This window comes from Tasmannia lanceolata, unplaced genomic scaffold (assembly GCF_043159265.1).
Source record: "Tasmannia lanceolata isolate RefF3 unplaced genomic scaffold, GAP_Taslan_0.1 ptg000007l, whole genome shotgun sequence".
NCBI lineage: Eukaryota > Viridiplantae > Streptophyta > Magnoliopsida > Canellales > Winteraceae > Tasmannia > Tasmannia lanceolata.
In genome coordinates, this window is record NW_027518684.1 from 19,508,966 (window position 1) to 19,631,827 (window position 122,862).

General features: G+C 39.8%; 7 protein-coding genes across 16 annotated transcripts; 5 read left to right on the forward strand and 2 right to left on the reverse strand.

Moving 5' to 3' along the window:
* Positions 1-6,303: 6,303 nt before the first annotated feature.
* LOC143882219 (uncharacterized) lies at positions 6,304-14,591 on the forward strand. Of its 10 annotated transcripts, none has more exons than XM_077385697.1 (8): positions 6,304-6,596; positions 6,729-6,920; positions 7,080-7,282; positions 10,134-10,723; positions 11,704-11,896; positions 12,053-12,117; positions 12,209-12,419; positions 14,120-14,591. In XM_077385697.1, coding segments are annotated over exons 2-8 (1,626 nt in total). In that variant the 5' UTR covers positions 6,304-6,596; positions 6,729-6,919; the 3' UTR covers positions 14,483-14,591. The 10 variants fall into 10 exon arrangements, with proteins under 10 accessions (XP_077241812.1, XP_077241815.1, XP_077241814.1 ...); XM_077385700.1 differs by having other exon boundaries at positions 6,306-6,596; positions 6,729-6,942; positions 7,017-7,282; XM_077385699.1 differs by having other exon boundaries at positions 6,306-6,596; positions 6,729-6,942.
* Positions 14,592-19,756: 5,165 nt separating this feature from the next.
* Positions 19,757-33,740, forward strand: LOC143880652 (uncharacterized). Its single transcript, XM_077383628.1, has 6 exons — positions 19,757-19,906; positions 25,135-25,661; positions 26,020-26,212; positions 29,028-29,092; positions 29,327-29,537; positions 33,280-33,740. Exons 1-6 carry the CDS (start codon positions 19,757-19,759, stop codon positions 33,619-33,621), a joined length of 1,488 nt encoding a protein of 495 aa, XP_077239743.1. The 3' UTR covers positions 33,622-33,740.
* A 4,606-nt stretch (positions 33,741-38,346) lies between these two features.
* Positions 38,347-39,687, forward strand: LOC143881120 (LOB domain-containing protein 24-like). The gene is made up of 2 exons (XM_077384119.1): positions 38,347-38,803; positions 39,021-39,687. Exons 1-2 carry the CDS (start codon positions 38,612-38,614, stop codon positions 39,342-39,344), a joined length of 516 nt encoding a protein of 171 aa, XP_077240234.1. The 5' UTR covers positions 38,347-38,611; the 3' UTR covers positions 39,345-39,687.
* A 3,458-nt stretch (positions 39,688-43,145) lies between these two features.
* Positions 43,146-62,159, reverse strand: LOC143882221 (RNA-binding NOB1-like protein). The gene is made up of 6 exons (XM_077385707.1): positions 61,836-62,159; positions 61,670-61,757; positions 51,068-52,076; positions 50,380-50,548; positions 43,616-43,735; positions 43,146-43,464 (listed from the first exon to the last, which is right to left on the reverse strand). Exons 1-6 carry the CDS (start codon positions 62,061-62,063, stop codon positions 43,318-43,320), a joined length of 1,761 nt encoding a protein of 586 aa, XP_077241822.1. The 5' UTR covers positions 62,064-62,159; the 3' UTR covers positions 43,146-43,317.
* Positions 62,160-71,324: 9,165 nt separating this feature from the next.
* LOC143882222 (tubulin beta-2 chain) lies at positions 71,325-74,896 on the forward strand. The gene is made up of 3 exons (XM_077385709.1): positions 71,325-71,955; positions 72,670-72,939; positions 74,000-74,896. Exons 1-3 carry the CDS (start codon positions 71,562-71,564, stop codon positions 74,674-74,676), a joined length of 1,341 nt encoding a protein of 446 aa, XP_077241824.1. The 5' UTR covers positions 71,325-71,561; the 3' UTR covers positions 74,677-74,896.
* A 723-nt stretch (positions 74,897-75,619) lies between these two features.
* Positions 75,620-94,460, reverse strand: SR (serine racemase). Its single transcript, XM_077385710.1, has 7 exons — positions 94,304-94,460; positions 85,604-85,782; positions 85,403-85,489; positions 85,015-85,245; positions 80,166-80,239; positions 79,876-80,062; positions 75,620-76,132 (listed from the first exon to the last, which is right to left on the reverse strand). Exons 2-7 carry the CDS (start codon positions 85,780-85,782, stop codon positions 75,883-75,885), a joined length of 1,008 nt encoding a protein of 335 aa, XP_077241825.1. The 5' UTR covers positions 94,304-94,460; the 3' UTR covers positions 75,620-75,882.
* A 23,993-nt stretch (positions 94,461-118,453) lies between these two features.
* LOC143880653 (uncharacterized) lies at positions 118,454-119,485 on the forward strand. The gene is made up of 2 exons (XM_077383630.1): positions 118,454-118,672; positions 118,766-119,485. Exons 1-2 carry the CDS (start codon positions 118,454-118,456, stop codon positions 119,483-119,485), a joined length of 939 nt encoding a protein of 312 aa, XP_077239745.1.
* The last annotated feature ends 3,377 nt before the right edge of the window (positions 119,486-122,862 follow it).

The window sequence follows — 122,862 nt, forward strand, 5'->3', positions numbered from 1 at the left end:
TCTCTTCATCTGTCAAGATGCTGTCTTCTCAGATCCTAATTCAGGTTTGATCATGATGCTGTCTAATCATTCCGCCTTATCGATCTGTCAAGATGCTGTTTTCTCAGATCCAAATTCAGGTTTGATCATGATGCTGTCTAATCATTCCGCTCTCTTCATCTGTCAAGATGCTGTCTTCTCAGATCCTAATTCAGGTTTGATCATGATGCTGTCTAATCATTCCGCCCGGTTGATCTGTCAAGATGCCGTCTTCCCAGATCCCAATCTTGGTGTGATCATGATGCTGTCTAATCATTCCGCCTTATCGATCTGTCAAGATGCTGTTTTCTCAGATCCAAATTCAGGTTTGATCATGATGCTGTCTAATCATTCCGCTATGTTGATCTGTCAAGATGCTGTCTTCCCAGATCCCAATTTAGGTTTGATCATGATGCTGTCTAATCATTCCGCCTTACAGCCTCCAAATCCCTGAGTGGCTTTATTAGATGCTGTCTAATCATTCCATTCTGCAATTTGTGAGAGTCTGTCTCACTCCCCCTGGAGAGTCCATCTCAGTTTCTTTTCGAGAATCTGTCTCGTCAATTCATCTTATCATTCCCTCTCGATGAGAATCTGTCTCGTCGATCCATCTTGTCCCTTCCGTTTGAAATCTTGGGCCAGTCAAAATGTGTTGTCTGTTCGGATTTAGCATTCGCGCGACAAGCGCCCTCTGCCAAAGAGGGGCATCTGTAGACACCCCATTTTGACAGGGCTCTAAAGCCGTGTATTCGAATGAAATCCCGTGGTCAGGTGGAAAATGAATGGAATTAATCTGAGCCTAATCCGATTGGCAGTTGAAAATATTAACCTAAATTTCATGAATCAACCCAGGTCGCATCCCAACCCGTGTCTCGAGCTCGAGCCGGGCGTAGCTTAAAGAAATATAAAAGGGAGTATGAATTAGCAGGGCACGGGTGTGCCAATACTGGCTTACCATAGGCAAATCAAAAAAAAAAGAAAAAAAAATGGTAAAGATTTTTATTCCGCCCCCTGTTTCTACCCGAGTCCCCCCCTGTAAAGATAGAGTAGCTGAAATACACTAGATGGGGCTGTCTAGAGCAAAAAGGGGGGGGGGCAAGCATGTCATTCTCCAAAATAGGGGTTTGGGCAAAAGGGAAATCAACCCATCTTTAAGGGTATTCTTGGGTGTGCTCATTGCTTCCCCTACAAGCAATGAGCAAGGACCCTAAGATCAAAAGATGGACAAGTGTAGGGCCATGATGGAAGGCATGTTTAGGGTTTCAAATTTTTGCCCCAAGAGAAGTGATCTAGGCCATCAAAGGAGATGGGTGGTGAGGATTAGAGCTAGGTCACTAACCTAGTTATAAAAAAAAGCAAAAAAAAAAGAGAGGGGAGGAGAAGCCTATTCTCGTTTGAAAATATACAGGGAAGGAAAAGAAAGACATCCAAAAAAACCACCATCAACCCCTCCATCTTCCTCCTCCTTTCTACCACCACCACCTCCCTCTTCCTCCGGCCGAAATCCGGCAAAACTCCTGCCCAAACCCACCACAGCCGCCACCTTCTTCTCCGGCGAGTTTGCCGGAATCCGGCAAGCCTACAACCTCCCATCTTCCTCCTCTTCCTAGCCTGGTACCACCACCACCCTCAACCTTCTCTGCCAACACCAGCAGCAACCCCTTTCACCTCCTCTCCCACCCTCTGCCAACCACCACGAGCCATCACCACTACCCTCTCAGCCAGCCAATACCCACCATCATTTTTTTTTTTAAAACCTGCAAACCCACATCCACCAAACCCACCTTCTCCGGCAAGCCTCCGGAGTCCGACCGAACCACCACATCAAACCCATTTTTCTGTCATCTCCGTCTCCAATCCACCCCTAACCACCTATCTCCACCTTCTCCGGTAAGCTTGCCGGAATCCGGCAAGCTCAACCCCACTCCTCCGGCCAAGCTCCTTCCACAGCCACCCATCCTTGGCCACTTCCCCTCAAAACCCATTTTTCATTTTCCGTCGAAACCACCGAGACCACCACCTTCTTCCACCTCCGGCCGAGCCTCCCCCACAACCACCACCTCCTCCACAGCCACCACCTTCCCACCGGAACCACCTCTGCAACATCACCACCACCACAAACCACCCCAAACCGCAAACCCATTCTCTGCAACAAACCGCCACCACCGAACCCCACCCACCACCACCTCTGCTGTTTTCTTCAAAACCCACCTCCACCATCCTCCACCTCCAGCTCCACCGCCATCCGACCCTTCGAAAATCCCTCCCGTCTCCACCCTCACCTCCCTCCAAACCCAAAACCCAAAACCCCTTCCTCTATACCCCAACAAAACCGAAACCCATTTCAAAAAGAAAAAAAAAACCCAAAATCCACCACCGTCCTCCACCTCTAGCTCCACCGCCACCCAACCCTTCGAAAACCCCCCCACCGTCCTCCACCTTCACCCTCCTCAAACCCGAAACCCGAAACCCATTTCCCCACCTCCGAAAATCAAAACCCACTTCGAGAACCCACCTTCAAACCCCTCCATTACCGCCATTCTCTCCCCCACCACCGTCGGCCACCACCCCCATTTTCTCCTCCATCTCCACCTTCTCCACCCTCCACCACCACAAGCCGCCTCCTCTGCAACTCCTCCACCCCCCCCAAAAACAAAAAAAAAAGGGGGAGGTCACGGCAGCAGAGAGAGAGAGAGAGAGAGAGAGAGAGAGAGAGAGAGAGGAAGGGAGTTCGAGCCCCACCGCGCCACCACCAACCGCCGTGCCACCTCCGGCCGGCCGATCCTCCCCTCCACCACCGCTACCTCCCATTTTCAAAAAAAAAAAAAAAGGAAAACAGAGAGAGAAAGAGAGAGAGAGAGAGGGAGAGGAGAGGCTTGTCGGTTTTCTTTTGTTTTTATATATATATAAATATATATATATATATATATTAATATAAAAAAAAAAAACATTCTTCGCTCAGGGGAGCTCGAGCCCCACTTTCCGGACACTCTCTGATCAACCCCGTCTCATCCACCAAGGCCCTATCTCCCCTTTTCGTTGTCCGCCATCTGCTCTTCGCTCAGGGGAGCTCGAGCCCCACTTTCCGGACACTCTCTGATCAACCCCGTCTCATCCACCGAGGCCCTATCTCCCCATTTCGTTGTCCGCCATCTGCTCTTCGCTCAGGGGAGCTCGAGCCCCACTTCCCGGACATTCTCCGATCAACCCCGTCTCATCCACCGAGGCCTTATCTCCCCATTTCGTTGTCCGCCATCTGCTCTTCGCTCAGGTATTTCAAATATCTCATCCATTTATTTATTTTTATGTTTATTTATTTATTTATTTTATTCTTTTTGTCTTTCTAATATTGCATTGCACCTGTGATGATTGGTTTGGCTTGCTTGCTTTGGTTTTGGTTCTAATAAATATGCCATGAGAGAGATTAGATAAGGATGAGTGAATATTCTTAGAAATGGATTTTGTGATAAGGCCAGCCTTTGAAAAAGGTTTTGTATGGAGTTATAATGCTAGTTTTCTTCGTTTAGATTTAACATTACTCCTGCAATTTCATCTATTTTATCACGTCCTTATTCCCTTATAGGTTAGCATTGGCTTATCTGTTGTACAAATTGCATATTCGTGTACCTGAAAGATTGTGTAGAATTACTAGGCTTTTGGGTAACTGTCTCCTGAGAAAGTGATTTCAAAGGGGCTGGTACCCTGATTAGGTCCATAGCGCAGCCTTATGGTCGCTTAATGATATGAATTCAAAGGTGCATGTGATAACTGTGGTATCAAAAATAGCAACTGCCATGATACTGAAATTTGCATGAACTGACTTGTTGCATTGGCACTTAATTGATCTTTTCCAATTATTTGGCAAATGCTCAGTGGAGTGATGGAAATGTTATAACTGATTAGAGCATCCCTCAGGTAACTAAACAGTCAGGATAGGTAAAATATTCTTCATTTCATCCTTGCATTGGCATCTCCTTGTCTTAGGATCTCTTTGACCTTCATCTATAACTCTGATTCCTATTGCCCTATGCCGAGGCATTAATCATTCTTTAAGATTTACCCGGCTTCTAGCATTATCCCCCAGAGTGTTCCGTTTCTTTCTTCGAGTCTTAGAATTTAGCTGATTCCAAGAAGTTTCCGTCGATTAGGCTATGACGGAACGTATCTTGAGCCAACCCCTTCCCTTCCTGCCTTAGAGTCTTCGCAGGTTAAGGGATTTCTTCCTCTTTAGAGTCAGTCCTAGAGAGTTTAGGAGTCGGTTTTACCATCCTAGGGTTTAGGTGTCTGTCCTACCCCTGTGGAGTTTAGGATTCTGTCATATCCCTTCATAAAATTTAGGATTCCGTCCTTCCATCTTTCAGAGTCAGTCTTCAGCATAGGAGTCAGTCCTTCAGTCTTTTAGGGGTCTGTCCTATCATCATAGGGGTTAGGATTCTGTCCATCCCCTCATCAAGTCATGTGATTTTCATCCGCTCCTGCAATGTATAGGATGCTGTCCAACCCTTGCAGAGTCGTGATTCTGTCCAATTCCCCCGCAAAGCATAGGATGCTGTCCAACCTTTGCGGGACATCAGGAGTCTATCCTACCCTTATGGTGATAGGATTTTGTCCTCTTGTGTCAAAAATTCAAAAAACACTTCAAAAGCAACTAAAAATCAAAAATCTCAAAAATCTCGAGTCATTAGGAGTAGTCAGGTCCGAACTACGGATGGCTTGATCCCTAGCTGAGGGGTACGTAGGCAGCTCAGGCGTGCTGCTGGCACCCTGAGTGCAGTCACCATTTTTGTAAATATTTCTCACAACTTTCACAATTTTCGCAACTTCAAAATGACCTCGCAAATCGATTTCAAAAGATCTTTCCATAGAGTGAGGAGTCTGTCCTGATTGTATTGCTTTGTGTGTCTGGTCGTGTGAGTGTCCCTAGAGTTAGGAGGCCTCGAGTCGTGGTCTGTTAGACACTTAGTCGATCCGATGGCTAGACTAGAATGCGCTTAGATAGCCCATGATTTTCCTTAGGACACGCAGCCTAGTCACACTTAGGGTGTAGGTCCACTTGCATTAGTTAGGGCATACAGGGAGTCCTAAAAATTACCATTCACTTAAACTTAAGTAATGTCGCAAGAAGCTTTAAAAACTAGTCGAGTCTAGTTGATCGAGTCTAGGATAGCGGTCCTAGAGGTTTAGGCATTGTAGTTTAGCATAGGTCGCCGAACTACGTTGACTCTGATTCTTCCCGAGGCCGGGATACGTAGTGCAGCTAGGATGGATGGCCATCCTGGTCCGAGTTAGTGTCGAGTCGCGTGTGGAGTCGTGTTGTGTTGTGTGTGTTGCTGTGTTTTCTTACTTTCATGTACAGATCCTATACCTTTAGCTGTAGCATGCATGTGTTTGCCCACCAGAACTTAGACACCAATTAGGCATGTCACACATAATCTAGCTATTCTTAGGCGACATATCTTTCATTTCTTTTTGTGTGTGCTTCTTATTCATCTCCGAGACATGCATGATTAGCTAGACGTTATCTCGGGGATATTTGTTCCCATTTCGCATGATTTTCTCCCAAAACTCTTCAAAATTAATAATAAATGGCATAAGAGACCAGGTGCTAGCACTTGGGCGAATTGGGGGCGCCTAATCCCTTCCCCATTCGTCATCAGGCACGAACCCTATTTTATATCTCTGGTTATCTGTTGCGACAGAGCACAGCATGGGATCCAGGGCCCACTTCCTTGGATGGCGACTCTTTCTTTGCTCAAGGTGCGTCTTGAATCCGGGCTAGTCCCCGAATCGAGAGGTATCTCACTTCACATCGCCGCTCATGCTGTGAGGGGCACTCTTTCGAGAGTTCCTTGGTGAGGCTCTCCTTTACGTGGATGATCCCGAGACTCGCGTGGGGGCACGTCCCCCCGCCCCTCTCGGATCGGGGTCCACAACTATGGGGGGTGGTCCAAATAACAAATGGGGTTCCAAAAATAAAGTGACATATTTTGCCTCCCCCTTTCACTCCCTGGATAACCCTTTTGGTGTATATATTAATATATAATATATATATTTAAATATATTAAATTCTTAACGAGCCGAGCCTGCCTAAATCGGGCTCGGCTCGTTTAAGGATTCGAGCCGAGCTCGAGCGAGCTTCCGAGCCGCCGAGCCAAAATTGACACCCTTGCCAAAATTGACACCCTTATCTACAAGTGGACACAACCACATCATTACCTCAAACAACCATTCACATTTGCCTTGGTCCAATCCATTTTCCATTATGTGTGTACACAGCAAATTAGGCGGCTAAGACAGTCCGATCCCCTACTATGTGACACGTGTACGATTGAGATGAAAAGCATGAGACACTCCCACAGGTTTCCACTTCATACCAACAAAAAAAAAAACAGAGATGGAAACATAGAGAGAGAGAGAGAGATGCAAAAAGATGTGAACAACCTACCCACTCTGTTCCTTGAATCTCCAATTCTCCATAAATAAATCTCTCTTTCTTCTCTACTTCACCCTATGTGAGAGACAGCAAAGGTCTCATCTACTTTCATATTTAACTTTCACCATCGTTGATTCCATTTCAGGTATCTTTCCCAAAGCTTCTCTATCACTTTTCCTTACTTTTTTTGTTTCATTTTTCCTCGTTTAATCAGATCTGTTTCTGCCATAAACTGAAATTATGAACTGAAATATATGTTGAATTATTGCAAATTCAGTTGGAAGTAGGCCTAGATCGGGTGGAAAAGTATCAGAAACTGCAAATTGTATGCTTGATTTAACGAAAGAATGCTTGTTTTTACCGGAATCAGGAAAGAGATGTTCCAAATGTAGCATAAAAGGGAATTTGAAGAGATCTAACTAAAAAGCACAGAAACACTGCCAAAGGAAAAAAAAATTCAGCTGAAAAAGTAAATCTCAATCTTCCTTCAGGTCAGTTCTGGCATTTCATAAGAAAAATAATTAGAAAGTTCTATTCGTTGTTTATTATTATCATTTCTCATCAGATCTCGAGTGAATTTTCTGCCGAAAAGTAGATATCCTTTTTGTTAATTTTCGAGTCCGATCAGTGGCAGAGGAATATTTAGCAGAAACAGAAGGAAAGATGAAGAGATTTCTGAGTTTTTTCTGGCACGGATCTGGAATTTATCGGCATATATCGGGTACGATTTGGAAGCCATTGAAGAAATATCCTAGTACTGCAAGGATGACTCTGCTCTTCTTCTTCGTACTTTTTATCGGCGCTTTTATTACTGCTCGCTGGATCGACGCCGTAAGTTTTTCCTTAAACCCTATCCCTAATTTCATTTCTCCTAAATCGCTATGCTTAATCCTACACAAATGAGATCTCGGTCTCTTTTCTCCTTCTCTTCTTTTTGTTTTTGTTTTTGTTTTTGTTTTTGTTTTTGTTTTTTGGATACTGATATTGGCACTGTCTTGTTTTAATAATTACACTAACTTAACTTGTCTTTTATAGTTTAACCGCTCTTAAAGCCTATTAAATAAGAAAAGACAAGGAATGTTAGTGCCAATATCAGTTGCATTTTTTTTGTCTAAATTTCCGGCTGGATAATTCGAGTGCTAAAGGGCATTCTCTAAAGTGCGCCGTAAGGAGCATTTGCCGTCCCTTGTCTTTGCATGGCTTCATCCGAACCGGTGGATGTTCTCTGATTAGTTAGTCTTTTACTGATTGCCACGTGGCAAATAATAGTCCGCTAAAGGCGGGCAGTTTTGTCGGTGCCACCCGTGAGCAATGTGGTAACTCATTTTAGATCGGACCCACTTCTATTCATCCGTGGTGGGTCCCCTTTTGATTGATCTGAACCGTTCAATATATTTGCCATTGCTTTGGATCTCCCAGCCTCAAGCACATCATCTAATCCTAATATACAAAATTTGTATTTTTTTTCTTTCAACGATCAAAAAGTGCATATATTCAACCGTAACAAAAGCAATAATATTGGATGACAGGATTTGACGAGGGGCATGAGTTTTTAGCACGAGAGATTCAAAAGAAACTTTATCAAATGAGCGGTTCAGATCAATCAAATGTGGGACCTACTGTGACGTAGACCTGGCAAATGGGTGGGCCGGGCCGGTTTCACCCAACCTGTAGGTGTCCCGGGTGGTACGGGCCGGGTCACAAATGACCTTGAATCTTACGGGTCACTATTTTGTGAACCCGGACCCTACCCTTATGGGCCGGGTGGACCCACGGGCCACTCAATTGTTTTTTTTTTGTTTTTTGCTGTTTTAATTCCCACGCTATAGGATGATCCAAACCGTCCATGTGATGGGCCATAACGTAAATATGATGTGCCCAAAAAATCATTTCCATAGGATGATCCTAGCCCTCTGATCTACGGAAGAATTGCATATTATTAATTATGGAAACCTCTATAGATCAGAGGGCGCGGATCATCCTATGGAAATGATTTTTGGGGCATAACCTATTTATGTTGTGTTCCATCACATAGATGGTTTAGATCATCTAATGATGTGGTCCGTACAGTAATTTTTGAAAAATAGTGGACTATAAGGACTTAAACCGTATAAAATCTTGATCATTTGGGTTTTTATGGGCACCCGTGGATAGACCTGGCAAAGAGTGACCTGGACCCGCGGGTGTCGTGTAAACTGAACAAAAGGTAAGTAGTGACTTGCAAGTTAATTCTATCCCTATGTGGCATTTTCCAGATGTGCTATAAGGTAATTTTCCCTTAAATGGCAAAACTACCCCTCACATGCATGTGTATGTGCTACCTCCAGATGTGCTACACAAGGGAAAATGCCAAAAGAAAAAAATCGCCCATTTTCCGTTCTAGCATTTTTTTTAAGATGGTTAAATTACTCGAAGATGGACGGTTCAGATCATTCAAATGTGGTGAAATCACTTTTTCATCTAGCTTTAGTAAAGTGGATGTCGTGATCATCATCACACTCCATGTGCTCCATGGATGAATGTGTCGTCTCTGTGGGTATCAAAACAGTTACTGATCTTTAAATGCCCTAACTTTATAACTTATTAAATTACAAATAATAAATGATATGTGCACTCTCTTCTTTCAATAATGCCAAAATGGAAGATATGATATTTCCACCCAATTCCATCATTGTAAACATAGTTTTAAATTTCTACACACAAAACAGTCGAAATGATTTTTTCTTCATCACCACCAAAATCTATATCAGAATAGAAACCAAAATTGTAAGTGTATTCATGGTATACTATGCCAGTATGTGTTATATAATTATATTTATAAAAATGTGCTATATAATTATATCTATAAAAAGGGAGATGATTTTTTTGCCCCCTTAGGATAATGCACCCCCTTTAAGGTGAATTGTGGGCAGTCTTCAACACTTTTTGACGTCAAATCACGTTAAAAGGGGGCGCATTATCCTATGGGAGCGAAAAAATAATCGCCCTATAAAAATTGTATATAAAATATGGTGCATCTATTATGTTTAAATTTTTATATAAATTACACATAAAATATGGTATATAATGAATTATGAATGGTTTTTTTTGCTTAAATGTCCATCATTAATAAGAAAAAGGGGAGTGATAAATCGACTCCCATGTGTCTTTCTCTCTCTCCTCTAGGAGTCGATTTATCTATTTGGGGAGTCGATTTATCACTGCCCTAAGAAAAATCATACAAACACGTAAAGGTGGCAGAAAGGACGTACCACCCTTGATCTTTGATCCAACAGCAGCTTCTCAAAACGTGAGCTGCTGTTGGATCAAATATCAAGAATGGGATGATGGGGTACGAGTTTGTACGCCCACTCATCATATAACTTCTTCTGTTTGTGTTATCCTAGGCACCTAGAGCATGCTCGTCTCTTTCTATGTGCCTTTTTCAAAGGGAGTCTAAATATCATCTCCCTCTATATAGTAATGGTGCCACCATTCAAACAAGAGTATTCTCTTTTACGGATATGATTTCTTCATTTTAATCTTGCAATTGGGGAAATGATATTTCCACTCCCTTTCCCAGCAAAAGGCAAAACAAAAGGAGGTGGAAAATGGTGGAATAGGGAAAACAACTGGTGCTTATAAGTTGTAATTAAGCTTTTAGAAAGAAGCGGTTTCTAATTTAATGAAATTTTCCTTGCAGTCTACTATTAACTCAAAATCCATCATCACTCCCACCAAAAAAGCAATCCACAGACATTCCCACAGAATCCCCAAACCCAAACACCCCAAAAAATCCCCAAACAAACTCGAAATTCCCCTCCGCTGTCCGGCCGGAAACCTAACCCTAACCTGCCCGACGGCCAAACTCCCACCTCTTTCCGAAACTGCCCCTGACCGTTCATCCCCCCTCTGCCCTGAGTACTTCCGATGGATCCACGAAGATCTACGGCCATGGAAAGCTACGGGAATCTCGAGGGAAATGGTGGAGAGGGCAAAAAAGACAGCGAATTTCAGGCTTGTTGTAATAAATGGGAGAGCCTACGTGGAGAAGTTTCGAAGGGCGTTTCAAACGAGAGACGTTTTTACGGTGTGGGGGATAGTACAGCTTCTCCGGCGGTATCCCGGCCGGTTACCGGACTTGGATCTGATGTTTGACTGCGTTGACTGGCCAGTTGTTAAGTCACGTGACTATAGAGGAAGAAATGCTACAAGCCCACCACCTTTGTTCCGTTATTGCGCTGATGATGAGAGCTTGGATATCGTTTTCCCGGACTGGTCCTTCTGGGGTTGGTAAAATGTTTTCTCCTTTTTACTACCTTTTTGCCGTTATGCTCTACTACTCGGATTGCAAGACAGGGAGATGATTTTTTCGCCCCCTCTTTAGGATAATACACTCCTTTTTTAACGTGAATTGTCGCAGACTTTAACGCTTTTTGACCTCGTATGACGTTAAGAGTGGGGTGTATTATCCTACAGGGGGAGCGAAAAAATCATCACCCTCGCAAGAACTTAAAAGATTAAAAACAGGGTTGCTAGCAAAACGGGAATCCCGTCTTTTGGAGAAAAGGACGGCCGCAAGGGGAAAAAAAAACAAAGGAGAGAGATTCCAAAAATACAAAAAAATCATGTGAAAATAACCATTCCTTTCTTTTCTGGAAAAGTTCGGAATAGAAAAACTTTTTCAGGATTTCTTGTTTTCCATATTTAGTTATTTTTGCAACAGAACTAATCAACTTCATTTTATTTACAATTTGCAACAGCACTTTTTCAGTGAATTTTGCAAGGACATGCCATCAATCTGTGACCAAAAATGGGCCCACCCCATCAAAACATGAAGTGTAAAATGATGGGCCCTACCCTATACATAACTCGGGTGGAGATCGTGGGACATACCCCATCAAAATGGTGGACCCCACCCAATGGATGGATTTGAGTTGAGTTGGTGGGACCCACACTATTAAAACATATTAGCGGTCATCACGGATGTCTCAGCGGCCTCTCCACTGTGGTGGGCCATGGTACAAAATCATGGAACATGAACGGTCAGATCTCATGAAATTTTCCATAATAGATGAGATCATTTCAAATTGGAGATTGCTCCCACCCTGGATTGGATTTGTTTTTGTACAAAGCTTGGTCCAAGCCCATGATTATAAAAGGGCTAGGCCAAAGTCCACTTTCTAACATTATGTCTTGGTTTGGGCCATGGCTTGAACTGTTAGTGTTTTGGCAGCCCAACTTTGAAATTATACGGCTGTATATGTTTTCAGGCCTGAGATCAACATCAAACCATGGGAGTCTCTGCTGAAGGATTTGAAAGAAGGCAACGGGAGAATCAAATGGATGGAAAGGGAACCCTATGCTTATTGGAAAGGGAACCCGGCCGTGGCTGCTACTAGAATGGACCTTCTCAAATGCAATGTGTCTGAGACACAAGATTGGAAAGCTCGCATCTATGCTCAGGTATTATGGTTTATCTCACTGCTATTGTTCTAATCAGTATTTGATTTTGTTCTTAGTGAGAAAGAAGCCATACAGTAAAATCCCAGTAGGCAATTACCTAAGGAAATGTTTGAAAATATAAATACTTGTGTACTTAATAGCAGAAAGTTTTTGTAGGATTGGTTAAGCGAAGGTCGACAAGGATTTAAACAGTCTGATTTGGCAAGTCAATGCAATTACAGGTAACTATGAATTTTGACCTGTTTCTTAGGTTCATTTCTTCAATGCTGTTTTCTTATCTAATACTCGAATTGTTGTGCGAATTTGGTGCAGATATAAGATCTACATTGAAGGGTCTGCCTGGTCTGTTAGCGAAAAATACATCCTGGCATGTGATTCTCTATCTTTAGTAGTGAAGCCTCGATACTATGACTTCTTCACAAGAAGCCTAATGCCTGTGCACCATTATTGGCCTGTAAGAGAAGATGACAAGTGCAGGTCAATCAAATTTGCTGTCGAATGGGGTAACAACCACAAACAGAAGGTAATTCTCTCTCGGATTCTTTTCAAGTTGTGCATTGGTGTTAACCAGAATGTTGGCCCCACTTTGATGGATCAATGATGCGTACTGTGATCGTAAGAGAAAAGGTAAGGGAGCTTGGGAGATACATGGCCAAAGGGCAAGTGTAGAGCTCCACCAAAAACCAAGTATAACACCAAAATATAAAGAACACACAAGAGATTTCTACACTTTTTCTCCCTTGAACCTTAACCCTTAAAGCTTCTCTCTAAGCCGTCCCTTGAAATTCTTAAGCATACAATCTCTACACAAAGACACCATACTTATAGACTCAAGAGACCTGAAAATAGCAAATACATTAAAACACTTGGTTGTAGTTCCCACAAGTCCACTAGGTATCCTAAGCAACAACATAGGAACTCACCATTTGACTCTTTGGTAATCTAGCTAGACTTCGAAAACTCTAGGAAACACAAAAGACTCTTTATATTTTCCACACATAATAACTACCTAGAAGACGAAAATGACTTTTCACAAACCCATGAACATATTAATTTTGATTTACAATTTCCGACACATAATTGATCACACCAATTAGTGATTCTAATGCAGAACATTCGTACATCGTGAGACTTTGATATTCATCGGTTGGGAACTTGGGCCCAATATGGTTGTGCCATAGTCCAAAATTCATACTACTGGATGATCCTAACTACTAGATCACAGGACTTTTGAGGACTGCATGTTGATTGTTGTTATTGACTAGCAGTGCACATTCAAGAACTAAAATTCCCTCAATCTAATGGTTGGTATTATCTGAGTGGTTTTTTTTTTTTCTACGGTCCATTCATAATGGGACTCAACAGATGAACAGTTTGGATCTTGCAAAAATGCTAATAAACCTAAGACCATTATTTGCTAGTCCTTGCTCCTATGATTTGGCTAGTAATTCATTAAACACTGGATCATAACCTATTCATAAACTAGAATGCTTAAGTTAAGACCAAACTTACTGGAAATTCCCAGTTGGATGGGAAAAATCACTTCCCCAAAAGCTCATTTCAGAAGTCAAGTTCTTTTCTGGGAAGCTTTTCCAAAAGTGGCTTCCTATTTAGGTGAATTTTTTTTCTTCTAAAAGATGGCTTTTCCTTTTGACAATACCGGATGAATGTATTAAAGAAAGAGTGTTTTTAAAACTTAAAACCTCATCTTTAGTCTCAAATGAAGCTTACGTGGATCTTTTACTGACAATTTAACATTAAATCTATATGAATAATGTATGTGAAAGTACTGTAAATCTTTAGAACCTGTAATTTTAATTAGCAGTGAAGTCTCATTTACTTTTAATCACTACCTACATTAGTAACCCTTCCTCCTTAACCTACTTTTTTTAAATAGTTCCTCCTTAACTTACTACAACCTTGCTCTTTCTAGTCATTCTTGTCTAGTTCCGATGAGGCTTATTAAATATTTTATATTGATTTTAAATGGCATACTTTCGTACTCATTTCGTCTTTAATTTCTTCAAAACTTGTCGCTTTTCTAAACCCCTTGTTTTTCTCGCATCACTTCACGCCCTCGATTCGCAACACCAATCAACAACTGTGAATGCTTTGGTTATTTACATTTTTAATGTAGCTCATAATTTTGTGACATATCAATGTCCATTGTCTGTTTTCCCATATTTTCAACTCTTTTAATATTAATCTTCATGATTCTACCAGGCACAGGCCATCGGAAAGACGGCGAGCAGCTTCATTCAAGAGGAGGTGAATATGGATAATGTGTATGACTACATGTTTAACCTATTAAATGAATATGCTAAGCTCTTGACCTACAAGCCTGTGAAATCTCGAAAATCCATTGAACTTTGTTTAGAATCCATGGTTTGCCCTGCAAAAGGAACAGAGAAGAAGTTCATGATGGAATCCATGGTGAAGACTTCTGCAGATTCAAGTCCATGCACCTTGCCTCCACCCTTTGATCCCCCAACTCTTCAAGCATTCCTTAGAAGGAAAGCAAATTCAATAAAGCAAGTTGAAATTTGGGAAGGAAAAGCTAGGGAGAACCAAAACAACAAGATGTAAATTTTCACTTTTGTATGTTTCCCTAGTCATAGCATAGAAAATATTGGCTTTATGATTCATGGTCCAATTGATACTTTTATATTAATAATGGAGAGAATATGAGTATGTAGATGCTTGTAAGTTTTGTGAATGCCCTTGGATGCCCTTCAATTCCTAATTTACTTCTTTTTTGAAGGATACATTTTATGGCAATAGTACCCTTATCTTTTGATAAAATGAGAAACATATCCTTCTTGTGGTATAGTTGCTTGGGATAAACTTGAGAGAAGCAGGAATGAAAGGCCCTAATGCTCTCTTCTAGAAATTGTTTGTGTTGTCTTATTTTAGCTGGTTCGAAATCACGGAACCCAGTTTTGGTGGAATGTGATTTAGAAATTGTTTGTGTTGTGCAAATCTCTTATATCCTGGCAGGAATGTCAATTCTAAACCATAAAGTGTAACAATAATTTTCTTCTCTATCCTGCAAACTCAATTGCCCGATAATCCTTTGAACACAGTTCCCTAATAGTTCGATCATAGCCTTGCACACAGCTGACTCTCCATGGGCTCGTCTAATAGCTATAGGAAGCAACTGTTGCATAAGTACATGACAATCATGACTCTTTACCTTATTTTTGGTATGTTCATTAGTGTTGCAAAAGAAAATTGGCAAAACAAGAATCTGAAATTAAAAAATCATAAATAAAAGCTTACCTCGTCCTCGTCCTCGTCTTCTTCTTCTTCTTCTTCTTCTTCTTCTTCTTCTTCTCAGAGAGGGCACTAGTAAGAGAGGGTGACGGGAGGACACGCCGGACAGGGTTTCGGAAGGGTGACAGAAAAAAGGGAAAAAAACTTGGCTACACAACTTTGCACAGGAGGTTCCTGCACAATGCATTAAAATACACTAAAAGCAGGGGGTGAGGCAATATCAATTCCATGGTCTGATATATTTCCACACCCTCTGTTTCCTTTTTATTTTAGGGCGTTGCGCAGGAGGTCCTCCTGTGCAACGTTGAGCAGCCAAGTTTTGCTCGAAAAAAGGGCTCTGTTTCGAAGTTTTTTTTTTTTGGTGACGGTTCATAATCGGCTCTAATTAAAATATTGGTGATGGTTTATACGACCGTCGCTACATATGTGATAATTGGCATACAATGTTTGGAGATCTTCTCCGAAATGTTTAAGAGCATGGTTATCCGGCATCGCTTAATAAATTTTCTACGGTGAGACATAGTTGTTGTCGCTACAAAGGAAAATATATGGTAGCAACTTATGGAGGGAGACGTTTGTCATCAATATGGGAAATTACGGGTGATGGTAATGTATGACCGTCGCGAATAAATTTATGAAATAAATATTAAATATATTTTGTGATTTTGTACAACGTCGGTTAAAAATTGACTGTGCCCATAACTTAACATATGGCGACAGATTAAAATCAGCCATCACCAGGTAGATACTATATGCGTCGGTAAAATATGCCGTCACAAATTATGATGTTTTAGCGATGTTTAAAGGGTGACGGTAAAAATGCCGTCGCTATAAGCACTTTTTCTTGTAGTTGTCCAAGGCCTTCATTTGTTGGTCCACAAATTAAATAGGTAGTACCCCACAAATTATCTCCATGAATGATCCTAACCCCCGGATTTATAGAAGTGTCGGGCCTTTGATCTATAGAAAGATATGCAATACATTTTCCCTTGTATGTGGACCATTGGTTATTTCTATTGTAGAAAACCAATCAGATGGCTAAGACAGTCCGATCACCCTCCTATGTGCCAAAAGTACGATGAAGATGACAAGCACGAAGGTTTTGATCAAGACATCCAATGATGCGGTGTGTTTAATTCTCCAACAAGTTTCCAACTAGTATGGAAAAAAGGAGATGGAAACAAAGAAAGTGAGAGAGATGTAAAAGGGGAAAAGGCGTGAGCAACCTACTCACATTGTTCAGGGAATCTCCATATATTAATCCCTCTTTCTTCTCCGCTTTTACCGAGAGAGAGAGAGAGAGAGAGAGAGAGAGAGAGAGAGAGAGAGAGAGAGAGGGGGGGAGGGGCAATGGTCTCTTTTACTTTCATAGTAAGTTCATGCTCTGTCAGGTTCATTTCCTAAAGCTTCTCTCCTCTCCTTACTTTTTTGGTTTCCTTTTGCCTTGTATAATCCGTTCTGTTTATGCGATAAACTAAAATTATGAACCGAAATGTTCAATTATTGCAAATTCAGTTGGAAGTGGGCCGGAATCGATATATCGCTGGAAAAAATATTAAAAACTAAAGGGTGGATGGTTGATTTTGTTAGACCATATGCCCTAAAAGCCAGTCATGGTGCAATTCATGAGAGAAAATTAACGAATTTCGTGACAAGTAAAGGGTACATTAAAGGAATGTGTTACGTTCTTTATTATATTGATGTTTGTCCTCAGGCAGCATTGTAGGATTAGTCATGCCCAAGGGTTTGCAGATCCTAAGGGATGGGGAGATATGACATTTTGGTTCTTTACAGACCTAAAAGGTTTTGGGTTGGGGTTGAGACTAGACATCTCATCCTACACACAACCAGCATCAGACCTTGCCTCCATACACAAATTCAGGTAGCCTATTTCGGGAACATGGAACCCTCAACCTCCTTAGGGAGGCAAGTCACTAACAGTTTCAGTCACAGCAGGGGTCTTATAAAATACCTGACCAGGTGATTTTGATAAAATGTTTATAAAAGAATGTTTTCAAAATAATTGGTTATTTTTCAAAGGATTTTGCAAATTCTTTTGCGGGCCCAAGCTTGTGCATTGGAAGGTATACCTTGGGTGTGCCCAGGGGATAGTAAATGTCCAACCCCCGTAGGACCCAATCCGGTAAGTGAGGATTGGAGGTAGGAGGTACACATAAAATGTGATTAGGGGTATTTGGATGATCTGAAGGTCATCTTCAAGGAATGCCCTAGTGAGGGTCACTTACCTAAATGCGACTCTAGTAGGACTACAGAACGAGGCCACGGTGTAGCTCTAAGAGTAATGCAAGATTGATCATCGGATCCCTGCAGCGATCCCATTCACTACTCATTTGACCCATGAGATTCTTGGAGAATCCGGGTCTCGCATATTATGGATTGCACGGACGGATGGGATACAGGGAGGAAATATACTATAACTATGGTGTATGCACTTGGGCACATATACCGTAGCAGGGGTGTTTGTGAATTAATTGGTTAATTGGATTAATTAATTAGATTAATTAATTCAAAAATGGGAACTTCGAGTTTCTAATTTTGGGTGGAAAAGAAACTTTCTAATTATAGAATTCTATATTTTGAAAGTTGGTTGATTAATTAATTCGATTGATTATTTTAAATGGTAACTTGGAGTTTCAATTTTGAGAAAAGAGAGAGATAATCCGAAAGGAAAGTATTCTGTTGTTTGAGTTATTTTTAAGAACAAATTCTAAAATGGAAAGTAGTTTCCTAATTTAAAAATTATTTCTTTTAGAAACAAAATTTGGAAAAGAATGAGTTTCTTTATTTGTGTTTTTGTTTTTAGAAACAAATTCATGGTGGAAAAAGAATTTACATATTTGCAAAACTCTAATTTAGAAATAGTTTCTAATTTTCCAAATGAGTTCTCATATTTAGATTGTTTGTTTTGGAAACAAATGTATGAAAAGAACAAGTTTCTAATTTTGAAATAGTAGAGAAGTTTCTAATTTTACAAAAAAGACATTTGTTTTAGAAACTGTTCTATGGAAAGGAGTTTCCAAGATTGCAAGGTTCCTAAATTGCTAAAATAGTTTTCATTAGAAGCGAATTCCATGGAAATAAGTTTCCTAACTTGATTATGAAAACAAACTTGAAAGAGAAAAAAAAGTTAAAGAGGGATACTTTATGAGACTGATTCTCCCTCGGCAAAACTGGGATAAAGTTGAGCCAAAAGATCCCGATTCAAGATAAAGTCATGAGGAAGTGGTATCTCTTTAGGATCCACTCCTTTATTTGATTCTATTTCTATATTCTTTCCCGATCCAAGGACTAAACAATGAAAAAATAAGGGCCCATTTCAAATGAAAGAAATAATCACCCCATGGTCAAATTCGAACCAATTGCATCTTCATTTGTTCCTTTCGATGAATGCAACCACTTGTTGCGCTCTTCGTCGCCCATGCCATAGCCGCAGGATCACATGTGTGGTCCAGATTTAAAAGCGGTAAAACCAAATGCTTTGGGTAACCGGTAACCCATTTCTATCTTTTCATATTCCTTAGGGCCACGATAATCACGAGAATAAAATCTCTTCTTCCCTAAAAAAATGGGTTGTAGTTTCCATTTCTGCTATCTTTTTTAGTTTTTTTAAGGCTGATCAAAACCAGAAAAGAACGCAAGGCCGATCAAAGGTTTAAGAATGCTCAATAAAACCATCAATATAGTGGTATTCTGATTCATTATTGAACAAAGTTCTATAAGAACACCTCTTAACTCGTGATTGATAGAACTAGAAATTTTAATATGCTAAAAAGCATGTTGTGAGTGGGGAAAAAATGCAAACTGACAATAACAACACTTGAAATGGAAATCCACATTGAGTATTCTTTGGCATTCTTGGAAATCCACATTGTGTTGTGATATGAAGGACAATTGATGAGGTGAAAGTATTGCAGGGATGCAGCTTTGACACCAAGTTGATATAGTTGGAAAAGGAAGTTGTAATTGTTGTGTGTGAATGATCTGTTTATGCAAAAACTAAATCCAGAGCACTAGACTGTTGTGACTTTGTTCACCTTTTAAATGTAGACTCATAGTGCTCTTAGACAAAGTTAGCCATTGCAATAACCTTGAGAAGACCAAGTCACTTCATGGAAGAATTGTGACAAAATGTTCATGCCCAAAAACTCCATTCAACAAAATTGAGAACCATTATAGAGGTAGGGGCTGCTTGTTATAACTCCTTAAAGAAGTCTCGGGTTGGTCCATGAAAGAACACAATTCTGCTATGCTAAGTTCGAGTGCAAGCTGATCCTAGAGTATGCAAATATGTTTCACGGAGTAAAAACCGAGAGCCTATCGTAGTATGCACACCAAATTAAGCACATTTATGGGTGGATCGGTCTATAATTGTTTGCATGACTTCCCTCAACATCTGAGCATGAATTTCTTAGAGAAAAGCACATGAAAAACCCTAGAATTTGTAATAGAACCATTGCAAACCTTGAATGCCTCCATTGATTTTCACCCTCTCTCGATTACTTCTCCACGCACACAAAATCAAAATCGACAAGCGAAAGAAATGAGAAAAAAAAATCTCTGTCAGAAATGAAAACCCTCCTTTTCACCGCGATTGGGATTTTGATCGGCATTAATATTCTCGCCCTAAAGATTAGGAAAAGTGGAGAGAAGATCTACCATATACCTTTTTTCAGATGGCTATGGCAGGCGACGAAGCGTCTTGCACAGCGTCGCAATGTAGGTGAACCGGTCTCATACTTTATTTGTATTTTTGTTTTTAGAAACAAATTCATGGTGGAAAAAGAATTTATATATTTGCAAAACTCTAATTTAGAAATAGTTTCTAATTTTCTAAATGAGTTTCTGTTAGGGGTAAAATCGGTATATCCGACACCGAACCTCAAACCCCTCTCCATTACTCAACTGGATCGACACAGTCCCCGCAGCAACACTCGGTAATGAACCTTGATTGGACCTCCTTGATACTTCTCCCTTGAACGGTACCAAGCTACCAAGGGAACCAAACACAATCGTGGAGATCTCGCCCCCAAATGGGAAATCCGGACGTCCAGTACGCGTAAGGCGCGGCTTTCGAATTCAAAACATCCCGCCTAAATCACCATCCCCGATCTTCGCCCATAATCATCGGAAATCGTATCTCCACGTGTTTATTCGCCAGCTATCAAGCTCCACGTGGATTGAATCTAACGTATGATTGATGTCTCCACGATCTTATTCTCCCGCCATCACACCCCACGTGGGTGAAACCAAAGGCACGATTGATATCTCCAAGATCATGGATCTCCACCCTTATAAAAATGGGACTACGCACTCAAGCAAAGGGATCCAACTCACCCTCTCTTCTTCTCTGGTCTGGTAACTTGACTTAGCTCTCTCTCATTCCCCGTCTATTGTCTATGATTGCCCGTCTCTGACTTGAGTGTCGAAGTGGCCGTCCGGAACCACAACTCCGGGCCCGCTGACGCTTTTTCTGTGAGCGCAGGATTATAGGTTCTGCGAAGTTAGTTCGTGGAGTAAGATTTTGGGCGTCATCAGTTTCCATATTTATATTGTTTGTTTTTTAAACAAAGGTACGTCCATGAAGAAATTGGTTCTCTAAAGAATCAATCATAGCTAACCTCCCTGGAAGCATCCATTCATGATAACAGCCTGCAACGCGAAGTTTGCCAAAACGCCATGGACCATTTCATCCACGGTCCGTTAAACTTGACTTCCCGCGATTCGATGAAACAGATCCATCTGGTTGGATTTTCAATGCAAAAAAATTCAGAGATTTTAACAACATTCTGGAAGATCAGATGATAGAATTGGCTACCATCTATCTTACTGGTGATGCCATCCCTTGGTATCAGTGGATGTGACAGACTTTTTGCGAGATGGCATGGCAGCAGTTCACTCGTGCTTTATGCACATGGTTCAGGCTTAGTGAACACAAGAAGATCCAAATGGGGCACTTGCGAAACTCAAGCAGACTTCGACGTTCCGAGCCTACCAATCATAGTTCGGGCGAATAGCAAATCGCACCTCTCGTTTACCAGAATCATTTTTGGTAGGGTTTTTTGTATCTGACCTTCGAGAGGATATCCGTGCGGGTGTAAGAATTTCACAGGCGACTACTCTAATGCAGGCTTTTCAACTAGCCACATTGCATGAAGAAGCCATTTCTGCACAACATCGCTTTAATCATCCGAATGTACCATAGTTTATTGGTAGCACATCTAATTCTACACCAAAAAGAGGAGATACCGCAAGCTAAGCGAATGACACTAGCCAAGATGGACAAGCGAAGACAACGGGCTTTTTCTATAATTGCGACGAACGCTACAAGCCGGGTCACCAATCTAAGCCACATCTTGCCATTATAGTCTGGCACAAATAAGAAGGCAATGAGAAGCCTCAAGATCAGAAGGATCATGAAGAGATTATCCAGGTTTTCCAAATTCAACCCTTGAGGACAATGTGTCTAAGGATGGGAAATGATACGACTCTACTCTTCCCATTCCATACAACTCTAACGTTTCATGCTCTAATTAGTTATTATTTGATTTCTTTTACCTTTATCCCTATCTCTTAGTTGTTACAATTAGTTCTTATCTTTTCCTATGACTCATGTAGTTATTATTTTATAAGAGACTTAACTGTAAAGAGAAAGGCAGTAAATGAAAACGATTTGAATTAAAACGGTCGTAGCTCCTCTACTTATTTTCTTTCTGTTCTTCAATTTTTATATTTTTAATACGATCTAGGACCGTATTAGATTGTGCTGGTTATGTTATTGATAGTCGCACCACCGGTTATCTTTCTTGGAGAGTTTCTAAAAAAGCAAGATACAGTCGCGCCATAATTGGGTTCTGTATCTTTCTTGGAGATTTTCTTATCTCCTGAAAAAGCAAGTAACAAACACTTGTTGCTCTCTAAAAAATTCAGCACATAGAATTTATATGATGGGTGGCCGTGAAAACACGTGAAGTCTAAAAAAGTAGGTACGGCTCCCTTTTTTGATGATCCAAACCGTTCATCTGTTCGGGCACAATGTAAATAGGTTGTGCCCCAAAAATCAGTTCCATAGGATGATCCTAACCCTCCGATCCCATACCTACATTTTTTTTAGACTTCACGTGTTTTCAAGGCCACCCATCGTATAAATTCTCGCCAGCACATATGCCTTTTATAGATTGTATCCTTTCTTTTATTTCCTTTCCTTGTTTGTATTCTCTATTCAAGGGATTGTAATCTTGCAACATCTATACATATATGTAGACAGTGTTGTATATAGGATGTATACATAGAGATTTCGTTCTTCTCACATTGCATTTCATAAGAAGTAATCGAAATCGAAAAATAGAATTAGAGATCGTTTGGAAGGAGAAGTAGAACGTTATATTATCAGGTCCTTTACTATCATTTCTCATGAAATTTCAGTGAATTTCCCATGTTAAAGTAGGTTACCTATTTGTTAATTTTCAGGAAGTTAGTAGTAACAGATGAGAGAGAGAGAGATGAAGAGATTTCTGAGTTTGTTCAATTCTCGGTTCTTTACTACCTGGTTGACGCTGCTCTTTTCGGCTTTTCTTCTCATAGGCACCTATATTACTGTAAGTTTGTCCTAAAACCCTAACCCTAATTTCATTTCTCAAAAACCCTGAGCTTTATTCTAGACAAATGAGATCTTGTTCTCTCTTTTGCCCTTCTCTTCTTTTTGTGAATGGGAAAGGGTTCTCATTGAGGTGGGACTCACTTCTATTCATCGGAGATGGGTCCCGCTTTTCATTGATCTGAACCGTTGGATTGATATGCCTGGCTTTTGATCTCTTATAGTTGTTGAAAAGTGAGCCGTTGTGGCTGGTCTCACATGCAACAGTGCTTCCGCAAAATGCCTTCTGCGATGGACGCTAGCTCCCATCGAAACACATACCAAAATTGAAATGCAGAGTGGAACCAAGATCGTAACTTTGTTAGTGGTATATTGTACCAATATGCGTTACATAATTTATTTGTATACTATACCAGTATGTTTTACCGCCTTGCTTAGTTTTACCGGTTCAAAAAAAATTATGTAAATGTAGTATATGTATTAAGTATAAATATTTAATGAATTACATGTTAAACGTGATATGTACTGAATTATTAGACATGTGATAGTGCATACCACTCGGTTTTTTATGTTAAATTGATGTAGGTAGTTTTTTCCTGATAATTTCTGAGTACGTAATTTTACTTATTTTGGCACTTTCTGAAATTTTATCTTATCATTTTCATATGTTTTCATACACTTTTTTTGATTTTACAAAATTTTTACTAAAATTTTCCATTGAAATCTAGAGTTTTTTATTTCTATGCTGATCAGACTGAAATTAAAATTTAAAACCTTGATTGCAATTCTCTTTTGTTTGTGTCACCCTAAAAATAAGAGCATTTATGGCCCTTTTTGTGCCTTTTGGAAAAGACAAACAAAAGGAAGTAGGAAAAGGAGATTCAAACATCATCTCCTTATATAGAAATTGTTCAATTAAGTGAGATTTTATATGGTGTGTGGCTGTAAAGTCCAATATGTTTTTAAATGTACTGTACGGCCCACTTCATAGGATCCAAAGGGATCATTTGTCTGGATACAACGTAAATAGGTCATGCCCCAAAAATCATTTCCATAGGATGATCATAACCAGCTGAGATTTTATGTAGTGTGCGGCCATAAAGTCCAGTATTTTTCAAAAAGTACTGTACATCCCACTACATAGGATGATCCAAGCTGTTCGATTGTTGCCACACAGCGTCAATTAGTTGTGCCCCGAAAAAAAATTCTATAGGAATCCTAACTCCCAATATAGAAATCCAACTTTTGGCCACAACCTATTTACGCTGTTGGCCAACAAATGAACGATTTGGATAATCCTATGAAAAGGGCCGTACAATACTTTTTAAAATACTGGACTTTATATTAACATACCATATAAAATCTCCAATTAAGTAATGGCGCCAACATGCAAACAAGAGTATTGTGGATATGATTTTTCATTTAATTTTGCAAATTGGAAATGATATTTCCACTCCATTTTTAGCATTTAAATTTTATGTCATTTTTAGGAAAAGAAAAACAAAATGTGGAAATGTTGTAATTTAGGGTTATTTCTTCGAAAATTGCGCTTTATTTCTGAATTATCTATGGATGGTGGTTGAAGTTTGGTTTTCAAACGTACGGCGTCATAGAGTCCAAAAGTTTTTTCTACCCTCAAGTGCATATAAAGCATAGAATTAGTGGTTGTATAGGAAAACTTGGGGCCACCTTGGACAACTTGGGGGCGTCTCAATTAAACTTTGGGTTCCCTAAACCTAAGGTCACTTCAGAAACTTGGGGTCGTCTCAGAAAACTTAAGCAAGACTACCTCAAGTGTTCCAAGGCGACCCAAAGTTTGAACATGGCAACCTCAAGTTCGACCCATCGAGATGACTTCAACTTTCCCTAGACTACCCCAACTTTCCATTCTTCGATCTTCTTCCTCTTTTTTTCTTTTTTCTTTTTTTCTCTATTTTTCCAATGTCTTATATTTTTTCTGGCATCTATTCTTCTTCTTCCTCCTCTTTTCTTCCTCTTCCTCTTCTTCTTCACGGGGCTGCAAACAAACTTAGCGCCAATGAAGGAGGAGGGGACGTTCTGAGAAAAAGGATAAATCCTATTTTTATGCTTTATTTGCACTCGAAGGTGACAGTGCTAACCACCATCCACCAATAATTTCAGAAATAAAGACAATTTTCAAACTCTAACTACCATCCACCGATAATTTCATAAATAAAGCACAATTTTCGAAGATATCTTCCTAATTTTTAGGAAAATGCAACGAAAGATAAAAAATGGTGGAATAAGGAAAACTGCTTATTATTACATTACTTGAGGGTGCACATTTTTTAAAGAAGCGCTTTCTAATCTAATGAAATTTTAATTGCAGTCAACCATAGTCAACGACCCCAGAAAAACCATCACACCCTCCCCAAAGAAATTTGAAATTCCCCTCATCTGCCCTGCCGGAAACCTGACGCCAACCTGCCCGCCGGCAAATCTCCTGCCAATTTCCCAAACTAACGCTGACCGTTCATCGCCCATCTGCCCAGAATACTTCCGTTGGATCCACGAAGATCTACGGTTGTGGAAAGCTACTGGAATCTCGAGGGAGATTGTGGAGAGTGCAAAAGAGAAGGCGAGTTTTCGGCTAGTAGTACTGAATGGGAGAGCCTACATGGAGAAATATCGGGATTCATTTCAAACGAGAGATGTTTTTACGTTATGGGGGATAGCACAGCTTCTCAGGCGGTATTCGAGCCGGTTGCCGGACTTGGATCTAATGTTTAACTGCGATGACACTCCAGTCGTCAAGTCACGTGACTACAATACCACAACCCCACCGCCGGTATTCCGTTACTGCGCCGATAACGAGAGCTTGGATATCGTTTTTCCGGATTGGTCCTTCTGGGGTTGGTAAAATCCTCTAACCCTTATTATTACCGAGATTTTATATAGTGGCTGACCGTGTAACAATAAGGGCGAGAAGCCCATCCTTGATATTTGATCCAACAACAAACCTCTTTTTTTAACTTTTTAGTGTTCTGCTATTGGATCAAATGTCGAGGGTGTGCTTCCCGCTCTTGTTGGTGCACGGTCGGCCACCATATAATTTCTCTATTGTCACCATCTATCTATCCATCTGAGTTTTTATATGATGAAAGGCCTTATAGTCCATTACTTTTCAAGACATACCGTACGGCCCACACTTCAAATTGGTGATTGCTCGTACTTGAATTGGCTTTGATTTGATTTCATAAGACTATGTTTTCAGGCCTGAGGTCAACATCAAACCATGGGAGTCTTTGTTGAAGGATTTGAAAGAAGGCAACAAGAGAATCAAATGGATGGAAAGGGAACCCTATGCTTATTGGAAAGGGAACCCATGGGTCTCTGGTCCCAGAATGGAACTTCTCAAATGCAATGTCTCTGACACACAAGACTGGAAAGTTCACATCTATGTCCAAGTAGGTATTATAGTTGATGTCACTGCTATTGTTCTAAGGGGTTTTTGCAAAAGAATTCATATACTTTGCTCTATTTGCAAAAACAATCTTCTAGTTTGACAATTTGCCAAAAAGAGTCATCTCGTTTGAATGGAATTTGTAAATCAGGTCATGCCATCAATTTGTGACCAAGATACTCATGGTAGATTTTTTTTACTCCGAAAAGACCAAAATGTAATTATATATGAAAAGATAAAAACTACCTTGTAAAAGACCAAAATACCCGTGATGCTCGTTGGTATATTCGGAAGGGTGGGTCCCACCAACGTAATTCAAACCCATGCATCTAGTGGGCCCACCATTTTATCTCCTATTTTGAGGGGCATGTCCCACAACCTCCACCCGAGCCCATGTGTATGGCGTTAAGATTTGTCATATCAGATCTATCTTGGGGTAGATTAGGAAACTTAAGTTAGATTGGGATCTTGGTCATAGATTAGGGAAATTAATTTAGATTAGGATGATCTTATGTTCTTATCTATATCCATTTCCTTGATTATCTGTAAGTGCTTATTTTAGCACCTGTTAGTGTAAATGAAAATCATCCAAGAGATTAGTAGAAATTCTGAATTTTATCATGGTATCAGAGCACCCGACTTGGGCATGAGCACAACCCTATCAATTCCGTTCTCCGGAGGATGGCCGATCTAGCCGTCCGCCGGGCCATCATCAAACCCCACTACCACTTTGCAAATCTAAATCCTTACTACCGAAACTCTATCTAAATCCTTACTACCAAAACTCTCTGGCACGAAGCCTTGGCAGCGAATCTTCTAATCGAAGCCTTTCTAAGAAAAACATTTTCTGTCTTCTTCCCAAACCTACGCCACTTTCTTCGAGGCATGTGCTCAGCATGGATCCCTGGGCAGCCTGAGCTCCAACGGCATCCTCAATGGTGAAGATCGAAGTCATCCTCGACGGCAACGAGCCAAGAACCCGAGAAAAACTGAATGAGAGTGTTTTTTGGTTTGGAATGGGTTGTTTGAAGATGTGCCGTGTGAAGGAGAAAATGGAGCCCAAGGGGATAAACCCTGACTATTTCTTAGTTGGCTGCTTATTTATTCGAGAAATTATATGGTAGCCGACCGTGTGGAAACAAGCGCAGAGAAACAGAGAAAACCTGCCATCCTTGATTTTTGATCCAACAAAAAGTCAAGGGAGGGGGGTTTTCTCTCTCCGACCTTTACATGTAAAGGTTGGCCACCATATAAAATCTCTATTCACGAGGAGATAAGAAGGGTAAAGGTTAAATTTGCCAACCCTCTTTTTTATTCAATACACCTCTTTCTCTATCTTTTAGTTAATTCCTAAGCTGCCTTTAAAATGGTAAGTGCATCCCTTCCTACTTTCCCAAACCTTCCAAATGTATCTAAGACTTTTCCTTGGTTTTGCCAATGCCCTCTCACCAAATCTTACAGAATATATACCATCTTTTATTCTATTTTCCCCACAATTTTTCCCAAATGCACATCTTTGTGTCTCAATAGTCCTCCAAAATTTGATGTTTGCACCCTTCTTTCTACACATAGTCCAATCTCTTTTTATGACCCTTGATGTTAGCCGTTAATTGTTGTCCCTTTTCCAGCCGCTAGATGTTGTTCTCCTATCTATTTTTTCTTATTTTCCGTTTCTTTCATTTGTATATTTCAGTTGAGGACCTCTGTCTGAGGTTTGTGCCTGAAATAACAACTCTACTCAGTGAGGTGCTTCGGTCCATTAGGATATAATCTTTGGTCCCTTGGAGTGCGTACCTGAAAGAATCGTACAAATTCCTTATGGATCGATACCTAAAGTCGACCCATGTGGCATTGGTCAATATTGAACCATTTCGCCCATCCAGGCCTTGTGTCTCTCTTCGCTACTCATCTTGCAATCGGCATTCCTTTCGGCAATTGGCATCAATGGACATTCGGCAAGAAGCATCGGTCAATATTAGTGGATGTTTATCATCATTCAGAAGATTCGAGAGATTGCTAAGTGTGTTGGGGGCATTTTATTGTAATTGTTATGGAAATTTTTATTGTAATCAATTTGGGAAATTTTATTGTAAGCAAACGTATATAGATTTTCAATCAATATACGTTTGAGGGGGCGTGTTAAGATTTGTCATATCAGATCTATCATGGGGGTAGATTAGGAAACTTAGTTTAGATTGGGATCTTGGTGATAGATTAGGGAAGTTAGTTTAGATTAGGACGATCTTATGGTCTTATCTATATCTATTTCCTTAATTGATTATCTGTAAGTGCTTATTTAAGCACCTGTTAGTGTTAATGAAAATCATCCAAGAGATTAGTAGAAATTCTGAATTTTATCATATGGTGGGGCCCACAATTTTACACGTCATGTGTTTGATGGGATGGGCCCAATTTTTTTACACCACACCCTTGGTTCAAAATTTATCATTGACTGTCATAGGTATTTTGGTCTTTTACATGATAATTTCTTGTCTTTTCACGTAAAAGGACATTTTAGTCTTTTTCAATGAGTAAAAAAAACTACCATGGGTATTTTGGTCACAAATTGTTGGCATGGCCCAAATTGCAAAATTCAAACAGATGTGGTGACTCTATTTGCAAATTTTCAAACTAGACTCTCTTTGCAAATAAAGCAAAGTAGGTAGAAGACTTCTTTTTCAAAAACTCCTTTTTCTAATCTGAATTTTATTTTGTTTTTATTGAGGGAAAAACCATAGATAAGAATCCAAGTGGGCAATTAGCTTAGGAAATGGTCGAAAATACAAATACTTGGGGACTTACTAGCAGAGTTTTTGTAGGATTGGAAACGCGAAGCTCGACAAGGATTTAAACATTCTGATTTGGCAAGTCAATGCAATTACAGGTAACTATGAATTTTGACCTGTTTCTTAGGTTCATTTCTTCTAGTAATGGCTCCTCTTTTGGGTTGGCCATTACATGTGGATTTTTAATATCAAGGAGTTTTGAACCCAGAGCAAAGAACCTTTGTTCTGATAGCATGTGAAACAACCAATTACACCAAAAGCTTAAGCTTTTAGAGATGGCATTATTTAATCTTTTATACTTTAACATGATTTGTTGGGCAAATTTGGTGCAGATATAAGATCTATGTTGAAGGGTATACCTGGTCTGTTAGCCAGAAATACATCATGGCGTGTGATTCTCTTAGTTTGTTAGTGAATTCTCGATACTATGACTTCTTCACAAGAAGCCTAATGCCTATGCACCATTATTGGCCAGTAAGAGAAGATGACAAGTGCAGATCAATCAAATTCGCTGTCGAATGGGGCAACAGCCACAAACAGAAGGTAATTCTCTCTCAGATTATTTTTCAAGTTGTTCATGGATGTTAAACAAAAGTGATCATATCAATTAGTGACTCTAATGCAGTACATTTGTATATCGCGAAACAGTACTATACATCTAGTGGGTCCAATATGGATGTGCCAATAGCCCAAAAATTCATGCTATTGGGCAATCCTAACTACTTGATCAGAGAACTTTTGGAGACTAAATAACAACTTGTAAAATGTCGGAATCTGTTAGGGGTAAAATCGGTAACTACCGTCGGCGATAGACACGTGTCCCCCTCTATATTTGGAAGCCGAATATATCCTCCAAGAATTAGAATCCCATGAGGATTCTCCGTATCTCCGGAATAGTAACATTGCCAAGATGGAAAGCGCCACCGAAGGAAAGTCCTTCTTAGGGACGGAAACTTGTTACTTATCTCCCAAGGAAATCGCCCAATAAGGAAAGACTCCTATTGAGGCAAGTTCCCTAACTAGTTGTGGATTTCTCCCTATATAAGGACCCACGCTCAAGGCATTTTCACTTTACACTTTGGGGTAAATAGTGCTCTCACTCAATCCTCTCCTTGCTTTGTTCTACTGTTGTGCTGATTTTTTACTTGAGCGTCGGAGTGGTCCCTCGGAACCAGAACTCCGGGGTCCCTAACGCTTTCTCTGTGAGTGCAGGATCATCACAAATTCCAGCCCTACCCATCTAGATCGTGACCGGATTTTGGCATCAGACTGGCGCCATCCGTGGGACCATGGCAACTTCGAAATCTAAAACTTAGAAGGGCACATAACAACCCCAACAAGGCGAGAGGATGGTAACGAGGAGCCACGTCAACCCTGCCACCACCTCGAACCCATTACCATCGTCGACAGAGGGAGATCAACCTCCGGCGGCCGATGAAGCTCCGGTGACCATGGGTCTGTTCAATCAACTCACCCGACAGTTTGGAGATGTCACCACTGTCCTCCAAGAACTGTTGAGATGATTGCCGCCGCAATCAAGGAGTCTGGCGGTAAACGTGACCCCCCAGATCACCGACGTTCATGATTCTCCCATCACTGAACAAGAGGACGAATCTCCCGAGGGATAGAATCCGGGGAGCCGAAGAAACCCCGTCCATCCCTCCGCCTCGGTGACAAGTAGGAGTGGCAACGGGGCGGGGTGGGGCCGGATGTTACATTCTCCATCCCCGCCCCCGTCCCGTGGGGAAAATCTAATCCCCATCCCCACCTCACGCCCTACGTGGAAATGCGTTTAATGGATTTTTTTTTTATTAGAAAATTCTACAAAAAAAAAAAAAATATTTGAGAATGATATTAGGTAAAATTTAGGAATACTAAATGGAATTTGTGCTATGATAAGTACGGCTACCCAAATTCAAATTTAATAACAAAAAAATCAATTTTGTGCGGGGATTATGGGGCAGGGCGGGGCCAAAGCAATCCCCATCCCCATCCCGTCCCCCACTTCGGGGAATTTTTCCATTCCCCATCCCCATCCCCGCTTAGACCGGGGAATACCCGCCCCCGTTCGGGGCAGGCCGGATCCCCTTTTTCACAGGTTTAATTGCCAGCCCTAGTGACAAGCTCGTTGCCGAACTCCAATGCAACGGTCGGCGATGGAAGGAGAAATAGAGGACCGGTGGAGTTAACGTTCGCCAACCTGGTGCTTCAAAATCAAAACGCTACCCCTCAGAATGTCGTAGATACAAACGCCGCCCCCCAAGTCCCCCGCGCAATCAAACCGAACGTGGTGGACTCGGCCATCGTCGCCGACCTCCAACGCCAGTTACGGGAGGTTCAACAACAAATAAAGGTACCATACGACTCCAAACTTTTCGCTGAATGGGAGGATGACTCGTTTTTGCCATTCACGGAGGAGATCACCAATGCCCAGATCATCCCGAACTTTCATATGCCTTGACCGTGCCAGTTGACGCTCTCCTAGCTCTCAAACAAGGTTTGGACAAAATCTTAAGAGCTTTCGTTGGTCGGTTCCGAGCAGAACTGTCTCAGATTAAGGAGCCCAATTATGAGATGGTACGAGCCACACTCATCGCTACTACCTGGGACAGAGATTTGAAGGTTTCACTTAATATTAATCTGCTAAGAGACCTTCAAGAACTCATGTCCAGGGCCGACAAATACGTGAACAATGAGGAATCCTTTGCCATGGAGAGGCAAGTTCCCTAACTAATATCCCCCTATATAAGGACCCCCACGCTAAAGGCATTCTCACTTTACACTTTGGGGTAAACATTGCTCTTACACAATCCTCTCCTTGTATTGTTTTCTATTATGGTGCCACCGATTTCTAACTTGAGCGTCCGAGTGGTCCCCAGGAACCACAGCTCCGAAGCCCCTAACGCTTTCTCTGTGAGTGCAGGATCATCACAGATTCCAACCCTACACATCTAGATCATGTAATCGGATTTCGGCATCATCAGAATCCAACAAGGGTATCGAGTGTCGGATTCATCAAACCTCAAAAAGAAAGATTTTTGGATTCGACGGAATATATTAATTAATTTTGAAATTTTAATTATAATAAACAATATATTAAATTTTTTAGTAAGTTGAGCAAATATAATGTTTTATTTTCATATAACTCAACTCAACTCAACAAAACCTTTGTCCCAAACTAATTGGGGTTGGCTAAATGAATCCTTTAGAAAGAAAAAAAACTTACAATTAGGATAGATAAAACTTAAAACATGCAATAATTGTAAAGTTGTGGTAGCAATATTCAAGGAAAAAAACAATTAAAAGAGACCTAGAAGTGTCTCTGTGAATCTTAAAGTATTGGAATTTGAGACGTGTCTGACACGAATTCTTAGCCCATTCAGAAGAATCCATGTAACATAAGATGTAAATGACTAGCAGTTTACATTGAAGAACTAAAATTCGCTCAGTCTAATGGTTAGGATTGTCTGATTGGTGTTGTTTTGTGCTGTGGCCCATTCATAATGGGGCCCAACAGATGAATAGTGATCTTGCAAACGTGCACCCCAACCTAAGACCATAATTTGCTAGTCCTTGCTCCTATGATTTGGCTAGAAATTCATGAAACACTTGATTTGTCTAGTAATTCATGAAACACTAGATTTAACCGATCCATGTACGAGAATGCTTATGTTAAGACTATAGTTTTAGGAAATTCCTAGTTGGATGGGAAGCTTGCTTCCAAGTTCCTTTTTGGGAAGCTCGCTTCTCTAAAATCATGCTTCCTATTTAGGTAATTATTTTTTCCTAAAAGACGGTGTTCCCTTTGATAATACCTAATGAATGTATTAAAAAAAGGATTGTTTTGATGACTTAAAAACTTATCTTGAATTTCAAATGAAACTTACATCGATCTTTTTCAAAATATGAATCTCCAAAACATGTAATTTTAATTAGCAGTGAAGTCTTATTTACCTGTAATTATTACCTACATTAACCCTTCCTCCTTAACCTAGCTTTTTTTTTAATGGTTCTTCTTTAACCTACTATAAACTTTCTCTTTCTATTCACTTCCAATGACGGTTATTAAATATTTTATATTGATTTTCAATGGCGTTTGATACATGTTTAGTGTCTACTTTCTTTAGAATTTTTCACCTCACATGTTCTCTCTTTTATAACATATGTGCATGCTAAGGTTCTTTAAATTTTTAATGTTGCTCATAATTTGGTGATAGTTCAATGTCCATTGCCTTTTTTCCCATATTTTTAACTCTTTTAATCTGAATCTCCATGAATCTTCTAGGCACAAGCCATTGGAAAGATGGGGAGCAACTTCATTCAGGAGGAGGTGAAGATGGATAATGTGTATGATTACATGTTTAACCTATTAAATGAATATGCTAAGCTCTTGACCTACAAGCCTGTGAAACCTCGAAAATCCATTGAACTTTGTTCAGAATCCATGGTTTGCCCTGCAAAAGGATTAGAGAAGAAGTTCATGATGGAATCAATGGTGAAGACTTCTGCAGATTCAAGTCCATGCACCTTGCCTCCACCCTTTGACCCCCCAACTCTTCAAACATTCCTTAAAAGGAAAGCAAATTCAATAAAGCAAGTTGAAATTTGGAAAGGAAAAGCTAGGTAGAACAAGAAGCTGTTGAGTTTCATTTTTGTATGGTTCACTAATCATATCATAGAAAATATTGGCTTACATGGTCCAATTGATAACTTTGTATGGATACTTTTATATCAATAATGGAGAGAATATCAGTATTTAGATGCTTGTTAGATTTGTGAATGCCCTGGAAAGCCCTTCCTATTTTACATCTTTTTTCAAGGATATATTTTTATGACAAAAGTACCCTTATATTTTGATAAAATGAGAAACATCTCCTTGTTATGGTACACTTGGCAATATTAGGAGATTTGTTTGGGACAACCTTGACACAAGCGTGTCTTTGTCTTGTTTCCCTTTTAAATTTTTTATTATTCTTATAAAAATTTGGGGGAGCAATTCGTGACTTCAATGGAAACACCATTATGACGTTCTCTGGACCGGCGGGTGTATGTGATGCGAACGAGGCGGAAGCTAGAGCATTATTATTCGGGCTTCGTTGGTTTAGGAATCATAATTTGGGGCCCTTAATCGTGGAAGGTGATTCAACCAACGTCATTGCATGGGGGAGGAATCAATGTCCTGGTCCTTGGTGGCTTGCAAAATCTGATTGATGAGATACGAGATCTCATGGGTATCATACGTCCGTTGATAACGCATCGAAGGGATATGGCTAACACTTTGGCCGATCGTTTAGCGAAGGAGGGAGTGGGATTATTGGTTCCGAATGTTGTATTTAATGCTCCGGGAGCGAATCTCTTACAATTCACTGTATTAGACATCTTGTCCCTTCTTTGTGTAATTTTCATCCGGAAATGAATAAACTGTTACCTTTATAAAAAAAATTATTCTTCTAAAAATTTTCACTGTGCTTCCAATCTCAATAAGTTTCCATAGAAAATTACTTGGCAAAAGGGAGTGAAAGACACTAATGATATCTTCTGTTGGAAATATAAGGTTAACCACTTATCCACTTGACCATTAGATTACCCATTGTCTTGGAACTTGTTACATGCATGGAGCCTTTCCATGCACTCATTGAATGTTTGGGAGCTTGCAACAAGGACTTGACCACATTGGAAATCTATTTTTTGGGAATTAATTTTCTGGCGACTTAGTTTCTTGTTTTGGAATTGTATAAGACATTTACTTTACATTTGTTATTGTGTTAATGGCTGCTTAGAGAATCTAATCATAGTTAAAATTTGTTAATCTCGGATTTGAAGTGTAGCCTAAATACTAGGCCTTTTATCTTCTTTTGTAAGCCATTTTAATGAAATTTGAAGTCTCCTGACTAGTGTAACAACTTGGGCGTCTTTCTGTGTATATGGCATCAAGAGAACAATTCTCATCTCCTCCCTCCGTCCTAGTTGGTTTAATTCCAACATCTTCTAGAACTCTTATTAACTTGAACTAGTAACATTAGGAATTCCTAACCATTCCATGACTTGTACCAGTCTTCTAGTGGAAATGTGATTTAGAAATTGTTTGTGTTGTCCTGATGTCTTATATTCTGGTAGTGATTTATCCCCTGTCCCGACTAGTAGGTGCGGGCAGATACTAAAAGTTGGTAACCTTATTCCTCAAGATATTGAAGTACTCTTATTTATGGACTTGGAACATTATTGAACCATGTAATTCTTTTATTTCATGTTGTGTCTTTTGTGTTACTTGCATCTCTTCCTATCGTTGGCTGCACATCGAGTTTGATCATATATTTGGAAAGATCCGAAATTTTTTCAATTTTCAACAGCTTGGAATACAAAGCATTCATCACCAAATGGGTAACACATTCTCACTGGTAGTGATTCCTAGTGAATCGCTTTGATGCACAAATCTCTGAGATTTGGTGAACCTTCCAAGCCAACCCATCCAAGCGGCGGTCAACATCATTCCGATCTTATTCTGATTCTCTCCTTAACGGAATGAGAAATAAATTAAAATGAAAATTTTAATTCAAAAAAACTTCTAATTAAAAAATCATTCTGACCGGGGTGGAATCAGAACACCACCTCTTGGGGCGGGAAACAGATTCCGGCATTTTGCCGCTCTAGTTCGGCCTCGATGTCTATTCCGCCCCCATGATTCCATTCCCTTTTTAACCAAATGCTCGAATCAGGCTGAATTGGAAATAGATCCCGATTCTGGAACCTGATTCCACCAATCCAAACACACCTTAAGTTCCATGCTGGAGAATGGAATTGACACATCTGCAGCTGCTAATTTGTGGGAGTCTCCCTTGGCATTTTCAGAATTAGTCTTACCATCCTAGATGTGCAGCCCACTGTAAATCCAAAAATATACATCTTGAATCATGTTTTACATTTCTTTTCTTTTTTCTTTTTTCCTTTTTTTTTACTGTTCATTTGATTCCAAGTAATTCTTGCAGGATGAAGTAAATGTTTCAAGTGTCATGTACAGCAAACCCAGCTCTGGAATCATGTTACATTTTCTTTTTTTATTTTTACTTTTTTTACTATTCATTTGATTCCTAGTAATGCTTGCAGGGTGAAGTAAATGTTTTAAAGGTCATGTATAGCAAACCCAGCTCTTTCTGTATACTTTTGGCTGACAGTAAAGCTTGAGCTCATTAAAGCAAAGAATGATTTGTGCGTCTTCTTCTTTCATCTTTACCTGTTTTGAGTTTTATACTCTTTGTTTTCATGCTGCAAAGAAGAGAAAAGAAAGAGGAAAAAAAAACAGAACCATTTCAGTTAATCTAGGTGTTTGTACTGTTTTTCATTGGAGTTTCAGCTAATGAGAAGCGAGTGCAGTGTGGGGTTGAAGAAGATGATGGAGAAGGTAGTGGTGCAACTTGGGTCGGGCCCAACCTGAACCCGCCTAGTTTAACTGGATTTCGACTAGGGTTGGGTTGGCATTGTTAAAGTATAAAAGATTAAATAAAGCCTTCTCCAACTGCTTAAGCTTTTGGAAAGTGCTTGCTTTCACATGGTATCAGAGCAAAGGTCCTGGTTTCAAAACTCCTTGATATGAGAAATCCACATCTAATGGCCAACCCAACATGTGCCACGTGTAAGCCAACTCTAAAAAGAGGGGCCACAAGTGAGGGGAAGTGTTGAAGTATAAAATATTAAATAATGCCATCTCCAACGGCTAAAGCTTTTGGAGTAAGTGGTTGTTTTCACATGCCTTCCCTTGGGTTGGATTGGGATAGGGTTGGGAAAAGCCAACCCGATTTAATTCCCGGTTGGGTTAAGGTTGAGGCCTTAACCAACCCGATCATATCCCTCGCCCCCCCCCCCCCCCCCCCCCCCCCCCCTTTTTTTTTGCCCTGGCCAACATGGCCCCATTTGAAAATTTGGGTTAGACGGGTTGGGTTAGGTTTAATGCTACCTTGGGTTGCTCCTGTACCCCTAGCTCTGAGACAGAGGATGTGGCTAGGGAGTAAGGATCCTTTATTCTCAGTTTTAGCAACATCTCAATTCACAACTAATGAACATGATGCTTTCCTTTCAAGTACACAATACTCCCATCTTTCTTCTACTTTCCATGAACGATCATATGAATGTTAATTGACATCTTGGGAGACATAAGATATCTATATTATCGAGAAATTATATGGTGTAAGCCGGGTTGGAGCCAAAAAGTGAGCTTCTGTTGGATCAAACATCAAGGGTGGTACTTACACCGTATACTTGTAAGGCCTTACACCATATAAAATCTCTATCTTATCTTGTCTTCTCTTCAAGTCACTTCACTCATAAAACGTCGATAAGTTTTACCAGCAACGGTTGCATTCATAATAATAATCATCAAAAGGCCATGGCGCAAACATCACTGATGATAATCAGAGTAGTTTGCCGTCTCGAATCTTGTCGGTGGTTGAATTATTACGCAGGCGTGGCGATCTCTCTATCAATGGTTCTCGGAGAGGACGTTAATGTAGATCACTGTTAGGTGGCAAATTACAATCCATAGAACTAACCAATTTATTCTATTTTCATCTTTAACACTACAACTCAAAGAGATGGGGAGCTGCGGGACAAAATTGAATGATTTTCATTACTCATGGGCTAAGCCACTAGTTGGGTAATTGAATGTAACACATTTTCATGAAAAAACAAAGCAGGGGAGCTTTAAAAGAGTGAAACATAGCTCATTGATAGAGGTCAACAATAGCAGGGAGGAGTAAATGAGAGTGAGTGTAAAATTTAGTAGATTGAGGACCTCTCCATAAATCCTCTCAACTAAATGGGTATCCATAAAAGATAATGGGGAAGTAATTCTGCATGAGGTTACTACTTTTGCTATTTCATGGTCCAACAAAGCTACTAATACCCTTTAACTCACCTCCTTTTAGTTGTTTTCTTTTAGTGCCACTGCATAATCCAACCTCCATAAATCCTCTCAACAACTAAAAGGGTATTCATAAAAGATAAAGGAGAGAAGTAATTCTGCATGAGGTCACTCCTTTCGCTAATTCATGGTCCAACCAAGCTCTCAATGCCTTTTAACTCACCTCTTTTAGTGCCACTGCATTTCCTTGAATGGTTCGTATCCAATACACGTACACCCTTGTAAATTCCCTCATTAAGTATTTATCAGTTGTATGGGTCTAAACAAAATTCAGACAAGGGTGCGCATGTACAGTATACAGATAGCTTCATCAACTGAAAACTTAAAGAGTTGTGGGGTCAAATAAGGCATTAAACTTTGTTACTAACTTCTGTTCCCCTTGATGGGTCATTATCTATTATGACAACTTTACCTCTTTCACTAAAAAAAATCGTTATATATTTGCAGGAATATTTGATGTTTTTGGTGTAATTTGGCAATCGATCGCCTCCCCTGATCTCACAGTTTCTATTCGGTGATCAAATAGCCTCTGTTTCTCACACTGTTTCTATTCGCTTCCAGAGGAATCCTTCCGACAGTGACCGACGAATATCTCAGCCAGTTGTGTCAGTTGGGTCTCTATAGCTAGGTAAAATCTCGCAATTTCTATAAGGAGGTTCTTGGTTTGGCAAGAATTTGTTCAAGTACAAAGGATTGCATACCCATGAGTATGAGGTCTCTCAGAGTGATGAGGTCTTACTCTAAGACAGACATCCCTTGTGCAGGGTGCAAGCTACTACGCAAGCGTTGCTCCAAGGACTGTATCTTTGTGCCATACTTCCCATCCACCGAGCCAGGGAAATTTGCTGGTGTGCACCGGATTTTCGGCGCCAGCAATCTCAGCAAAATCCTTCGCGTAATTCTAACTTTAACTTAAACTACTCAAATATATTATATTCTAAATAGTAGTCTTTCTCAGTGTGATGACAAGATAATCTCTTCATGCATAAGACTCAAATATTGAAAAACAGACAAATACTACTTTGTTTTGCTTTGGAACAATTGGAAAGACGTCCTCCATGAAATATAACGATGGGTTCTCTTTCTATTTCTCTATGCTTTTTGTTAAACAGGATATTCCAGTTATTCACAGAGGAGATGCTGTTGATAGTATGGTTTATGAAGCTGATGCTAGGCTCAAGGATCCAGTCTATGGGTGTGTTTCTTCTATTGCTTCTCTTCAAAACCAAGTTTCTCAATTGCAGTCTGAATTAGTGAAGGCCCTTGCAGAAACCATATCATTAAGAGCTCAATTAGCTGAAGTTTTATCTGCATTCCCTTGTGCGAACAATCAAACAATGGAAAGAATAGATGGCAATGAGTGTCTCAACTCTTCTGCACTTGGGCAGGCTTACTCTCAGGATCCCATGTTTGATTTTCCACACCTTCTAAAATGATCTAAGCTCTTCTTAGCAAGTGTATTTATTTGTTAAAAATGTTTGATGGTCTTGGTGTTGATATTAATGGCTTAACTCTAGAGATTCTATGGTTCTTTCTTCCTAGTGAGATTAGCTTCAATAGAACTACAGTCCCCTTTCTTTGCTTTTCTGGATATTAACTTAGTCACTCGTATTGGCAAAAGCAAAAAGAAGACTAACTAGACCAATAGAAGCCGTTGATCGCAGCTCTCCAATACATGTGGCACATTTGTTTGTAATTGGGACCATTGATCTGGAGGTCATCGTCGAAAAATTTGTAATTGGAAGGTCATTGTCTTGTCGGTGCAACTTTTGCCTGTTGAATGTGGATCAGTTTTCATTTTTATTTTTTTTTCATGAGGATTTCTAGCCTTCCATCAGTAGGTAATTGATTAAAGGATAGCCCAATCGCTGTGATCTATGGCAATGTTTGGCAGCCATGAGATCTTTTTTTCCATGGAATACTAGTTTATCCAGTGGTGGGAGAGGGGCAAGGAAGGAGAGGCTGAGAAGTGGCTGAAAAACAAGGAAAAGAAAAACTCAACCAAAAATAGAGTTTCTTTTTTCCCTATTTTTCATCCACTTGGAACCATCTCCTCACTCTACCCTATCAATTGTCTCCCTCTCACCCACCCTCGCTACTCCTTTCTCACCACTTTGTAAACTAATATTCCATGAAAAAAAAAAAACCATAGTTGCCAACATGGCCTACATGTAGAGAGAGAGTGAAGGGCAAACCATATGGCAAACCAGAAAAAGGGGGGTAAAGGCTTATGAAGAAAGGGTTTAAATTTTGATTTAGGTTGCTCTGAAAATGGAAGTGTTTCAGCTTCAGTTTGAAATTTCAATGAAAATCTTGAAAATTTATGGAAACATATAGAAACATACTCAAATGGAAGAATTTTAATATGAAATTTCAAATAAGCACAAATACACTATTAGCAACCATCACATACGCAAGACAAACATCTATAATATTTAATAACATTAACCACTTATTGACATGTATTGTCGTGCATGTCCAAAAAGTCATTAATAACACGCTTTATATATAATTCATATAAATATTTATACATAATTCATGCATCACATTTCACATGCAATTCATATAAATATAATTATGAAATATAGTATACCACTGTACTCTTACGAAATTGGTTTTGATGTGCATTTTGATTTCGGTATCGTTTCAGTGCATATGGAAACAGAAACATTTATGTTGCTTCATGTCGGTTTCGGTGGACATTTAAAGCCATGTCGTGCACAAGAAAATATCATGAGCATATTAGCACTGCAAAAAACCATTCTTTCATGAGGCAATAAGTACTATGTTGCCATGAGGTGTAGGGTTCAAGATACCATGTTAACTTACCAACTTCTTCAATAGCTTAAGCAGTTGGACGAAGGCGTTATTTATCTTTTATACTTTTAACACTCCCCAGCAAGTGTGGCCCACTTGGCAAACACGTGGCACATGTGGTCCCACTTTGGGCCGACCATCACATGTGGATTTTTGCTATCCGGGAGGTTTGAACTTGAGACCTTTGACTTTGATACCATGTTAACTTACCAACTTCTCTAAAGATAAAAGCCCTTAAAAAAATTAAAATATAATAGAGCATTAAAAATACAAGGAAACGATGCCTTAGAATCTAGGGCTTATATTTATAAGTTCACCGACCAAATGGTCACTATTAAGATACAAAGGAAAATGATATATTTGTCCTTTTTTTACTTGAGACAGCCCCCTGTAGTGTAAAAGAGTAAATACACTAGAGGGGACTGTCCCAAGTAAAGAAAGGGGGTGTATATATCACTTCCCACGATTTTTTTAATCAAGCTTGAGTCCCATAAAGTTAAGATCATTGATTTGGTCTTAATTAGTTTATGTGTTTAAGCCCCATCTTTAAGGTTAATGGTGACAAAATTCTCCCATTCCCCGTAACAATAAAAAAAAAAGGGAAATGATATCTGCACCAACGTGTTTCGATAAACAAGTGGAGCGAAACAAGCGCTCCACTTGTTTGTCGTGTTGTATTTAAAGGGATTTCAGAGGATATTACGGTTCTCAAAAAGCTCTTTAAACTCTTTAAAAACTACACGACAAACAAGTGGAGTGCATGTTTATCGAAACACTTGGCGCAGATATCATTTCCCTAAAAAAAATTGAGAAAAATGAAAATCCAAAAAATTCCTATTTCGTTGAAAAATCCTATTTACCAAACTTTTCTTATAGATAATACCAAAATGTGCTTCTCACATTGAAAATTACCAAAATATTCCTACCACATCCCTTTTTCAGTGGAAGTACGTAAGAGAACTCAAAGGAGGAGATTTTATCCTTGCGATATTATCCTACAGACCGTACAATCCTATTGCAATCTATGCTAAGTTCCCATATCGGCCGAGATTTGGATTTGAACAAATATCCCTTATTTCCAAATCCTACCTTGAGAGAGAGAGAGAGAGATTTGAAAATCTTTTAAGGCCGTTTGGATACCTCGGATTTTGTATTTGGATTTGGAATTGAGTTTTTAGTACAAAATGAATAGATCTGCCAGCTAATGTTGAGGGAGACGGAGAGGGGAAGGAGGTAATTCCTACTGCAGGGTTGATGAGCCAAGAGGGTGAAGGAAACTGCCAGATTGTGGATTTCCATTTTCTTATTTGCACATCTTATTTGGAAATCTGATTTTCAGTCGCTGAATTGGAAATTCAAGGATTTGATCGGGATCCAAATGTCAATGCAAAAAGGGCTGCAAATGTGAGAATTCCAAATCAAAATATTCTCGGCATCCAAACGGGCCTTTATTCTACTAGGAGGCGTGCACGAGCGCGAGAGAGAGATGAAAATCTTTTATTCTACTCGATAAGACTCGACGGCAAGGTTTAAAATTTCGGTTTCAGTACCGGTTTCGGACCCTGGAATTTCAAATTTTTGACCAAAATTTGCCGAAATTTCAAATTTTCGGTCGAAATCTGGTACAAAACCCTCAATATTTTATTCAATATTAAATTTCGGCCGAAATTACCAAAATTTAAAAAAACAGATTTTTGGGTGAAATTTCAGAAAAACCAAAATTTCGGCCGAAATAAATGACCGTTTCGGTTTTGGGTGATTTCGGTGTCGCTCTTCACCGAAATCCGAAATTTCGGATTTCGATCGAAATTTAAAACCATGCTAGAGGGTAGTAGAATATTGGGGGAGACAAGCATTGGATTTTCCTGGAATTACCTCGGAGAATAGTGGCAAGTAATATCTGTGCACGGCATAAACTCAAAGAGTAGAGGAAGGAGGAGGTATGATTAGACCCATTACCAATATAGAGAGAAGAGAGAAGTTAGAGAGACAGAATAGGCACCATTCCCAAGATTTTTCAAACAAAATTCCACCTTTTTTGTGGAATTTGATTTGAAAGTTACGTGGGGGCAAGAATGCCACCCCTCAGTAGACATAGAATAATTATCCAAGAGACATCTCAGGGAGTACCTGGGAAGCTCAATGCAATATTGACATCCAAACGAGGTTGAATCAGAACATGCAACCAAAACACTAGTAGATGTTGTGGCACCCCAAAACAAGGCAAAACACCAAACACTGCTTACAATTACCCTACGAGGAAACTACTTCACTGCCACAACACTCGTTGACTACTGCAGTTCTAATTCGTCATTACCCAACAAGGAAACTATGTGCAACCAAACTGACCCAAAAGGAGTTGCCATGGAAAGGCCGAGATCAGATCTGATGAAGCATATAAAGCTAGAACATCGAATATATGTTCGAAACTAATCCGAATATATTTATCTCATAAAGCTAGAACATCGGCAACTGCACACAACAATTTCAACTCACTAAGACACCAAACAGAGGTTTGAAAAACAAAAAGTCAAAATTTGGAACAAAATAATATCTCACCTACAAATTAACAAAAGCTGCTTACTAATAAGATTAATGCTTCCGACGAGAGAAATGATTATCATTAGGATTCCTCTTTCCGCTGAAAACTGCCAATGCTTGTCTTACAGGGGGCTTCAATGGAGCTTTCTTATCGGCCGTGTGAGAGAAGATATCATCTGAACTCAAAATGTCCATTCCCTGTAACAGTAAAGAAAACAATAAGCCCGCAATTATGCATTGAAAGAAAGAGAAACAGATAGAGTTTAAATCTGCGCCACTAATTGGAAAGCAGAGTCCACAAGTGTGAAGAAAATGTGTAATTGTTGTCAAAACTTAAAAGAAACACGACCTGTTTATTGGGTTTCTTCTTCAATTTAGGGTAGAGAAGTTTGTTGGGGAGTTGATCTTCGCGTAAAATGAGGTTTTTGGTGATGGCATCTCTTCCACCCTGAGGCAAAGGCAGTGAAAACTGCACACAGGAAATTCTCATTGTATACATCAGATAAATAATTCAAAGATGAAAACTGAGTGACTTATGAGACAAATTGTTATTTTTTCTTTCTTTGAGACAATAATAAAAGAAAAAAATTACAAAATGGGCAAAGACAAAGATGTAACCCAATTAGCATCTATCAAGACATAGAAAGAAATATCAGCCCATTTACAAATACCTAAAATCTTATTGTTGATGCGGGCTAATATCCAAGGGCCTAGGCACCAATGGATCACCCACGCTATCACATTAGATGAATCCCCCTTGACCCTAAGCCTAGGACTCAACTTGCTAACATGAAATAAACATTCATAAAAGAATTTAAACATCATGCATCTACATTAGACAGGAACCTAAAGTCGAAAAAGAATCAGAAAAACAAGTAAACATCCCCTCATCCATCTACTTTGTATAAGCACCTAAACTAAACATGAGAAAACCTTCTAAAAATGACACACATGGTTTGGCACATATGTGAAGGTGCATGAAAGTTTTGTTTTCAAATTATAACCTATAACATGAGTGGGTCCTCAATCAGAAGACTACAGAAAAACCCCAAGACAGATTCCATCTTTCCTCATTTTATGACAGCAAAAAAGGTTTGCGAAATTAAACTTCATTACAGAACTTTTCTTTTTGAAAGATACATGATAACTATTCATATGAGACCCTGGGTTTAGAAAAGAACAACCAATAATTCTCAAGAACTTGAAGGCGAATGTCTTAGCTTGGGCCTCTAATAAAGCAGTTTGATCATGGCATCAAGCGGGTATCATTGAAGAAATAAGAGATCTTGTCAAACGGGTTTTGCCTTCATTTCAGCATAGAAAGCGTTCAGCTAATGAAGAAGCAGACAAGCTGGCCCAAGACGCTGTGGACAGAGGGCGTTTTTTTTTTTTTTGAATGAAGAGAGGGCGTTGTTGTTTGGCTCAAAGCGGCAGAGGGGAGGAATTCACCCGTTAGAAGCTTACCCAAGTCGAGAGATGCATGAAGTAGGGAAGAGCTGTTTCAGGTTAGGTCTTTGGGGTTGCAGGAACCATCAAAGTCCCTGCTGTGCACTGTATTTGCAGGCTTCAGGTGGAACCCCGGGATACTGGATTGGCAATATGTCATTTTGGGCCGGGCTATGTTATTGTAATTGTTAAGGGTTCTGACGGCTTCACCGTGTAAACAACAGGGAACTGCTGTAGCAGGACTGATGGTGGGACAACTCATCCCCCATTGCTGTACTGGGTCTCACAGCTTTCATAAAATTATTGTTTTTTTTTTCTTTTTTTTTTTTAGAAAATTCATAAAATTATTTGTTACCTTTCAAAAAAAAAAATCCCTGAGAACTTTTTTGAAAATAAATGATTTTATTAGTCAAACTATAATCGGAATACAACCATGGGCACCAGGTATCCCCAAGTGTACCACAAATACAGTCCAAACAGCCCAAAGATTACACAGTGAACCCCTCAGGGCATCCCCATGACCCCGTCAGAAATTCTAAAACACCACCAAATCGTCCCACACAAGAGAAGATTTTTGAACAGCAGGGCCCCTTTCTTGTGTGGTGCCAGAACGGGCTTAATTTTTTCACATCCGAGCAGGTTGTATTTCTGCTGACACCTCCAACCTGGTGCCGTAATCCAACTGCACGATCTGAGTAGCATCCCTGTCTGCACCATCTTTGGCAAACTTGTCCGCATCTTTGTTGGCCGAACGTCACATAAAAGCTGAAACTTAAGCTGGATTTGCTTCACAATATCCCTTTTCTCATCAATGACATTCCCTATCTACAATGGAATGGTTGCTTTGTTGGTAGCTCAATCTATAACATTTGAAGAGTCCCCTTCAAAGATCTCCCGACCCATCTTCCACATACCATCTCAAGCCCCACAATAAAGCTGTTGCCTCCGCCTCATTGGCTTATTGAGAATGGGGGTTATTATCAAATTCAGTATCAAGATTTCCTTGGGCGCCATTATCAAATTGACCCGTGTGTTTTTTATACTTAAAATGCACATGGGCCACCTACTTATTTACCATAGAAAAATAGAAAATTTTTAAGTAGTCCTAGTTAAGTTCTAAAGTATCCTAGTTGTTTTAGTCATGTTATTTCAATCCTATTAGGAGTCTAGATTAGGCTAGGACTTAGTTCTTGTTACAATAGGAATTAGGGGTGGACATGGTTCGGTTCGGTTTTGGGGTATACCCAGAACCGAACCATATATAATCGGTTCCCTGAAATTGGAACCAGAACCGAACCATATATGTTTGGAACCGAACCGAACCAGAACCATATATAATCGGTTCGGTTCGGTTCTGGGTTTACCCAACCTTCACCAAATGTAGATATTTTGCCTAAACGTGTTTATAATCGGTTCGGTTTGGTTCGGTCCTGTTTATATATGAACTACAAACACTAACATGCAAAAATTTGGGATAATCAGGCACAAATTTGGGCAATGCAAAAATTATATATGAACTACAAACATGCACAAATTTGGGATAATCAGGCACAAATTTGGGGGATGAATTAAAATTTTAAAAGCATAGCAACACGTTAAAGAGGGGTGAATTAAAAGGGGGTGGGGTGATTTTATCCAATGAGGAGGCATTGGGTTTTAAGGTGAGGGTCGGTTCTCGGTTCCGGGATCCCAAACCCAGAACCGAACCGAATTTCCATCGGTTCCAGGATATCAGAACCGGAACCGAACCATATAGATATGGAACCGAACCGAACCGAACCATATGTGCCGGTTCGGTTCGGTTCTTTGGTTAGAACCGGAACCATGTCCACCCCTAATAGGAATAGTTCAAGTAGCTTTTAATTTCTCTATACAATGTAAGGCATATGGCCCTTTCATATATGATATGTTATTGAATGAACTGGTAAATCAGCTCTCAAGTTTTGGTGCGTCCAAGCCAAGGAGAAGAATCTAGGTAGTATGAATTCCCTCTACTTTTCTTCCTCCCCTCTTCTTCTTCTCAATCCCTCCAACAATTCCCCTTCATTATTTTTGTGTCCTTGGAGACTTGCTACCCAAGATCGCCACCAGAGCTCCCTACGAGCTACGCCTTCACCTACGGCTGTCATCCCCAAAACCCTTTTCCATCTTTCTCGCAAACCATTGACCACTTCACCCTACCATTCCCTTGCCCATAGGCCATAGCCATCTAAACCTTTAAATCATAGCACCCAATTACCTTCTCCTATAGTCGCCTATCAACTCTAAACCGATTCAAATCCTCGAATTGAACAAGCACACATTTTCCATCATCCAACAGTCCACTGATTCCCTCCATTACCTGAATCCTCTAATTGACAGTCAACCAATCTTTCACTTCACATTGTTGCCCCTCTAATATTCACTTCCCGTACCTTGTCACATCCCAAACCTATCCCTTTCACCTGTTAATCACCCTTTTAAGGACCAGATCTGACCTGCGATCATCATCAATCCAGGATCAAACCTCCCCTAACGCCTTTGAACAACATGTTACAGATCTAGACCTGCCAAGAATTCCTTTCATTCAGTATCTCTAGTAAATCCAACACCCTATTTCAAACCTGCAACCAAACTGTCAGTTTACAGTCCTCCATCTTGGACTACCCAGCCGCAACCTCCAACCAGTCCTAAATACTTCACCTGAATCCTTTCGATACCCATAGCTTAAGCCTAAACAGAACCTGTAGCCTTCTCTATCAACTGCTACATCACCAAACCCTTCCAGAACAGGGGTCCCCGCCAAACCCCAGCTTACACCCCCACGCCCCCAACCAACACCACCAAAAAAGAAACACAGACCTTCCAGAACCCTTCTACAGCTCCGACGAATTTATTACAGTCACAGCCTTAAGCCCCAACAGTCCACTGTTACCTTGTTACAGTCCACCGTAACCCGCAGCAGTCCTTAAATGAACATGTAAGCAGTCCCCTACTACTCACTGAAATTTACAGACCTTCCAGACCAAAAATAATTCAAATTTACCATCTTCAACAGATCAATCCAAACCTGTAAATCCCTTTTATACCCTAGTAAACAGTACAAGAACTCTGCACCTATAAACCCTATCCCTTCCTAAAACAGCATTCCGCATGCATGAACTGCACTACAAGTTCCTTGTAATGCCATTTGGACTCATTAATGCACCATTCACTTTTTAGAGCTTAATGAACCAGGTATTTAAGGCCTTTCTTCCCAAATTCATCCTCGTATTATCTGATGACATATTAGTCTATATAGCCCCACTTGGACGGACCATTTACATCACTTGAAAACTATCCTTGAAATGCTTCGGCAAAACAATCTCTAAGTTAAGCATCCCAAATACTCATTTGGGCGTACACAGTCAGATTATTTAGGACACATTATCTCAATGAATGGAGTCGTCACATATCCAACCAAAATTGACAGTGAGATTAATGGGCCAAAACCCACAAATTCTAAAACCTTTCCGGGGTTATTGGGCCACACTGGCTATTACTGTAGAATATTGAAAACTATGGAAAAAACAGTAAGCTCCTAGAGAGATGTTAAAAAAAAAGATTATTTTCACTGGAATGAGATCTGACTTGGAATTTGAGAGGTTAAAACACTCTATGAGCACTACACTGATCTTATAGCCCTACCGGATTTTCACAAGAACTTGTAATAGAATGTAATGCCTCAGGAGCCGGGTGGGTACAGTATTATTTCAGAAATGAAGACCTATAGCATATACTAGCAAGGCCTTGTCACAAAGGAACACGAGACTGTCAGTATATGAAAAGGAAATGGTTGCCATAGTACATGATGTTAGTAACTGGTGTCCTTATTAAAAAAACAAAAAGCGCCGCTGGTTACAGCACAACCCTCCGAAAACCCACCCCCTCCAGGAGCCCCCAAAACCACCTCCTATTCACTCACTTCCACCTTGGATGTGTCATTGGTTTAATGCTCTGTTTTCCCTTATGCTTCGTTTGGTTGCACAAAAGCTCAGCAGCTGTCGGAATTTGGTTTGGATTTGGCATGTCATTCCATGTTTGGTTGCCAAAATAGCATTGGACTCCCTTGGATTTCTCCCATATAATAATTACTTGTGTGATGATGTGGATTCCTTGTCCCCTCTAAAAGCAAATCCTTCCAAGACTAAAAAATTTTGGTTGAATTTTCTAGGGAATGATGCTCTCTCTTTCTCTCCCTTCCTTCTCTCTTTCCTCTATCTCTATATTGGTAATGACACCCCTACATATTCTTCTACTTTCCAAGGATATGCCGTGCAACCAAACACTGCTTTACTATTCTCCGAGGTAATTCTAGACAAATCAAAATGATTGTCTCCTCCCGTATGACTTCTTTTGAATTCATATTCCACTACTTTGCGAGCCACCCCGAGCAACCAAACGCAACTTCACCATGTTCTTCATCGTCTTATACAAAATTGGCGTTTGCACTAGATCTTTCAGAGTAGGTTTTTCCATCTTCTCTTTTTTAACTCTAAGTTTCAGCTGCAATTTTTTATGACGTTGGGATTTAATCGTATTTGGAGCTTAGAAGCACGAAATGGAGGCAGGGGCGGGAAGCGTGGGGGCCTAGAAGAGTCTAGATTTGGGAGCTTCATGGGAGCGTGTATGCAATATTTTCTTTATACATCTTTTAAAATTCAAGTACATCAAAAAATAGTAATTTCTAACCATTTTCATTTATATATCTTTCAAAATTTAAGTGAGTCAAAAAGCAATAATTTCTAATCATCTTCATTTTCGTGCCCTCGTTCCTCGTGCCATCTGAAGATGCCTTTGTGCTTGCTCCAATGAAATACTTTGAAGAGTTGGAGAACTTTGATGCAAGGAAGTTCGTGATGGTGGGACTGATGAAGTAATATGAACATGTTGGGAGCATCATGGGAGCGGTTCCCGTTTCTTTGGGGTCGCACTCCCTGGAAGCTCCTTCCTAAGGAGCGCCGAATCGAGTTTCCAGGGTGGGAGCGGCACCCTGAGGGAAGGTTCCTGCTTCTAAGATTTGGAGTACTTAGTAGCAGCTCCATGGGCAAAAGATGAAGAGGAGAATGAGGCTTCACCTCAGGAACCTGGGAGCAGGGGAAGTTCTGAAGACAGGCTCTGAAAAAGTCATCGTAGCTAAAGAAGGAAGCGGCAAATATATCCGCTTACGCCTTTTACAGGTGGTTCTCAAAGGCAAAAACAGAAGGTGCGAATAGAAATGAAAGGCCTACTCAGAAAATGTTTCAAGAGAATGCCTCTCAAAACAACCTCAGCAAAGAGTCACTTCTATTCTGCTTGCGACGATTGCCTCCAATTTGGACTCTAATAGACCATCAGATTGCAGGCGAGTTCCTGAATGACCTTAGCTAAAGTGCTTGAATGTCAACGTAGAGATTGACATTGAGAGAGAGAGAGAGTACATCTCCATTCCATCTCTTTGTCCATGTGCCTCTGCTCTAAACTTCTGCCATTAGAGAGAGTTTACAATTTGGGGCAATAGATACAACCCCCAATCGGTCCTAGACAAATAAAGGGAGTTGCAGTACTGAGCATACTGACAAGCTATGGAAATTAATGAGTCCGTGCATAAATTTGTAACCAATACTAATTGCTGCTACTTGGGGAAAAATTTTAAAAAAAGAGACTTACTTTTGTGCCTCTAAGTGTAACACGAGGCCGACGAGCTGCTAAAACAATTCCATTTTCACCCACTGTTGCAGATACCTTGCGGAGTGTGCCACCATTGCCGCATTTTGGGCAGAATATCCTCCCAATTTCTGCAGTTACATTATTGCAGGCATGACACCTCAGTATCCACCTGAAAAAAAAGAAGTTATTAAATACCCTGACCCTGTGAGTCTCATGGATTTGTGATGAACAATCTGACAAGGGATTTGCTAGGCAGTTCCACAGAAAGCCATTTTGCGGCTGACTTTTGCATGTCAGAACAGCACCTCAGATGAATTTAATGAATAAGACAAAATCTGCTGAAAAGTGAGCCTGTGTGGCTGATCACACGTGCAAAAGTCAGCTAGAAAATGGCTTTCTGTGAAATTGCCTACAAATCCTATCTAATAACCAACAGTATCATTACTATCTTCAGAAAGTAAATTCACTATCAAGAACATCAAAGTAGGAATGACTAATGTTACACATCTTTCAGAGGGCAAGAGTTTGAAAACATGCGGAATAAATCACCAAGAAATAAGCATAAAACAGAAGCAACTTAGCAAAGTAAGAAGAAAACCAAATAAAACATCGGCAACCAGCAGCTTAACTAAATGTGAAATATTTCCTCTTTTTTTCTTTGATAAATGAATGTGATATAGACATATACCTATGCAACTGACGTATCTGCATCCCACCAGGCGCGAGAAGCCGTAGACCGATCTGGAGAATAACATTTTGCATTGCAAAGTCACTTGTCACACAGGCTACACTCGAGTCCGATAAGGATCTAAGCATCCAGCTCTGCTCACTACTACCATCATCCAGTAGAGATGTTCCAATGCTTTCATCCGTTTGACTCGAGATCTCTAACTCATCCAATCCAGTGGATATTTCATCTACATCTCCTTCAGCAACAATACTTTCATAATTTAAGCTTTCGTCAACCTCCACAGGGTCATGAGATTCCGCCACTTCACAAGACACGCCTACTTTCCCTTCCTGCAGAAACTCAGAGTCCAATTCACCCGCAACATTATCAATAAGTTTGGCATCCGTGTTTGTGTCTTCATCAGAATGATCAAGATTTTTGGATGCCTCGGACAATTCACGCCTCGCTTTTCTTCTTAGAAATCTCCTATGAGTGCTTCGACTGACAGCTGGCAGCCAATCACTGGCATTATCATCGCCTTCTCCCTGTGAGGCATCAATTCCATCTGCTACCATCTTTTTCCCTTCAATGATAACCTCTTTCTTAGGAGGCATGAACTTTCTTATTTTACTCGACTTAGAACCGTGATCTCCATCCACTTGAGGCTCAGCGAGGGTATCATTGCTGCAATCCACTGAATTATTTTCAGCCCCAACATGATCATCCATAGGGATGAGATTCAAGTTCATGTCTTTTAGTGGGAGGATTCGAGAATCAAAATCCGAGCCCGCGTCAACTGTGTGTTCCAGAGCTTCCCATTCTGCCAAATTAGGCACATTGGTGCCCCACCCAGGCATTTCTTTCTCAGGTAATTTCTTCACATTGACCACATGAAGTGGAGGAGGGCTGTGCCTAAGATGATTAATTCCATGGATCTGGGCTTCCAATGTATAAGTTAGAGCAATAAGCTTAAGATCAACATCTGAAAGGGTTTGTAAGTCCCCAGTTGCCCTTGCAAAGTTGATAACTAGAAAATCAAAATAGTTACATAAGAATGTATTTATTCCACATTACTATTTATCAACAAACAAACGCTAACATAAATGTATTGTGCATCCATCTCAATAAGTGCAGTGCAATTTAATTATATTGAGAAACCCTTCATAAGCGGCCATCATTTCATTTATCAACAGATCACAAGGAATGATGAAGAACTATGCAGTTTGAAGTTGAAATTCCACTCAGGAATGAGGTTAAATAACATTTTTGAAGGGGTAAAACAAGCTAGGAACTTGAACAAATACCTGACATTATGAAATATCATTCCATGCCACTAGGCTGATATGGAAATGAGAAGACAAGACTTCGTAAAGACGCATTCTGATGATTTTAGCCTCTAAAATTATGAAATATAGCTTTGACAAGTGTGTTTGTATTGTTGAGTCTTTATTCAATTTATATTGTGTCTTCTCTATATAGGTTCTATTTCATTTTACTAACTTCTTGTGTCTCTGTGTGTGTGTGTGTGTGTGTGTGGTACTAACTTCTTGTGTTTCAAGTAAAAAAAAACTCTGCGTGTAGAAATGCCAAGTAATTCTGTGTAGAAAAGCTGATGAAATTGCTAAGGAGGGGGCGACTCGGAATGAAACTTTTATTGTTTTCAATGAAGATCTTGCATAAATCCTTCCATTGTATATCCACCGTCGATTAAGGGTGGCTTGGCTTTGTTTTGACTTCTCGGGGACATCTTGTCCCCTGTTTTTTGGTTGTACTTGAATTGGGTTGATTAATAACATTGTTAATTTTCAAAAAAAAAAAAAAAGCCAAGTAATTCATCCAATGTCATAGCATGGGCAACTGGTTACCGGAAACTTCCTAGTTGGGGATGAGAAGCTCGCTTCCCCGGAAACTCACTTCTGAAGCTGAGTTCTTCTTTCTTTTCTTTACTTTTTTTTCTTTTTTTATAATGATTTGAAAGCTAAGTTCTTCTCGCTTCTCAAATTTAAGGGAAGTGCACCTCCCAGTCGCTTAAGTGTTTCCTCTTAATTAAGACTTAAGAGTACGTTTCCTATTTAAGTGAATTTTTCTCTAGGATATTTTCTCCTTTCGATAATGTTGAAAGAGCATTTTTAACAAAAGAGTGCATTTAAAGCTTGAAAACTCGTCTTAAGTTTCAAATGAAAATTGTGTAGATTTTTGTTTTCCCAAAAACGTAAGATTAAATATACATGAACGAGACATGTGCAAGTGTAAATTCTTAAAACTTGTAATTCTAATTAGTCATGAAGTCTTATTTCTTACTTGTAATCTTTACCAATATTAAACCTTCATCCATGCTTTTAAATTTCGGTTTCGGCTAAAATTTCGGGGTTATCCGAAACAGGTATTGACGCACAAAATCCCAGATTTTAGGGACGAAATTCTGATCAAAATTAGTGAACGCAATAAAAATTATTATTTAAATAGAAATTTCGATGAAATTCCCGAAATTAACGAATTTCAGTTTCAGTACCTTTTCGTTTCGGTCCTCACCGAAATCCGAAATTTCGGTTCTCACCGAAATCCGAAATTTCAGATTTTGGTCAAAATTTAAAACCATGTCTTCATCACTAGCCTGCTAGAATCCTACTCTTTATTTTTATTTTTTTGAATGGCAAAGATTCATTGATTAAAGAGAAAGAATGTGCATCACCAACTGAGGAGGTCGGCAAAAGCAAAGAAAAGAAGAATAAGAAAAGGGAAAAATACACTCAAGCATCACGGAGGAAGAAAGTCAGAAATTTCTAACTCCCTTCTGGTGACTCCTTCCCTAGCCAATCTGTCTGCTTCTAAATCTGCCCTAGATTCCCCTACACGGTCCATAATCTCATCAAACCATCTCGCAAATCTCCAAGGGTGAGGGCAACTTCCTTGTAACCATCTTATCACATTAAGTGAGTCACCCTCCACTATCACCCTTGCCAAATCGGCCCTCTCTACCAACTTAATGCCATGGAAGACGGCCCTGACCTCTGCTTCATTTGAATCACCAATCCCAAGGGGGCCAGAGAAAGCCCAAATCATAACAATCCTACTCTTTATATGTACTTCTTGTTCGCTTCCTATGAGGCTTATTTCGACTTCATGTTGACTTTCAATGATTATTCCAAAATTTTCTATTTACTTTTTGCTTCCCGCATTTTCTCTCTTCTAAACCCCTCACTTTCCGCTTTCGCTTCCCATATCACTTCTCACAATCGCTTCCCGCTATGGCAATTATGAGCGATTCACAAAACAATTGGGCTGTGGAAGCTAGCAGGACTCATTGACAAAATCAGAGACCTTGTCGAGTGGGTAGCACCTAAATTTCAACATAGAAGGCACTCGGCCAATGAGGATGCAGATAATCTGGCCAAGGATGGAGAGTATAGTGGTATAGGGAGGATACGATAAACATAAAATGTGACAGCTAAATGTAGCAGAGAAAGGGACAGGATCGGCATGGAATTGCTATCCCATTATATTCGGTGGTATGAATGGCACAGTTGGTGTGAGCATTTGAGGCACAGGGTCAATCACGATAGGGGGATTAGCATATTTCAAGATCCTAAGACCATGGGAGGAACTGAGAATCATTAGGGAAATGATGCATGTAAAAGAGTAGTGCTACATGGTGACAAGTTTACAGGTTATGTATGTAACTGGCAAGGAGCAAGGTAAGCACTGGTGAAGTTGGATTGTATCTGGACTAAATGGAAGGCCTCGGCCTATTGGAGTGAATTATGAAACTACTTTAGCTGCAAGGAGGTATCTAGATGGGGTACATTAACGGGCCTAGAGGGCCTCTGGTCTATAGTTTTATTTCTTGATGGGACGCCTTGAATGATGGAATTCGAAACAGCTATCAATAAATTTATTTTTTTATTTTATTTTATTTTTTAATGACTCACTAAATTTGTTACCCTTCAGAAAAATAAACAAGTAATTCAAATGATCTGACATTGAGTCGGAAGAGTGCAAGAGAACACGAAAGATTGCACGTGAAGAGCACAGAGACCTCATTTTTATTTTGGTAGCAATGAAGGAATAAAGCTTATTTTGTTCTTGTCTAATAGTATATTTGCATTATAACTAGTTGCATTTGATAAGATTTTATTGTAGTTCTCTTTTATATTATTTTACATTTGAAGGAAGAAGCTTTTAGCATGGAAGAGATTCTTGAAAAGGTTGAGAATTGTTTGACAGCATATTGAGTGTTCATCATTTATGTGGATGGGGTTTTTCTAGGATCATTGTATTCAACTCTCAATCTACGTCCATGTCTAATATAGTTAAGAGTCTGAATCTGAGTCTGTTCATGCCTCACAAGTAAGCAATCTTAACAGATTGCATGGGTTCAATTATGCAGATTTATTGGAACTTCGGATGATACATTGTTATATACAGTATTTTTGTATTAGAATCACTCGAATGTAATGCATCAAGAGTTCATGTATCATCCATCATATGTTGCCTGCATTAAGAGAAAATCGTGTTTGGAATGAGCACAAGAGAAGAAGTTTATGACTTTCTATCGTCGAATTGATGGCCAGTGTTATATCCCACACATAAACCAGATAAAAATAGAGAAGCCTATGGTTCATGATGAATATCCAAGTCTCCTTTTCTCTTTCATCCTTGTCTTGCTAAGATATTTAGTTCAGAGGGTAAGTTGATCATCAACAGTTTCAAACACCATGGGATTTATATAGATGTATCTAATGTATTTTACCTTGCCCTTTTGGTTTGAAAGCTTGGATTCAGATTTTTTTCTCACTTGGTATTGATATCCATCTCCTAGAAATCAAATCAAAATCCAAACTGAAACGCAACCAAACAAAAGATTTGAAGATATTAGATTTGAAATTCAAATCCTCACGAAGCAATCCAAACATAATATTTACTAACTTATAGATTTGGAAATTCTGGATTTTAAATCCACGTCTTTCAAAATCTCAAATCCAAATCCAAATGTCAGGCCTATCCAAACAGATCCTAAGAATACGGTTTTGCCTCTCAGTCGCATCATTTTGCTCAGATGTACCTAGCATTGTTTATTGATAGACAATATAGTTCACTTGTAGATAAACTGCAAATGCATCAAGATTGTGGCCTGTCTCTGCATAACTACCATAGTACCCATCCCCTTTATCAAACTGCACAACTTCGATCTTTAAATCGAGTTGTAACTCAACTTGAACCTTATAAATCTTAAAGTATCTAGGGTTTCCAAATTTCCACTGATAAGATAAACGTAACCGCATCAGAAAAAGTTGTATGTAAAGGAAACGAAATATGTCTCGCCACTAAAAGTAGGACTCGAAAAAGGTCCACAGATGTCGGTATGAATGACCTCTAAGATCCAATCTATTGTACTCCTAGTAGCACCCCTCTTACTAGTTCTTTGTATGTTTTTCCTTAATCAACTCCTTACAAATGCCAAAATCAGAAAAGCCAGCTGATTGTAAAACACTATCCTTAACCAGTCTTTCCATCCGACTGATGGAAATGTGGCCCAAATGTTTATGCCACAAACTGAAGGAGTTTTCATTTACCTGATTTCGTTCATTACCAACATATTCGATTTCAACATTCACATGCAGGAAAAGCAAAGTTTGAGCAAAGGAGCTACCTAATGTCAACATATAGAGATTGGCCTCGAGGGTGCCAAACCCAACCATAAAGAACCATGGAATAGAGAAAATTAGAAAAATCATTATAGACAAACATAAATTTAAAGCCCAAGAAATCAAGTTTTGACACAGAAATAAGATTTCCTACTCATAGTAGGAACATAAAATACATAAAACGTATCTATTAAATCCAAAATAAAACCACTCTCTAAAACTAGACAGTCCCTATGGCCCTCACGTTCGCCTCGACTCCACTTTTTACTTTAATGGTCAGGTATCCTTTCTTGAGTCTTTGGCTTCGGAGAAAACCCTGTATAGAATTCGAGATGTAAATAATAAATTCAGTATCTATCTACCAAGTATTTCTAAGAATATCAACTAGAAAGGATTCATGACAGAAAGTAAAGGCTTACCTTTCCTTTCTAGCCACTCTTGGTACTTGGCACACTCCCTCCGTATGTGGCCTCGCTTGCGGCAAAAATGGCACTTCATCTCACCAAGCTGACCCAGCTGAACCATGCCATCTGTAGCCTTCTTTTTGCCTTTTCCAGAACATTTCTTACTTTTCTTCTTGGAGTACCCTTTAGATGGGCAGTGACGGATAAAATGGGAACTTTCAAGTCTCCTCAACCTCTCTTCCTCCTGGACGCACATGACTAGCAGCTCGCTCATGTGCCACGTCTCTTTCTGCATATTATAGTTTGCCTTGAATGGACCGAAATGCGCAGGTAGAGTAGTCATGATGAAATGAACGAGAAAACCTTCAGAGATCTCGACATCCATCTCGTTCAGTTGAGATGCCATATCGTTCATCTTTGTGATGTACTCCCCTACACCAGTCTGACCATCATATCTCATCGTGATCATCCTCATTATTAGGGTACCTGTAAGTGCCTTGGATAATCCTCTAAAATGCTCCTCCATCGCCTGCAGGAACTCTCTTGCAGTCAACTCCTTCCTCTTATCCAAATCGATGATGATCCCTCGCATGGAAGTGGAGATAGTGCTCTTCATTATCATAAGACTCATACGATTTGATCTTTCCCACTTCTTGTAAGTGGCTTTAACCACAGTTGTACTTTGAGTAGTAGGTTTCACTGGTTCATCATACCTCAGCTCATAGTCCAGATCCAAGCAACCCAGCACAATATTGATATGTTCCTTCCACTTGTTGAAATTTGTCTCACTCAAACTCTCTACCCCGGACAAGTATTCAAAGATAGAACTCGGGTTTAGTGCTGTAAACACAAACACGCAGTTACTATCATGCTCACTACTAAGGGCACATATTTGATCCACAATTGGAGTTTATTCGTGCACTTCACTTTTTATTGATTCTACTTCCAGGGAAAATCAGCTAGATTGTCCAGAGTCACTTGAGCATATAAATTTATATGACTCTGTAGACACCCCATTTTGACCGAACCCTTTTACGTTTTGTTTTAAATAATTACCCTAATAAACTAGTGTTCCGAGGTCCCAAATTGTGCCCTAGGTTAGCTTAGGGTCCCACCGAGGTCCCTGTAAAATTTCGTCAAGATCCGTGCGCGTTTGCCTAGCAAACAAGCTAAGACAGTGTCGTGGGGCAAGTTCAAAAGAGTGACGATTTAGCAAGAAAAGGGGTTGTGCTGGAATCTGAAAAACCAGCAAATTCGCCATTTTGGGCTGTCCAGGAGGATATGTGGGTGCACAGATTAGTGTACAACATAATTGAGGAGTGCATTATCCAGGAGCTTGGCAATTTTGTAAATAAGAAAGATTCTTTTCTTCCTTTTCAAGTAATGATTAGAACCTAATCTACCTTAAGGGAGGTTAAGGGCTAAGATTAGTTAGGAGGGCATCTTAGGAAGCTTCCTAGGTGGTTAGAAAGCCTTAAATCCCCACCATTGAACATAAAGGGGATTTGAAGGGTTGAGATCAAATTTCTAAGGAGATATTTTCCATAGTGTTTTCCCCCTTGCTATTGTCCAAGACCACCTTTGTCTTGGAAAATGGTAGTGACGAATACTCCATAAGGGGTTGTCCAAGGCAATGAAAGGGAGGCTGAATATATCATTTTCCTTTATACCCCTTTACCTACCTGAGGCACACCCTTGTGCAATAGGATGTATTTGAAATCATATAAAGGGGGTTGTCCTGGAAGAAATGGGGGGGGGGGGGTCGGATTTATCACTTCCCTTTCTTTACAAAAGCCCGTCGAGCTAGGGTTTTAGGAGAGGCTCATTTTTGCTAACAGAGAAAGAGAGAGAGGAGGAAAAACAACATCCCTAATATCCAAACCGCATCCCATCTCCTTCATCCACCTACCATTATCTCCACCACCATTAAGCCCGACCACCTCCTCCAGCCAACCACCTCCGATCTTCTTCCTCTTCGCCTCCACCACCACTACCAATCAACACCACCATCTTCTTCTTCTTCTTCCTCTTCATTTATTTTTTCCCTACAAACCCACAGGAATCCGACCAACCACCATTTTCTCCGGCCGGCAAGTTCATCTTCTCCTTCTTCTTCTTCTTCTTCTTCTCCTTCTTATTCTTTGTTCTTCTCTACCATCATCTTCAAAACCCCACCTCCCATCTTTACAGCCCCCTTCTCATTTCTTATAACCCCGTCCAATCCTTAGATTTTGCTTCTTTCCCTCTTCTTCTCCAGTAGGATTTTCGCCGGAATCCGGTCACAACCTCCATTAAATCCGGTCCTCCATCCTCTAACCACCCATCACCATCCCAATCACCAAACCCTCATCAAACCCACCTCCATTTTTTTCATTTCAATCTCCTCTACTACCACCCCATCCCCACCTTCTTCACCACACCTCCACCTTCGGACCACCACCATTTCTTCCAGGACAGTTTAAAGCATCACAAGTCGCCTCCTTACAGGCCGCAGGTGGCTGGCTGGAGGAGGTGGTCGGGCTTAATGGTGGTGGAGATAATGGTAGGTGGATGAAGGAGATGGGATGCGGTTTGGATATTAGGGATGTTGTTTTTCCTCCTCTCTCTCTCTCTTTCTCTGTTAGCAAAAATGAGCATCTCCTAAAACCCTAGCTCGACAGGCTTTTGTAAGGAAAGGGAAGTGATAAATCCGACCCCCCCCCCATTTCTTCCAGGACAGCCCCTTTATATGATTTCAAATACACCCTATTGCACAAGGGTGTGCCCCAGGTAGGTAAAGGGGTATAAAGGAAAATGATATATTCAGCCCCCCTTTCATTGCCTTGGACAACCCTTATAGAGTATTCGTCACTACCATTTTCCAAGACAAAGGTGGTATTGGGCAATAGCAAGGGGGAAAATATTATGAAAAATATCTCCTTAGAAATTTGATCTCAACCCTTCAAATCCCCTTTATGTTCAATGGTGGGGATTTAAGGCTTTCTAACCACCTAGGAAGCTTCCTAAGATGCCCTCCTAACTAATCCTAGCCCTTAACCTCCCTTAAGCTAGATTAGGTTCTAATCATTACTTGAAAAGGAAAAAAAGAATCTTTCTTATTTACAAAATTGCCAAGCTCCTGGATAATGCACCCCTCAATTATGCTGTACACTAATCTGTGCACCCACATATCCTCCTGGACAGCCCAAAATTGCGAATTTGAACTGGTTTTTCAGATTCCAACACAACCCCTTTTCTGGCTAAATCGCCACTCTTCTGAACTTGCCCCACCACTGTCTTAGCTTGTTTGCTAGGCAAACGCGCACGGATCTTGACGAAATTTTACATGGACCTCGGTGGGACCCTAAGCTAACCTAGGGCACAATTTGGGACCTCGGAACACTAGTTTATTAGGGTAATTATTTAAAACAAAACGTAAAAGGGTTCGGTCAAAATGGGGTGTCTACAGACTCCAGCAAGACACCTGGTGTATCATCATGACCTTTACATTGGGTCGAGTAGGGGTGGCCAACCAGTTCGGTTCTCGGTTCTCGGTTCCTTTTTTTTCGGTTCTCGGTTCCATGAACCGTAAGAACCGAACCGAACCGGACCGAACATAATCGGTTCGGTCCGGTCCGGTTCTTTGGTTCTAATGGCTAATTATTAATTATTAATTATAATTTTTAAAAACTTTTAATTAAAGTTATAATATAAGTTACTTTCTTATTATAAGAATAGTATTAACTATTACTTATTAATATTATAAGTAATTTATATTATTAAGTATATGTATAATAGAAATATAAAAAATATTATATATATATATATATATATATTCAAAGTTCGGTTCTTCGGTTTCGGAACCGAACCGAGAACATTAGACCCGGAACCGAACCGAATAAGTTCGGTTCTTCATCAGTGGAACCGAACCGGACCAAAAATATTTTTTTACAGTTCGGTTCCGGTTCATTTCTTCGGTTCCGGTTCGGTTCTTCGGTTCTGGCCACCCCTAGGATCGAGCCAAAACATATTAAATGTTCTCACCTATGAGATTAACCAGACCCAGATAACACAGTAGTACAGTATTCATCTCCAATGTGCATAAGAAATACCTCAAATCAAGCAATTCATGCAGAATCTTCCCATGCCATCCATTTATACAAGGACACCAATTCTCTGTCAGGCTAATTGATGCCCTAGACGACAGACGTAACCAAAATGTGGTTTCAACAGTGCAATAAGTAGCACTACATGTGACATGGCCATCAGTTCTGTTCTAAACCAATTAATGGCACTCCCATTAGGTCTCCTCTCCCTCTTGAACTCTCCTACTTTATAATGTTCTTCACATAGCTAGACATTGCCTTATATTGTTTATCGCTTACCTAACAATTTTAATGAAATACCCCCCCCCCCCCCCACTCTCTATTACACAGCCCACCTCACAGTTAGAATTAACCTAACATTGCAACGATATCGCACTACAGATACTTAGAATTATCTTCTCAACTACTAATAAACAACAAAAAATAACCTTAATTATACATCAATCAATGTAAAAACATATAATCAACAAAATTTCAAAATCTCACCTTTCTTCAACGCTTCTTGAGAAGGCTCCATGATCTCTACAGGAAACGGCATGACCGCGAGCCTGTGACGCGAAACGGGGTCTCGTACCTACTCAAGTATAAATGATTAAATAACACAACCTCTAAAAAGCTTAAGCTTTTAAAGTAATTAGTTGTTTCAAATTACCTCTTCGAGAACTTCGCTTACAGAGACAAACTTGTCTGCAGAATTCATCAGTTTCTCTCCTCCATGAATTATAGCATTTGCATCGACTATGGCAACTGAAACCCCTTTGCTTGATTTACAGCTCTCAAGGAAGGGATTTAGGGTTTCGGATTGTGGTTTTAGAGGGGGTTGCTTTTGGACTATGTCGCTCCAGCAAGGGGCGGATCGTTTCGGAGGATTGGAATCCATTGGGTTATGGAAGATTGAACACTGGAAAAATTAGGGTTTCTTAGTTTCTTCGTTCTCGCGAGTTAGGGTTTCTGACTGGAGATTTTAATATGGTGTGTAGTCGTAAATCATAATACAGTCCAGTACGAGCCACTTTTAGGATGATCCAAACCGTCCATTTGTTAGGCCCGTGAATAGTTTGTGTCAAAAAATCGTTTCCATCGGATGATCCTAGCCCTCCAAGTTTTACAAAGGACTATACATTACACAGAAACCTCAATAGATCGGACGGTTAGGATAATGGAAATTGTTTTTAGGACATGCCTATTCACGTTGTGGCCCATCAAATGGATGGTTTGGATCATCCTACAATGTGGCCTTATCGTCCAATATATTTCAAAAGGTACTTAATGGCCCACATTATAGGATGATCCAAGCCGTCCACTTGATGGGCCACAACTTGAACAGGTTGTGTCCTAAAAAATCATTTCCATAGAATGATTGTAACCCTCCGATCTAATATGGTTTCCATAATGTACAGTTCTACTGTAGATTTGAGGGTTAGGATCATCCTATGGAAATGATTTTTGGGGCACAAACTATTCACGATGCGTAACTATCAAATTAACGGTTTGGATCATCCTGCGCCGGTATATTTCACAAGGTATTGTACGGCCCATGTCATAGGATAATCTAAACCGTCCATGTGAAGGGCCACAACGTCAATAAGTTGTGTCCTAAAAATCATCTCCATAGGATGATTCTAACCCTCCGATCTATAGAGGCTTCCATAATGTATAGTCCTTCTATAGATTATGAAAACCTCTATAGATCGGAGAGTTAGGACATCCGATGGAAATGTTTTTGGGCACAAATTATTCACAATGTGGCCCAAACAAATGGACAATTTGGATCATCCATTAATCCTACAAAGTGGGTGGTCGTGGATTATACGGCTACACACCACATTAGAATCAGGGGCTCATTTATTACATTTTTTATGGGTTTGCATGCTAGGAATTTAATTTTGGGTTAGACTTAGCTCAGAATGTGGCACCGAGGCAGGCAACCAAAGCGGTAACACTATAACAGGGGGCACAAGAGTTATTTCGCACTTCTTCCACAAGCCATAATCCTAGAAGTCGTACCCTAAGGCAATCTTGTTGACGGCTAGGATAAATATGGAAATTGCCTTATTAGATAAGTCGGTCGAATACCACGACTCCACAAAAGACAAGTTTCCTAAACTGCTAAGGACTCCAAATCTATAAAAGGGGTTCAAACTCCAAGTTAGGCATCACAGGGCTACGCTCTCAATCTCTCCTTAAGTTATTCCTACGTTTAGTGCTCAGGTTCATATTGTTTGGATCATCCATTAATGCTGCAAAGTGGGTGGTCGTGGATTATACGGCTACACACCACATTAGAATCAGGGGCTCATTTATTACAGTTTTTATGGGTTTGCATGTTAGGAATTTAATTATGGGTTAGACTTAGCTCATAATGTGGCGCCGAGGTGCCCGGAGGCTCCAGGGAACCAAAGCGGTAACACTGTAACAGGGGCACAAGAGTTATTTCACACTTCTTCCACAAGCCATAATCCTAGAAGTCATACCCTAAGGCAATCTTGCTGACGACTAGGATAAATATGGAAATTGCCTTATTAGATAAGTCGGTCGAATACCAAGACTCCACAAAAGACAAGTTTCCTAAACTGCTAAGGACTCCAAATCTATAAAAGGGGTTCAAACTCCAAGCTAGGCATCACAGGGCCACGCTCTCAATCTCTCCTTAAGTTATTCCTACGTTTAGTGCTCAGGTTCGTATTGTTTGGATCATCCATTAATGCTGCAAAGTGGGTGGTCGTGGATTATACGGCTACACACCGCATTAGAATCAAGGGCTCATTTATTACATTTTTTATGGGTTTGCATGTTAGGAATTTAATTCTGGGTTAGACTTAGCTCAAAATGTGGCACCGAGGTGTCCGGAGGCTCCAGGCAACTAAAGCGGTAACACTGTAACAAGGGCACAAGAGTTATTTCGCACTTCTTCCACAAGCCATAATCCTAGAAGTCGTACCCTAAGGCAATCTTGCTGACGGCTAGGATAAATATGGAAATTGCCTTATTAGATAAGTCGGTCGAATACCAAGACTCCACAGAAGGCAAGTTTCCTAAACTGTTAAGGACTCCAAATCTATAAAAGGGGTTCAAACTCCAAGCTAGGCATCACAGGGCCACACTGTCAATCTCTCCTTAAGTTATTCCTACCTTTAGTGCTCAGGTTCGTATTGTTTGGTGCTTTGTTCCTACTTGAGCGTCGAAGGGTCCCCCGAAGTCCAAACTCTTGGCCATCTATGACTTCTTTGTGGATGTCCTAAAAGGCCGACCTCGTCGATAGCACTCCCCCAAGACTTAAGTATGGATTTTGGCATCACTAGGAAGTAATAAATTTATAAGATTTCTTCTACCTTAATACAATTGGCAACATTGCGGTGGTTGTTTGAATTATCCTAAATAATGATATCTTAGTATCGGCCATGGTCCGAGATCGCCCAGATATCGGCCTCTAAGAACCTTGGTTATGGAGACCACATTACAAGATAATAGTGAATGCCGGTTATCACAGAGTGAGCCCCGCATTGTTTGATTATGGTTGCGATTTGATATCCCGTATGGGATTTCTAATAGCCAAAAAATTACACTAGCTGCACAATTGTAATACTAATAAGGAAAATGCAAAAAACGAGGATCATCATTACTATAGACACCTCATTTTGCACTGACTGCAACATAAAACGGTCTAGCACTTCAATGATATGCTTACTTCTTGAATCGAAGAAATGACTTTGACTAGGGGTGTTCATTATTTGGTTATAACCGAACCGATTTGAATTGCTTCCGTCGGTTTGGTTTGGTTTTTTCTTTTTTGGTTTCGGGTTTTTTTTTTTTTTGAAAATTCGGTTATTCGGTTTCGGTTATCTCAACAAAAAAAATCGGTTAACCGAAATAACCAAAATTTTGATAAAAACCATTATTATTTTTAAAAAAGTGCTATATGAGCACTCCGTAGGATGATCAAAACCGTCCATTTGATTGATCACAACTTAATTAGGGTGTGCTCAAAAAATTATTTCGATTGGATGATCCTAGCCCTCGTTTTTTAAAAATTCGGTTCAGTTATAATCGAATAACCACCCCTAACTTTGACTACAAAAGAAGTTCCCATGCCACTCAAAATTAAAAGGGCAAAAGTCCCCCAGGATAGTTCGAATAGACAGGTACCCAGCCGGTCGTACTCCACCTTCATGGGAGATGGCGCCGTAAAAACCTACCACTACATGTGTGCTCAACCAATCGTGGCATGACTTGATCTCTTTGTTGGGACCCGAGTAGGACTCACCCTTAAAAGCTAGCCTTTAAGGGGAGGGTGATACTACTTGTTGGGACACGGGTAGAACTCACCCTTAAAAGCTAGCCTTTGAGGGTGAGTTCTACTCGGGTCCTAACAAGTGGTATTAGAGACAGGGCGTGGCGACCCCGATGTGCCTCCAAGGACGGAAAAGTCCCTCAGGGAAGATCTCAGTAACCCCGGTGGTGTCCGAGGATGGAAAAATCCATTGGAGAATATCTCGTAGTTCACACATTGATCCTGCATATAGGGCGAGATTGTCCACATTGCTTTCGCGAGGAGGGGGAGACTGTTGGGGTTCCACACAAAAGCCAAAATCCCACATCGGAAAAGTGGTTTGATGTGGACTGGCTTACAAGGGTTTGAGCGCCCTCCCTTAATGGCTAGCTTTTAAGGGTGAGCTCTACCCGGGTCCCAACACTCCTCCTAAAAAACCACCAAGGACGGTTCACTGGGCCACTGCTCGATGGTTAGCGTGTCCGGCAGACGCCACCGACCGTTGACAGTGCCACCAAAAATATTGCCTTTTTCATTTTGACAGCAGTTGTTAACTAACCGCCACTGTCAAAAAGGGGTGCAACTATGGTCATGATGGATCGGATTGAGGCCAACCCTAACCCAACCCGATATAGCATTCCCTCAACACTATCCCGACCCAACCCGAGCCTCGGATCGAGGATGGTCAACCCTAACCCAACCCACATTGGGTTGAATCCATCGGGTTGCACCCCTATCGTCAAAACCTGAAAAGACGCCTAAAAAGTTGGGTGACTTGCCGAGTTGTGGCTACGACCAATCATGCATCTAAAAAAACCTGTTTTTTATCATTTCCCTTCCGATTATAAATAGAGAATCACCCCCTTTGAAAAATGGGCCAATGTTTAGAACCCCAGACCAAAGTTTTGGCCCATCTCGTGTTCAACTTAGACTCTCTCCCGGTACTCTATATCTACTCCGGTCCACCTCCTAACCCATACTCAACTTCCACTTCCCCTTAAGTCTCACGAAACAGGCTTTACATCTCCCAAATCCCGGAGAATACTCGGAGAAAAATAAGGAAACTAATTCGAGAAGCTTAGTACCGTTGGCCATATCTTAGTTCAACAAAGAAAAAAGTTTGCCTCATTCTATGTGGAGTGCAGAAAGAATGATCATCGGCTCGTAAGTATAACACATTTTTTTGTTTACAGTCATTCATTAGCATGATGTAGTAGTCTATGGAAAATGCTATCTAGAAAAAGGCCGGAGTGAAAGCCGTCACGTAGTGGGCCACTAATGATGGCGGATGCGGAAGCGTGGTGGAATGTTACGGTCATGGGTGGGGGCCCGCCTAGGTGGGATCTAACCTGGTGTGGGACATGTTTAAAGAGCCTAGCCTAACGCGTTTCATCAACTCTAGAGCTTCTGGCGCATTGGTTAGGTACCTAACACGATGAGGGTTTAAGATCGGTGATCCTTCAGGAAGCCTCCCTCATCGTTAGGCTCCATTTCCACGTCTTGTCACTTCCTTTGTGAAAGTAGCGAATAGATCCCTTCCCACTCACTTCATTTGGTCTCGCTAACAGCTGACACTGACAGTCCTCTCTCTCAAGGAATAATCGTAAGGGTCTCAAAGTCACATACTCACATTCGAGTTGCTTTGTCCATAACTCAATTTGAGGGAGAGTATGAACCACCATCTATTTCGTTTAAAACATCATCATTCAACGGTTCAAACACTAGTCTTCTCATAAAATAACAAATATAACACGGCTCTGGTCCACTTGGCAATATTAGACCGTTCATGGATGGATCACATTGATCGAAATATCCCATCCATCCAATAAAAAAAGTTAAGATTGTGCCTACACAAATAAGCTTATTATAGGCCCATCACTGTGGGGCCATCATATGAACAGTGTAGGTCATCCGATCACGAACCCACCACATGTACCATGTCTCAAACTCATTCCGATGATGTGCAAGAGTTATCGCCTTGTCGGTACTGAATCCTAGTTAGATTTATGAATTTAAACCCTAACGTAACCTTTCGTGAGTTAATTGTGGGGTCATGACTGAAGGGGAAAGTAGAGCTTTTGAGGGGGAAGAACTCATGGTGCTGGATGCTTTGATACCAACCTCCAACCTCGACGGGCACACACACACGCGCACGCGCGTGTCCATGGCTAGGTGGCAGACAGATACTTTGTTTTTTTTTTTATGGGTAAAACAGATACTTTGTATGCAAGCATAAGAAATGGAGAGCTCATTATTTGATGGGGACACCCCCCAAATGATATCATCTCCTTAGATTCCTTTCTTATTTTAGCATTCACTTATTCAAATGATTAGATTATGATTATGATTATGCAACCGAAATATGGGATTTGCTAGTCGATTTCTCTGAAAGCCATTTCGCAGCTCACTTTTGCAGAATAGAACAGCCACACTGGCTCACTATATAGCAGATTTTGTCTTATATATTTAATTCATGTGATGCAGTTCTTATATCATGCAAAAGTGAGCCGCAAATGCCTTGAGGCGAAATTGCCTAGCAAATATCTCTCTCTCTCTCTCGAGCTGGGCATTGCTTTTATTTCATTGCTTGAATACACAAATGATGGGACAAGTTGAGTAATCGGGGGACCGTTGATCTCGCAGACCATCTTGAGGCGACCCATATTGTCAGGGTCCCATGACACACAAAAATCCCATCAGTACAATTACTGCGTACAAAATTTGGCACCTCTCTTCTCTCGACAAAATCCTTAGGCTCTGATCACTTGTTTTCCCGGGAAAGGAAAAGAAAAAGTTTTCCGGGAATCTGACGTGGTATTAGGAAAAGAAATCCAGAAAAACTGTGTAGGAAAAGATTTTCCGAGAAACTGTTTACCCACCTTTTTTCACTAGTCTTCCCGGGAAAGCAAATCCGACCAAAATAGTGGGATTTGGTTTCCCACACTTGTGAGACAAGAGACATTTCCACATCATTTTTGGCAATTTCCATGTCATTATTTGACATTTTCCACCTAGGCTTGTTACTTTCTCAGGAAGGAAAGTGAACACCAGAATTCTGTCTTGTCAAGGTCTTGTCAAGGAAAAAAGAGGCTGTTTTCCAGGGATTCGCATTCCCGGGAACACAAGTGAACAGAGCCTTAGGCCATATTTGGCAACCATGATTTGGACTCAAAATTGGATGTAATCTTAAGTCCAATAATCAATTTTGGACTCCCAATTGATAGTCAAAACCCAAAGGCCCTGTTCGTTTTAGATTTTGACAACCGATTGTGAGTCCAAAACCGATTATTGGATTGTAAGAAAAACATATTTGATGATTTTTTTCTTGGGATTTCTTTTTCTTTTTCAAATGACCCTTTTTTGTGCTTAAAAAGAGTAAGACATTTTGGAAATGTTTTTCCATTCCAAACTTTTTTCAGAAAATTCCTACAATTTAAACAGGGCCTAAGCAGACAATTATGCCATGTTCAATGCTAACGGTCAACTTTTGGGTCCCATACCTCCTGCCCTTATTTGCAATCGAGATAGTTGATCTTTTTGTACATCCTTGACGCAACCCACATGGTGCTAACCCCATCAAGCAAGCATCTCATATGGTCACATGTAAGATAAAGTACTACAAAAATCATCTTTTTAATTCTTCTTGGCAGAACCATAGAAGAGGCTTGCTGTTTCAACAACATTAGGTTGTCGGTAAAATCAAAAGATCAGATCACTTTCATCTTATGCACCTTTAGGGCATGTAGTTGGCTACCATGATTTTTCCCCCTGTAATATTAGCTTTGCCGATGGTGAGCGGGGGGGGGGGGGGGGGGGGGTGGGAGAGGGATAGACAACAGGGACTAAGTGAGGAGAGGGTAAGAAAAGACTGGAAAAAAGAAGAAGGAAACAAAAAACTCCACCCAAAATATGATTGATTTTTTTTCTTGTTTGTAGCAACTTTTCGCTCTCGACTAATTTCCTTCCCTCTCAAGTCTCTCCTCCCCACCCTATCCCTCTCTTTCAGATTTTGATTTTTTTTTTCATGATAAACCGGTGTGTCCAAATGGAGATGATGGTGAAGTGCCTAAAAACCAGGAATCAAAAAACAGGAAACTAGTTTCTCCAAGTGATGAGAAGTTACAAAATCGGTTCCACTTTTTCATGTTTTTAGTAAAAAAATAAAAAATAAGAAATCCTGGCAACTAGAAATGCCCTTAGTTTCCAAACAGAATCAGTGTTTTTTTCTCCTTTTAATTCCACTTCGGTGTCACTTCTGCCCCCCAATGATTCTATTCATTTTTTGAACCAAACTCAGAATAAAATAGGAAGCGGATTCCAGCATCTCATATTTTAATGATCCAAACCATTCATATGTTATTCACAAAAATTATATACTGGCCTACCTGCGAAGTCCCATGAAGGGCATGTGAAGTCAAATGTACCGCCCTTGATATTTGATACATTAGTTACTTAAAAAGTGGGCTGTTGTTGGATCAAATATTACCGCAGGCATGGTGCATCTAGGTCGGGCACCATAAAAAACTCATGTTATCTATTGTAAATGGGTAATGCCCTAATATTATCCATTGGACGGACGATCCTAACTATTAATTATTGTAGGCTGTAAAATGGATGGCTGAGGAAGTGAAAATCCGAGTGGAAAAAATATAAACAAAAATCTAAAGGTTTGGATTATCAGATGCATAAGATATTTAGTCTAAGTCACATTCATCCAGCCCCACTGCCCCAGCTTACGTACCTTTGTATGTTTCATACGGGCCCCACACGTGGGACCAGAGAGTGAAAAGCACGTAAAACCAGCTAGGCATCTGCGAACTGCATCGATGTCATGCTGGAAAACAACTGGCCAGCCTGTGAAGAGAAATTTCATTACTGGAGGGCACTTCCGTAAATTTATTCTTTAATCAGAGCAGTTTCAACTTTCAAAGTTAGTAATCCATCATAATCTTCACTTTACACATGGATATTGTATTCATATGTGTATGCATTTATAACCGCCCATATGTAGATCATCGTGAGGGGACCCACATGGCCAATTTGTAAGATTAAGGGAAACAGAAATCTACACTTTAGCCTGTACATCTCTGAACAAGATCTTATAGATTGAAGGGTTAGGATCGTTCGATCAAGGTGCAACCAACAAAATGGGCTGGTCTTATGTGGCTGGCCAAATCAAAGGATCAAATGGGCCCCACAAGATGTCTAGGAATGCTTCATTCTAATGGGTTCCACCATTGATTGATCCCAACCGTTCGTCTAAGAGGCCCTCTTTGGATCTTCTATGGGCTAAAAATCTAGCCAATCTAAAAGAAATTTACACAGCATTATTAGATGTTTCAGTTTCATGACTGGCTTGATCTAAAGCAAGGTCTCTCAAATGGACGGTTTAGATCAATCACCTGTGGGGGACCTACTATGCATTAGCGGGTACGTCACATTATATTACAACAAGGACGTTTAGAAAAGGGGACGGCCTGTAGGATGATTCGCGCACCTTTTGGCTTTTTAAGGTTAAAGTTTGTGGCAACTTTAACGCTTGTTTTACCCATTAAAAAAAAAACTTTAACGCTTTTAACGATATAGGGGAGCGAATTATCCTACAGGGGTGCGAAGTTATCATCTTCATTAGAAAAGATCTGACATATGAGGGCTACCAAGTTTGATACTCCAAAGACTACTAAACTCCGCCTCATTGAGAGAACTACGGTTTGCAATTGCATTTCATTTCAATTTTCAAAATTGAAACTCCCACTAAAACAAGACGGCCGTTACCCAACGCCGTTAAACCTAACCCTTCTCTGCCCCTCTCACCAAACGGCAAATGGGACCGTTACGTTCACGCTATAAATACCCATCCTCTCTCTTTCTCACCTATTTTCCCCTTCTTGTGCCCTAATTCTCTCCTCTGTTCTTCCATCTCCATAAACCAGATCTCCTTCATCTCACGCTTGTAACTCCAGATATCGACCAGATCTCCTTCTTCTCCATCGATTCCTCTTCATTTCAACCCTAATTTCTTCTTCTCCATCGATTTCTCCACATTTCAACCCTAGTTTCTTCTTCTCCATCGATTTTTTCAACATTTAAACCCTAGATCTAGCGAAAATGCGTGAGATCTTGCATATCCAGGGCGGCCAGTGCGGGAACCAGATCGGAGCTAAGTTTTGGGAGGTGATCTGTGCCGAGCATGGCATAGATGCAACAGGGAGATACCATGGAGACTCAGATCTGCAACTTGAGAGGCTTAATGTCTACTATAATGAGGCGAGTTGTGGGAGATTTGTTCCCCGTGCCGTTCTGATGGATCTTGAACCTGGAACGATGGATAGCGTTAGATCTGGGCCGTTCGGTCAGATCTTTAGGCCTGATAACTTTGTTTTTGGGCAATCTGGTGCCGGAAATAACTGGGCGAAGGGACACTATACGGAAGGAGCGGAACTCATTGATTCGGTTCTTGATGTGGTGAGAAAGGAGGCTGAGAACTGCGATTGTCTGCAAGGTAAAATTTCTGTGTGTGTGTGTGTGTTGAATGTTTTGTTTCTTTTTCCAGTCTTTATATTGTTATGAGTTTTTATGATTATATTTCTGTTTTGGATTGATGTTTTGTGGATAGATCTCGTTTTATTCATTTCTGCAATTTATTGTTATGTTTTTCTTTTTCTTGAAATTCTTTCTCAATCTCTGTAGTTTTTCTTTGTTTGCATATTTGTTTGTTTGTTCTGGTTTTGATGCTTTTATTTCTGTTTCAAATTGAATTTTTGTGTAGATCTTGTTTATTCGTTCTAGCGATTTTTTTCTCGTTTAAATACTTTCCCCAATCTCTCTCTCTCTCTCTCTCTATAATATTTCTCTCTCCGTACTGTATTTATTGCCACTGCTGTTCTTCTTTAATTTTCTGGTGCTTCTAGTGTCATGCATTTCCTATTTTCTGTCAATCTTTAATCTTTATTTTCATTAAATGGCTTGGGTTGTTCCTTTCCCTCTCTTATCCATCGATTATGTGATGGATCTTTTTCTTCTTCTTTCAGATGCAATTGAACTATTTTTTTTCTTGATTTCCCCCTGTATCTGTTGTTTCTGCATTTTTTCTTGCAAATTTCTATGTTATTTTCCCTATTTGTCTATTCTTTAATGATGAAATTATTCTTAATTTTCATTTGCTTCATTTTTCCTGTTCTGTATTTTCTCTTCTTACTTTTTCTCTCCCTTGCAGGATTCCAGGTCTGCCACTCTCTAGGAGGCGGAACGGGTTCTGGTATGGGAACTCTGCTGATCTCCAAGATCAGGGAAGAGTACCCTGATCGAATGATGCTCACCTTCTCCGTTTTCCCTTCGCCCAAAGTGTCTGACACGGTGGTTGAGCCTTACAACGCAACTCTCTCAGTCCACCAGCTCGTAGAAAACGCCGATGAGTGCATGGTCTTGGACAACGAAGCCCTTTATGACATCTGCTTCAGAACCCTAAAACTGACCACGCCTAGCTGTAAGCATCTCTTTCTCACTCACTCTCTCTCTCTCGCTCTCTGACTAATCTAGGGTTTCATCAACGAAGATGCCAGCTGTTCTGTTTTCTTTGTTTACTACTCCTTTCGAAATGACCATACTATCCACTCCTCCTTCGTTATTGGCTTGATTGGCGTGGGCAATACGGTAATCTAAAATGGGTTTAATCATTTTAAAAGTGACAATGGTCTTTCCTCCTTGACGTGATGCGGGGACGACCTGTTTCCCAGCTGTATACAACATCGCCTGGCGAATATCCGTTTTAGTCGTTCGAATATCACCATGTTAAATGACCAAAATGCCGCTTTTTTGTTTTTTAAGCAACCGCGATTTTTACTGTAACCAGTGTGGATATTTTAGGCACATATCCTGTGAACATTATAGAATAATCGTTTGTCGTTATCGAAGTCCTCTCTTTAAACTTTTTTGCTCGTTGATTGGAGCTGTTTTTTCGTCCGTCACGTGATCTTTTTGTTGAGAACAGCCTTGTGGTCACGTGATAATTCAGATGTTTATTTATTGGAAATGATACATTCGGCCCTTTCTTAAATGGGACATCCCCTTTTAGTGTAAAAGAATTGTTTGTAAATGCAGTAGAGGGGAGGGGTTGCCCCAAGTAGAAACAGGGTCGAATATATCACTCCTTTATTTACCCCCTTCTTTCTCTTTTCATCGCTGTGTCGGAAATTGCATGTGATGGGTGCATTTATTCTCCCTCACTCACGACAACTTTCAAAAGGAAAATGTGTCATTTTTTCTTTTCGGCACCACGAGAAGTCACGTGTCTCATGGCTCCGTCTTCCTTGTAAGCAGTATGCACACGGCTCAATTTAGCAAACCTATGTTCAAACATGCTAACTTACTCTCTTCTCCCTCCGTTATATGCACCATTCACACACGGCTCAATGTAGCAAGCATCTGTGAAACAAGCTCACTTCTGCCTCATTCCCTCTTTTATATGCACCATGCACACACGGCTCAATATAGCCAACCAATATGAAAAGCATGCTAACTTACTCTCATCTTCCTCCTTCCCTCAGTTGGTGACCTCAACCATCTGATCTCTGCAACAATGAGCGGTGTGACCTGCTGCCTCCGATTCCCAGGCCAGCTCAACTCGGACCTCCGAAAGCTTGCCGTCAATCTCATCCCCTTCCCCCGCCTCCACTTCTTCATGGTGGGCTTTGCCCCCCTCACCTCCCGCGGCTCCCAGCAGTACCGCGCCCTCACTGTCCCAGAACTCACCCAACAAATGTGGGACTCCAAGAACATGATGTGCGCCGCAGACCCCCGCCACGGGCGCTACCTCACCGCCTCCGCCATGTTCCGAGGCAAGATGAGCACCAAAGAGGTTGACGAACAAATGATCAATGTACAGAACAAGAACTCTTCCTACTTCGTAGAGTGGATACCCAACAATGTTAAGTCTACTGTGTGTGATATTCCTCCTACCGGTTTGAAAATGGCTTCGACGTTTATTGGGAATTCGACTTCGATTCAGGAGATGTTTCGGAGGGTTAGTGAGCAGTTTACAGCTATGTTTAGGAGGAAGGCTTTCTTGCATTGGTATACTGGGGAAGGGATGGATGAGATGGAGTTTACTGAGGCTGAGAGTAATATGAATGATCTTGTTTCTGAGTATCAGCAGTACCAGGATGCCACTGCAGATGAGGAGGGAGAGTACGAGGAGGAAGAAGATGATGCTCAGGAGGCTTGAGGTAGTTGATATGTTGTCTGGTTTGGTGGCCTAGTTCGTTTGAGGCTTTCGTTTTATACTTTTGATTGGCTCATTCTGCGTTTGTTTGTCTTTGACGTTTTGCAATAGCCTGTTGCTTTATTTTGTGTGCTCCTTTTGTTTTTGGTCCTTTGCTCTGTTGTTCTACACTTTTCACTCCCGTTTTGGTATTACTGAATATTTGGTTAGGGGTTTGTCTTTATCCTTTCTTGTTTGTGCATGGTTGTTTTTTCTTGTGGGTTTTGTTCTGCCAGGTACTCCTAAAAAGTAAGTCTGTGGTTGTTCTTTCCAGCGACAGCTTGCCACGAAAAGGGCTAAGCCAGTCAGTCGTTTTGAGTGTGTACTTTGCAACTCTCGCGCCTCAAAATGTTTTGGTTTTGCTCTCTCCCCTCCCCTTAGTTTGGAGAATGAGAAGCATAGACTTAGTTTTTGTTGGAAGAGAACCCTAATAGATGTTTTAAACACTTAGCATTCGGTGAGGGTGTTATAATTTGAGTGCCCCTTGGCTAATTGGATGTTGATGTGGTCTCATTTGAGCCTAAATGTAGCATCGTTTGAAATCTGACCTAAATTCTTGCTACCTAAGCTAAATATTTCATTGAAATTGGACGCTCATTTTATTTTAGATAAAAGTAATGCAAGGGGAACAGGTTTAACAATCGAGAGGGAACTGAACAAATCACTTGTTCTTTTGTGTTAGGAAATTAACCAAAAAGGTGATTTTATTTGTAACGCTGAAGGTGTTCTAAACTTCTAATTAGAAAGTAGTAGGCTCAAATGTGCACACCCCATGTAGTTGTCTCTACTTTTTTTTATGATAGTCTACAAAATCACAGGGATATCTTCATATTTTATTTTTTTACTGTAAAAATATCACAGTAAATGTGATGATGGTCTTGATAAAAAATAACAACCATGCACTAGGTGATTAGAGAACTATTGATATCAGGGCATTATAAGGCTTTGTGTGATGTGCAGAGTTCCTCAATTGATCAGACTGTCAGGATCATCCTGTGGAGATGATTTATCAGATACAGCCTATTTACATTGAGGCCCAACAAATGAACCGTTTGGATCACCTTACTAGAATACAAGGGATTCCATCTCTTGCTTTTCTGTTCATACGAGTGGTGGATTTGACTATGATCATAACAAAACACACAAAAAATGACCCAAGAACAATAAGTTTTATAACTTATTGAATGATTCCCAAAGTACTCCCAAATCAACATTACCTCCGGAAAGGATGATTCCAATGTTGTTGCAATCCTTCCACGCAGGATCTAGCCTGAATTTGTCAGACAAAACTGCGGCAAGTCCGATGGTGCCGCTCGGCTCCACAGCCACCTTCAGAATTTCGTAACACATTTTCATGGCTTCTACAATTTCCTCATCTCCCACAGTGATTACATCGTCCACTAAATCTCGGACGATTGGCCTGCACCAAAATTATGGCCAATCACATTAATAGATAAATAAACCTTTTGAAAAGGGATATTATATCAGCACAACCATGTTTCAATAATTGCACAAACCCAGCTTGTCTTTTCTTTTTTAATATGCTTGTGAGAGCTTTCTGGGAACTGTATTAACCTTTGACATCTTTTTAAATAATAAAAGACAATGAGTTAGTGCAAATATCAAAACATGGTTGTGATAATATCATTTCCCTACGAAAAACGACAGCAAAATTTTATTGATAAAAATCAGGAAAGTTAAAAAGTCAGGAGCAGAGGAGGGACTGAGACAGCTACTTAAGTCAGTAATCTTCATAATAAAGTGTTTAAGAGGAAGAACCTTGAAAGATGCTTGATTGGTAATCTGAGGGATGGTTTCTTACTGGAAGAGGTATGGTCTTGGGTGAATGGAAAATGAGCCCTCCCACATCTTAACAAGCCTTTTGGTAATACGCCCTTCCATGGTGCTTTGTAGCTTTGAATCCAAGGATCAAGCCACATCTATCCTGCGGCGGGGCGGTGAAGCTTTGGGGGGTTTTCTTCAATCCCTTCACCCGTGGTCTCTTGTTGTTAATTCAGGAGCTAGAGCGGTGAGATTAAGATTCTATAACATTCCTCTTCATGCTTGGGCTCTCTCTACGGTGGAGGTTTTGGGTCAACAATTTGGTCAAGTATTTGAGACCCAGCTGTATGGGAATCATGAACACTGTATGGAATATGCCTCTGCTAGGGTTCTAACTTCTTTGTGGCATTGCTTACCACCTTATATAAACCTTATGGTAGATTCCACTATCTATCCAATTAGAATTAAGATGGTGGATGAGCCATTAATGTCCATCAATAGCCCTCTGGAAGGGGAAAATTCCTCATCTCTGGTCCCGGAACCTGAAGCCGAAGTTGTTCCATCGTCGGAAGATGTACCGCCGGTGGTGGGCCCCCAGATGACCCCCGGGGGTAATTCAATAATATCAAAGAGTATAGCGCCGTTGGATAGTACCGAAGCAGGATTTGAATTATCATCCACGTCTGCAAAGGAAAACTTGGAAGATTCACCAAAAACTCAAATCCCATCATTGAAAGGGAAATCTGTAGTTTTTGGGAAAGGGGCGTGTCAAGAAGCCATTTAAAGCTCAATCATGTACTAATCCTGGGAAATGCTTCAGAAAGGATGTTTCTGATTGTCTCTCCTCACAATCTTCGTTAGTAATAAAGGCGGTGGCATTTAAAAATCGTTTTTTCAGAAATAAAAGGAATAAATGAAGCTCAAAAGTCAGGACTGATAAATTCAGTCACTTCAAAGGTATTCGTGTCGACAGAAAAGGATTGCCAAATCTAAGTAAAAATTTAAGTCGGCTGGGGGCAGGACCATGTCAGGAAGAACATTTATTGGCCATGAAAGGTGGCCTTTCTTATTTTAAGCGAGATCTCTTAGGCTTCCGAAGGAAGGAGAGATCTACTTCCAGATGCTTAGCCTCCAAGTTTAGCTCTCTTTTGAAAGACTTTGAGAAACCCTTTCCTCTGAAAACCTTTATCATGTCTAATTCTACTTCTTCTGGAAAGAGAAAGGTAGTCTCCTTTTTTAAGCGAGATCTCTTAGGCTTCCAAAGGAAGGAGAGATCTATTTCCAGATGCTTAGCCTCCAAGTTTAGCTCTCTTTTGAAAGACTTTGAGAAACCCTTTCCTCTGAAAACCTTTATCATGTCTAATTCTACTTCTTCTGGAAAGAGAAAGGTAGTCTCCTTTGAGGTAGGAGACCTCCAGTTTCTTAGAGAATTAGGATACGATGAAGATCTGGCGAGGTTGGAGAATCCAACGCCCAAGGAAATTGCCATGGACAACGAAAGAAGAAAGTGGAAAAAATTTAAGAGGGATGCCTTGGCAAATAAGGATTGTTTATTCAAAGTTGCAGGGAGGTCAGTTTGGAGGTTAGAGCTCGGATGGGTATGGAGGAGAAGGACCTAGAGGAAGTTTCGAAAGCAGTAGAACCAATGGAATCGGAGGAAAATGCAGAAATGGATTAACTTCTGGCAGTAGGAGATGTTTTTGGCATTGGTTTCGATGACGATATTGAAGCTACTAAAGACCTGTTCAGATCGATGGCAATTAGGAATCTGAATGAGCATAGGGAGGCATGCCTGGATAAAGAAGATGAAAAGAAGGGGGCCGAGGGCAGTAGCCCTAAATGAAAAGCCTATCCCCGCACCCCCCCCCCCCTAAAAAAATAAAAATAAAATAAAAATAAAAATAAAGAGGAAAGAACGAATTATGATGTGTAGGTTAAAAAAGAAGGATAAGAAGAGAACGATGAAGAAATAGAAAAAAGAGGAAGTGAAAAAGAAAAAGAAAAAGGAAAAGAAAATAGAGGTTCAGAAAAAGGAGGAAAGAGTTTAGAAATAATTAGAGTTCTTGGGTTATCTGCATGGTGCTATTCGTTGAATCCTGACCCTGTCTTTGGTTGTGACTGGGTAGAGATAGTTTGATCTCGATGCGTTGATTTTTGTAGGACTTTCAAGGTGAAAGCGGAAGATTGGACCTTATGACAATTTTTTAAAGAAATGGCAATCTGAAATTCTTGTTTAACCCAGATATTTCACAGCTATGGCTTGAGAGATTCGTTCTTTCGCCTGGGCTTTTATCTGGTATTAAGTAGCATTGCTATATCTTTTTGGAGGTCCGTATCTGAGTTGGAAGTCTTTTAATTCAAGATTCAGTTTGTCTGATGCAGTAGTTTATCTACAGTCTTCGAGTTTTTGGGGAGGTAAATCAATATTTGCAGCATTAACAAGATGGCTTTGTACAAATCATCGAAGATTTGTATATGGACAGTTTATGGAATAGTTGTAGGGACTGTTGCTCACTTTTTGTTTATTTTGATTTGGCCTTGGGTATGCCCTTGCCATCTGCCCTTGCCATCATATGCTAATATCTTGTATTGCAGGCTGGGACTACTGGTCCCGAATGCTATATAAATATTAATGAAACTTATCATATTTCAAAAAAAGAGGCTGGAATTGTTGAAGTATAAATTATTAAATAACACTAACTCTAACAGCTTAAGCTTTTGGAGTAAATGGTTGTTTTCACATGGTATAGCTATTGCCTCACGACAGGTCCTGGGTTCAAAACCCAACAACTCCTTGACATTAAAAATCCACGTGCAAGGCCAACTCAATAAAGAGGGGCCACACGTGAGGGGAGAGTGTTGTAAGTATAAATTATTAAATAACACCAACTCTACCTGCTTAAGCTTTTGGAGTAATTAGTTGTTTTCACAGAAATGATCAGCTGCTTTTCAATATGCATCCATATTCATATTACAATCCTATGTTACACGGATTCTTCTGAATGAACGAAGTACTGATGACACATCTCGGATTCTAATACTTTAGATTCACCCATAACTTTACAATTACAGCTAGTTTGAGTTATATAGATCGCAATAGCAAGTCTTGATATAGAAACAAAACATTATATTTATTAACCTATTAAAATTTTTAATATATTATTTATTATAACTAAAAATTGAGAACTGATTATAATATTTTGGTGAATTCACGAATTTTGGTGATTTCCCGAATCTGAATTCGATACCCGTACTGAAGCAACATAGAATATTATCTATTAAAAAATTCATATTCTAAAATTCAGATAATGTTAATTATTTTGTCCAGATGTGGAAAATTATTCACCAATTAACAAAGAACATGTCATTGTATTTCCTTACCAAGTCAGGTTTCCGAGAAAAGCTCGAAGCCCATCAGCAATGGTGTTGGTTTCAGGTAGTGTTACAATCCTTCCTGCAGCCTTGGATTGAGCAGCATCATCAGCACCCCTCGGTTCCGCAGCCAAAACTCGAATAGAAGGGTTGATGGCCTTGGCAGCCAAGGTCACCCCAGAGATTAAACCACCTCCTAATCATTTTTTAAAAAGAAACAACCTAACGTATCAAGAAAAAAGAATACGAGAAAAGGCTACAAATAAGAAAAAAATGAAGATTTTAATAGTTGAACTTACCACTGATTGGAACAATTATGGTATCAATTTCTGGGACTTGTTCAAGCAGCTCAAGTGATATGGTACCCTGCCCACTGCAAAAATATACGATATGATATTACAATTAATGGATGTACACGCATGCACCATATGCTGCACTAAAAGACAAAAAATATCTATTTGGAAAAAAATAAAGCTGCAATAAGTGTAACACCTAGTAAGAGAAGGTAGCAGTTAGCAACAATTTTGAGGCATCGGAAGAGTAACTGAAGGGGCTGATGAGGGAAGGGAAGATTAATGAGGGTGTTAAATGAACAGACATATTAAGAACAGACATATTTACTGTAATTCACAGCATTAAGAAAATTTCAGATAATAATGAATGGTATATAATTACTGGGTCCATAATTTTGGTTGGTTCAGATCCATGTTTGCACCCTCGCAGGATTGAACTACAAACCTTCAGTTTACATTTTACAAGATTGATGCTCTAAATAGAGGGTGCAACAGAAAAACTTCCCAGGGGGTTACATCCTAGTACTACTCTCACTCAAGCATGCTTAATTGTGGAGTTCAATTGCAGGTCCCATTAGAATGCACAAAAATCAATTGTATTAATTTCCCCAACTAAGTCAAGCATGAGGTAGAAGCCTTGACCTCCTACCTAAATAAAATATAAGATAACTACATATTCAACCATGTCCTTGTGAAAACTAGGTACAATGATGTAAAATATAAATAAAGATAACTTTTCTCAGGTTTGGAAGATATTCCAAACCATAGTTGCCAGTGTGAGAAGCAAAAGTAGGAAGCGAGGGCTCTCGGGAAGGTAGAAGGCAGGAAGCATTAATGCTCTGTTTGGTTGCTCATTTTGGGGAGGAGATCATTGGAAGATGATCTTCCGAAGATCTGCCCAAAGCATATTTGGTTGCCATTTTGAATTAAAACTCCTTTTGACCACCAGACATCTTCTAGACATCATTATTGTCTTTTTTATGCAGCGCCTACATGGTGGCAATGTTCCCTCATCTAATCTTCTCCCCATCTTTCACCATTTTGGTGGAATTTGGGTGGGAGATTAGGAGAATATTCTTTTCTTATTCTCTTTTCTCTCTTTCTCTATCTTCTCTTTCTCTCTCTTCCACCCTCTATTTTGGTAATGACACCCCTACATCTTCCGCTAATCTTCTTGAGGATTGCCGCGCAGCCAAACACTACTTACCACTTTTCCTGTAATCTTCTCCCCACCTTCCATGCTTGTCTAATTACCTTTGACTTCTTCTAATCTTCTTCTCCTAATCTCCCAGCCAACTTCAAGCAACCAAACAGAGCATAAGGGAAGCATAAAGGGAAACCCCATGAAAGTGTGAAGGGAAGCGGTGCAAGTAAAACATTAGGGCCCGTTTGGATGCCGAGAAGATTTTGATTTGGATTTCTCACATTTGTAGCCCTTTTTGCATTGTAATTTGGATCGGATCAAATTCTTGGATTTCTAATTCAGCAGCTGACAGTGAAAAAAATCAGATTTCTAAATTTGCTGTGGAAATAAGAAATTGGAAATCCACAGATCTGGCAGTTTCCTTCACCCTCTTCCTCAACCTCTCCCGTCCACTAGGAAGTACCCCCTTCCCTCTCTGTCTCCCTCTACATGAGCTGCCGGATCTAATTTGTATTCAAAACTCAATTCCAAATCCAAATACAAAATGGGAGGTATCCAAACAGGCCCTTAGTGAAAATATAACAAAGGGATTTGCTAGGGACCATCGCAGAAGGCATTTCGCGGGATCGGCTGTTGCATGGGAAAGCAGCCACAAAGGCTCACTTTTCAACAAATTTTGTCTTATGCATGAGGTAGCTGCTCTCCCATGTAACAGCCGGCCCGCGAAATGCCTACTGCAATGATCCCTAGCAAATCTTTAATAATATATTTTTCTATGTTTATAAAATTTTTAAAAGTTTTCAACCAAATCCAATCACCATAAACAAACCCAAATTCCAATTAACTTTACACATTTACATGCAAATCCAACTCCCAACCATTAATCAAACTATCAAATATCAAAGTTAATGCAAAATTTCCTCAATTCTGAAATGGACAATTAAATGATTAATCACTTAAATGAAGAAACTGACTAACATCACTTTTCTTGTGAATTGAACATAACAACATATAGACATCAACATTACATATACAATAAAATGAAGTCTGACAATTGGATAAGTTTTGAGTGGAATATAACAAATTAACACCACTTAAACTATATAGTTACTCGTATATAAGTATATAAATACGTTACATATCAACATTACATACACACTAAAATAAAGCATCTAACTTATCTCATATATGACATATAATAGTCATACACATACTAAAATGAACATTAAAGTAATTGAGTGTTAAACGGTTAATTTAGTATTGTAAAAAAAAGTATTGTATAAAAAAAATGGAAATGCTCTTCCCAAAATTGGGAAAGAGCTTCCCCAGATTTTGGGAAGCATCGTGTTTCCAACTTCCGAAACACAATTCCTCGGAAGCGTGCCTCCCACCTTTCTGAGGCAATTTTGGTAACCTTATTCCAAACATATGCAATAAACACATCGAGTACAAGAGAATATGACACGCCAAATTTTCTTTCCCAGACTCCCTTGGCAGTCTCAACCAATGTTTAAAAACATGGATGCAGTGCGGAACGCGGCCGAAGAAAATCCTAGTCGACTCCGCACGACGCGGTCGGGTACTTGGTTGACGTGGCTGAGTACTCGGTTGACGCGGTCATAATTTGAGAGAGTTAAAGGAGTTTTTATCGACTCTGTGGGCAAAACACGGAACGCGACCAAGGTAAAAGGGAGTCAACTCGGGGAGTTAACGTGAACCTGGGGGAGTTTTAAAACTATGGTCCCAACCCCTTTCTCACTGGGCTTGGACATATTTTGGCCAAATTTGGCCTTGATGAGCACCCCCAACAGGCCCCTTACTCGTTCCAAACACACGCAATAAACACAACCAATACAAGAAAATATGACAAACCAAATTTTCTCTCCCAGACTTCCTTGGCAGTCCCAAGACTCCCAACCCCTTTTCACTGGGCTTGGACACATTTTGGGCAAATTTGGCCTTGATGAGCACCCCCAACAGTTCCCTTGCTCATTCCAAACACACACAATAAACAAAACCACTACAAGACAATATGGCACACCAAATTTTCTTCCCCAGACTTCCTTGGCAGTCCCAACCCCTTTCTCACTGGGCTTGGACAGATTTTTGCCAAATTTGGCCTTGATGACCATCCCCAACAGGTCCCTTTTTCATCCTCCCATCCTGTTGTTCCTAGCCCAACTGGTAGTGTGCTTGCATGTCTCCCTTTCCAAACTTTATTTCCACCTTCCCTTCTCTTAACATGGTTTCTTCCGTTCAAAGAGAACTTGAGATCTCCTTCTCGGAACTAGCTGTTGCGATCAATATTCCCCCGATAAACGAGAAATAAACTTTTTCGGAAAACAAAATAAAAGGACTCCTCGGCTTTTCTTCTTTCCCTATTTTTTGGGGAAAGTTTTGTGCGGGAATTTCAAAATCTCTATTTAAGTACTTTACCACGTTTAGGATTTTTCATTTTTCGAAGATCTTTTTTTTTCAAGAAAATGGAATACCTAGATCCAAACACGCCCTGAGGGTCTCTCTCTCTCTCTCTCTCTCTCTCTCAGTCTCATCAAAACCTTTATCTTTGTCTACACCTTCCCGTCATACGTCCGCACCCTTCTAAACCCACTCTAAACCTAGTAGAAATATTTTTCTAATCTAATAACATATTTTAGGATCGAAAATCATAATTTTCACCCATCCTTTTCTCCCCCAATGTCCGTTCTATAAATTCAGCCTACATAAACTTGGTATCAAAGCCGCATGCATAATGATCTTTCCGTACCCGTCCTGCATCACACTTACATAGTTACATCCCTTTAGAGAGTCGGAGTATAAAAAAAAACATTTAACAGATTCTTTTTTTTTTTTTGAAATGGAACACATTTAACAGATTACGGACATAATTTACCATTAGTAAGACCAGGAATATGAATAAAGGAGACACAACAGACACTTTTGGAGATAGATTAAAAAAAAGGACTCAAGATGAAGAGGATATTACCCTTTCAGGATTGGAGTGGGAATACGACTACTCATATATGCATTCGTTGCCATTGCCTCGAACCTTAATCAGAATAAGGATAAATATAGAGACTTTAAGATACCTATTCTTCCGTTAAACAACACCATTTTGTTGAGGTGTACGAGCACGAGAGGAATGGCTCCATGCTATTGAATAAGTAGGTCATAGTCAGGTAATTATCTTTCATCCACTCATTATATTCCTTGTAAGTGTTAGTAAGAGAATTAGATGCCATAAACTTCATCATAACTTTAGCACCAATAAAGATTATAAAGGATTGAGCCTACAAGAGATAATTCTTCCCATTCAATTTAACCGATGTAATCTTTTGGCCCACCAAGTCAACATACGATCTCACACCAGATTTAAAATCTGCACCGTTGTCCATAATGGGTAACTGAGATAGACTGATTAAAGATATGATTACCATGCCAAGAGAAAATAGTACATGTAGCCTAGGAAAAGAATCACACCAGATTTATAAACTTTGGCTAACAGAGTCATTGTTTTGGTTAATCAATGAAATGGAGAGGCTCGGTTCAGGGCAGCAATGACCTAGTAGGCTATAATGTCATACCCAGGCACTCTAACCTGAAGAACTAAGGAGAATTACATAACAAGATCCCATTCAGCGTAGATCAACAGAATAAATATTAGGCAAAAATGCCATTAAAAAAAAATATTTCCAAAATGCAGCAACAAACCTAATGATGCGGCCATCATTGAATGGGTGAACTAGAACCGCACCAGTCTCTTGCTGCACCTTGTTAGCAACACTCTCCCTTGACTGCATTGTGACTTCACTCCAAATAACCTGCCCACCATAGCGCTTCACATTCTCAACCTTACATTTTGGCGCATTTTTCGGTATAACAATATATGCCGGGATTCCACGTAGCTTTGCAGCCAAAGACAATGCCGCGGCATGGTTACCACTAAATGGAACACACATCAGATCTTTTTAAATCTAAATAATCAGATCAAATAAAGAAAAAAAGAAGAAGAATAAAACCATTCAAAAAAAGAAAAAAAAAAGAGCAAAGGAGAATAGTTCATATTCTCTTCAAGATAATTGGAAAGATCAGAGAAAACCTGCTATGGGTTACAACTCCTTTAGTAGCTTGATCATCTCCAAGTGAAAATATGGCATTGCATGCACCTCTGAATTTAAAAGCTCCACTGACAATCCATTCAAATCGAAGACTCAGAACACCAATAACAATCTTTAAATATGCAAGGGAAAAAGATTGCCATCTATATTGATTAGCGTTCAACTCTTATTAAATTTCTCACCCTTTCTGAAAACACTCGCATTTAAAAAATAGTCTCCTCCCAGCAATAGAATTTAGAGACTCTGAGGAAAGAATTGGAGTTCTATGTATGTACGGCTTGATGCGATGTTCTGCTTCTTTTATTGATAAAATGTTGGCTGCATAGGTCTTGTCACTCTGTAATTGATTCTCTGTCTCCATCTGCACCAAGTAACAACCAATATGAAAAGGGGGGTTACTTTTAAACATAGCATACCTTAAAATACAAAAATGGCTAGAAGAATGCCCATTGCTAAAATGTTGAGCCATTGATATGATAGAGACAGCCGTTTCACCACTTGAGGGTTTTATTATTGTTTTTTTACCAATTTTTTTTTAATCATTTTAGTTAGTGAAGTTTGGACTAGTATTGGAAATGTTAGTCAAGAGAGGGAAGTCAGATGCTTTAAGTACAATGGAAGCACATCTAAAGTTCTAAACTTGTCAAGTATTTTCTTTATTGAGGTTCACTTCAGTCATGCGTGGGAGGTTTTGAAATGGTCCTCTGCCCTATCCTTATTGAGCGGATGATGTGGCATATGACCAAACAAGGGGCTGGACCATATCACGTGAGGTAGATCCCATCACATGCCCAATCAAAAGCACAAAGGATTGAACCTTTTCCCATCTTTTATTATTATCTTTGCTTTCCCATTTTGTAAAGAAAGATGTTTTACTCAGTGAATTTCATTAATTCCCAAATTGCTTGTTAAATTGTATTCTAGTGAATTTGCAATTGCGAGCATGTCCCAATATCCTCAATCAATGACTAGGGTGAGAACTTACTCAAATCGGCAATTTCTAACAAGGCATCACAAACTAGTGATTAATAAGAGAGGTTTATTTACTAACTTGATTTAAAAATTTAAAATTTTGGGTTGCCTCAAACTTTTCTATTGTGGATTTAATTGTTGATTCCATTCCGTTCCACATGGATTTTGGAACAAAATTCCAAATGAAACTTTTTAGTCATAATTCTGGAAACTTCCGCCAATTCCAGTCGATTCCGATGTTCAAGATATTTTAGTCGGAGGGACTTTCAAAGTAATCTACCCTTCCCAATCGAAAGAGAGGGTCCCATAGTTGCCATAATGGGAAGCAAATGTGAGAAGCGCAACGCCTAAAAAGAGAAAATGCAGAAAGTGGGAAGCCATGGGGAAAGTCGAAACAGGTAAATGCGAGAAAGCGTGTAACAAGTTCAATGAATAAAAAATGCTCTAAAGAGGGAAAACTTGTAACTTCAATGAATAAAACATCAAGCTTGTAACCCTATAAATACCTAAAGCTTGTGCCCCCATCAATTTTTCTCTTCCTCTTTTCCCTTGGCAAAAAAAAACCCAACGTAAGCGAGGTTGACAATAGCAACTCAAGTCATTTTTTTCCTATTAAAACCAGGGCCACCTCCATTTCACTTAAGAAAGGTGCAAAAAGAAATAGGTGCATCATAGCACCACATATCAAAATTTTCAAAATGCATTCATTTTCTTCCTCAAACCCTACAAAGACAAAATTTTCTCTCCACGCTTTGATCCTCATGCCCTGCACAGTCTTGAGATTGTTTTTCCCTAATCCTCTATCATTCCATCCTATTTTCACTTCTTTTTGTTACTTCTTTCTTCCATCTTTCTCCTTCTGTTTCAAGGTATCTGTTACCCTTACGATTTCTTCCTCTTCTCCTCTCATGAATCTATCTCTAAACTTGTCACCATCAAGTTATCCTATGATATCTTTCTTTTGTGAAATGGACTAATCATCCCAATCATATGTTCCAACAAACTTCTTGATCATATTGAAATAATAGATATGGTTCCTAATGAATTTGAGAAACTAGATAAAAGTGAAGCAAAACTTGGGGAGATTCCAAATCTGAACTTGATAAAGAAATCAAGACTTCACATTGGGTAAAAAACCTTGACTTTGAAGATTGGTATGCCAGGGACCAGCTTCTTTTGCCATGAATAAACTCTAACTTTCTCTTGAGGTTTTCTCAGGTTGTAGATTGTGCTTTTATGCACGACCTGTGGAAAGCCCTTCATGCCTTCTATCTTAAAAGTGTGAAGCCCATTTTTTTTTTTTTTGAATGATTTTTCTTCAACCAATGATGATGGAATGAAAAATCTCACAGCCAGTGCGTGAGAGCAGAATAAGAACCATTTCCTACCTCGATCAGTGTGAAGCCCACATTATGCAACTACGGTTTGAAAACAATCCATTGATGATAATGGCAAAGTTCAATACACACTGCAACGACTTGGGGATGATTATGCAGTCTTAAAATTTTAACCCACGAGTCTTAAACTTTTCAATGCTTACCCACAAGGTTCTTCCATCATATTCTGATTTCAATGTCATTTTCATACATCATGAAGGACTTACGGCTGCCTACAAGCCCCAGAGGCCTTCATCCAGGACTCCCACGTTCTAGGATTTTTTTTTTTTTTGAAATGTTCTAGGTGTAGTAGCGGTGAATTTATTCCTTCTAGTGTATATTTGCATCTCATTTCCTTGTGTGACAGCATTATCCTCTTGTAATATAGTGTCAGAGTCATACAAAAGGAGTTACACTTTCTTGTCCAAGGAGTGGCATAGGAACATTATCTTCATCTCATCATCTTTACGCTTACCTTGAAGAGAGTTTCTTGCACTTAAGAAGAATACAAATGACTCAAAGGTCACATCAGTGAATACAATTCAGTGTCATCTAGCCGGGTGATAACACGTGTACCCTTTTTGTAAAGAAGGATCCCCAAGGAAGAAACATTTCAAGGCCTTTGGATCTAACTTGTCAAGTTTTAGACGATGGACGTGATCATAGCACACAAACCTAAAGACTTTAGGCGGAACAAAGAATAATGGACAACCAGGATGAAGAAGTAAGGAGATCTGAAATTCAAAACGCTCGAGGTCATACAATTTAATAGGTATGTCAATAGTATGTTTTGGACAAAAAGGTTTTTGGTACTCCCATGGCAAAGAGAAGGGCATCAGTAACTTCAAGAAGGTGCATATCTTTCCTCTCAACTACTGCATTTTGCTAGGAGTTTTAGCAAGATATTTGATGTTCAATTCCATGCTCAGAGATATGATGCTAGCCGAGATCAGATTGCTGAATTTTCACTGAAGGGATCACGGTCGAGCATCACTACTAGTTGTTACACAAATTGAACATGTCAAAAAAGGGAACATGTCAGCCTGAGGGGGAGTTGGTTCGACCACTTAGGGGTATTTTGGTGATTTAACCAACATGTATAAAATACAAAGTCTGTGTTGTAATTTCATTATGATGAATGAAGGGAGGTCATCTGACCATGTCTCTTCGCTATATTTTCTTATTGGATTAAGGTTATTCTTTACAATTTTTTTTTAAAAAAAAAAAACTGGATCGTTATTCTTTACACCTGATGGAAGGTTGTTTCAAGGATTTTCACAAACGGTTTAGGCAACTGCTGGAATCAATGTTTCGATAAGAAATATTTGATCAATATATGGTATCTGATCAATATATGGTTGTATGGATCAATGATTGTTCTATTTATATCACACCATCATGGACAAAAGCCTTGAGATGGGTATTTGTAAGAAACAAACAATTCTATTTGAATCATATTATCACCAACACACACTTTGAAATGGTCATTTTTCAGTCACAGCCACTTGGGCTTGCTGACTTCTCTCATGTATAGTTTGTCCCAAACTTATTACAACTCGATAGGGACTTAATTTTGTTGTCAGGCATGGATGGGGAAAACAACACAGTATTGTGGCCACACATTATTTCATACCCATTTTACTTTATCAGGACTATCCTAGTAGGAGATGATGCTGATAAGATTCAGAATAGCAGTTGTCCCTATCAAAACAGAGATGGGTAACATTGAAGTAACAAAACCATTCAAAAAAAAAAAAAAAACAATGAAATAACAAAATGAAAAAAAAAACTAATTTTATTAGAGTGCTTTTAATACAGTATCTAAAGGCGAGATGCATAATCCTGCCGTAATACTCATAAAGGCTAACCTGAAGCCAAGTTGTTGGGAGACCCAACTACATACAGGCAAACTATCAGTAGCTAAATTTGTTAGACCACTGTTTGACCTGACATACTACATGCTAAAGACATTGTTTGCCAATAATGCATAGCTCTACTAGTTGATATCTGGACGAAATTGAGAACATATCAGGCATATGCCGACAAAGCCCGGATCATAAATTGCATACTGGAGGTATTCAAGCTCCCCAAGTGCGGGTTAGCCTCATTGAACTGATGCCTGACCGTCATTTACTCATCTATCAGTTACGCTTTCAACCTATGTTCTATCATTATTTCGTGTAGGTAAGAAGCAAGTTACAATTGCAGAGCCTTCTAAACAGAAGAGTACTGATCTCCTATGACATTCAATGTAATAACAGCATGGTTATAATGTTAATAAGAAACATGGGGCAACAAGAAACCGGTGGTGCCACATCACTCCATTGTGACAACTAGAGTGCGATTTAACTTGTAACAAATCTGTTGAGTTGGTGATACAAAATCACCGGTTCTATTTCATTCTTGGAGTGGGTCCCACTTGGCCCTTTTAAGTGGGTTGCGTTTTCTCTCTATATATAGGGATTGTATATGAAAGAGAGGGTTTGAAGAAAAAGGAAAATGTAGGGAGGAGAGGAGAAAAGGCTAGGGCAAGGCAAGAGGGTTTTCTCTTGGGGGACTAAGGAGGTCTTTTGTGGTGGAGCAAAAGGAAGGTTCTTCCTCCTGAGGAGAAAGCTAGAGCAAGGCAAGAGGGGTTTTCTCTGGGGGCTCTAGGAGGATTTTTGTGATGAAGCAAAAGCAAGGTTCTACGACTCAAGTTTGAAGAGAAATCTAGGGCAAGGAGGGGTTTTCTCTTGAGGCTCTAGGAGGGCTTTTGTGGTGCAAAAGAAAGGTTCATTTACTCAAGTTTGAAGAGAAGATTTAGGGCAAAAGGAGGGGTTTTCTCTTGGGCTCTTGGAAGGCTTTTTGTGGTGAAGTGGTGAAGCAAAATTGGTTTTTTCCTCATCTATTTGTTTATCATGGTGTATTCTTCTTCTTCCATTCTTCTTCTCCATTGGATTTTGTCTATTGTAGCACAAGCATTGTGTCGGAGGATTTTCCAACTACTTCTCGAATGAGGGTTTGTCCATGTACTCGGTGTAGAGTCTTGGAGGTTATGTTGTGGCTACATAGAAGGTTAGAGAGAAGGGTTTTATCGTTGGATTTTACCGGTGGAGGTAACATTGTACTATTTTGGTTTTAAATAGTGGATTATGTGTTGCCTTGTCCGCGGAGTAGTCCATTGTGGTGAAACACGTATATTCGTGTCTTCTTGTAGTTGCTTGTGATTTGCTCCCTTTGGTGGTTGTGGCTTGTTGGTGCATATATTTTCTCCATCTTGTAGTGCAAGATCTTGGGTATTTCTGCGAGTTCACCGGTGGTAGATTGGAAGATGTATTGGCGGTGGGCTTTGGCTGCCAACAATTGGTATCAGAGCATCTGGGTTTTGCACGCAAGATGTTTGTGAAATTGCTTCAAAGAAGCAAAGTTTGAGAAAATGACTAGCCACAAATTTTAGGTGGAGCTTTTTGATGAGAAGACGGAAGGAACTGATTGTTAAAAATAAGAACCAAGGAGAATGTGACATATGTGGTCACTAATGTGGTTCAAGGAGAGAAGTTGGATTGGTGTTTATCTTCTTTTGGCTTCAAGAAGAAAGGCTCGACATGACGGTGATTATGAATCAAGGTGGAGATTGTTGAGTTAGTGATACAAAATCACTGGTTCTATTTCATTCTTGGAGTGGGTCCCACTTGGCCCTTTTAAGTGGGATGTGTTTTCTTTCTATATGTAGGGATTGTATGTGAAAGAGAGGGTTTGAAGAAGAAAGGAAAATGTAGGGAGGATAGGAGTAAAGGCTAGGGCAAGGCAAGAGGGTTTTCTCTTGGAGGGCCTAGGAGGCCTTTTGTGGTGGAGCAGAAGGAATGTTCTTCCTCTTAAAAAAGAAAGCTAGAGCAATGCAAGAGGGATTTTCTCTTGGGGGCTTTAGGAGAGCTTTTGTGGTGAAGCAAAAGCAAGGTTCTACCACTCAAGTTTGAAGAAAAATCTATGGCAAGAAGAGGGGTTTTCTCGTGGGGCTCTAGGAGGGCTTTTGTGGTGCACAAGCAAGGTTCATCTACTCAAGTTTGAAGAGAAGATTTAGGGCAAAAAGAGGGGTTTTCTCTTGGGCTCTTGGAAGGCTTTTTGTGGTGAATGGTGAAGCAAAATTGGTTTTTTCCTCATCTATTTGTTTATCATGGTATATTCTTCTTCTTCCATTCTTCTTCTCCATTGGATTTTGTCTATTGTAGCACAAGCATTGTGTTGGAGGATTTTCCATCTACTTCTCGAATGAGGGTTTTCCATGTACTCGGTGTAGAGACTTGGAGGTTATGTTGTGACTACATAGAAGGTTAGAGAGAGGGGTTTTATCGTTGGATTTTACCGGTGGAGGTAACATTGTACTATTTTGGTTCTAAATAGTGGATTGTGTGTTGCCTTGTCCGTGGAGTAGTCCATTGTGGTGAACCACGCATATTTGTATCTTCTTGTGGTTGCTTGTGATTTGCTCCCTTTGGTCGTTGTGACTTGTTGGTGCATATATTTTTTCCATCTTGTAGTGCAAGATCTTGGGTATTTCCGCAAGTTCACCGGTGGTAGATTGGAAGATGTTATTGGCGGTGGGCTTTGGCTTCCAACAATTGGTATCAGAGCATCCGGATTTTGCACGCAAGATGTTTGTGAAATTGCTTCAGAGAAGCAAAGTTTGAGAAAATGACTAGCCACAAATTTTAGGTGGAGCTTTTTGATGAGAAGACAGAAGGAACTGATTGTTAAAAATAAGAACCAAGGAGAATGTGACATATATGCTCACTAATGTGGTTCAAGGAGAGAAGTTGAATTGGTGTTCATCTTCTCTTGGCTTCAAGAAGAAAGGCTCGACATGACCGTGATTATGAATCAAGGTGGAGATTGTTGAATTGGTGATACAAAATCACCGGTTCTATTTCAATCTTGGAGTGGGTCCCACTTGGCCCTTTTAAGTGGGATGTGTTTTCTTTCTATACATAGGGATTGTATGTGAAACAGAGGGTTTGAAGAAGAAGGAAAATGTAGGGAGGAGAGGAGTAAAGGCTAGGGCAAGGCAAGAGGGTTTTCACTTGGGGGGCCTAGGAGGCCTTTTGTGGTGGAGCAGAAGGAATGTTCTTCCTCTTAAGGAGAAAGCTAGAGCAAGGCAAGAGGGATTTTCTCTTGGAGGCTTTAGGAGAGCATATGTGGTGAAGCAAAAGCAAGGTTCTACTACTCAAATTTGAAGAAAAATCTAGGGCAAGAAGAGGGGTTTTCTCGTGGGGCTCTAAGAGGGCTTTTGTGGTGCACAAGCAAGGTTCATCTACTCAAGTTTGAAGAGAAGATTTAGGGCAAAAAGAGGGGTTTTCTCTTGGGCTCTTGGAAGGCCTTTTGTGGTGAAGTGGTGAAGCAAAATTGGTTTTTTCCTCATCTATTTGTTTATCATGGTATATTCTTCTTCTTCCATTCTTCTTCTCCATTGGATTTTGTCTATCGTAGCACAAGCATTGTGTTGGAGGATTTTCCATCTACTTCTCGAATAAGGGTTTTCCATGTACTCGGTGTAGAGACTTGGAGGTTATGTTGTGGCTACATAGAAGGTTGGAGAGAAGGGTTTTATCGTTGGATTTTACCGGTGGAGGTAACATTGTACTATTTTGGTTCTAAATACTGGATTGTGTGTTGCCTTGTCTGTGGAGTAGCCCATTGTGGTGAACCACGTATATTCGTGTCTTCTTGTAGTTGCTTGTGATTTGCTCCCTTTGGTGGTTGTGGCTTGTTGGTGTATATATTTTCTCCATCTTGTAGTGCAATATCTTGGGTATTTCTGTGTGTTCGCCTGTGGTATATTGACGGATGCTATTGGCGGTGGCCACAAAATCCGCTATTTGACATAAGGCCAAATTGCAAGATTCATAAGCGTTTTATCAAGCAGAAGGTGGGCAAAGAAGAGGTTGATCAACATCCAAATTTCTACAGTTGACTAGACCGTGTAAATCTTCACTAAAGGATCACAAGTTCAATATTTTTTTTTAAAAAAAGTACAATATTTTGTTCGACTTTGAGATTAACTTGGCACTGTAAGCATGGACCCAGCAATTAGGTGGGAATCATTGCTAAGTTGAATTATAAGTTTATAACCCCATTTGCTATTGAATTCCTCTAAAACAACTAAACCTGAAAATAGCCCTTCACATTGTCATTTTCTCAATTCCCACCACAATTTCTATAAAACTCAAACATGGTTTTGGTATTAGAAGAAAAACCCACTTGTCATTTTGTTGAATTCATAATAAATATTTCCATACAAAAGAGCAAAAAACAACTTCTGATATTAGAAAAAACGAGCAAAGAAAATCATATTTTCCAGATACTACAATTCAACAAAATTTATGGCTTCCCTATGGTGTAAATCCTTAAAACTTATCTAAATTTATAAAAATAGACAAACATTCAAACCTGGCTATAGTTCAAGTAAGTAACATATAAAAAAAAATTTGAAGTAGAAAAAAATTAAATTTATAAAACAGTTCCCAGCTGGGTTCAGATGAAGTGATTCAATGGACTTACAGAAGCAGCAAAACCACCCCCAAAACTCTCTTCGCCTTGGAACTACGCTGACTATTGTTTTCTAATGGGAAAGTGATATATTTGTAAAAAAAGGTATTGGTGTCAGCGGACCCACTTGGGATCGGATCTGCCCATTTCTTAGTCACGATCCATTTAAATCCCTTATCCGTTGGATCGGATCCGGAGTGTTCTTAGGATCCTACTTCTTGTGTCCCGGTCACCGGTCATGACCCATTTCAAATCGGACCGCCATTGGAGTATTCTAGTTGGTCCTACTTACAAAACAGAAAAAAGCTAAGATTTCTTCATTTGAAATGAATTCCAAAACTTCCTCAATTCATAAAAAGAATTAGTCACTATATCTAATAACAGCCCATGATTTTTACGAAGAATAGGAGTTTATTGTTTAAAAGTACTCTAATAGTGGGTGCGTGACGATAAAACTTTCTAGTGACTAATCCTTGTTGAGAGGAGAGTGGCAAGTTTGCTGGAAGAAAATTTGATTGAGGATAAGAAGAAAAAAAGATGTCTTCAAAATGGGGAAGTGGAAAGTTATCGCTAAGCAATATTTAGTTCATTTTTATTAAAATACCCCTCCTTTAAGACTTAATATAAGAAATATTTTAAGGGTATTTTAGTAAAACGACTTCGGACTGTGACTATCCATCGGATTTTTTGCCATATCTTGATGACGATACGAATTTTTGGGATCTTACGAAGAGGATCCAAAATATGTCCATGGATCCTTTTAATGTGCCTAGATCCTGTCTGTTAAGGTTCGGATTCAAACTATCGGCCCATTGACACCCCTATAAAAAAGGGGGGCAAAGATATAATTTCCCTTTTCTAAATTCTAATCACTATATTTTCTATGTTTTACTTGTCTATGGTCCAAAACTACAGTGGGCCCACATTATTTGGGTGATCCAAACCGTTCATTTGTTGGGCCTTAACATGATAAGGTGTGCCCATAAAATCTTCTCCATAGGTTGATCCTAACCCTCCAATCTGTGGCTGTTTTTTTTTTCTTGGATAAGTAAACTGGGATTGAACCTCCACCCTCAAGGTTGAGATACAAAGGCTCAACCATTGAGCTACAGGTCCGATCCCACAAATAAGAGGGTTAGGATCATCCTATGGAGAAGATTTTTTGGACACACCCTATCTAAGTCAGGGCTCAACAAATGAATAGTCTGGATGACCCAAATAATGTGGGCCCTACTGAGCATCCAGACACAATTATATTAGAAGATCTCTATAACGATTTACAGACTGTGTTCGTTGGGAGCATTTTAGTTTATCAGGAGGTGAGAAATGGCCATCCAGGGTGGGAGATGAAGAGATTTGAGATCATTATGGGGTAAGAAGTGGCTAAACAGGAAAAGTAAATTGGATTTTGATTAGGGGCTGTTTGGATATGTGGATTTTAAAATCTTTGACTTCCTCAAAATCCTGGGTGCGAGACGAGAGAAGTAGACTGTCTGTGGTTTTTTGATTTCTCTCCCTTCTTCCCATAGAGTAGGAGATCATCCCATGTTTCCAAGTTTTAGAAATTTGAGGATGGGGGAGAGACTTCTAAAACCTGGATTTCTTACATAAAATCCAGGATTCTAAAGAGAAGCGAAATGGACAGTCTCCTTCTTCTCTCGTCTCCCATCAATGATTTTGAGGAAATCTATGATTCTAAAATCCGCACATCCAAACTATTAGGGGCGGTTTGGATACGCGGATTTTAGAATCCAGGATTTCTTCAAAATTGTAGATGAGAGATGAGAGAAGAAGCGGACCAGCCTTCATTTTCTTATTTCTTGCCCTTCTTTCCACCAGCAAGAGAGTAGCAGGTCATCCATGTTTTCAGGTTTTAGAAATCTTAGGATGAGGGAGAGATTTCTAAATCCTGGATTTCTCACTTAAAATCCAAGAAACGTTGTTAAGACAACATCCATCCAACAGCTTGATTATGAACCCTATTTTACACCATTTTCAAACTAAAACCTTTATAAACTCCGCATATCCAAACGGCCCCTTATACGCGAATTTTAGAATCCAGGTTTTTAGTTTGAAAATAATGTAAAAGAGGGTTCATGATCAAGCAGTTGTATACTGTCCTAACAGCGTTTCTTGGATTTTAAGTGAAGAATTCAGGTTTTAAAAATCCCTCCTACATCCTGAGATTTTTAAAACCTGAAAATATGGGAGGATCTGCTACTCTCTTGCTATCAGAAAGAAGGGCATGAAGTAAAAAACGAGTAAAAAAGGACGGCTGGTCTCTTGTCTCTTAGCTATAATTTTGAAGAAATCCTAAATTCTAAAATCCGCGTATCCAAACGGCCCTTTAGAGTTTTCCTCTTCCTTATTTTTCAGCACTTTCCCTGCCTCTCCTGCCCTCTTCTAGTCCCTCGTTCTTCCTCCCTAACCCTCTCTCACCACTTGATAAATTAAAATTCCATGGAAAAAAATTTCATGGCAGCCAAACGTTGCCGGCACTAGTGACAAGAAAAGTTTCCGCTTTCCGCTCTTCATTATGGATGTGGCTGTCGGCCCCTATAATTTACTAGCAGCCAAAAACAAGGGACCCACCCACCAAGTTAGAAGAGACGTAAGGGATTACGTCATTGACCCACAGGTTGAAAACTTTTTGTTTTTCTTTTGTGAAGAAAGCTGAACGAGAGATGGTGGATTGGTGGGCCCAGCCCATGATATCGTTAGCAAAATAACTAGAAAATTTTGGACAGTTTTGAACTCTTACTGAAAGTCATCATCGGCCCCACTTCCGCTTTGTTTACGTGATATGAAGACTGAAGAGCAACCATGATTCCTGCCAAATGCCGTTGAGAACAATCCGATCATACAATTCCCTCCACGATTTCTACAATACTCAAAATTCTACCTTGGATGTTTTGTTTGAATGGCAAAGAATTATATTAATAAAAGAAGAATAATGATATGATAACCGAGTTGGGGACCGAGAGTGGAACCTAACAAATAGCCTCTTAACACATTAGAAATCTTTCCTTTGATTTTTGGCTTTTTTATCCGTGAAAATGCCAAAACTACCCTTACCATGCCATGTGGCATGTGGGTATTTGTTAGGTTACACTCTCGGTCTTTATAGCAGCACCCATAGAAGAAAGCAACTTAATTAGAGACCTGTTATAATGCAAGGAGGAGTAAAGAAACAAAGAAACAACAAAAGAGATCCTCAAAGAGGGACAGGGGAACTACAATAGGATCACTCAAATAACTCTAACGTGTCCTTAGAAAACCCTTACCCTTGTTCGCCTATCGATGTCGCCGTTTGCACCCTTCTGACGTGCTGGAAGAAGATAGATGTGCCCGCCACTCGTTCTTGAATTTAATCAAGCGAATGAGCGAATCTTCAAGGAAAGGACCCCTTAATCTACCTAATCATGTTAAGGGATGTTAGAGTAATTAGGTCAAGCAAGAAGTTGCTTGAAGCATTACACCCAAGATATCTAATTTGGAATACCAAATTTGTTGCCTCCAGCCCATATATATGGAGATACACTAGGGTTTTAATAGGTTAGTGGGCTCTAGCCCAAATAGGCCCACTACACCGGTCCATTATCTTATTGGGCTTATATTAGAACATATATGGGTTATATTATATACCCAACAATCTCCTCCTATGTTCTACATATAGCACAATCCAATAGATAGATAGTGTACTGTTCAAAACAAAATATTGAAACATCCACATCACAATATGGTCTATTTCATAAAAGATCTGTAATCCAACTGAAAAACACGAATCCTTTTATGACAAACCAAAAGTTCTAGATATACAACAAGCTAAACTCAACCAAGAGGTAGTTTCACATATAAGTGAACCCCACTGATCTTAGAGGAATTCATTCATGAGGTATGATTCTCATCGAGATCTAAAATAAAGTTCCACAAAAAAGTGAACTCTATCCATACTGAAATAAAAGCATAGTCTTTATGACTTTAGAAGATTTAAGTAAGTCATCTTCATCAAAGTCCAAATCAAGACAAGCTCCTCCTTTTTCGCCAATCCCTGTGAATTACCAAATATGGATTGTATGAAAATGAATCCAACCAATAGTGTAAACATGAAAGTATCTAGTTCTACCTGAAGAAGAACTTAGTGCAATTCCATAATTCACGAAAGTATCTAGTTCTACCTGAGGAAGAACTTAGTACAATTCCTTAATTCACGAAAGTATCTAGTTCTACCTGAAGAAGAACTTAGTACAATTCCATAATTCACGAAAGTATCTAGTTCTACCTGAAGAAGAACTTAGTAAAATTCTAAAATGGCTGAAAAAGTATCAGTATCACTCTCACCATAAGCATCATTGTCAAGTTTCAACAAGACCTAAACAGCTTCTTTTGCAAAGAACCATTCATCATTGTCAAGTTTCAATAAAGAACAAGACCTAATAGTTTCTTTTGCAAAGAACCATTTCATGTTTCTTTTTGGAATGTTACAGTCATCTTATCCATATTTGAGTTAAGCTCTATCATCAAGTTTGGAATGTACAACATTTCCCAAAAAGGATGTCATCAAATGTGGAATGACACACAACAACTGTAAACATCATCAAAACATATCAAGTGCCTATCTTGGCCAAAAGGGAGATTCGAAAATTCAAAATAACATTAATGTAGGTTAAGTCTTGTCTATACAGTTTTGAATATTCAATCTTTGTTCAGTCCCTTGGCGAGAGCATCGACCATATTATCCTTCGATCTCACATCAATCAAAGTGATAATCCCGTGTTCAATGAGATAATTCAGCATGGCATGTTTCAGCCTAAGATGTCTCCTCTTACCATTAAAGAGTGAGTTCTTCACAATCATAATTATAGTTTGATTATCACAGAACACACTTAAGGAACTAATCCTTAACTGGGTCAGTGGAATGTCCATAACCATAATCAAAATCTTTATCTCATCTGCTTTCATTTGCAATTGAAGCTAGAGCATAAAGTTCCAATTCGACTTCCACACGACAACAGTAGATTTGTTGTCCCCTGATTCTGATCCCCATGATTCATCAGAATATTCTTCCACGAGAAGTGGATGGCCACCATAGTTTTGAGCATACTCTTGAGTACACGAAAGGTATCTCATCAGCCTCATAAGGGCATCTCTATGCTCATAGCCATGATTACTAGTAAAACGACTCAGCATGCCAACTATAAAGGCTATGTCTGGCGCAGTGCAACACAAACATGAGGCTACCAATCGGTTTTGAATAATCTAACTGGCTCACATTGTCTCTTCCTTAAAGATCAGCTTCTTGGTATAATTAAAATGGTGTCTCAATCGGTTTGCACTCACTGCATCCTCAAAAGGAAAGAAGTTTTTCGTATAATGGGCTAGGTCAAGGGTGATTCCTTGCCTTTCAAAAATTTACTTTCATACCAAGAGTGGTGTTAACAACACCCAGGTCTTTCCATGTCGAAGTCTTTACCCAAGGTTAGTTTCACATTACTCATCACACAAAGAAATTGGAAATAGGAATCAACATCTACATACAAGTAAATAATCATGACCTTATTCGACACAAAACGATAGTAAAGGCATTTATCCGAGTAATTTGTCAGAAACCCAAAGCTCTGTACTACTATGTCAAATTTCTGATGTCATAATTTAGGTGCTTGATTAAGACCATAAAAAACTTTGTATAATCACATACAAATATCTACTTACAGCTCATAGTCTTAGTCCCTTTTGGCAAATCGACTAGCTGTCAAGTTAGATTTTCTAACAGATAGCTCATTTCATCATGAATGGCTTCTGCCCACAATATAGAGTCCCTAGATCTCATCACGTCCTAATAGGATGATGGATCATTCTCCAATTGGTAGGTCACAAAGTCCTCACCAAATTCTTGGGTACTCTATCACATGGAGGAGCATATAGAGATTTAGGATGTGATTTGCAGCCAAAGCAGCCTCTTCCCAAATGCAACTAGGCATGCCAGCTGACATTAACATGGAGTGTAACACTTAAGTTAACGTCATGTTCTTACCTTCAGCTATGCCAATTGATTGAGGCGAGAGAGTAGCAGTAGTTTCAAGGATTACGCCCTAAGAGGCACAGAATTCTGTGAACCCTATCAATGTGTATCTTCTCCTTCTCTATCACCCCTAACTCTCACACTTGTCAAATGTAATTGACATATATAATGGTATCTTATGAGTATTAGTAAGTTAGACCATTTTCTGATTGTGCACATGTCCCAATCGGTTGTGTAACAACTTAGGAGCAATTAGCGGTGAACTATCCTAACTAACAATCTCATTATCTAAACTCAAATCAAACGTACCATCTATCAAATATGCACAATCAAAATAGTATGAGTTAACAATCAAAGTTACTCTACCACACATAAATAAAGTACATATGCCAGCATAGTCTAAAAGACTAATAGAAATTAAATTTTTTTGAAGAGCAAGAACTACTTTAACAATTTTTAAAGTTAGTATTTGTCCTGAACAAAAGGCCAAGTTCGCAGTACCAGCGTGAGGCACCTCTACCTCTGCTCCACTGGCCACTGTAACGGGTCTCTTTCGCGGCAACAGCATCAACTAGTAGTTTCTTGGAGTTGCAAACATGACAAGTAGCTCATGTATTTAACCACAAATCTGAAGAAGTACTGGCCTTACTGTTACCCAACATAGCAAAAAAACTCTTAGGCTCAGTCTTACCCACCATCATATGAGCTTCCTTTTGTGGTGTGTCAGATTTAGCCTTCTTAAGGTGTTTACACTCTACAGCAAAGTGACCCAATTTCCCACAGTTGTGGCACTTGCCCTTCTTTTGCTGAAAGATAGGCTTGTTGGCCTCCAACTTGGGATGTTCACTTTTAGGTGACTTGGATTTTCGAGGAAATTTCTTGGGATATATTACCGCATTAACAACAGACTATTGCTGTCTAACCATCTTCAAGTTATTCCTGGCTCGATTCTCATCTTCGATTCAAATGAATCGTTTGAGATCATCCAATCTCACTTGCACCTTTTTCGATACATTTCAGTTTTAAAAGAGTGTCATGCAGATGGTAACGTATATATGATTGCACCCACAAGAAATGAGTCACAGACTACTATTTTTTTCATTATGCAACTTAGATCTCAAATTCTCTAGATCAGTTACTTGATGAGTGATTTCCTTGTCCTCTTGAAACTTGAAATCCATGAATTTGTCCACAAGATGAGTCTTGGACAATTCCTCCTTGAATTGAGCATCTAAGTTGTCACATATGTCTTTAGCAGTGTTATATTTACTATAGGTTTCTACAAGACGGTCTGAAAGACAATTCAACAAGTTGTCTTTGCAGAAATCCTCATCTTTAAGCCATTGAGATTCATCAACTTCTTCATTCGTCTCAGCAAAGGTACTCAAAACGGTGTAAAAACAATTCATATATTGTAGACCGAATTGAGTCTTTCGCGTCCATGAATTAAACTCAGTCCCACCAAAGGATTGAAGTTTAACCATCTCAAACGGAAGAGAAGTTTTTTTTATTGTATTATGTATAGGAAATAAAAGTTGAAAAGAGTGCACCTGATTAGCGAATTGCGAGAACCCAATCCAAAAACTGAATCGAACCGAACCGCGAAGAACGATCGCGAAACGATTACCAAAGGAATCAGCCCCAACGGAATTCAGCTCCAAACGGCTTGATGTCAGCACCCAACAACCCCAAAGGATTCGGCAAAAGAGGGTATCTGCAAGATGGGTATCGACCACCAAGATGAGAGTGAAAGGATCAACCATCCACGACCAAAACAGAATTTGGATTGAGACGACCCACTAGCAAATCGTGTCCGTGTGGAAAACAACCCACGCCCAGATCTGTCTCTGTGGGACCCGATCCCGCGAGAGGGGCGTGGGGCGCGAGCTGCCACGCACTATCCCTTGGTCTCTCGTACCCACGCGATTGGCGTGTGCCTTTCATTATTGATTTTAATTCGTCTTTTATGTGAACTTGGGATCACTAAGACAATCCGAATTCCACACAAAAGAGACTGACAGAGTCGCCACCTAGATGTGGGATCTAGGACCCATAATTAACCAGAAATCTAGACTCGCTACCTGGTTACAAGAATGGAAGGTATGGGGATTTATCCACCACATGCACCATTCCTGCCCGATAATCGGTCTTCAATTCTAAAAGTTAACTCTTTTAAATTTATTTTAAATGGCTCATTCAACTCTCTTGTTAATGTGCTATCTATGTGACATGCATCCTATGATCTAATTTCAATGTGAATCCTAAATGTGTATCTTGATTTCTTAATTGGTTTGGATTCAATCTAAGTGAAAGTTCTCCTAAAATTCTAATTTCATGGAAAATCCTAAGTGATTTGATTGTTTCAACAGTTTTAAAAGTGATTAGCCCGAGTCCTCAGATGGTCTGGTATTCATCCAAAGAAGCCTACGTATCCCCGCCTCCACGAGAATCAAGGCAACGTAGTTCTTCGCGCCTATTCTAAGTTATGATGCCTAAGACACCTAGCCCTCTATCCTAAACTCGATCTAAAAGACCGGACCAATTATTAAAGTTTATCGTACGATTATTTAAATTCCAGTGAATTGTGAATTTTAGGACACCCTATATGCCCTAACTAAATGCAGATTAGCCCTACGCTGATGCAGGTGGTTCTTACAACCTATGTGTGACTAGGCTGTATTTCCTAAGGAAAACCAAGGGTGGACTAGCGTATCCTACTCTAGTCATCACTCGGCGATGTGGATCGCCAACTGACCGGACGGAGGCGCTCCTATAACTCTAGGACAGACCTCTAACTCTAAAACAAGCACACAGCAAACAATCAATCAAACAACCTATCAAAAGAAAAACCCTAACTCTAAAATTCTCTATCTAGGAGAAACTCCTAACTCTAGAGGAAGATCTTTTGAAAACAATATTTTAAAGGTTTTTGAAGAAGGTTTAAAACGTTTATTTACAAAAAAAGTTTGGCTGGACTTGGGATGTAAATCCCAAGCTGCACTACGTACCTCGGAAGAGGATCAAGCCAACGTAGTTCGAAAATCGAACTCGCCTAATACGCTTCTAAAAGAAACACTCAACACTTTAGATTTTTTTTTTAAGGTTTTTGATGTTTTCAAATGTTTTTTGAGTTTTAAATTTCTAATGTTTTTTGGATTTTATAGCTTTTCCAATGCTCAGGACCTTAAAATATTTTTAATCTTAAAGGGAACACGCAAGTAATACCACAAACTAGGGCAAAGCCCTAAAGCAAAAGGGGAAACCCCGAATAAGCAACTAGCGTCTCAAAGAGACAAACCACAACAAGAAAGATAGCGTCCCAAGAAGAGAGAAAATGGTCCAAGATCCTAAGCAAGCAAAGCTCTAATAAGACTGAGTTAGCCTCTAATCAAAAGCGAAGTAATCAACAACTCTAAAGGAGAAACTCCGAACTAACAACACTAAAGAGGGGAACAAATGAGTCAGAGACTCTCTAATACTACAACTTAGAGGAGGAATGAGTCAAAGACTCCCAAATAACGCCAACAGAAGAACCAATGAGTCAAAGACTTCCTAGTAGTACAACAAAAGAACGAATGAGTCAAAGACTCTCTAAAAGAAATAGAAACATGAGTCAAAGACTCCAATAACACCAACTAAAGGATAGATGAGTCAAAGACTCTCTAAAAGAAAAGGAAACACGAATTTGCACATTTGGCAGAGGTAAAACACCCAGCCGGGCCGGATAGCTACCTAACCCTAGGGTGCAACAAAGGTGCAACCCAATACCCATAAGGGTAGGGGTATGAAGCCAAGCCGAGTAGGGCGTTCTTCCAAAACCAAACGGCGCACAAAGAGGACTAACGAGAGAATGAGACCGGGCGGGTCTCCCAAACACACACAAAGATGAAGGTGCTTTAGAGATTTTAAGATGATTTTCACTTAATTTTTATTTTTTTAATGGATTTTACCAATTTTTAACCATATGAGTGATTTTACAAGTGAAGCTGTTGCAAACGAACTCGAAATGAGTTGAAACTTCTCCACCAACAAGATATGATGAGATGTAATTTACTGGAAGATTTTTACAGATTTTTACATTAAACTCATATTTAATTTGGATTTAAAAATTAATTGACCAGATTGCAAAAATAACACAGAAACTACTAGAAATAGGAATCTAAATTCCATGAAATTTCTACAGTAGTAAGAGATAAGTGAAAATAGCATGCTGTGAGATTTCCATGAATTTAGAAAACTATTTACTATCAGTTTCGGATTTTTCAAATTTCAAACCAGATTATGAATTAACACTACAGCTCATGTAAAACAAGATCCAAAGTAATTGAAACTTTTATAGAAGCAAGAAATATGAAATATAAGACTACTGTTAAAATTTTAAGAATTTTCTTTGTGATCTGATGTCAGTACAAATTCCCCCAAAATCTGCTGATTTTCAAAGAAAGCATAAAATTATATACCAAACAAAATCCAAAAATTCTCACAAATTCATGGTAGAATGTATCATTATCATATTATTTTCCCACAAAATTTCATTATTTTTGGAATCTGTTTAGTATATCGTTTAGTTTTCTTTGTTAAAAATCATGCAAAAATCCGAAAATATACCAAATAATTCTAAAAAAAATTCCGAGAACGGTGTACCTACCTGTGATCGAAATCCTCGCCGAATCCGAGAGCCGAAAAACTCGAAAATCCCGCCTCCGTGCGATCGCTTTCGCTTTCTTTCTCTTTTTCCTTCTTTTTTGTTTCTTTTTCTTCTTTTCTTGTTTCTTTTTCTTTCTTTTTTTCTTTTCAACCCCACATAGCAACTTTGTTAGAACACATGATAGAAGAGAAATGAGTTCCCCATCTTACTCACCCTCATTGAACCATTTATAGCAAAGGAATGGGAGGGTGGTGGCCACCATTGTGGACTTATTCCATGGTAGGTGGCCACCATTGTGGACATATTCCATGGTAGGTGGCCACCATTGTGGACATTGAATTTTGACATGTGTGTGGCCCCATGCATGTTTTTTAAAGTCCTTTTGAGTAGGTAAAAGATAACCCAAGTGGGTCCCATATGTGACCAAATTCCCAATTGTGCATAAAATCATATGCCCCACTCCAAAGTATGATCGGAACCGTTCATTTGATGGGCGACAATGTGATTTAATTTGTGCTCCGCTAATCAATCCTATGGGCTGATCCAAGCCATCCAATAGATCAAAATGTGAATATATTACCCCATTTTTAAATCACTCCTATTTGATGATCCGAACCGTCCATTTGATGGGCGACAATTGATGATCTTGACCGTTCAAATGGTGGGTCGCAATGTAAATTGGTTGTGCCCCTTTAAATCATTCCTCTATGACGATCCAGACCATCCAATTGATGGGTCCCCTACCTAAGTAGGTTGTGTCCTCCTAAATCATTTCAATGGGCTGATCCGAGTAACTCAACCTGATGATCGTAACAAAATTGGTTGTTAAAACGACTTCTCTGAGATCTTGACCGTTCTCTTGATGATCATCTTTAGGTGTTGGATCGAAGTAGGTTCAAAACTCATTTTTCACTAAAACAATGCGCGGGCCACCCTGTTTGATCCAAATCTAAACAAATGCTCAAGACGGGCCCATCAATCGGATCCAAATTCTCTCTTGCTCGGATTCTTGGGAATAATCTCTCTCAACACTTAACGGAAAAGTGCGAAACATGGCGGAAATGATTGAACGGGATTTCGCCCAAGCATAGCGAACTTGGGTCCGGTCAAAATGGGGTGTCTACAGATGCCCCTCTTTGGCAGAGCGTGTGTAACACGCGAATGGCAAAGCTGAACAGACGACACATTTTGACTGACCCAAAAGCAAAACAAATTTTTGGTTTTTTTTTTTTCAGCTTTAAAATGATATTCACAAAGATAAAACTCTACCAACAATAGAGAGATAGCCTCTCACTAACTCTTAACTCGGCAACTAAGACATCTCAAAGAGATAGTCTCTCCCTAATACTCATGACTCAACTATCTAAAACAAATACGCAAGGGCTCTATTAAAGCAAACACAAACACACTCTTTTTAACAACAAAGCTTTAAGAAAACTAACACAATGAAATTACTTTTAGAGAATGTAGACCATTATCAATGCAAATATAAATCAATCACCTGAACAAATGTGAAACAATCACTCAAAGAGTCGGTAACACTCTGGGAGTTTCAAAACAATCACCAAAAGAGTCTGTAACACTCTGAGAGTCTCAAAACAATCACTCAAAGAGTCTGTAACACTCTGAGAGTTTCAAAACAATACAGAAATCTTTATACTCAAAGAGCCCTAACTACCCGAAGAGTAACACTCAAAGGGTCTCAACTACTCAAAGAGTCTCAAACGCACACGAAAAACCTTTATACTCAAAGAGCCTCAACCACCCGAAGAGTCTGTAACACTCAAAGGGTCTCAACTACTCAAAGAGTCTCAAACACATGCAAAAACCTTTATACTCGAAAGAGTCTCAACTACATAGAGAAACCTTTATACTCAAAGAGCCTCAACTACCCGAAGAGTCTGTAACACTCAAAGGGTCTCAATCACTCAAAGAGTCTCAAATACATCAAAAACTATTTATACTCAAAGAGTCTCAACTACCCGAAGAGTCTGTAACACTCAAAGGGTCTCAACTACTCAAAGAGTCTCAAATCAACACAAAAACATTTTATATTCAAAGAGTCTCAACTACCCGAAGAGTCTGTAACACTCGAAGGGTCTCAACTACTCAAAGAGTCTCAACTCAACACAAAAACATTTATACTCAAAGAGTCTCAACTACCCGAAAAGTCTGTAAAACTCAAAGGGTCTTAACTACTCAAAGAGTCTCAAACCAATACAAAAACCTTTTATACTCAAAGAGTCTCAACTACCCGAAGAGTCTGTAACACTCAAAGGGTCTCAACTACTCAAAGAGTCTCAAATACATCAAAAACTATTTATACTCAAAGAGTCTCAACTACCCGAAGAGTCTGTAACACTCAAAGGGTCCCAACTACTCAAAGAGTCTCAAACCAACACAAAACATTTATACTCAAGGAGTCTCAACTACCCGAAGAGTCTGTAACACTCAAAGGGTCTCAACTACTCAAAGAGTCTGAAATCAACAAAAACATTTATACTCAAAGAGTCTCAACTACCCGAAGAGTCTGTAACACTCGAAGGGTCTCAACTACTCAAAGAGTCTCAAATCAACACAAAACATTTATACTCAAAGAGTCTCAACTACCCGAAGAGTCTGTAACACTCGAAGGGTCTCAACTACTCAAAGAGTCTCAAATCAACACAAAATATTTATACTCAAAGAGTCTCAACTACCCGAAGAGTCTGTAACACTCAAAGGGTCTCAACTACTCAAAGAGTCTCAAATACAACACAAAAACATTTATACTCAAAGAGTCTCAACTACCCGAAGAGTCTGTAACACTCAAAGGGTCTCAACTACTCAAAGAGTCTCAAATTAACACAAAAACGTTTATACTCAAAGAGTCTCAACTACCCGAAGAGTCTGTAACACTCAAAGGGTCTCAACTACTCAAAGAGTCTCAAAACAAATCAAAACATTTATACTCAGAGAGTCTCAATTACCCGAAGAGTCTGTAACACTCAAAGGGCCTTAACTACTCAAAGAGTCTCAAATCAACACAAATTTTTTTATCGATCTTATATCGAGTTCATTGATAGCATAGCTATCTCCTGCCGAGAATAAATGGGAGTGCATGATCATTGCTGAAAACCAAACTCAAATAACTTGAAAGAATTTTTGGGTATTGACTCTTTTAAAGAGAGGAAAAGCATTCTGTTAAGATTTGAAGATTGCAAAAGTAGGTTCTAGATTCCGCTGGGGACTAGATTTTCTAAAACATTGACTCTTTGAAAGAATGAGTTCAATTGAGGAATTTGATTCAAGAGAGTGTTCAAGCTTCTCTTGCCTCTATTTGCTGAAAATATTTATCTCAATTTTCTTGTATTTGATATCTTTTATGACTCAAGTCATAAAAGATGCCCCTAGTATGATTACTTCCATGACAGAATCCATAGGAGAGCAAAATCAGGATAGGTAAGAAAATTCAAGTTTGCATGGGTTCTTTCTCTGGTATATGGGTAAATGGATATCCACAAATGGATGAGTCTGAGAATTTTTTTTTCTTCCATTGCTCACTACTTGAGGCTTTGATGTCTTTGGCAAGTTTGAACAAAATGTCTCTTGCCCTTTCCTTGATTTCTAAACCAGGATCTACTCTGAATTTTCTTCACATTTAAAAAGGTATACTCTCGCTCTTCCAGTGCCAAACACTTCGGACATTGAGAGAGAAAAAAATGATAAAAATAAGACCAAGACTTCCAATGACTCAATCAAAGAAGACTCAAATTACTCAAGGGACTTGACTCACTTTTGATTCACCCTTAGATAAAATGTGTTATTTTATTATGGTAAGGCTAGGCACTCTTAGAGTACTCTTGAAAACCATGTCAAGAGGCTCTAGTTTCCTCCATCGGGATTTCCGTCATGGTTATTAACCCCTTCGGATTGCTCAGTCTTAATGCCCCTAGTTTAAAAAAAGATATCAAAGCAAGTCTTGTCGACACTACTCGGATTCCAGGATCCTGCCCTGTGTAGAGGTTGCTTCTCTGTCTCCTTGATTTGTCTTTTCGGAAGAAGTCAAAATTAATGTCTTCCAAGTTTTCAGTCTAAAAGACCACTTATCTCAACTTTTGCTTTCCAAGCTTTCAGTCTAAAAGACTACTTATCTCAATTTTTGCTTGTACTCAAACTTGGGAATTCTACGTAACTGAGGACCTCCTTCTGCTTCTATTCAACTCAACTTTTCATGGGAAGTATTTGCCTCTGACTAGATTGTCTCTTCAAGTTTTCAATCCAGCATACCACTACCCTTACCTTCTGATAAGTCAATCATTTTGCTTGTTGACTTAGCAAGAAAAACGACTTTCACCTTTCTCTAGGCCGCCCTTTCGGGTTTTCAACCTAGCGGATCTTCAGACTCTCATTCTTTTCTTTCTGTTTTTCTTTTCATTCGCCTCGAACCTTTACTTGTTTCACCAGAAGGACTTTCTAGGTGGGCTCGGGTTCAAAAGGGTTGAATACCTAAGGTTCTAAGGATTTGGACCGAATCTGGTCTAGCCAGACTACCTACGTACCCCAAAAATGGAGGATCAGGTCCGCGTAGTTCGCTTAAGGATTTTTCAAAGAATGGTTTAGCATTTAGCTTCAAAATTTTGAAAAGGGATTTTATCCCAAGGTTTGACCGAACCTGAATTAATCAAGTTGCCTACGTACCCCTGAAGAAATGGGGATCAGGTCCGACGTAGTTCGGGTGCATAAATGCCCCGGGTTTATAATGTGTTTGAAAAGAAACATTGGCTTTAAATTGTTGGCCCAAAGGGTTCTCAAAAGGATTTTAAAACGTTAGGATTTTGGCTATAAAAGTTCAAACGCCCAAGGATGGCCTCCTGATGTATTTGATGTATAAGCTCTTTTGCTTAAGGTTCAAAGGCTTAAAAAATTTTCTAGGAGTCTGACGGCATGTCAGGCAAAACTTCAACCACTGTGCTCCACTCTCATCTCAAAGATCTTGGATTTATGCTCAAGATTCCACCACTCCTTGTCCGAAAATCTTCTCTCAGTATTTCATCAGCTCCACAGGATGTCTGATGCTTATCTCTTTAAAATTTTACTCTTCAACTGGATGTCTAAAGCAGATGAAGTCTTGCTTTGCTCAACGACAGGGCATTCCCCTGGTTTATCCTTATAGGATCAAGCAAGACTACCTCAAACCCCTCTAAACAGGTTTATCAATTCTTTGCGTTCCTCGGGAGATAAAGTTTTGCCACTCCATCTTTCTCGAGTTTCGAATTTTGATACCACTATCAATGGCTTCGATTTCTTCTTCAAGTGGCTATGCTCGACGCTCTTCCTCTCGTTTGACCATCTTTCAGATCTCGAGGGGAATTTCGTCTGCATTCTCATCCGAGAAGGGGGTCTTGTAGTTGTTTTAAACATTTAATCCAAGAGTGAATCATAAAAATTTGAAGATACAGACTCAAATGCTTTATTGAATTGAAATACTTTGAAGTACATAGATGACTTTGAACGCGCCTCAGTAGGCTCTACATTGAATTTAATCAAAAAGCTAAACACCGACTCTGAACGAGAAAGACTGATTGACATGACACATTTTCTTTTCTTTTTTTAACATCAACATAACTGAACTTTTCCAAGTTCGAGAGAAGAAAGTTGATGTACACTTAATGAAAGACAAATCTAAAGACACAGGACACTTCTTCAAAGGTAGTGAACCGGCACTGAAAGTTTATAGGTGATACACCTTTCTTCATGATAATGATAATTATAAAGTTCGATCCCGAAGTAGGAATCCCAGAAAAGGCAACTCCACAAGGTCTAGGTTAAATGGGGCAACAAAAGGCTTATGCTGACAATGTGGGTAAAGCAATAGACTGATGTATCGAATGAATTCAGAAATGGTCAGTCTTTTGGAAGAAGGGCTTTTTGTTGAACACAGACTTTTGACTTAGAAGCAATCACACTATCTCAATAGTCATGGGATAAAAATTCTAAACAAATAGAGAAAAGAGTAATCTTGAAATACATCAACGGGTATGTTAATTTGGAAAGAATCCTCAATCTATTCCTTAAGATGTTCTTTGGGTATAACCGTTCTTCTTTTGGGAATGAAAGAGTCAGGAACGATAAACATCCCTAATCAGAATAAGTTTCGATCTCAGCAACGATCATGCACTCAAAGAATACAGGTAAGATCAAACTTTTCCATCAATGATTTCGATATGATCCAAAGGTAAAAGATATATGATAGGTAAACATTGATCAATGAAAAATCAATGGCTCAGATAATAGACCATGGCCATAAGAATGACAAAAGTAGAGTCCAGGGCCAGATCTAAAATCTGAATGATGGATATCAACAACTGTAGATCAATATGATTAGATCAAGATGAGATGAGATAGCATAAGATTGCTTTCAACGGATGGATCATGAATGACTAATCCTATGAGATCTTTGGAAATGAATGGGATTTACATCCTAACCCCAAAGGAAAAGTTTTTTTTAATCTTCGCACATTTTATCAGTGTTACCTGAAGGCATCAATCCTAACCCTAATCTAGCGGAGTGGAGAGAGGATCTCGACTCATGACTTTGTTTGTGTACCTAGGACCGATCGTAGCCATTGGAAGATGGACTACGGCTTAATCTAGACACAAATGGGTTGGATATCCTAAACTAGGCTCACACACGTGATGCACATGTGTTCGTATACTACATGCATGTGTGGGTTAATCTAGGGGTAAGGCCAAGAGTTCCCTTAGCGCGAATCCATGTTCGATATACTGTACCAGTGTCCGGTGTATCAGTACGTGAACAAGAGATCCGTTTACGTACCATAAAGGTACTAGGCTAAGGGTGGAATGCTTCTCTAGCACAGAGGCACCAGGTGATGAAATCCCAGTCAACCATGCTAGATAACACTCCGGGTTCCTAAAATAGGACGTGTGTGCATGTGAGATGCAGGGGTTTAGATGAAAGTGATGTAAGTGTGTGCAATAAGTTCGCGCAATCTATGATGCCTTCAGGTTTTGTTAGATTAAGTTTGAGTAAATGTGATGAGAAAATAAAGCATACAAAGTAATCTAACAAGCATAAAAGAGATAGAGTTTTCATGAGCCGGTTGAAATAGATTCAAATGAGTTATCCTTTGGAATTGTAATGAAGTTAGGTTGTCCCCAGCAGAGTCGCCAGTCTGTGGGACCCGATCCCGCGAGAGGGGCGTGGGGCGCGAGCTGCCACGCACTATCCCTTGGTCTCTCGTACCCACGCGATTGGCGTGTGCCTTTCATTATTGATTTTAATTCGTCTTTTATGTGAACTTGGGATCACTAAGACAATCCGAATTCCACACAAAAGAGACTGACAGAGTCGCCACCTAGATGTGGGATCTAGGACCCATAATTAACCAGAAATCTAGACTCGCTACCTGGTTACAAGAATGGAAGGTATGGGGATTTATCCACCACATGCACCATTCCTGCCCGATAATCGGTCTTCAATTCTAAAAGTTAACTCTTTTAAATTTATTTTAAATGGCTCATTCAACTCTCTTGTTAATGTGCTATCTATGTGACATGCATCCTATGATCTAATTTCAATGTGAATCCTAAATGTGTATCTTGATTTCTTAATTGGTTTGGATTCAATCTAAGTGAAAGTTCTCCTAAAATTCTAATTTCATGGAAAATCCTAAGTGATTTGATTGTTTCAACAGTTTTAAAAGTGATTAGCCCGAGTCCTCAGATGGTCTGGTATTCATCCAAAGAAGCCTACGTATCCCCGCCTCCACGAGAATCAAGGCAACGTAGTTCTTCGCGCCTATTCTAAGTTATGATGCCTAAGACACCTAGCCCTCTATCCTAAACTCGATCTAAAAGACCGGACCAATTATTAAAGTTTATCGTACGATTATTTAAATTCCAGTGAATTGTGAATTTTAGGACACCCTATATGCCCTAACTAAATGCAGATTAGCCCTACGCTGATGCAGGTGGTTCTTACAACCTATGTGTGACTAGGCTGTATTTCCTAAGGAAAACCAAGGGTGGACTAGCGTATCCTACTCTAGTCATCACTCGGCGATGTGGATCGCCAACTGACCGGACGGAGGCGCTCCTATAACTCTAGGACAGACCTCTAACTCTAAAACAAGCACACAGCAAACAATCAATCAAACAACCTATCAAAAGAAAAACCCTAACTCTAAAATTCTCTATCTAGGAGAAACTCCTAACTCTAGAGGAAGATCTTTTGAAAACAATATTTTAAAGGTTTTTGAAGAAGGTTTAAAACGTTTATTTACAAAAAAAGTTTGGCTGGACTTGGGATGTAAATCCCAAGCTGCACTACGTACCTCGGAAGAGGATCAAGCCAACGTAGTTCGAAAATCGAACTCGCCTAATACGCTTCTAAAAGAAACACTCAACACTTTAGATTTTTTTTTTAAGGTTTTTGATGTTTTCAAATGTTTTTTGAGTTTTAAATTTCTAATGTTTTTTGGATTTTATAGCTTTTCCAATGCTCAGGACCTTAAAATATTTTTAATCTTAAAGGGAACACGCAAGTAATACCACAAACTAGGGCAAAGCCCTAAAGCAAAAGGGGAAACCCCGAATAAGCAACTAGCGTCTCAAAGAGACAAACCACAACAAGAAAGATAGCGTCCCAAGAAGAGAGAAAATGGTCCAAGATCCTAAGCAAGCAAAGCTCTAATAAGACTGAGTTAGCCTCTAATCAAAAGCGAAGTAATCAACAACTCTAAAGGAGAAACTCCGAACTAACAACACTAAAGAGGGGAACAAATGAGTCAGAGACTCTCTAATACTACAACTTAGAGGAGGAATGAGTCAAAGACTCCCAAATAACGCCAACAGAAGAACCAATGAGTCAAAGACTTCCTAGTAGTACAACAAAAGAACGAATGAGTCAAAGACTCTCTAAAAGAAATAGAAACATGAGTCAAAGACTCCAATAACACCAACTAAAGGATAGATGAGTCAAAGACTCTCTAAAAGAAAAGGAAACACGAATTTGCACATTTGGCAGAGGTAAAACACCCAGCCGGGCCGGATAGCTACCTAACCCTAGGGTGCAACAAAGGTGCAACCCAATACCCATAAGGGTAGGGGTATGAAGCCAAGCCGAGTAGGGCGTTCTTCCAAAACCAAACGGCGCACAAAGAGGACTAACGAGAGAATGAGACCGGGCGGGTCTCCCAAACACACACAAAGATGAAGGTGCTTTAGAGATTTTAAGATGATTTTCACTTAATTTTTATTTTTTTAATGGATTTTACCAATTTTTAACCATATGAGTGATTTTACAAGTGAAGCTGTTGCAAACGAACTCGAAATGAGTTGAAACTTCTCCACCAACAAGATATGATGAGATGTAATTTACTGGAAGATTTTTACAGATTTTTACATTAAACTCATATTTAATTTGGATTTAAAAATTAATTGACCAGATTGCAAAAATAACACAGAAACTACTAGAAATAGGAATCTAAATTCCATGAAATTTCTACAGTAGTAAGAGATAAGTGAAAATAGCATGCTGTGAGATTTCCATGAATTTAGAAAACTATTTACTATCAGTTTCGGATTTTTCAAATTTCAAACCAGATTATGAATTAACACTACAGCTCATGTAAAACAAGATCCAAAGTAATTGAAACTTTTATAGAAGCAAGAAATATGAAATATAAGACTACTGTTAAAATTTTAAGAATTTTCTTTGTGATCTGATGTCAGTACAAATTCCCCCAAAATCTGCTGATTTTCAAAGAAAGCATAAAATTATATACCAAACAAAATCCAAAAATTCTCACAAATTCATGGTAGAATGTATCATTATCATATTATTTTCCCACAAAATTTCATTATTTTTGGAATCTGTTTAGTATATCGTTTAGTTTTCTTTGTTAAAAATCATGCAAAAATCCGAAAATATACCAAATAATTCTAAAAAAAATTCCGAGAACGGTGTACCTACCTGTGATCGAAATCCTCGCCGAATCCGAGAGCCGAAAAACTCGAAAATCCCGCCTCCGTGCGATCGCTTTCGCTTTCTTTCTCTTTTTCCTTCTTTTTTGTTTCTTTTTCTTCTTTTCTTGTTTCTTTTTCTTTCTTTTTTTCTTTTCAACCCCACATAGCAACTTTGTTAGAACACATGATAGAAGAGAAATGAGTTCCCCATCTTACTCACCCTCATTGAACCATTTATAGCAAAGGAATGGGAGGGTGGTGGCCACCATTGTGGACTTATTCCATGGTAGGTGGCCACCATTGTGGACATATTCCATGGTAGGTGGCCACCATTGTGGACATTGAATTTTGACATGTGTGTGGCCCCATGCATGTTTTTTAAAGTCCTTTTGAGTAGGTAAAAGATAACCCAAGTGGGTCCCATATGTGACCAAATTCCCAATTGTGCATAAAATCATATGCCCCACTCCAAAGTATGATCGGAACCGTTCATTTGATGGGCGACAATGTGATTTAATTTGTGCTCCGCTAATCAATCCTATGGGCTGATCCAAGCCATCCAATAGATCAAAATGTGAATATATTACCCCATTTTTAAATCACTCCTATTTGATGATCCGAACCGTCCATTTGATGGGCGACAATTGATGATCTTGACCGTTCAAATGGTGGGTCGCAATGTAAATTGGTTGTGCCCCTTTAAATCATTCCTCTATGACGATCCAGACCATCCAATTGATGGGTCCCCTACCTAAGTAGGTTGTGTCCTCCTAAATCATTTCAATGGGCTGATCCGAGTAACTCAACCTGATGATCGTAACAAAATTGGTTGTTAAAACGACTTCTCTGAGATCTTGACCGTTCTCTTGATGATCATCTTTAGGTGTTGGATCGAAGTAGGTTCAAAACTCATTTTTCACTAAAACAATGCGCGGGCCACCCTGTTTGATCCAAATCTAAACAAATGCTCAAGACGGGCCCATCAATCGGATCCAAATTCTCTCTTGCTCGGATTCTTGGGAATAATCTCTCTCAACACTTAACGGAAAAGTGCGAAACATGGCGGAAATGATTGAACGGGATTTCGCCCAAGCATAGCGAACTTGGGTCCGGTCAAAATGGGGTGTCTACAGTCTCTGTGTGGAATAAACCCACACTCAAATTGCCCAAACGATTGCTTGGGGAGTATATAACCCAATGCCCAAATCTCTCAAATCGGTTTCAAAGAGAAGTGGCAAAGTTGTTTGGCCAACGAGTTTATACTTCAAAGAAGGAGGTCAGTCAAAGTTGTTCAGCCACAAATGATTTGATCAAAGAAAAATTGATTGCTGTGTAGAGATGAGATGAGATAGGGCTCCAAGTCGGGTTGGGCAACAACCTTTTCTTGCTCGAGCAGATTTCCAACCGTTCCAACCGGAAATATATGTGGGTAGGCAAGAACCGCCACCAGATAAGACGATCTTTCGTCTCTTCCTTGAACCTACTCCACCACCGTGAGAACCCCCAAACGAGACAAACTTACCACTGATTCATCCAAAAAACAGATTGGACGATGGAGGACGAAAGTAGGGAGCGGCTTCAAATACTTTCTTGTTGGATTTGTTCCTCAGAACGGATGGGTCGATTACAAGGATTAAACCCACGTTAGAAGAGACCCAAATTCATTAGACGAGAAAGGAAAAGCAAGATCAAGAAGAGATGAGGTAGGCGTCCAACTTTGAGAGGGAGAGACTGTAATAACCGGTAAAAATATATATATATATATATATATATATATACAAATAAATTAGAATATATTTACAAGTTATCCGCTCCAAGGTGTAAGCTCAAACAAACCTGTGACCGGAAAACTATATGTAAGGGTTTTCTTCCATTGATTCTCTTTTGCTATATGTAAGGGTTTTCTTCCATTGATTCTCTTTTGCTATATGTAAGGGTTTTCTTCCATTGATTCTCTTTTGATATACTGGATGTGAATATTTCATATTCTTTGATTCTCTTTATACGCAATTGCTATAAGAGTTTCTATCCTTCTAAGATCCACAACTGATGAGAATCCAAGGGGGATCCTTTCTTTCAGACCCCATTCCTTTCAGATAAATGATTTTACTGATAAAGCTATAATTCTATTTTGTATCCTCGAAACTTATTTCCGTGAGATATGTTTATGTTTAGAGTTTATCTTGTGATACCCTAATTCTGAATATGGACTGAGTTATGATATGATGACGGGTGGACGCGTTATAGTCCTCCATGTGCACGTGGGTAAAGACGACTCTAGAGAGTGTAAATCTAGATGATTATGAGCCGAGGTATGGCTATGAATGAGCCGAGATATGGCTATGAATGAAAGCATCTATGCTTAATGAAGTCTATATATAATTCTTCATATCAAGTTCTGTAAGTTTTCTCTATACGTTTGGAAAGTATGTTGTGCTTATTCTTTCTTTCCATTTTTATAATGTGAGATGTCCTATCTACAAAATATCATGTTCTTATGAGCTTGATAATTCTACATCACTTGTTGTTTATACCCTACTGGGCTATTTGAGCTCACCCCTTTTTTTTCCTTGTTTTATTGTTCCAACCCCCAGGTGAAGTATAGATGAAAGATGAGGAATGCTAGAGTTGAATCCAGAACTGTTCTAAAGGACAAATATGTTTTAAATATGTATCAACTATGTCTTGAATTAAGATGTAATAAGTTAGACCTAATTTTTGTAAACCCTCTAAACGTAGTTGTTGTATTTGAGATCTTGGGAATAATGAAAGTTTTTGAGAAAGATGATGTAATATTCTTCTACGCACCGAGTTGGTATTTCCAAAAAATTCGGGGCGTTACATTTGGTATCAAAGCGAAGTTTAGTCGATTTTGGAAATCAGGATTCAAAAAGATAGGATTAGAATTTACCCTATCTAAATGTTAAGTTAGAATATGTTAACTATACTGTTAGTCGTTGGTTAATATAGAACTTATGTGTTATTTATGACTTCTGTGATACTTCTGTATATAAATGCTTTTAAATATGAGTTATAATTTAGATTACTAATGTGATACTATGATATGAAGATGGCGGAGAATCAGGAACATATTTTTGCAATCGAGGCTGAGGCAAGGAGGGGACGTTGCAGGCCACGCAGAGAAAGGCAAGCAAGAAACGAACAACCTACAGCCAACGCTAGAAACAACAACGCAGGAAATGATGCCATTGCCACTGCATTGGCACAGCTAGCCCAAGCAATGACAGCAAACATGAACCAACAACGAGCCCCATCTGCTCCACTTCAAAACGAATGAGCTATACTGTAACAGTTTATAAGGCAACATCCTGCTGCCTTCTCGGGAACTACAGATCCCTTAGAAGCTGAAAGATGGATTCACTCCATTGAAAAGATCTTTTTAGTGATTGACTGCACCAGCCAACAACGTGTAAGATTGGCGACGTATAGATTGGACGGTGACGCGGATCAGTGGTGGAATTTAGTCCGAAATACAAAAACCGAAGAAGAAATGAACGCAATGTGTTGGAATGAATTCAAAAGAATCTTCCTCGAAAAATACTTCCCACAACCACTAAAAGCTCAGCTAGTGAGAGAATTTATTTCATTAAAGCAAGAAGAGGGAGAGACAGTCTCCCAATATGAAGCAAAATTCACAAGACTGGCTCGATATGCAACTCACCTAGTGACTGACGTTCAAAGTAAGGTGGACAAATTCCAATACGGATTAAAGCCTAGTGTCAGGTGAGCATTAGCAGCTTTAGATTTTCAAAGCTACGAGGCCGTCGTGAGATGTGCTTTGAAAGTGAAAATTGAACATTTGGACTTTCAGCAGTCCAAAAACAAGTTGACCGGTGTAAAGAGAACGAATGAAAGCCAACCAGGAGGATCTGGAACAAAGAGATCTAATGTCAAGGAAGCAGGAGACCAGCAACATTGCTCAAAATGTGGAAAGAGACATGGAGGTGTCTGTTACGTGGGGACACGAAAATGCTTCCAATGCGGAATGGAAGGACATGTGGCAAAGGACTGCAAGACGGTCCCAAAACGGGAACAAAATTCAACTTTGACTCGGAACAGTCAGCCAACCCTCAAGCAGACTCTGAATTCTCACCCAGACATCAAGTGTTTCAATTGTAACGAAATGGGACACTATTCAAATCAATGCACCAAGCCTAGAGCAGTAGGAGGAGGTCGACAACAACAACAACAGCCAAGGGGACAGGCCCGTACTTTTGCTATCACAACTGCTGAAGTGAAGGCAACAAATGATGTGGTGACAGGTACTTTGTCTGTAAGTTCGAAGAATGCACATATATTATTTGATTCTGGCTCTACGCATTCTTTCGTTTCACCAAAGTTTGCCAAGCATTTGAGCATACCACTTCATAAGTTAGATCTTGAACTTTCTGTTAAAGCGCCTGGTGGAAATTCTCTAGTTACATCAGGAGTTTATCGAGCATGCTCTGTTGATGTTTGTGGTAGAAACTTATCGGTAGATCTTATCTCCTTACCTATTTTAGAATTCGATGTTATATTAGGAATGGATTGATTGACTTTAAACCATGCCAACATAGACTGTTACAGGAAAGAAGTCAGGTTTACTATTCCTGATCAACCCCAACTTGTATACAAAAGCCTTGACAGAAACAAAACTCCAGCACTAATATCATCGTTGCAGGCAAGACGATTATTAAAACAGGGCTGTGAAGGATATCTCGCTCAAGTTCAAGTTGTGGACACGAGTAAAAAGAAGATGAAATTGGAGGACGTGCCTATTGTGCAAAAGTACGTGGATGTATTCCCTGACGATCTACCAGGAGTCCCACCGAATCGAGAACTGGAGTTCTCTATCGAGCTAGTACCGGGAGCAAATCCAATATCCAAAAGACTGTATCGAATGGCGCCGATAGAATTGGAGGAACTAAAGAAGCAACTGCAAGAACTATTAGACAAAGGATTCATCCGGCCCAGTGTATCACCTTGGGGAGCTCCCGTCCTGTTCGTAAAGAAGAAGGATGGATCAATGAGGTTGTGCATTGATTATCGAGAACTGAACAATGTCACAATAAAGAACAAGTACCCGTTGCCCAGAATCGACGACTTGTTCGACCAACTTCAAGGTGCCATGTACTTCTCCAAGATCGATCTCAGATCTGGTTACCACCAACTGAAAGTAAAGAAGGAAGACGTTCCAAAGACGGCGTTCCGCACGCGATACGGACATTATGAGTTCATTGTCATGCCATTCGGACTAACGAATGCCCCAGCCGTATTCATGGATCTAATGAACAGAGTATTTCACGACTATCTTGACAAATTTGTCGTGGTGTTTATCGACGACATTCTTGTCTATTCTAAGAGTCGCGAAGAACACGATGAACATCTGAAGATTGTTTTACAAACACTTCGACAGAAGAAGCTGTATGCCAAATTCAGTAAATGTGAATTCTGGTTGCAGCAAGTGGCGTTCTTGGGTCACACAGTCACCCGAGAAGGAATTTCTGTGGATCCAGCGAAGACTAAAGCCGTTGAAGAATGGCAAAGACCCACGACAGCAACAGAAATTCGGAGTTTCTTGGGACTTGCCGGCTATTATAGAAGGTTCGTGGAAAACTTCGCTCGATTAGCAAATCCATTAACGAAATTAACTCGGAAAGGCGTGAAGTTTATCTGGACCAAAGAATGCGAGGAAAGCTTCCAAACGTTAAAGAAGAGACTCGTCAGCGTACCTGTGCTAGCATTACCAACACCAACCGAAGGATTTGTGATCTACAGTGACGCATCAAAGGAAGGGCTCGGCTGCGTATTAATGCAAAATGATAAAGTTATAGCTTATGCATCACGCCAACTAAAATACCACGAGCAAAACTACCCCACGCATGATATGGAATTGGCGGCAATAATCTTTGCACTGAAGATCTGGCGACATTATCTCTACGGGGAAAAATGTGAAATTTATACTGATCATAAGAGTCTCAAATACATATTTTTTCAGAAGGAGCTGAATATGAGACAAAGAAGGTGGCTAGAGTTACTAAAGGATTATGACTGCACCATTCATTATCATCCTGGAAAGGGGAATGTAGTGGCAGATGCATTGAGTAGAAAAACTTCCGGAACCTTGGCAAGAATGCTAACCACTCAAAAGCATTTACTCCAAGATCTGAGAAAACTGGATATGGAAATAGTAGAACCGCGAACCAAGGGCTACATAGCACAGATGGTTGTTCAACCATCACTATTGGAGAAAATCAAGGCCACTCAAGTCGACGATCCTGAATTACAAGGAAAGATCGAAGCAGTTCGGAAAGGCAAACTTTCCGAATTCAATGTTGATAAAGATGACATCTTAAGATTCAACACAAGACTGTGTGTGCCCTCCGATCCAGAATTAAGAAGGAAGTTGCTAACTGAGGCACATAGTTCGGCATTCTCCATACACCCAGGGAGTACGAAGATGTATCGAGATCTTCGAACCCATTATTGGTGGAATAATATGAAGAGAGAGATTGCTGAGTTCGTGTCTACATGCTTGGTTTGCCAACAAGTTAAAGCAGAACGACAGCTACCAAAGGGAGCCTTACAACCACTAGAGGTGCCTATATGGAAGTGGGATATGATAGCAATGGATTTCATTACGGGACTACCGAGGACTACGAAAGGAAATGACGCAATATGGGTCATCATTGATCGACTGACGAAGGTAGCTCATTTTATCCCAGTACGAGAAAAATTTTCCTTAGATCAATTGGCGAAGCTCTACATCAAAGAAGTAGTCCGTTTACACGGCATACCAGCATCCATTGTGTCTGATCGTGACCCGCGCTTCACATCTAATTTTTGGAGGAGTATACAAAAGCATTGGGGGACAAAGTTGAACTTCAGCACTGCCTTTCATCCTCAAACAGATGGTCAATCCGAACGGACAATTCAGACACTAGAGGATATGCTTAGAGCTTGCATAATAGACTTCCAAGGTAATTGGGACCAACACTTACCATTGGTTGAATTTTCTTATAATAACAGTTATCACTCTAGTATAGAGAGTGCACCCTATGAAGCTCTCTATGGTAAGAGGTGTAGAACACCGACGTGTTGGGATGAGGTCGGAGAAAGAAAACTTCTAGGCCCAGAGTTAGTACAAGAAACTACTGACAAAGTACGTATGATCCAACAACATATGAGGACGGCTCAAAGCAGACAGAAGAGCTACGCCGATCATCGACGTCGAGACCTGGAGTTTGCAGTGGGTGACCGTGTATTCTTAAAAGTATCACCTTGGAAGGGTGTGATAAGGTTCGAAAAGAAAGGGAAGCTCAGTCCCAGATATATTGGACCATACGAAATACTTGAACGAATTGGACCAGTAGCATACCGTGTAGCTTTGCCACCAGCCTTGTCACATGTTCACAATGTGTTTCACGTCTCACTTTTAAAGAAATACTTGGCGGACCCATCACATGTACTGCAAACAGAACCAATGCAGTTGGAACAAGATTTGTCTTATGAAGAGCAACCAGTACAAATCCTTGATCGAAAGGAACAAATTCTTCGGACAAAAAGAATATCACTGGTGAAGATTCTGTGGAGGAGCCAAGCCACCGAGGAAGCAACATGGGAACCGGAGGAGGAGATGAAACAAAAGTATCCTCATCTATTTACTTCTTAGGGTACGTAAAATTTCGAGGACGAAATTTTTTTTAAGGGGAGTAGAATGTAATAACCGGTAAAAAATATATATATATATATATATATATATATATACAAATAAATAAAAATGACCTCATAGGTGGGTAATCATCGGCCATTACTCATTTTTCCCCGAGTTAATCGGGCATGAGGACATCGGGCATAATGGGGCGTACGCGATTCAAACCCAACGCTGAGCGATGATTGAACGGCTTCCTACCACTAAACCACCGCCCC

What these genes read in the sequence shown, in the direction of transcription:
- LOC143882221 (XM_077385707.1), bottom strand. Translation starts at nt 62,063, where the DNA reads ATGGATTCCAATCCTCCGAAACGATCCGCCCCTTGCTGGAGCGACATA. An exon ending in CAGATACGTCAGTTGCATAG is followed by an intron (nt 50,549 to 51,067) that starts GTATATGTCTAT and finishes CTTTTTTTTCAG; the next exon opens with GTGGATACTGAGGTGTCATG. An exon ending in TTACACTTAGAGGCACAAAA is followed by an intron (nt 43,736 to 50,379) that starts GTAAGTCTCTTT and finishes TCCTGTGTGCAG; the next exon opens with TTTTCACTGCCTTTGCCTCA.
- LOC143881120 (XM_077384119.1), top strand. Translation starts at nt 38,612, where the DNA reads ATGAGTATGAGGTCTCTCAGAGTGATGAGGTCTTACTCTAAGACAGAC. An exon ending in ATCTCAGCAAAATCCTTCGC is followed by an intron (nt 38,804 to 39,020) that starts GTAATTCTAACT and finishes TTTGTTAAACAG; the next exon opens with GATATTCCAGTTATTCACAG.
- LOC143880653 (XM_077383630.1), top strand. Translation starts at nt 118,454, where the DNA reads ATGTGTTGGAATGAATTCAAAAGAATCTTCCTCGAAAAATACTTCCCA. An exon ending in AATACGGATTAAAGCCTAGT is followed by an intron (nt 118,673 to 118,765) that starts GTCAGGTGAGCA and finishes TTGGACTTTCAG; the next exon opens with CAGTCCAAAAACAAGTTGAC.
- LOC143882222 (XM_077385709.1), top strand. Translation starts at nt 71,562, where the DNA reads ATGCGTGAGATCTTGCATATCCAGGGCGGCCAGTGCGGGAACCAGATC. An exon ending in GAACTGCGATTGTCTGCAAG is followed by an intron (nt 71,956 to 72,669) that starts GTAAAATTTCTG and finishes TCTCCCTTGCAG; the next exon opens with GATTCCAGGTCTGCCACTCT. An exon ending in AAAACTGACCACGCCTAGCT is followed by an intron (nt 72,940 to 73,999) that starts GTAAGCATCTCT and finishes TCCTTCCCTCAG; the next exon opens with TTGGTGACCTCAACCATCTG.
- LOC143882219 (XM_077385697.1), top strand. An exon ending in GACTGGTCCTTCTGGGGTTG is followed by an intron (nt 10,724 to 11,703) that starts GTAAAATGTTTT and finishes ATATGTTTTCAG; the next exon opens with GCCTGAGATCAACATCAAAC. An exon ending in GTAACAACCACAAACAGAAG is followed by an intron (nt 12,420 to 14,119) that starts GTAATTCTCTCT and finishes TGATTCTACCAG; the next exon opens with GCACAGGCCATCGGAAAGAC.
- SR (XM_077385710.1), bottom strand. Translation starts at nt 85,782, where the DNA reads ATGGAGACAGAGAATCAATTACAGAGTGACAAGACCTATGCAGCCAAC. An exon ending in AATGATGGCCGCATCATTAG is followed by an intron (nt 80,240 to 85,014) that starts GTTTGTTGCTGC and finishes ATATTTTTGCAG; the next exon opens with TGGGCAGGGTACCATATCAC. An exon ending in CATAATTGTTCCAATCAGTG is followed by an intron (nt 80,063 to 80,165) that starts GTAAGTTCAACT and finishes AAAAATGATTAG; the next exon opens with GAGGTGGTTTAATCTCTGGG.
- LOC143880652 (XM_077383628.1), top strand. Translation starts at nt 19,757, where the DNA reads ATGAAAACCCTCCTTTTCACCGCGATTGGGATTTTGATCGGCATTAAT. An exon ending in GTCTTGCACAGCGTCGCAAT is followed by an intron (nt 19,907 to 25,134) that starts GTAGGTGAACCG and finishes TTTTAATTGCAG; the next exon opens with TCAACCATAGTCAACGACCC. An exon ending in AAGTTCACATCTATGTCCAA is followed by an intron (nt 26,213 to 29,027) that starts GTAGGTATTATA and finishes GAGTTTTTGTAG; the next exon opens with GATTGGAAACGCGAAGCTCG.